Below are 128,807 nucleotides of genomic sequence, written 5' to 3'. Positions count from 1 at the left end.
ATGAAATAACTGATCGTGTCCGTTAAAGTGTAAAACTCTCTTGTATTTCATGGTTTAACTAGTTATTTCATAGAATAACGATCTGCGGCCGGTTAAAGAGTAAAATAATCTATATAACAAGAAACGACCGCATAAAACAATTATATTCCTGATGCCAGTTCAGTGTCTGCGAACAAAAATTAATTAAAATCGAAGAAGTACCGAATGTAGAAATATCGCTCTGGTCGGTTGCTACAGTTCAAAATTTAGACACTGGTCAGGGATTTAAAAAATGTTCGTGTAAAACCCAGTGTGTCAACAAAAAATATTTTTGTTTTAGAAATAATGTTCTTTGTAATTCTAAGTGTCATTTTAGTAATCCTTGTTGTAACAAATGATTTTATGGTAGGTTTCCATAAATACCATTTATACGCTGCATAAATGAGATAAATTGCTTCTTTTCCATTTTAATTGTCTTTCATCAGTTTAATTTCATTTTAGATAAATTGTTTATTTTACACTTTAACTGTCTCGTATTAGTTAATTTATAGAATACCTAGTGATTTCATAGAATAACTAGTTAAAGTGTCAAATTAATAACATATTACACACTTTAACGGACACGATCAGTTATTTCATGGAATAGCTAGGTATTCTATGAAATAACTGCATTATATACTTTAACGGTAACACATACACAGTTTGAAGGAACTTGTAATGCCCTAAGAGAATTTATTGATGTTTAAATGATGTGTAAGTAACGATAATACAGCGGTACCCGAAGCTAAAAGTTTATTAGGTGCAAGAAATGTCATTTATTTTAAGTTTAATAGTATTGTTTGCAATATTTTCCAAAATTAACACTATCAATAAACTATTTCAAACAGAAACAATTGTTCTTGACTCGGCTTTCAATTTAGTCAATAAAATTAAAACTGAAATCCAAAATTTAAGAACAAACTTTAACACACTTTTCGACGAATCAAAAGTGTTAGCACATAATTTGAACATTTTTCTGAAAAACGAATTCGAAAAAGGAAAAGATTATGTTCCGAAGTTATAAAAAAAAATCCAGTAGAAGAATTTACATGCTATTTTTTTAATACTGTAATTGGTACTGCTATTGTACAAATAGAAGATGGATTTAAAAGTATACCAAAGAGTATTTCTGATTTCAAACTAATCACTGATATAACAATTTTAGAAAAATATGAATTAGAGAAATGTTCCAAAAACTTTGTAAAGTTTTATAACACAAATGTAGATGAAAACAATCCAAGAAATTTGTTTGTTACGGAATTTGATTTTGAATGAAAAAGATGTAAATAACGCACAAGACATACTGCAATGCATACTAAATAATAATTATGATGAGTTATTTCTAAATGTATTAACTGTGTTAAAATTTTTCTTTACGTTGCCAGTTACTACAGCAAGTGCTGAGCGCTCTTTCAGCAAATTAAAATTAATAAAGAATTATCTTAGGTCAAGCAGGAGTTCAGAACACTTAAATGCACTTGCTGTATTAAGCATCGAAACAGAAATTGCAAAAATTGTAATGTTCCTGAAGGAATTGATGTGTTAGCAAAAAAAAAAAAAAAAAAAAAAAAAAAAAAAACGCATTAAATAAATATGCATTAATAATATATGTTCAGATTTTTTCCCCCTTGCTTTACAAAAACTTAGGGCCCCAAATGACTTCTTGCATCCAGGCTCCTTTGAAGAGAAGGCCGGCTCTGACCATAAGGCCTTTAATCTACTTTTTCATAACCGGCTATAAATATATAGTGACGAATTATGTTAAGAATTTGTAAATTTTTTTCACTATAATTTTTCAAATTTAAGTCATTATAAGATTCCTCCACCGGATTTATGACTGTCAACGCTACTGATTTTCTGTATGTGTGAGTTCTACAACAATACTTTGTCAAAAACATATTTTAAATTCTTTTTTTATTTTTTAGGATAAAAAATATATAATTCTTACTTATATCTAAAAAAAAAAAAAAAACATTGCAGTTGTTACTACCGTAAATACACGTTCTGCATGTTCTGAATTTAATGCTTATAATGAAATTTTGTGGCATTAAAACGCAAAATCAAAAATTAGGTGTGTAGTTTTGTCAAACTGGATAAAAAGTTCATTATTTGTTTCATACTTGAGTAGCCTCTTAGCCGGTGCAATTCCAGAGAACTGCACCGTTGCCCAGGGAACACCACGTGGAGGTGGGCTACTTTCGTTCCCCGCCCACCCACCCACCATCGCTGCATCCGAAGACAGTTCTGATCTGAAAACTGCATCGGGCAGCCGACGACAGTTTTGATGTTAAACTGCGTCCTTCTGCGACCGGTATCTCACTGGAATATCCAAGGCTAAGCAGAACTGGTAGATCTCGAAAGATTCTACAACTGGCACTCCAATAGGAGCCATCCGTGCAGGCAAACCCAAAGCAGAACACAGCTTGTAGACCATATAGGATTCTACAACAGTGATATCTGACTTCTGGGTAGCAGATGGAGCCAGTTTCGCTGGAAGTTCTAAAGCCTGGCAAATCCTAAATACCATGTATGAGCGAACCACTGGGACGGATTCCACTCTAGTCGCAGGTGGATCAGGTGATGTATAAACATCCTGATCCAAATCGGGATCGAAAAACAGATCTCCGATTGAGGGTAAGTGAGGGAACATGTAATATTTCAACAGTTCCAAGATCGCCCAAAAGACGATCCATCCAATGATGGCCGTAGCCTCATTGAAATGTTCAAAAAACGCACTAAGCATAGCTCAGCAAAAAAAAGTCACACAACGATCAGTTGCAGAAAGAGAAATGATTCTTAACAGAGCAGCAGAAGGTGGATTCATTGTTTCATCTATTATATTGTTTGTATTTTGTGCCTTTGTTTAGCATTAAACAGTAATATTTCTGCTAACAACAATAATAAGAGTGATTGTTGAAACCTTCTGCATCCAATAACAACTGAAATATAACCAATGATTATTACTAAGTTAACAATGAAATAAATCTAATAATCAAGCATAGAATACTAGAGGGGGGCAAAGAGAGGAGTTAATATTTAATTAAATTATGTGGGGTTTAATTTATGTATTTTTTCAAATATTAACTAGATTTTTCATGAAGGATTTAAAACGAGTATTATCGATCGAGATTGAAATTGATTAAAATTTGTAAAAAATGTGTTGAGTAAAATTTGAGAACAAATTTCCTTTTTACTTAATATGTTAAGAAATATGTTTCTGCCCTGTGCTGTATTTGAGGTAAATTGCCATCTCATATTAGTGTAGTAATTAGTTAAACAAAGGAAGTGAAAGGTAAAAGAAAAAGAGAAGAAACGAGCAAAAATATGTTGAAAGATAAAGTTCACGCGAAACTAATGCAGGAAAAAACATCAATTCAAGAAGCACCAATTTTCAAAATCCCTTACATGAGCGTTTAGTGCTTCGTAGAATTATGAAGAAAACCGAATATGCATTTTGGACGCTCATTTGTCAACCAAATGAAACTCAAAATTCCATTCCAAACTATTTTTATGATAAAATCAATTGCTGTTACTACGTTTACACTCTTGTGAACGTGTAGATCGACAGACAGTCAATCCAAATTTTGATGATTACTATACTTTCTCTATACTAAATATTCGAAAAAGTAAATATATTCCGTTTTTCTGACAAACTTTCCATTATACTCCTAATTGTAGTCATTTTATCTTTTTTCTACATTTATAAACGAAATTTTATTAAAATACTTATTCTATTATGATGCATGAATGATTTAAGCGTTGATATATTTTTTCAATAAACATACTGATGTATAATCACTTAACTGCAATTTATTTCACAATTCACTCAATTTCTTTTGTGCATGTGACAGCTCGCTGGAAAGCTGTCACTGGTTGCAAACTCTTGCGTTATAGTTACAACTCGTTTGAAAATGACAGCGGAGGTCAATTCCCCCCCCCCCCCCCCCATCCTTTTATGAGGGAAAAAACGGAGTTTGCCTTCATCTGATGGTGAACCGACAGGAAAATCTTTTTTATAGAAATCTGTTTGGCATTGGATCTTTTTCATTTTTATTTAAATACCGAGCACATTGTAAAGAATACATCGTGCATTTAATTGAAATTAATAGAATCGTCGATATCTTCTGTGTTTTCCTGAAACATGCAATAAGAAATAAGGAATCGTGATTTTGCAAAGACCGAGTGTATGTTAGCAAAATGGGGGCAATATTTTCTTAACCTCAGCTGCGTATCCAGAACTTTGTATATTAAATTAAGGTATAAAACTTTATTACATCTATAAAAAAAGCAAAGGCGAGATTTTTGCCATAAAGTAAGAATAATAAATGAATACTGATGAGTCCTGTATGATCTACAACATACATTTGTTTGTTAAGCTGAACCTTTTCTTACAACCAATTCTGAAAATTATAGAGACTGTTAATGCAATTTGTTCAACTTCGTAGATTCAGACTGAATCAATACTGACAGCAACTGACTGAATCAACAACAGATTTTATGACATTATCTTTTCACGCCTCTGCAACTGAATGTTGATGCCCGCTATCATTTGATTTCATATTCTTACAATTCTTACAGACACATGTGATTTTTTGCGATTGACGAATAGCTCTGAGAAGAGCTGAAATTGTTAAATGAAATATTCTTCACGGTGAGTTTTTACATAGTAAACTCTTGACCAAAGTGGATTCTTTTAGTAGAATTACTTTTACTTTTTTAACAATGCATCCAGATAGCATGACTTGAGGGACTTTTCATATTCTTCAAGAATTTAACGTTCACATATCTTTTTTTTAATTTATAAATTTTTTTTAAAAAATTAAAAAAATATATAATATGGTTTTATTTAAAGATGCCAGCGAAATTTTTCTCATGAGCTTATAATAAACATTAAAGTTAATAAAGAAATGTAAGATAATATTAGTGAGAGAGGAAACGGCAAAAACATAGTTTTTGACGACCTTCCAACGACCTCCAAATATGATCAGTTTTCCTGACTCTAATGCATCGTTTCAGTGATAATTGATAATCATCTACCACCATTCACATATTTCAGAATGGCTATGCTGAATTTACCACTGAAGTTTTCTACACCTCGGATGTGTAGAAAACTTTTGAAGACAATACGGCAGAAAAAAAAAATGAAGACATATTTTAAGTCAGATTCTACCATTGGAGCCCCATATTTCACAGCTTTTAAAAGAAACAAATTATTGAATGAACATTTTTAATTACAATGCTATGCGCCACAGGTACTTCAAAGTTATACGTTTTTCCTTTAAAAGTCACCCATCATGAAATAAGCATATTTAAATAAGTACATTTTTCAACAAATTTTTAATGTTTATTTTGATTCTTTTATTATTATTTATGAAAAAATATTTTAAGGCAATCAATGGATTTTTTTTCACCTGAATCTTTCTTAGAGGTGGCCGGTCCTGCTTTAATAAATATCATTATGATGTGGTTTATAGCCTGACGTAGTGTATGCGAAATATGATATTCGAAGTTGCAATACATTTGTTTTATCGACGATAAGAGAGCAAGCAATTGTTTAGAGAAATAACAAATTTCACACTTACTTACTACCGTAGTTGAAAGATTCTCAACAAGAAAACATTTTTCAAAAATTTTAAATAGCCTTTTTTAATCAAAAGTTATTATGATCTTTCTGATATTATAGATGATACGATCTTTCAAAAACAATTTTTACACATTTTAGATTTAAAAAAAATCAGGAATAAGAATAATTTTAGAATTTTGCTGTAATTTTAACATATTTTTAATAACAAATTGTTTCAATATTTTTCATTTCTTTCATAACTTGATTATATTTGCGCAGATTGCCACGATGTCATCTGCATTTTGTGTGTGCGTAGTAAATTAAAAATAGAAGAATCAAGCCTTAAATATTATCATGCTTCTACGCTTTGGATTTGAGTAAATTCCCAGTGGAGTAGAGTTTGGGTTGGGTAATTTACTTCTAATTTTTACTTTCTTATACACGAAGTATGCAAAAAGAAAATATTGTAATCATCAGAAAACTCGAGGTTTTGATGAATCTTCACCGTTCGGACATCCCAGTGTCGGAATAATACATTTTTAGAATGTATTAATCTGATATTCAATAAGTCTATGATATGATATGTCTATCTGATAATTCAGCTAGAGGAATGAAATCCAGTGAGTGTATGGTCTTAACACCAAATTTATAGATTTCTGTCGAATTTTGAACGAAATCAATTCTGAGGAAGTCTGCCCGGTTGTCAGAATATAAGTAAATATGAAAACTACAAAACGAAAAAACGCTAAATGAATAATATTTGATAAAATTTATAAAAAAACACAAATTAAAAAAATTACTTCTCAAGATTTAAAAAAAATGCAAAACAGGCTTAATAAATTAGCTCGTAAATGTTACATATTTTTAAAGAAAATTAAACCATAAGTTTCCATTTTTCAGAGCTATATTACGTACTTAATATACAGAAATATTATACATTTCTGGAGTCAATAAAATATTCCTTAATTTATTGTGATTTCTTAAAATTGAAAAATGGATTTTTTTGACTATTTGAAATTTTCTAGTTCCTTCGTCCGCCAAATTCCCATGTAAAAAAGCAGTTTTGTGCAAAGTTTTATATGCAGCTGCAGCTAATATTACTTTGTAGTATATGTGACTTTGCAATTAGCCTAGTTTCGTATGTTTCAACATTCCCCTCAGAGTCATAATTGGCTTTGAAAGTCCATCTACATGCATCCAATGACATTTCTTTCTGATGGTGGTGTCTTAATTCATAAGTTTTATTCTTTCGAAGGGACTTTATTTCTTCTTTTGTTGTTTCGATCCATTTTTAATACGGATTTTCTATTCTTTCAATGTCTCCCCATTTTTTGGTTCCTTAATTTGTTCTGAATTTGCATAAAGTTCGAATTCTCAGAAGGTATTCCTTTTGTTTTTCTATCAGGTCGTCTGATTAGTTTCTGTTTGCGAATTATGTACTTGTTCTTCAGCTGCTACAACTGTACATGGATAAGCTTTTGTCTTTTCAATTGATTCTTCTTCTATCGTTTTGTGTTCCAATTCCATATTAACTATCTGTTTTGTTAGTTCATCCATGTTCGTAAGATCTCTTGCAACATATGGAAAAGAATTTTCAACGAATTTCGTTGTTCTGCTTATTATGATATTATTTTCTCCCAAATAAATTATGTATCCTTTGGATCAATTGTCGTATCCCAAGAATATATCTTCGATTGCTTTGCCTTCTAACTTTCCAGTTTTTGATTCTTCGTTTTGACCATAATTCGAAAAGTGTCTTTTCATTTGGTTTTGTTGAGATACGATTTTGCAAATAAGTTGTTCAATATATATTCACCTACGAATTTTTAAGGTAAGTTGGAAACTGAGAGCATACATTTGATGATTTCAGTCAAGGACCTCTTCAGTTTGACGATTTCAGTCAGGGTTCCGCACCTCTATTTTGAGCTAGGCAGTAGGGTACAGTTAGTTGATAGAATATACCGCGTTTAGATAGGTAAATTCCTATCTCATTATAATATTCACCGCTATTATCAGTTCTTTATGTTTTTATTTTTCTTCTAAATTTATTTTCTGTTGCAGCTATGTATTCTTTTAATTTCATAAAAGCTTCACTTTTTCTTCACAACAGGTAAATCATGTTGAACCTGCTGCAGTCATCAACAAGAGTGAGGTATTTTTTTGCCTACGGATTCTAAAACCCTCCGCGATTTTGCGCATTCGTTAGGATGGGTTTAATTCGGCAAAATGCAATGTTCGGTTCTTCAATGTAAAACCCTGTAATGTAAATCCAAAAGAAACAAAAAAAAATTATTTTAAGAAAAAATAAGCATAAATTAATTTAAATATGTGACTGTAACAACATAAGAGTGGATCTTCAACAAATTTTGAGCCTATTTGGTCAAAGGTAAAAGAATTGAAGTGTTTATTCGGATCTCTATAGTATATTATTTTGCTTTAACGTACGCGACTATGTTCGGAGTGAATTTTTAGAAAAATATTTAAAGATGCTTATACTTTTGATTTTTTGTATAAAATAGATTGTAAAAGCATCTATAAAACAAAAATATATAAAGTTGAAAACCAAAAATATTTGGAAAATAGTAAGGAACGCTTTTTTTATATTTTGTTTAAAGAGAGGTGTAAAGGTTTTCTAGCTTAAAAGCTCAGATTTAAAAGCTTTAGATTTTGATGTATGAAGTTTTTCTTAAGAAGATTTTGGAAAAGGTTAGAATTTTAGAAAATAGCATTTAAAGATGTAAAAAAGTATTGAAATGCAAATTCTTAAATTTTTGTTCTCGAAATCTTGTTTTGATGTACTTGCAAATAAAACTTAAAAATTCAAAAGTGTAAGCATCTTAAAACACACACACACACACGCACACACACACACACACACACACGCACATATATATATATATATATATATATATATATATATATATATATATATATATATATATATATATATATATATATATACACTTGCAAACTTGATGCACTTGCAAATAAAACTTAAAAATTCAAAAGTGTAAGCATCTTAAAACACACACACACATATATATATATAAACTCTCCCCCCCAAAAAAAACAAAGTCGTATGCATGGAAATGAAGCAATTAAAAATTGAGTTTAAATAAAGGGTGAATAAAGTAAAAATATGACAGTTTGAATATCTATTCTCGTCAACTAGTGAAGAGATCCAAGAAAGCATTTTGGAATTTTGATCTTTGATCTTTTAAAGATCTACAGTTTTTTTGAGCAGAACTATATACCAAATTTAATTTATGTTATTTTTGTCTTTAGAGTTATCTTTTTTTCTATTATTTTGATATACAACAAGACAATCATATTAGTCTTTATTTTATTTGGTCAAAAATGTCACAAGAATCTACGAATTTAATATAAATATCACATGTGGAAATTTATATCTCTGATTTATTCCGTTTTTGAGCTATCGTTTTTCTAGATAGATATGAAAAGACAAATGGGTAGCTTGCTACACTTTCGCAAGTCTGATCTAAAGTTTTATGCATTTATAAGATTAAACCCGAAAATGTTTGATTTATAATCCTCTTTTTTAGCGCAAACTAAATAAACAAAAACAGGTTCTCATATTTTTTCCGATTTTCAAAACACTTTGAGATTTAACTGTTATATTTTTGTTTAAACTATGGCTTTTTTTTCAACTATTTCATACAAAAATTTAAAGTACAAGTATTTTATAGAATTTAAAAAAATCATCCCGTACCTAAGCACATACCTCAATTAATGATATTTATAGATTATATAGTTAATGATCTGAATTTTGTCAAAAATGAATTAATAAAATGTAATGGAAGATACGTTGAAAATGAAAAGAAAAAAAGAGAATAGAAAAAGTCATATCAAATCGCTAAGTCACACCCACTGGGCGTGATTTGTCTGGAAGTTGATTGGCAGAAAAAGCAGTTAGTCGAAAACAGCGGTCATTGTTCACCAGTGTGGAACGACAGTATTGCCAAAAGTATTCCTTAATTATTGAAATACATGCATTTAATAAATCATCTTTTACATTTATGGGTTTGGCACGCCTATGTAAAAAGATGCTTAGAGAAAACATCAAAGTTGCCCCCCTCCCAGCTTTGTTTTTATAGTCATAATTTTAGAATTTTGTTTTGAAAGTGTGCAAAACTTGAATTATAGCTCAGACATTCAAAATCATAAGTAGGACGTTGATTAGGTCTTCTAAGATCCTGTACCTTCTCACCCTTCCCTACTTCTAAAACAAGAAACTTTTTAAAATTTTAATCTTAATCTTTATGAGTAGTTTTAAGTAGTAAATTTTTTCTAATAGATGTAACAAAGTATTTCATTTTGGGTTACTCTCAAAAGGCTGATTTCAATATGTTACATATTAAAATATTCTGAATTGAAATTTAAAAATAATTTTAAGCAAATAATAATAAAAAATTATAATGTTGTATTTAGTTTAATCTAAAAAAATATTTAATTATAGGATCGGACAGTTTTTAAATTATAAAAAAAAAAACATATCTAGTTATGATTATTAACCAATACAATATAAAATTACTAGTTTAGAATGCTGTTAGAATAATGTTCGAAATTAAAATAATTACCCCAATAATATTTTCAGTAGAATAAATTTTCATTATTTCAATATTAGACTTATTGATCACAATGCCTGACTTAAGATTAACCCTCTCAGAAACAAAAACTTTTGCTCGTTTAGGAAATCCTACATTTCTTGAATCAATTTAATACATTTCTTGAAAGTGAGCAATACTGATATTTTGATCTACATTCTTTGATTTAAAGAAGAAATTGTAGCTATGACATGATGAGGTTTAACTGAACAAATTGGATTTCTTAAATGGTGTTAAAATCCATAATCAGTTTTCTTTATTAATTGCTCAATTTATAATTCAAGACAGGGTTATGATTGATCTGTAGCTGCATGATTTGTTGGATGATTAAGATGGTATTTTTCATTGGATTCTAAACAATTAATGCAAGACATTTTATTTTTGCATTCCACATTTTTGCAGTTATCACTAACACATTGCAAGCATTTTTACGGTTATCACTACCACATTGTAAGAAATTTTACGGTTATCACTACTACATTGTGAGCAATTTTATGGTTATCACTACCACATTGTGAGAAATTTTGGTTCTAGTGAAGATTTGGGTGGCCCTTCGATTGGCGACAAATTTCAGCGATGAAGAACTACTTCTGGTCTCCGTAATGTTTTGTTTTCCTTACTGTTACTGTTGGGTTACCGATCGAAAATAACCGAACTTGGCGTCAAAAAAAATCGCCAAAAAATCAAAGGTCACCCACTTGTAAACTTTTACCGAAATTTTATAGCTATCACTACCACATTACGAGTACTTTTATTGTTATCACTATCGCATTGTGAGCAATTTTCTTTATTCGTACAATTCAAGTTAATATATTCGAACCTATTACATTTGTAGTATTTGGTAGGACGTATAAATTCTCTCACAAAAGTAGACGCATCCATTCAAGGAAAACTTTTTTTGTTTGATTGAAACATGGCATGTTTTGGAAGAAATTTCCATCATCTAATGACATTTATTTGCTATTTCAGTTTTTAATTTGAAATTTGCTTTGACTTCTTCAGAGGATAAGTTATTTTATTTAAGTAATGTTTCTATAAATGCTTCTTTTGATAGATTATTCTTAACATCATGGATAATAAATTTTGGTCTTTTATTAATTAGCTTATGAGTTTCAAAGTTTTCTGATAATTTTGCAGTAATTTCTTTGATTATGGTACCCAAATCTTTTGAGAATTTACGTTTAACTATTACCCCTCTTTTACTATTATTACTTTCTCGTATATGCAGTATAGAGAAAATGTAGTAATCGTCAAAAAATTCGAACTCAAGATTTTGACGAATCTCCACATTTTAAAGGTCTCTGAGTTAGAAAAGAACATTTTCAGGAAATGTCTGTTTATATTTAACAATTATAACTAAAAAATGTTTTGAGCTAGACCAATGAAATTTGGTATATGATATTTATACCAAATTTGTAGATTTCTATCAAATTATGAGCAAACTCCGATCAGATGAAATATGTCTGGCTGGCTGTTCGAATATAATTTAGCACAATAATTACAAAATGAAGAGAGGTAGATAGATTAAATTCGATACACTTAATTAATATTTATAGTCTAGATATTTCAAGTTTTGAGCTAAATCTAGTAAAGGATTAACTGTTTGTTCTTTCAGAAGCATCTAAATATGATAACTCAAGAGCGGAATTATTTAAATACCTTAAATTTAGTATAGGGTTTTGTGACCACAAGTGTAGTTTTGAGACAAATTTTTATTTCAGTAGGGTGGGAAAAACCCACCTAAAACACAAATTATGTTTTCGGATATTATCAACTGCATGCTGAGAATTAATCGCCAAAAAATTCGCCAGGATGCCACGATAGATTCAGTAAAAACGCTGAATTCACGTCAAAAGTTACCATTTTGTAATGCCAATGCTATGCAAAGCGTTCTTTGGATAGCATCGTTATAGCGAGAAAGTTTCGGGGAGACCACTCTATTGATTTTAAAACATTTTTAATGCCTACATTTATTTTATTCGGATTTATTGTTTTAAAAATGTGTTCGTAACATTTTCAGGAGATATCTTCTTATTTTTAGATATTACAAGATAAACATGCTTGGATAATTGATTTTAATGCCAGAGTTACTTGATGTTTTATTGCGCAAAATGTTGGTTTAGTGCCAGGTGGGATATTTTTTGTCACCATAGCTGAGCGAAATATTATTGCATTATTATGCTTTTCTTCCTTCATAAAATTGATTTGTCCTTAAAGTTTCAGCATTTCCTCTATTTGTTGAATAGAAATGAATAGCATATTATCTAGATATTATCTAACTTTTTGATTTTTTCTTGTGATAATTTTTTTTTTCATGTTTTTGAAGATTCTTTCGAGACTATTGACACAAATGCGTCAATACATTTTAGTGCATTTTTATCATTATTTTGGTATTGTGATGCATCTATTTTTGGACTATCAGCACTTTCCTATGCAGTTTCGTTTTTATTGGAATTAGAACTATGCATTCGAGACTAGACAATTTTAATATTGTCTTTTTTCTTTGAATTCAGACTGATAATGTTAAATAATTTTTTCAACATCAAGATTTTCTATTAATTTTGATATATTTTTTCATAAAAACAATGAAAAAAAAAAACAGAGAAAAATCACAAGGCTATTTATACTAAAGAAAAATTTGTTAAAACTCTTATATTTTGAACATTTACTATTTTCTAAAACTATTTTCAAAAAAATTCAACTTTTCCATATCTGATCTTCAAAATGTCAAAAAAATTATGATGATATGGCATGAGAATTTTAAACAAAATCAAGCGAAAAACTTTAATAATTGGATCTTTAACTAGATAGTTGTCTTCAGTCGTAACTATTTAGCTACAATATTTGATAAAAAATAAAAAGCAAAATATATATAAAATCTATTTCTTGTTTCCAGTTGTTGATATCGTTTAGCTTTGGCACTATTGGAAACTAAAAAAAGACATGAAAATTGCAGGCCAAAATTGAATCTAATTCGCGTCGTCAAAAATTCAGTCCAAAATCTGGAATGAACATTCGCGATTTTACGCCAAATCACACCATGTTGCATCATACTCTATATTTAAGAAGGCAGTGATGGCTTTTTCTTATCTTCAATACAATGCATTCTTGAAATTTATTATTGGTAAAAGTTTACAATTGAGTGCCCCTTGATTTTTTGGTGATTTTTTTTACGCCAAGATCGGCGCTAGGGGGATTTTCTGTCGGTAACCCAACAGTAACGTCAATGAAAACAAAACATTATGAAAAAAAGAAATAGTGCTTCATCACTGAAATTTATCGCCAATCAAAGAGATACCCAAATCTACACTAGAACCAATTTATTTTCCAATATTAAGTTAATTTAACCTTAGAATTTATATAAATGTTGGCGTATAAGAACGCCAAACACTACACTAGAAATAATCAAAGGCTATTGTGAGCTATTTATAGTTACAGAAAAAAATTAATTTGAAATTGGATGAATAGTTTGACGAAAATTCTTTTTTATCTCCAATAACGGTAAAAGTGAATTTTAGTGTGCCTCTTGCTGTGCCAACGATGCCAAGTCGCCAATAAAGATGGCGGACAAATAAAAAATACTTCCGCGGAACGGTTACCATTTCCCGCCATATAATTAGGGCTTTTTACTGATAAGTATTGTCAATTGCCGACATAACAAATTAGGATGGGAACCAACCGTTAGAACACCAAAGAATTACGAGAACTGCGAAGAATTCCATTGCAGCTGTCTTTTAAAGTGAGAATGCAGACGATTTCGTAAATTAAGAATTCAGACGATTTTTTAACGCGCATACTGACAATTAAAAATTTCGAAAGAATAAATATTTTCTGTCCGTATTCACATTAAAAAAAAGAAAGCAAGAAAGAAGAAAATAACTTTTAATTATAAGCATTTATTAATAAGCATTCATTAATAAGCATTTAAGCATTCATTTAATAAATTTTTAATTATATTAAAGAACAAAATTAAAATCTTCAATCGATATTTTTTTGATATTTTTAATTTAACATTTTTATAATGTAGTTGTAATTCATGTACAACTCAACCATTGCAAAAAGTAGTAAATAAAACAGCATTAGGGTTGCTAGGAAAGCGTTCCGATGGGTTGCCATATTGGCGACAAACTCGGGGGCACACTATTCTTCACTTCACCCGCAATAACCTTCTTATTGAGTACTTAAAAATGAAATTGAATGATCCAGGAGTTGAATTATGACGATGTTTCTTGTTTAAAAGTGGCTGCTAAGCCTAACTCTATGGTGTTCAATTAAGTAGCTAAGATATCAACATTGGATAACTCTAAAACTTTTGAAATAATTTTCCAATTTTTAAAATCTTTTCGCTAGATTGAAAATAAAATTTTTCCTCTTTATGCTAAAATAAAATTTTTGAACAAACGGAAAAGATAGCTTTGAACTGGAGAAATGCAAAACACTATTAGACAGTTTATATGAATAAGCATCAAAGTATAAATAATTAGTTCAGTAAGGGATCATGAAAATATTTTTTTTTATGCACGAAAGAGAATGTGAGTTGAAATATTCAGGAAGCTCCCACATATATATTTATTATTCTTTTATTCAAATGAAAATACACAAATTATATCAGATTCCACCCAGCAAATTTTATCAGACAGAAAAATATTTTTGGTACTTGTCGGTTGTAACGGCTATCAAAAAAACGCTAAGAAAAAATTTTGCCACTCTGACGATTTTGATCGTTATATAGCATGTGATTCGCACGTTCAAAAGTTTTCATAATGCCGAGTTTACACTCGACCAGTTATAAGACGACTAGTAGGCAGCGCATACGTAAAAAGGGACTGATTTATGTTTGCCACAATTTCATTATATAGATTCAGGCATTCCATGCTTGGCTATAATCTGCCGTTTAAACGTTCCTGAATTTTTCTTTTTCACTGCGTATCATTTTAAAATGATAGATATTTACACAAAGAAAATAAAAAAAGGGTCAACATTCCTAAAATTAGAAAATTATAGAAAAGAAATGGAAAATAAAAGAAAAAAACACGCAACCACGCAGCAAAAAAATGTCGGAATTAATCTATAAGTGTTCAATTTTTTCTCACCAAAAAGACCGCCAACTTCTACAAGCACAGTAAGAAATGCACAGTAAGAAAAAAAAAATACTATACAGCGGCATGTTGTTGACCCGTCGGTACAATTACTTACCATCGATCGAACAGCATTTTTCAGCCTTTCTCCGCATGCGCTGACATCTTATAACTAGCCTAGTGTATTTTGTTTGTTTGAGGGGGATTTAGGGATTTTCAGCTACAAAGGCTGTCATCCCAGCGTTCAACAATATCTCTAATTAATAAATGTCAAAAAATTTTAAGTGTTGAAGGAAAATAGAGAGAGATAGTTTATCTGCAAATGCTTTGCTCGTGAGTTGTTTGAAATTACAGGTTGAAAGAGAGTTGAGGCCCAACTTCGACCACTGGCAACGTCTGATGCTTGAGTATTTTCGGCAGTGCAGTAAGATATGATCCAAATTATTCAAGGATTGGCATGTTTTGCAATTTGGTTGATTCGACAGGTTAAAACGATGTAGAAGGCCAGGTGTGATGAGTGTTTTGGTAGATATTCTAGCGCAAATGATGTCTTCTCTTCTATTTCTTGTCCATTTAGCAATATTTTTTATGTCTGGAATTTCACCAAGAATATCATAATATTTGCTCTGTCTATAGCTGTCTGTTGTTTTTCTTTTTGAGACTTGTTTGATGCGTGAGATGATGTCTTCCGATGCGAACCATTCAATGCATGGGCTGATTTCTGTAACTGATTTTGCGATCAAGTCCGCCTTTTCATTCCATAAAATTGTCGAATGCCCTGGGATCCATAGAAAAGTAATACGTTGGTTAATCTGAGATTTTTCCACAATTTTGGCCACAATTTTATGAATAATGGATGGGGATTTATATGAAAATTTTTGAAGAGCTGTAAGAACTGAAAGACTATCTGTAAGAAGAAGTAAATGTTTCTCAGGAACGGAAAGACAGTCCAGAGCCTGGCAAATTGCAAGAGCTTCAGCTGTAAAAATTGAATTGATGTTGTGGGTTCGAAAAGCAAATTGAGACAGATCCGAAATGCCGGCGATTGAAGTTAAGTTTTGCGATTTCGATGCATCAGTTGCGATAATGAAACATTGTTTGAAGTCCTTTTGAAGCGTTTCTTGAAAACTGCTATTAATAGCTGAGTGTGGGAGAGATTTGTTTTGAAAAGGGTATTTTGAAATAATAATACTGCAATTTTCTCTTGGAAGTTGCAAAAAATGTTGATCAGAAATAATGCGATTCCAATTAATGTTTAGATCAGAAAAAATTTTATCCAGAAAAATTTTGTCCTCTTCAATAAGAGCAAGATTGAAATGTTCTAAATCTAATTTGTAGATGGCGGAGAAGGAACTGATAGAAATCTGCTTAATGAGAAATTGTAAGGATAAACGTTTGATTTTTTCACTGAGAATTTCCTGATTGGATATGTAAAGGAGAGCTTTATTTGGTGTCCACTGTGGAACACCAAGTGCAATGCGAAGTGCTTTGGTCTGAATAATATTACATGCTTTCATGTGAGTTTCTGGAAATTTGTTGATAATGGGACTGGCGTAAAAGAATAAACTGCAAATGCTATTGTCTGTGATTGTGATTAAATCTTTTGTTCTTGGGTCATAATGTTTATATGCAAAACCCTTTAATGCGTTGATTTTTTTAAAGCTTTATTTTTAATTTTATTTAAGATTGATCCGTTTTGATTTCTTTTTGAAAAAGGAATTCAGAGGAATGTAATTGAGTTTTTCCATTGGATGTTCGTTCCTGCTAGTGAGATATTTGGGTGGGTAAAATTAATTTTGTTTGAAAGATCGGTTATGTAACTTTTCTCTGCATTAACTGAAAGCTTCGAATACGTACACCATTGATGTACGTTTTCCATTGTTTTTTGTAATTTCTTAGCAATAAGTTCAATAGACAGGTGCGAGCAAAAAATAAATATGTCGTCCGCAAAGATCAAACAATCAACTTCATTTTCAAGAGTTTCAAAAAAATCCGATATAAAAGTTGCCCATAAGATTGGCGAGAGGACACTACCTTGTGCTAATCCTTTGTTTGTAATTCTTATGTCGGAGAGTGTTTGTCTCCATCGCACTTGGAACGAACGGTGACTAAGGAATTGATGCAACCAAGCGCATATCTTCCCGCAGATGCCCAATTCCAAGCATTTATATATCAATCCGTCAATATAAACCGAATCATATGCTTTTGCGATGTCGAGACTAATACCAATGAAATGTTTTTTTTTTCCTCTTTGCTTTTGAAATGCTGTAATATAATGAGTAAGTGGCTGCCCTATTGTCCTTGTATGGTAAAAAACCAAATTGTTTTGGATGAAGTTTTTTGTTCTTTGTAAGAAAATCAGTAATTCTTTTACATAAGATACGTTCAAAGATTTTGGAAAAAACAGATGTTAGAGCTATTGGCCTATATGATGTTATCTGAAGCTTGTCTTTATTTGGTTTTGGAATGGGAATAATAAGTGCATGTTTCCATGTTTTGGGAACATATGCTGTGTTAAAAATCTGTTGAAATAATTGAAGGATGTAATAATTTGCATTTTTGTTAAGTTTTTTGAAAAAGAATGCGGGAATATTGTCTGGACCTGGGGTTGTTGTTTTTGATTTTTTAATTGTGAATTGTAATTCTTCCATTTGAAGTGCTCCGTTTAATTCGCTTTCCTGATTGTCCGTAAACTAGATTGGTAATGGTTCGTGACTACTGGAATTGTTGACATAAAATTCTGCGAACAGATTACTTTGCACGAATGGGTTTGTGATAAAAGAATTGTTAACAGAAATGGTGTTGAAGGAGTTATTATCTTCATATTGCTGATTCAGTTTTCTTAAGATAGAATAAAATAAACGAGGATTTCTTGCACTATTACATAAGTTATCCCAAAATTTTTGTTTTGCTTGTTTACTATAAAATTTGAATCTGCTTGCGAATTTTTTGTGAAGAATCCAAAATTTAGTTGATATGCATTTTAATGCTTTCTTCCGATATAGGATTTTAAGGTTGTAAAGTTTGTGACAGGTTTTATCCCACCAGGGTGGGTATTGTTTGTTATTCAAAGGTATTTTTCTAGTATTATTGGATATGATTTCTGAAATGTTTGATGAAACTGAGTCTAGGTTAAGATTTGTATCTTCAAAAATTTTTTCCGATTGAAAAAGAATAGATTGCCATTTAATTTCTGTGAGGAACCTTTGTTTGTTGTGTAAAACTTTGCAGGTGGAAATTATGGGGAAATGGTCGCTGTCAAAAGATGATTCAGCAACAAAACAATCTGAGCTACAGAAGAGTGATTTGGAACAAAGGGTAATATCCAAAAGTGATTGGTTACCTGCAGGAGTAATGTGCGTCGGGTTCGAAGTATTTAAAATGACAAAATTTGAATCCGTTAACCAATCGACAAAATTGTTGCTGAGTCTGGAAGAAGTGGTTGAGCCCCAAAAAGGGTGATGTAAATTAAAGTCACCAAAGATGAACGTTGGTTCAGAAAGTGAGTTAAAAAAGTTTCCGAAAATTTCAATGTCAAAACCTGTAGGAGCGTAAATGTTTACTATACAAAAGTTTAGAGAAGCTGTAATGATTTTAACGGTGAGTATTTCCACGTCCGAATTTTGAGGTACATCGTAAGGGATTATGTATGCCGACAAATGATCGGGGATTCCAATTAAAAGGCCCCCTCCAAGTCTGCCTTCCCTGTGAGATCTAAAAAACCTTTTTTTATAGAAACTAAAATCTTCTTCAGCATAAAGAAAAGTTTCTTGAAAAATCCGGAAATCTGAAATTGAGAAGGGGGGAATACCAAGCCAGATTTTTTTATTCCTAATACTACGGCAATTCCACTGAACAAAACACATCCTAATAAATTAAACCAACAGAAAAGGAAAAAGCAATCTGCAAACTCTACAAGAGGTCAACCAAACTCCGGGGTACGTACACACACAAAAAAAAGCAAAAAAAAAAAAAAAAAAAAAAAAAACCAAGCATTTGGGAAAAAAACCCAGAAAAAAAAAAGATTATTAATCCGAAGTCCCAGCAGGGCTACCAGCGTCCCATTGCATGGGTTGACTAGTAGAACTAGCGAAGTTTTTTGAAGCATTGAGTAAAGCTTTTTTCTTCCTGGATGGAGATTTAATTTTTTTCACCTTTGTCAATCACATGAATTAACTGTTGCACCATAGACTCGACCGTCTTTGGAAATATTTCCAATAGAGCATTGAAATGTTGCTCCATCTTTTTGTTGATGTTTTGGATGATGGATTCCATTTTGTCGTTGAAATGTTGTTCCATCTTTTTGTTGATGTTTTGGATGATGGATTCCATTTTGTCGTTTAAAGATTTTTCAAAGTCAATGGGTTCCGTGTTCGATCTAGTAACAGTCGCGTAAGTTGTATTAGAAGATGCATTAAATATGCGTCGTGCTTCCCCCGTAGTGAGGTGGTTACGACATTTTAGATCCAAAATTTGTTGTTCTTTGACGTACAAGGGACATGATTTAGATGTTGCTGCATGAGAACCTTGACAATTAATGCATTTAACTGGGTTTTGACAATTTCCAACGTGTTCTGTTCCACATAATTGGCAAACTTGGACTTTCGATCATATCCTAGATGGGTGTAGGAAACTGTAACATTTTGAACACTGTCTAGGCCGATCGATAAAAGGTCGAATTTTCTGGATTGTAAGCCAAAGTTTAACTGAATCTGGAAGAGAAGTACCCAGAATTGTTACGAGAATTGGAGAAGTTTGTTGTGTCGAATTTTGCTTGACAAAACGTCTCATCTCTCTGATTTCAATATCATTAAACTGTCGCAGTTCATCTGCAACTTCTTTGAGTGGAACACATGTGGGCATATCAATAAGCAGAAATCTAGAAGTAACTCCTTCCCAAATAACGTTTGAAGTAACCTTAGTATCGTTAATCTGCTCTAAGCTAAGGAGTTGTTTTGTGCATCCCGGATCCTTTGTAGTAAAAATTAGTTTCCTTTGCCGGGTAAATCTCATGTTCATGATATTTGAGTGTCTGTCGATATTTTGCTTTATGAAAGTTTGCATCAGAATGGGGTTTGTGCGCGGTATTTGAGAAGAAGCTTTCGCATTAGAAAAAATAACGTTTATTTCCTCGTAATGTTTCTGACCTAAATTTAGCACAAGGTCCTTGGCAGGTTTTTCATTCAAAAAATAAATGTCAGTAATTTGAGGCATCGTGTTGAAGGCGAGAGTTTCAGAATTCAATTGAAAGGACTCATCACTAAAGTCTTGCACCGATACAAATGTGCGACTCAGCTTGCAATCAAGAAAAAAATTCACAAAATATAAAGGAACTACCTTAGCTCGGACAAAATGAATTTAGCAGAGTAGAAATATGAGGAGAAACAAATAAAAACTTGTCTAAACTTGAGAGTAAGATGCAAAAACAAAATCCACCGTAAAGTATTTTTAAACGCAACTTCGCTTTTTTATAAACAAAAGACCGTAATCAGCCTAGTGTAAACCCACGACTTTCGTAAAACACCCGGCATAATAAATACTAATGCACTTATATTTTTATGATTTGGCGAAAATTTTTCTTGGCAGTTTTTGGTCGGCGGCGTTAAAATCAATTTGCATTAAATTTTCTTATACAAGCATTCAGCAAGATCCTTGTATCAAAGAATTCCTAATTTGTCAGTTAATGTATCACTTTTCCAGATATTCTCTTTCAAATAATCATGAGATGCCTTTTTTCTGTTTCTCAATTATTTTTCCATATATATCGCATTTAGTTAACTTATTGAGCAAAAAAGAGAAAAGAAACCAGGAGTTTTCATTGTTTACAAAGTTTTTCCACCATATATCATTAAAACATGTAACCTTTGTCAAAGTATGTCATTAAAACTTTTTTCTTTTAGTATATGATATAAAGAAATCAATAGCAGCACACAGCTCGAGTTCCTTAAAAAGTAAATTACTTCCGTAAGTATAGAATTTCTGATTAAAAAAACACTCATGAATGTGATTGCTATTGTTCGAAAAACTTGCCTAATTGTATATAATTTATGTTCCAGACATCTTTAATGAAAGCCAGAAGTCTCTGAAACTTTATCTTTTAAAATCGAAATTGGTGTCTATCTTTTATTTCTATTTCGATCTCTAGAATTTCTAAACTTTTAAAGAATACTGATAAAAAAAATTATTTCTTTCATTTACTAAATAAAAACAGAGCATGCAAACAACAAAATTGACCACTAATGTCTTCTTCTTTTCTAATTAAAATTTGTTTTTTAACAAGAAAAGACAATATAAATGGATAATTATAAATAATCTATTTTCTTGAACCAAGTAAATTTTAAGCCGGACACGTAAGGTAATAGTAAAAATTTGGTAATTTTAGTTTAGTTGTATAGTCTGAACGATCAATTTATAAAACCATGTAAGTAGAAATGATAAGTTATCAATTTATTATCCTTATATAACTTACAAACTTATATAAATATATGTGTTTTTATTTCGTGTACTTCCTTTTTTACAGATATCTTTCATAATTTATGAGTTTCAAAATGAGAACACGAATTAACTGCAATTCGGAACCAATAGCGGAGCTTACTTGCAACAAAAATGATTTAAAAATCTGAGCAAAAGTGGTAACCTAGTTTTATGCGCCATTTAAGAAACAGCTGACACAGGATGGATTGCAATTTGGTAATATAGATTACGAGGAGTACAATCAGTACAATCTCTTTCTTCAAGTAAAAGGGAATGCTTAACCCTGGTGAACATGTCATTAACTTAAGGTGACCATTTTTTTTTAACCTGGAACCAGGACAACATGAATTTTGACCAGCCACGCCAAAATTTTATAAATTTTTATCAAATTAACGCAACGGCCAACCTGTATACCTAAGTAAATAAAAAAAAACTTTTAGATATCAAAAAATGTTGCGTTTATTTAAGCACAAGAAATGTGAAAACTAAAATATGATTTTAAAATATAAAAATAAAACATAATAAACATAACATAACATGATAAGCCATACCTAATATAATAACATAATAAAACATAAGGAGTTATTTAATTTAGTTTGTTTTTTTATATTTTTCTGAGGAGTGAATTGCTTTTAACAAATTTTCGTTTTCCTGTATATTTTCATAGAATTCCATACAGGTTGCATTTAAATTATTTTTGACAATCAACAAGGATTTCAAAGTTTCCACTTTCAATTGGGTTTTCTCGCTAGTCCAGATGTTGTTTAGTAAAGAAAAAACCCGTTCGGTCGGTGCATTAGTTCCTGTCATGCAGAGGCAATACTCTACCAATTTGCCAATATTATTGGACAAATCATTTTCTTTAAAGGCTTTAAAAATTTCAATCCACTTATCTGATACCGAAACACAATTTTGTTTCCAATGCCCAAGTTTCTCATCTGTGGTGTAGCGCTGAATGAAACAGATTTCATCAAAGAGCTCATCTTCAATTAAATTTATTTCCGGATAATGTTGAATTAAATAGTCACTGCATACTTGAACCATTTGATGCGTAGGTTTCATGTTTAATGTAATCCAATTAAACTTCTGGATTCCCTCAAAATGACCTTCCCATTCTTCCAGATACTGAAAACATGTGCTGTAAAATTCCACGACTTTTTCTTCGAAAATATTCGATTTAACTAAGCAGTCTTCTAGCCTTTTTAAATTTTGTAGAACTTGCAGGGGCAGAAACACACTTGCTATCCTGTCAGCAATTTTGGTTTTAAGGTCCTTATAAATGATATTTGTTTCCAACATAGAAATATCCTGTCCTTCTATCTTTAAAACCGTGTTATGAAACATTGACGACACATTATGGAGAAAGAAAAGCCAAGATTCGGTTTCAGGATTCTCAAAATAATTTTGAATAATTGTCGGAGTTTTTTCATTAGACGCAAAATACGATTTTAATGCAGGAAATATTTCCAACACGCGCTCAATAGCTGGTCGTAACGCTAACCACCGCGTATCACTGTAACCCAAAAGTTTTTAATATTCTATGTCTACAAAATTACAAAATTCTTTTAATTCACTGACGCGCACAGTAAAATGTAAAAGTAAGAGTAAATCTTGATAATTAAAGTTTGTATATCAATTGGAAGGCAGTCCGCCGTGGTTTGTATAGAATTGTTTAAAATATGCGCTGAGCAACCAATTCCCACAAGCTCCCGTCCGTCCAAAGTAGCTTATAGCTTGTTAAAAATGTTATTTTTCCCGGCTCTTCGCATGCCTCCAAAGTTGGTGTTGTCGGCACAAAACCCTAATATCTTGCTTTCTAAATTATGTTTTTTAAGACATCTACAATATATTCGGTAACTATGTCAGACGTTTCTCCTGGCAAATCCTTTACTTCAATAATTTTTACCTGTATTCCATTCTTGTATGAAAAATATCTGACTAGTAAAGGAATAAGTTTAATTTCTTTGTGATTTGAGGCGTCTGAATACACTGATATAAAGCTTACATTTCTTAAATCTTCATCCAATATTTGATTTGCATATGGGACAAGTACATCGGTGATTATAGCTTCGCATTTGGTCCTAGAGCATGTGAATTGAGCATCGAAATATGCCTTAATAAGTTTACAGGTACAGTCCATTGATCGAAAAGATTGATTATGCATAACTGTATGATATGCCCACAAACCTTCAGCTGCAGCTATTTTCTTCTCGGCAGTTTCAAATTCTTTTTTCTTAAAATATGATGTCATACTCGAACTTGCAATTGCTGCTGACACTGCTCGTTTGTGTTTAACTGTTTTTATGTGATTTTCCATGTCGCTTTTTCCACTATTTGCAATAGAAAACGTACTTCTACATTTTTCACAATATACTTCACTTGGATCAATATTATTACTTTCTTTAATAAATGTATATTTTAATTTTAAATCATCATTAAATACGCACTTTCGTCGTTTTGCCGCCATGATAATAATAAGGTAGGTACATCACAGTAGTTAGTACATCAGACCACCACTGGCTTGTATGACGTCGTGGCGGTGCTGCTCATGCGACACCTGACGATATCACATGGAATTATCAGGGTTGCCAGTTCTAATTTTATTATTTTTATTTTATTATTATTTTTTGTTTTAATGTTTTCTAATCTAAAACCAGTACTTTTCGTGTACTGGTTTTGTTTAATGATTAACCAGGACTTATGCTCTGAAAACCAGTACTGTACTGGTAAAATCAGTACGAATGGTCACCTTACATAAAAGAAACTTGTACTTTTATAGAGACGTTTACTATTAGCTGTCGAAGACGAAAGAAAATAATTGAACTCAATCCTGATTTAAAGAATCTCACATAAAAGGAACATGTGCTATTATAGGGACCTTTACTATTAGTTGTCGAAGAGGAAAGAAAATAATTGAACTCAATACTGATATATAGAATCTCATATAAAAGAAACGTACACTATTATATAGAAGCTCACTATTAGCTGTTGAAGAGGAAAGAAAATAATTTAATTCGATACTGATATAAAAAATCTCATATAAAAAAACGTCCATTGTTATATAGACTTCTCACTATTAGTTATTGAAGAGGAAAGAAGATAAGTGAACTCAATACTGATATAAAGAATCTCATATAAAAGTTTGCTTTAAAAAACAATAAATAAAAATAAACTCTTTCGATATGCCCTTAATAAACCGTCGAATTGAGTCGTTATCTTCTTTGCAGCTTCTTCATATACAGAATTTCATAACCATCCACTTTTTCTATTGATTTCACCTGTTGGATGAAGCCGCGCCCAGTGACACTGGGATTGGTCAGAAATATCCCTCCCCCCCACACACACTTTTCATATCGTGAACAAACTACTTTTCCATTTGATATGGAGGATAGTTTTCATCCTTCTCTTCATGAAGAAAATAAAATACCAGGCTTAAACACTCATAAACACACACCAGTATACTCATCTTCTGCAGCAGATTTCCGACTAAGGTGTCTATGCAGCTGTCTGGTTTTGAAAATCTCTGTCACTTTTCTATTTGTATTAAAGATGAGTTTGTGTTTGCGTACGTGTGCGCGTTGGCATCCTGCAAGCTAGACCGTTTGAGTTACAGCTATCAAATTTTGCACATTTGTGCTTTGGAGGAAAGATGTAGGCATCACGATTTTTTTGAAATATTAATTGAATTTTTAATTAATTAAAAATTAAGCGAAATTTAGTCGTTTTAACCCTGATACCTTCCGAAAACTTTACAGCACAAAAATAATTTTTTACATCATCTTAAAATACAAAAAAAAAAAAAAAATCTTTTTAATGATACTAATGTTTTAACCTATCAATTAAGTTTCAATTGTTAATGAATTTATTAAAAAAATTTTAATTATACAGGGTGTTTATAAAGTCCCGGACCCATTTTGATGTTTAATAACTCATAAAATAATAAAGATAGATTAAAATTAATAACATAAATGGTTAAATAGACTCAAAAAGTTTCATGACCCTTGTCAATGAACTTCCACGTGTGCCCCCTTCGTCGCACGGAGAATATCAAGTCGATAGTCCATTTCACGCCAGGTAGCGGCAAGCATGTCGGCATCCACAGAGACTATTGCGGTTGTAATTCTGGCTTTTAGGTCATCAATGTTAGACACTCTCCTCCTGAAAACTTTGTCTTTTACAAACCCCCAAAGGAAAAAGTCCAACGGCGTTTCTCTCAGTTCAAAAAAAGTTCAACTGCAATGTCTCTCTGACACGCTCAACATCAAAATTACTTGTGCAAGGACGTCCGGAACGTTTCTTATCTGCGATACTTCCAATTTCTAGAAAATTCTTTTTCCACCGCAAGATGCTGTTTTTGGATGGAGGATCTTTTTGGGAAATTCTTCTGAAATTTCTCTGTGCTTGCACTATCGATTTCGTTTCTATGAACCACCATAAAATCTGTGCTTTCTCTTGTGGTGTATGCATTCTCCTTAATATCCGCTCGAATAAAACATCACATACAAAAGTACTACATAGAACAAACACATCAAAAGTAAACATAACATTGCAATAGTTGCCAAAAACAAAAGAGAGAAAACTGCAATTAATAAGCAGACGGTATTTAGAAAAGTGCAGATATTTAGACTGGAAAATGAAATTATCTGAAATTAACCACACGCGCAGACGATATTTACAAAAGTAAAAAATATTCAAACCTGAAAAGGAAAATATATGAGTTATTCCATCAATAAATACCATAAGTTTGTTTACATCTTCATTATTTTATGAGTTATTAAACATCAAAATGGGTCCGGGACTTTATAAACACCCTGTATTTTCCAACAATTTATTTCGTACAAAATAAAAATAAAATTCAACCTACACGAGCACGAATAGTATGCTTGAAAAAAAAGTTAGATTTTATCATTGCGTTGCCATCACGTTGACAAAAACAAATTAAAAGATTAAGTTAACTCTTACTGCAAACTAAATCTAGAAAAGTGTAATGAAATAACAGTATAAAATAAAATAAATAAGAAATGTGATATTCTCTAACAAATTAAATGCAAGAAAAATCTCCTCTGGGTTTTCAAAATATCTCTATTATTAATTCAATAATTCAGAGTTTTATTTAAAACAAACATATTTTAATATATACAGGATATCCATTCTAATCAAGGTCCAACAGCTAATTTCCAAAACATCAGTATTAGGTAAATACATCTAATCAATATAAACTTTTTATAAAGATCTTCTTTCAAGTATCAATATTCAATAAAATATTCTTCAACAATTAATATTTCAAATAAAAAAAATACGAAAGAAAAGTGAAAAGAAAAAGGAAATCTTGTTTTCTAATGTATCACAGAACTCACAAAACTATTATATGAGCTCTATTTTGTCCTCCCAAAAATACATTTGCGAGAAAAGATGATTTTGAAATATCTCAACTAAATTTATTCTTATCTTTAAAAAATATTTTTTACGTGATAAACAGGAAAGCAATGCCGAACTCTAATCAGCGAATCAAATGTTTTATGATTGGATCAAGTTTTGCAAATAATTTTAAGTGAGTATCTGCTTTCCAAGAAGCAATTACTAATAAGTAATTTGTTAACTCTAGATGCGTAGAGCGTTTTCAATGATTTTTGCATCACGAAATTTGAAAAAAAGTATGCTAGATTAAAAAAAACTGATTACCTTAAAAAAAAGATTGTTGCAATTATGTAAACAATAATATTAGAAAATTAATTCTTTATTTTATAGAACTTAAAGTTCATCCTCCTATAAATTACACTCCTTTTGGGGGAAATACATTCCTTCTATCTCTGCTAATATTGTACAAAACGCTATGCACACACACACACATACCCCCCCCCCACATATATATAGAGAGAGAAACTTGTGACATTTTAAAACTTCAATTTATTCCACTCAGAAAAGCATAATTTATGTACAAGAATTAGTGGCAAGGAATACGTCAGTCTACATGGCAATACAAGAGCAGAAGAGTAAAAGAGACCGAAATTTTTTCTTCAATGGTTTTTACAATGAGATTTTGATAGGGATTTCTTTGACACGTGTCGATTGAGAGTAGGAAAATTTAGATATCTTTAAAAGAATTTGGTAAGCATTAAGGATTTTTATCCCTTTACTCGGAGCGTCAGAATCTGCTGAATTTTTCTCAGTCAATAAGTCCTTTTGCTTTGATTTAACACTTTTGTAATATAATTGTCATTTGAAAATATCCATTAGCTTTGCAAGATACCTTTTTTAATATAACAATCAGGGGTCTGAATCTCATTAAAGCGTTAAATATCTTAATGCATCTAGATAGCATCAAAGTAAAAAAGTTCACTGCTTACTGGAAACATAAACGTATTTAAGAAGCATATATTAAAACTGAATGAACATTAGATTCGAAAACGGAGCTCTTTGAATAGCTTTGGTCTGATTTCTTAAGAAAGAATGTGATACATATTACATAACTGTTTAAATACGATTTTTTTCAGTTGAGAAATGAAATCAAGATTGTAAATCTTATTTAGTCTATCCTTATAATGGTAAATTAGCTTATTATTAATATGATTTTCAGTGACGATTGAAAATTGCTTAATTAGATTGAACGTGCTGTTGTATGTTTTGATGAAAATGATGAAATACTTAGTAAGCGATTATATGACTCAATTATGAGTCCAGCTTTTTTTCGGCAGAGATAGTAGCTATTTCAAAAGTAATTGTTAAATTGGGGAGATATTTTGAAAAAAATTCATCTTTATACTAACTTCAGCTCAATGGTACTTGAATCATCATCAACAACAATAACAACAACAACAAAAAAAAGCGATTATCCAACTATTGTTAAGGTTGTATTAGGTTACAAGTATTCAAATTCTCTAGCCAAAAAGGCAATCAAAAGAATAATGATAAATTTTCATCAAAAAATTACTAAGTCATAGATGAAACTTAAAATTAAGAAATCAGTTATGCGAAAACACCAGACTAGTTGGAGGTTATCTAATAATTCAAGGTTTCTTTTTGGGTTGATGTCTTCAGTGAATTCGAAAAAATGGGAAAGAGACTTTCATATAAATCAGAATTTGACTACTCATGGTTATTTCTCAACAAATCAAAGCCGTTTCTTTGGAAAATCACCTGATTGTGACTGCGGTATTGATGAAGGAAATGTTCGTCATTATATTTATGGATATCCAAATTATCCACTAATAAGAGAAAACTTCTTTCCAAACAATTTTAGAACTATCATAATTTTGGAATAGATAAGACTGTAAAAATCGAGATCAAGAATATTGCACAAAATATATTGGAAACTCTTTTTCATAGTAATACTTAGAGAGTACCATACTTACATATTGAGATTTTGAGCAGCGTTATATTTTTCTAAATGTGGTATATTAATTGTTTATAAGTCACTTTTACGTATTATTAATAGAATTTTAAATTATTGTATGTTCTATTATATATTTATTTATATTTAACTTTTTAAATTTTTTTTATTATCTTATATTTTATATTATGTTTAATATTCTTCGTTATTATTTCATTTCATTTCTTATTTTATTTTATTTACTTTTACTATTTAAGCCCTGTTCTTACTTTCAACTATCATATACTTCAATTCTTCAAAATTCTGTTATAATTGTAGATTTCGTAGTTTCTAAATCCTCAGTTACTATATGTAAACTTTGTATTATATTTTATCAATATTTTTAGAAGTTATAAGATATGGCAAAAAGGAAAGCCATCTATGGGGACTTTTGAGCGGCTGTTCGCCGACCGCATATCCTCTTCGGATTAGTTGGCTCTCTCTAACTTGGATTATAGAATTACTATTAAATAGAAAATATTTCATAAAACTATTTCTCAATAATTACATCAGATCATTGAACGATAGAAAAAAATTCTCAATAAAGTCCTAAAAATTATAAACATTTTCGTATTCACAATCTTAATGTCATATTAACAGTTTTATAAAATAAAGCGAAATATGATAATCTCACTACAGTTTCAAAGATATTTTTCAATTTCTTCAATATTAATAAATTTCTTAATTATTTAGGTTAAATAGTAAATATTTTAATCCAAGTTCTATTATTGCAATGCTTGATTATATTAAGATATTTTCTTTGATTTGAAGGAAATAATTCAGGAATTCTGCAAAATAATAAAAGGCTTGATTTTTGAAGTAAATCTTCTGTGATAAAGAAAGCATTTAACTTTTCAATGGATACATACCGCAATTAAAATCTGATGTATGTGAAACAAAGACAATTTAGCAACATTGATATATTGTGATTAAAACGTATCCGGAATTCTTTATTTAAAATGCATCTATAGTAGAAATCAAATCACATTTCAAAATACTTTATAAAGTATTAAATGATTAAAATTTTTAGGATTTATGAAGGATTAAAATTGCCTTTATTTTCACTTATTTTTCTTTTAAATATATCTTTATTTGTAATATTTTAAATTTTATTATTGCAATATTTTAAATATTATATTAATTATTATTTATAGTTATTTGTAATATTTTAAATTTTATTTATTTGTAATATTTTAAATGATTAAAATTTTTAGGATTTATGAAGGATTAAAATTGCCTTTACATCCTTATTTTTCTTTTAAATATATCTTTATTTGTAATATTTTAAATTTTATTATTGCAATATTTTAAATATTATATTGAGTATTGTTTATAGTTATTTGTAATATTTTAAATTTTATTATTGCAATATTTTAAATATTATATTGATTATTGTTTATAGTTATTTGTAATATTTTAAATTTTATTTATTTATAATATTTTAAATGATTAAAATTTTTAGGATTTATGAAGGATTAAAATTGCCTTTACATCCTTATTTTTCTTTTAAATATATCTTTATTTGTAATATTTTAAATTTTATTATTGCAATATTTTAAATATTATATTAATTATTATTTATAGTTATTTGTAATATTTTAAATTTTATTTATTTGTAATATTTTAAATTTTATTTATTTGTAATATTTTAAATGATTAAAATTTTTAGGATTTATGAAGGATTAAAATTGCCTTTACATCCACTTATTTTTTCTTTTAAATATATCTTTATTTGTAATATTTTTGTATTGAGCAATCAACATTTGCAATATATTAGTATTTCTCTAGAGCAGGATCTAAATAATACTAAATAATTATGGTAATCTCATACGTACAAATAATAGTATGTATTAAATTTTAGAAGCAGTAGCGTCATCATCTATTAATAATAAAACAGAAATTTTGAGTGCGAGTCAGTAAAATGACTTATAGCTGAAAAAAAAAAAACTATTCTAGTGCCACATAATTTGTTACTTAGGTACTATTGATCCATACTCAAAATATCCCATCGCATTTTTTTTCAAAAATTCGAAAACACTTTTCGAGCGTTATTTTTTTTTTTTTTATTGAAAAGTGATGACATCTTCGCTCTTAAATGCTTCATGATAAGTAAATTTTCAATTTAGAACTTAATGAACTATACCATGTAAAAAGACTATAAAGTGTTTTTTTTAAGAAATTATTTTCGAATTTCTAAACTGCTCTACTTATTTAATGCATTTATGAAATTTAACAAAAATATTGAATTTTTTTTCTGTCTGCATCAACCATTTGTAATCGATTGTAATAAAATAGTCATTCTCAAAAAAAAAAAAAAAAAAAAAAATCAAAGGCAATTAGAATAGATAAACAATTCTCTTAAGATCTTATACATACGAATATTTTTTCCTCCCAAATTCCGATTAGCTAAGTTTTATTATTTAAATTTTAATTTAAATATAAGTTTCAGATGTATTCACCCTTTTTATAAGAAATGCAGTGCAAAGGAAAATAATGAAGTAAATTCTAATTTTCTTCCTTTCTAAAAGACATTGTTTAATGATACATTTGCTAGCTTTCTCAAACAAGTAATTGAGAAAAGTTTCAGTTACAATTAGGTCTACATTTTTTAATTTGATGAATTAAATGTGTAAAACACTTTTGCTATTAAAAGATTTCGCATCATTTCACTTTCTTGCCCTTATTAGTGACTGCTTGGAATGGAAATAACAATGAACTGAAATCTTTTTTATTAGAATTTGTAATTATGGATTCTGTGAAGGAAAGTGGTTTTGCTTTAAAATGAACCATAATATTTGCCCAATGATCATTTATTAATCATGTTATGTCGACGTACCCTTTTAACATCAGTAAATGTTTTAGAAGGCTATAAAATAACGCTACATTTTATGTGACAATGAATATTTTAGAAACCGAACAAATATAAAAAAATTGAATTAAAAATTTTAAATTTTGGAAAGGAATTTGAAAAAAGCTTGAAAATCTGAAATACTTAAAAGAAAATTTGTCTTTATTTTCGTAGAGAATTTCCTTAGATATAAAAGTAGTACCAAATTATATAAGCAAATGGAGCTAGTGCTGTTTAGATTTCAGTGAAGTTGGGATGCGTGCATTTTATAAATGCTTGCAAGTCTACTTGAAAACTCTCGAAAATTGACGTGAGGAATTATTCCATGCTTAAAAGTGTTTATCGATGCAGGCAATTAATTTTACTTATGATAGAAATAAGTCTTCTGCTATATCCAGAATTGCTGACATTCAAGTGTTCAGTTTTGAAATAATAAAAGATAAAAGAGTTTTCTTGTTTCCAGAAATTCATAAAAATCTATTTTACTAATGCTCAAAAATCAGAAAACGTCTTTTTATCAACACAATATTAAACGAAATAACTGCTATAAACTGAAAGAATGAATTTCAATCTGAGGACAGAAGCAATATAACAATATATTTTTATATATATCTTGAAATTTAGATTGTTTTGATTTTTTTAATTGCATCAGCTCTTTTTGTGCGAAGAAAAAAAAAATGTTGGCAGAAATTAAAATAAAAAGTATGGTTTAGCATCAAAAATAGCGGAACTAAGAAAAGAAAAGCTTCTATTAAAGAAATATGCTCTTTTGAGTTTTTAGTGCTTCGATGCGAGGTTTAATCACAAGTGAGCGTAAAAAATACATTTTTAATAAAAATTCAATGGAATTTAACAACATTAAGAAACACTACTTGAAGCAAAATACAATTTCATTCTAAGTCAACATAAAGCCATTAGGGTCTACGCGGGTAAGAAAATCCTCTTCTAACTCCCATATTTTTAGCACTACTTTCTGAAAACGATAATCCATCTAATCACGTGTATTTTAGATATGATTCTTCTGTAATATATGAATTGACACAGAATCGCAAATCTCTACACTGATAGTTGAACGGGGAAAGAAATCTCAAATTTTTCAAATGATCTTTTGCACGATTTTTTCTTTTTTATTCCTTCGACGTTTACACAGCAGTGCATTCTTAATTCGATGCCAAACAGCGTATTATAACTATAAACATATGATATTATCTAGATAGCTCTAATGGTTCTTTTAATATTGACAGATTATGTCAAAATCAGCATCAAATTTCTCATGCATGAACCAGTTTCTGGTAATATACTTTTTTTAAGAACAAATATATTCCACAATACAAATTCTTCAAAAGAGTCCGACGAACATCTAGAATTTATTTACATTTTTTTATTTTATACTTTAAGAATGATCTTGTGAAAAATCTATTCATTAAAACTAAGATCTAAGATTTGACCAAAAAAAACAAAATTATATGAAAAAAATGAAAAAGAAAGAATCCATAAAAGAGACAAAGAATTCAGCTGAAAAGAAATCTTATCCCTGGACACTAAAATAAAATAGATAAAGTAAAATTTTTTTAAATATACAAAAAAATTCACACAAAAACAAAAGTTTTTAGGCATAAGAAATTTATTTGCATTTAATAAATGTAATGATAAAACGGTTAACAATTATCCAAAGACCTTTGTGATTTTATTTAGTAAGAGGCATTTATCTGATTTAACCAAGAATAGGCGCCATTGCCTGTCTAACAGCAGCCATGGATGCGTCCACTCCATTTAGATTAACATTACCAATGGAGGAATTATTTATTGCATGAATAAGAATAGAAATCAATTCCAGCAATCCCTGAATTACAATATCATTAGCAGAGGCACCAGAAGCAGAAGCGCTCACTTGGGAGATAATATTTGATGCTACATCGGATAGAGCGGACGTACCCCCAGATACAATAGGTCCAATATTAGACACCATTCTGTTTACCGCTTCAGGGGATGCCAGACCACTCAGTGCATTACTATACGCACCAGCCTCTGTTGCTGCACCTGCCGTTCCATATCCATATCCACCGTAATTTGCAGTACCAGCTCCACTAGAAGACGAGACACTTGAAGATGCTGAAGCTCCACTCGCAGCACCATATCCAAACGTTCCTCCAGTTCCAGCGCTATATCCTCCGGCATTGGCTAATCCTACACCATATCCAATTGCACCTCCTGCCCCTTCACCTGCTCCAGATGCTACACCATATCCTCCTGAAGTTCCTGCTGCAGCTCCAGCCGCAGCTGATGCATCAACGCCAGCTGCCGCTGCGGCACCGTATCCAGCTCCTCCTCCAAGACCATAAGTTCTTCTGGTTTGGGTTACAGAAGAAGAGGCACTCGAGGCAGCAGATGAAGCAGTACTTTCATTAATTGCACCAGATTCCGCAAGAAGTTTTCCCATGTTATAAGACAGAGCCTGAACAAAAGCAGCCTGGTCGCTAGCACTCTGTGCCATGGAAGCAGCCATTCTGGCCATTTCGTTTGACAAGTAGTTAGCCGTATTAGCATCCAAGCCCAAGCTTTGAGCTGCACTAGCAGCCATTGAGGATGCAGTCGCTTGTGCAGAAGAGGAAGTTACAGTTTCAGTGGACAAAACATTCGAAGATAAGAAATTCTTGGCAAAATCTTGAGCAAAGGCATCTCCAATGGCATTACCAGTTCCTGCACCAGCACCAATTCCTGCGCCGCTTCCAGCTCCGAAACCAGCACCGTAACCTCCTCCGTATCCGGTTCCAGCACCTGATCCTGCTCCAGAACCAGCACCAGCACCTGATCCTGCTGCGGAACCAACTCCATAACCACCTGCGTATCCAGCTCCGGCACCAACACCTGATCCAAGTCCGGCTCCAGAACCTGATCCAACTCCGGTTCCTGCACCTGATCCAGCTCCTGCACCATATCCTCTTCCGTATCCAGCTCCAGCACCTGATCCAGATCGAGCTCCAGCACCTGATCCAGATCCAGATCCAGCTCCAGCACCTGATCCTGCGCCGGAACCAACCCCATAACCTCCTCCAAATCCAGCTCCGGCACCAGTACCTGATCCTGCTCCATAACCAGCACCATAACCAGTTCCGTAACCGGCTCCTGCACCTGCTCCAGCTCCAGCACCTGATCCATATCCTGCTCCTGCACCTGATCCAGCTCCAGAACCAGCACCGTAACCTCTTCCAGATCCCGCACCAGCACCTGATCCTGCTCCAGAACCAGCACCTGCTCTTGCTCCAGAACCAGCACCAGAACCAATTCCGTAACCGGCTCCAGAACCTGATCCAACTCCTGCTCCTGCACCTAATCCAGCTCCAGCACCTGATCCAGTTCCGGCTCCTGCACCCGAACCAGCAGCAGCACCTGATCCAGCTCCAGAACCAGCACCATAACCACTTCCGTAACCGGCTCCTCCACCTGCCCCAGCTCCAGAACCAGCACCAGCACCAGCACCTGATCCTGCGCCGGAACCAGCACCATAACCAGTTCCGTAACCGGCTCCTCCACCTGCTCCATCTCCAGAACCAGCACCAGCACCTGATCCTGCGCCGGAGCCAACCCCATAACCTCCTCCAAATCCAGCTCCGGCACCAGCACCAGATCCTCTTCCAGAACCAGCTCCATAACCAGTTCCGTAACCGGCTCCTGCACCTGCTCCAGATCCAGATCCAGCACCGTATCCAGCTCCAGCACTTGATCCATATCCTACTCCTGCACCTGATCCAGATCCGGCTCCTGCACCTGTTCCAGCACCGTATCCAGCTCCAGTACCTGATCCATATCCTGCTCCGGCACCTGATCCAGCTCCAGAACCAGTACCGTAACCTCTTCCAGATCCCGCACCAGAACCTGATCCTGCTCCAGAACCAGCACCATAACCACTTCCGTAACCGGCTCCAGAACCTGATCCAACTCCTGCTCCTGCACCCGCTCCATATCCGGCTACTGCACCTGATCCAGCTCCAGCACCTGATCCAGTTCCGGCTCCAGCACCCGAACCAGCAGCAGCACCTGATCCAGCTCCAGCACCAGCACCTGATCCTGTTCCAGAACCAGCACCATAACCAGTTCCGTAACCGGCTCCTCCACCTGCTCCAGCTCCAGAACCAGCACCAGCACCAGCACCTGATCCTGCGCCGGAGCCAACCCCATAACCTCCTCCAAATCCAGCTCCGGCACCAGCACCAGATCCTCTTCCAGAACCAGCTCCATAACCAGTTCCGTAACCGGCTCCTGCACCTGCTCCAGATCCAGATCCAGCACCGTATCCAGCTCCAGCACTTGATCCATATCCTACTCCTGCACCTGATCCAGATCCGGCTCCTGCACCTGTTCCAGCACCGTATCCAGCTCCAGCACCTGATCCATATCCTGCTCCTGCTCCAGATCCGGCTCCTGCACCTGCTCCAGCACCGTATCCAGCTCCAGCACCTGATCCATATCCTACTCCTGCACCTGATCCAGCTCCAGAACCAGTACCATAACCTCTTCCAGATCCCGCACCAGAACCTGATCCTGCTCCAGAACCAGCACCATAACCACTTCCGTAACCGGCTCCAGAACCTGATCCAACTCCTGCTCCTGCACCCGCTCCATATCCGGCTCCTGCACCTGATCCAGCTCCAGAACCTGATCCAGTTCCGGATCCTGCACCCGAACCAGCAGCAGCACCTGATCCAGCTCCGGCACCAGCACCTGATCCAGCTCCGGCAGCAGCACCTGATCCTGCTCCAGAACCAGCACCTGCTCCTGCTCCAGAACCAGCACCATAACCACTGCCGTAACCGGCTCCAGAACCTGATCCAGCTCCAGCACCTGATCCAGTTCCGGCTCCTGCACCCGATCTAGCCCCAGCACCATATCCTCTTCCGAACCCAGCTCCATTACCTAATCCAGATCCAGCACCTGATCCTGATCCGGCTCCTGCACCCGATCCAGATCCTGCACCAGTACCGGCTCCAGCACCATATCCCCTTCCGTATCCAGCACCTGATCCTGATCCGGCTCCTGTACCCGATCCAGCTGCTGAACCAGTACCAGCACCAGATCCAGCTCCAGAACCTGCACCATAACCAGTTCCGTAACCAACTCCTGAACCTGCTCCAACTCCAGCTCCAGCACCGTATCCAGCTCCAGCACCTGATCCATATCCTGCTCCTGTACCTGATCCAGATCCTGCTCCAGACCTAGCACCATAACCACTTCCGTAACCTGCTCCTCCACCTGCTCCAGCACCATATCCTCTTCCGTATCCAGAACCAGCTCCTGATCCTGCTCCAGAACCTGCACCATAGCCACTTCCATAGCCGGCTCCAGAACCTGATCCACCACCGGCTCCTGCACCTGATCCAGCTCCAGCACCAGATCCTCTTCCGTACCCAGCTCCAGCACCTAATCCAGATCCGGCTCCTGCACCCGATCCAGCTCCAGAACTAGCACCAGCACCTGATCCAGTTCCAGAACCTGCACCATAACCAGTTCCGTAACCGGCTCCTGAACCTGCTCCTGCTCCAGCTCCAGCACCTGATCCATACCCGGCTCCTACACCTAATCCAGCTCCAGAACCAGCACCGTAACCATTTCCAGATCCAGCACCAGCACCTGATCCTGCTCCAGAACCAGCACCATTACCACTTCCGTAACCGGCTCCTCCACCTGCTCCAGCACCATATCCTCTTCCGTATCCAGAACCAGCTCCTGATCCTGCTCCAGAACCTGCTCCTGATCCTGCTCCAGAACCAGCACCTGATCCATCTCCAGAACCAGCACCTGATCCAGCTCCAGAACCTGCACCATAGCCACTTCCGTAACCGGCTCCAGAACCTGATCCACCTCCGGCTCCTGCACCTGATCCAGCTCCAGCACCAGATCCTCTTCCGTACCCAGCTCCAGCACCTAATCCAGATCCGGCTCCTGCACCCGATCCAGCTCCAGAACCAGCACCGTAACCTCTTCCAGAACCAGCCCCAGAACCTGATCCTACTCCAGAACCAGCACCATAGCCACTTCCGTAACCGGTTCCTGCACCTGATCCTGCTCCTGCCCCAGCACCTGATCCTACTCCAGAACCAGCACCATAGCCACTTCCGTAACCGGCTCCTGCACCTGATCCTGCTCCAGCTCCAACACCGTATCCTGTTCCATATCCAGCTCCAGAACCTGATCCTGCTCCTGTGCCTGCACCAGCACCAGATCCGGCTCCAGCACCGTATCCAGCTCCGGCTCCTGTACCTGAACCAGTTCCTGCACCAGCACCTGAGCCGACTCCGGAACCACCATCGTAACCAACTCCATAACCAGCTCCGGTTCCAGCACCCGATCCAGATCCCGCTCCTGCACCTGATCCAACACCAGAACCAGCTCCATAACCACTACCGGTTCCAGCTCCTGCTCCCGCTCCGATTCCTACACCTGAGCCGTATCCAGCTCCAGCACCATATCCTCTTCCATATCCAGCACCTGATCCTGCACCAGCACCTGATCCTGCACCAGCACCTGATCCGGCTCCAGTACCTGATCCTGCTCCTGCTCCAGCCCCTGATCCGGTTCCTGCTCCAGTTCCTGACCCGACTCCTGCTCCAGCCCCTGATCCTGCACCAACACCTGATCCAGTTCCGGAACCAGCACCATAACCTCTGCCATAGCCAACACCGTATCCGGAGCCAGCACCTGTTCCAGATCCGGATCCAGCACCTGTTCCAGCTCCAGAACCAGCACCATAACCACTTCCGGCTCCAGCACCTGCTCCAGCTCCCGCACCGTACCCGCCTCCAAAACCAGCTCCAGCTGCTGCTCCTGATCCAGCTCCAGCTCCATATCCAGCGCCTGATCCAGCACCCTTACCAACTCCGTAGCCTCCTCCATATCCAGCTCCGGCTCCTGCACCTGATCCGGCACCAGCACCAGTTCCAGCTCCTGCGCCAGCACCATATCCGGATGAAGATACAGAATTTTTTTCGTCATTATACACTACTTGCATGATTTGTGACATTTCCGTTCTGAACGTTTGATCTACTTGTCCAGTCACTTGAAGCATTGCGCTAGTCAAACAGTTGTCAACGCTGCTTGTCAAAGACGGAGAAGCTCCATTCGGGGAAGCTACTGCTGTTTCAGCTATGGATCCAGCCACACCCATCCTTATTGTTTTAAGTTTGCTTTCTGTTACTCTGTTTCCCATTTTATTTCTCTGCATTTTGGCCGTTTCTAAGACTAGGTCCAGATCCTCATTTTGTTCATATGAGAACACACCGCTTTGTTTCAAACACCCTATAAAGTTTGAGATCACTTCTACTGTAGCGTCATTTTGTCCTAGGGCCGAAAACCCTTGAAGCAATAAAATGAAGAAAAAGAACGTTAATCGAGAAAACTGCTGCATCCTGGAGTATCAGATGATGTCTCTCGAACGAGTGATTTAATTGAGGAACTTGTACCCTTTTTATATTAGTAAAATCGTGATCGAAGTGCTTGAAACGTGACAAAATCGATCATTAAAAGGCGTCGCCGTATTTGAACAGGTGTTCATTCCGCCAGAAGCATTTTTCTGTTGTTTTCGTTTTGTGAGAAATTTTGCTTTTTGTCTTTATAATTTTTATGACTCGGTCCTTCTGTCACGATTATGAATATTATTAAAGTTGTATCTTCTTTTTTCAATAGAACTATTAATTAATTATTAAATCTTCTTTATACAGTTGCTATTTTACAAAAAGAATTTATTTTTAAATAATCCAATTGGATACAGATTCGTTCTCAGCTGCTTTGAAATCTACCATTTTTCTCTGCTGTAGGTGAAAAATAATGCGCTAAAGTTTTTTCAATGTCTTGCATATATTGCCAAAGTTGTCACGTTCGAGTTATATTTCTGTTGTGAAATTAAAATTGTTTTCTTATAGTTCACATCATTGTCATAAAGTTCAAACTAACTACATTGTATCCAAAATTGGTTTGATGAATCTTCATAACGATGATGTAATTTAGCTTTAATGGCAAATTTATTATGTTTTGCATACTTTTGGTACATATTTTCAGGTATCCACCGTTTGAAATAACTTTCATACTACGACAACATGAAAAGTTTTCTTATATCCTCTCTGGTTGTAACCTCTCTATATATGTATATTATACATACGATAAGGATTATGTTGTTGAAAGGGTAAAATGTTCGATTGAGTTCACTGATGGGCAAAAGAGAGAAGATATTTAGACGGTGGGGTACATTTCTCTGTAACTGTTAAATTATTTCAAATAAGAAGATGTTCATGATATGCAAAGAATTCCAATGCAATGACAGTAATGAAACTTTTGGACTGTTACCTTCCTTCAGACAATGACTCTATAACTTTGCATAGATAAGAGCATTACTTTATTTTTTTACCTCGCTGAAGGTACGAGATAGCAGTCGTTTGACATTAATATCTTGGGTTCGATACCGGATTTTGTGAACGAATCGTCATGTATTCAGGCACGTAGGCATATGTCATGTATGCAGGCTTGACATTGCCGAGGGTCGAGCATTCTATCGTTTGTGGAGTATTGAAGTTCCGTGAGAAAAATTTGAATCATATGCCGTCTTACAAAGTTTCACATTTTTGAGGTACATTTCTAAGTAGTTATTTTATTTCTTCAAAAATGGGAAATTGGTTTAATTAAATTATCTCGCCAAAGAATTTTTTAACTCTTTCATTACAGTGGATTCAGCTATTTTTTCATTATATGTTTATAATCTAGATTAAAGAGAGTCTGTTTCCGCCTCTCAGCTTACCTATTGAATATTTTTATTGCAAGAGAGCGTTTTAAGAAATGCCTGATTTTTTTTATGGATTTATATTTTCTGCAAGGTAATACACGTACAAATTCTCAAATAGCTTTTTATAGGGCATTTAAGATTCCTCATTTTTTTTTTTTTTTTTTTTTACAATTTCAAAAATAATTTTTTAATAATAATAACTATAATACCCGTCGAGATTCCAATTTTTAATTGCTGTATTATAGTCTGAATTTTAAATGCCTTCGCCGATTTTAGATGCTTGCAATGTTAACACTTTAAATTCTCAATTATTTGAAATACTTTTGCTTATTTAAAGACAAAGTCATGGTAAATCGAGAAATATACTTTTTTCTATAGATTTCGCAATGTAGAAATATTCTAGAAGATGTTACGATAGCTCTGATTTCGTAAATTTTATGTTTAAATCGTGACGAGATGCACAGAATCCTGTTTTTGTGTAAACGCTAATGACGCCAAATCGGATTCCAGTTACCTACGATTGCATCTTTCCAGAAGCATGACAATGCGTTTTTCCAGCTGTACATTTTGTATATGAAATAAGGTATGCATATGCTTCTGTATATGAAATGAGAGAACATTCTTAATGGCACTAATAAAATCAAAGAAAACGAAATATTTTGTTGCGTGTTGGATGAATTTTATATGAATATTGATGACATTTGTATGTTCAGATATTGTTTGTTAAGCTGGATCTTTCATTTAATAGTTATCGCATTTCTGGAAAAAAAAAAAAAAAAAAAAAAAAAAAATCCAGCCCTTCACCTAACATTGTAAACCCCGTAGAATGACGATGAATCAGTGTGATATGGAACAAGCAACTAATATTTCGATTTTAACTCATATATTTTTTTCTTTGCAGGAATCCTAGGTTCTACAAAGCTTGAATTAAAGACAGTTTCCCTTCTGTACTTCTTTGAATTCTCTAGATTTTTGTATTAAACTACAAAGTGAGTGTTGAATATACAGTTACTGATAAAAGCAAATTTAGAGGGAAAAGATAATATATTTTTCCTTCAGTGCATTGTGAGTTTTAAACACCAGTTTTAACAGTTTAACTTTCATAAAACTTTCTCTTGCTCAATGTTTGCTGTAGACTTGAACTTTTGCACATTTGTTATTGAGTGTTAAAATATTATAAAAGCTCTTGGTATTGAGAAAAAAATAAATTATTAATAAAACAACACGGAAAATAAATTTGTCACATTATTATAATTGAATTTATGGTTCAAGAAGATACTGTAATGCAATCTCGGTCTTGGCCCTACCATTTAGAAATAAAACTAGCTTTATTAATGAACATGCTTTCTTAATAATTTTTTATAGTAAATAAAATTTGGAACATGAATTTATTAATATAATTGCCCTTGTGTATAAAATTTTGGGAATAATTCATCCAAAGTCCATCGGTCATCGGTCAAATTACCCATACATAATAAATGCAATACCTGAAAAACATAAATAGCTTAAATGATTGTATTACATAAAGCGATTTTAACACGAGAAATTTAAGTCTGCTTATAAATTTTTAAACTACATTAAAAGCATTGATTTTCAATTAGTTTATTTTCTGAGTACACATACCTGTGATAGCTGCTGATATTGTTTTACCAATGGAATTGCATATGTGTATAAAGTTTTTCATAAAAAATTTGTTCGTTAAAAAATTTGTTTTCATAAAAAACCTTATTAGCAACTTTATCGAACAGATTCAGATTACTTTTACTTTAAAATTTGGTACGAGATAGTTTCCTACCTAACTTATATCACTTATATAAATATTTCACTTATATAGTCAGATTTATTAATATAAATACTTCGTTTGATTGTAGATTGCATTTGAATTGAGAAAATTTGCCTCTTTCTATTTATTGCTATGCTACAGCCATCGGTTTCACCTACATCAGTGTCCCATAATTATTGTGACAGGTGTATTACAACAACCACGCTTTTCTCAGAACTCTTTACAAAGAGTTTTCAAATTCTTATCAGTTTTTTTAATGAAATGATCATATCCATTGCTATTAATAGTTAAAAAATAAAAATTTCAATTACAAATTTTTGTTGCAAATATTGAAATAATCTTTTGAAGACTGCTCAAACTGTATGAAGCATAAATAAATAAAACAGAATTAAAAAATGAACACGAATCATCTTTTCCGATTTCGTGCATCATTAAAATTACACAAAAAGATTTATTTTCCTATCTGTTTTTATTTATTCTTTATATTGTAATTTTTGTAAATGTATATTACTTTTCTTCAGAGATAATCTATATATATTTTTTTCTCTTGCTTGCTTCTAATTTGCTTGGACGAGTGTATATATATATATATATATATATATATATATACAGGCAGACAGATAGATAGATAGTCTCATATAGTCTTTTCCTCCATAAATAAAATAAAATAATATTTAATTAAAAGTTGAAATAGAATAGAATTTTTGCATGTTTGCTGTGAAGACTTCAGATATTTACTCGAAAGTTTCGAAACATTTTTGCTTTATATTGTTCTGGACTTTCATTGCTGTATATGTGTCTCAACATGGTTTCTTAATTATTAATTTCACAAAATAAAACAACCAAATTAATATTTTAGTTTAAAAAATCTGCTTCTTTTCTCGTACGATATCTTAGATTTTCTGGACCAGTTGGATTGTGCGAAAGAAGAATTTTCAAGAAATATCTGCACCTTCAGAAAAAAGTGCGGGAAACTCTTTTTCAAATATAAAACTAGGATCATGAAAGAACAAAATAGTGATAAAAAGAAAAAAAAAATGTGATAAAATAACATTCGGAATCATTAGGGATGATATGGTTTGTAACTGAATAATCATTTGAAAATAGTTCGCCACTTCCCTGCGATAGTGATTTGAACTACTTAGACACAGAGCAAATCAAATTGCTTCATTCAATTCTTGGACATTAAAAAGATCTATCTGATTGCTCAAGTTTTTTTCTGCTATCATCTTATTAATTTTATGATTATAATCTTTTTTTTTGTAAGTTTAATATTCATATTCTTTTTTCTTTTTTTCCGCCGCTTTCGGTACTCCAGTAATTGATTTTAGATTTGCGACAAATTTAGATTTGGGAATTACGACAGACTTTTATTTGGAATAATCTAAACAGTTTATGAATGATATATCTGGATATGGAGCAGGAATTCAGTTAAAGATATGGATTGATAACAATTTCTTATTTAATTTTTAGCGAAGAATTTTATCAAGGGATTAAATGTATAATTACACGATTTGTCTTCATAAATTTTTACGTGTCATTAAAGAGCTCCCACTTCATGCAGCTATATTATAAAATATTATTTTGATAATAGAGGGAATTATTACAAAAAAAAAAGAATATATATTTTTCAATTTTCAAGCTAACTGTAAAAAAAAAAAAAAAAAAAAAAAAATGAAATTGAAATTTGAATGGAAAATTCTATGATTGCTGGAGTTTGCATGTTTTGTCTACTTCTAAAAGGTTTCACAAAAATAAATGCACTATTATCATATTTTATTTAAAAAAAATATCCCGAATTGAAATATAGCTTATATTCGCTTTCAAATAAGGAATAAAGATTTTCTTTTGCCAGATATCCTCTTAGTAATATCTGGCTGATTTCTTGCATTGATTTAATGTTTTGTTACTTGTATTTGCAAAATACTTTTTTTATCATTTTTAGCAGTCTTCAATAGTACGGCAGATTTTTTTAAACACAAGTATAGCTTTAGAAAATTAAAGCTATTGTGTATATATAGTTTAAAATTCTCTCAAAATAGCACCTCCTCCTTTTCATTCCAAATCTTTCAATTCATGTTAACATTTTTAAATTTTTCGTTTCTTATTTTTAATTTTCCAGAATTGGAAAAATGATAATTTGATAGAGAACAAATGATATTTAAAAATTTTTTTAAATAGAACAAATATTTTTCTTTTCTCTTTTAAGATAATAAAAATCTGTTTTTCATTGCAATACGTTAAATATATTCAAGCTCCTTTGAATGCTACGAAATTTTTCCAATTTTTCAGCAGATAAAATTTTGCCATATGTAATTCTATATCAAATGTCCTGAAATGTGTCTAAAGGAAAGACGTGAAAAATACGAATTTTTGTTCTTAGATTCAATTTATATATACTTTTAAATTTATAATGAATTTGAAACTTTAATCGAATTTAGAGATTTTATATTAATACTGCAGATTTTTGCATAGATTTTCGTTTCTTTTTAAATTAAAATGTTGGAATTTTTTTTCCAGTTGAGCATACATTTTTGACGTATCTGTAGTATTTATTATCTCTCATATTTATTTCGTTTTTATACATACAATACCTTTCATAGCATTCTTGAGAAAAAGATTTTTTTTCCTTTAAAAAAGAAAATCACAACCTTCTATACATTATTTATTTACAAACGCCATTTTGTATTACAGAAAACCTTTTCCCGATAAATTATAATTACTGAAAAAAATAGCCGCTTTAAACAAAATAGTTGTATAAAAAAACCAATAGCTGGGTTCACAATGAGATTGCGTGTTTAAAGTAACAGTATTATTATCTTGTCTACTTTCATGAAAATAGAAGGTTTGAAAATCATTCTATTAGAAACCATTATGATATTTAGAATAGCAGAGAAATATTTTATGAAAATGTGTTATTTTCCACTTCTGCTCATCCATTTCTTTGCGATATAATAATCCACCAATAACATGTAATGTATGGGCTATTAGATTTAATTTATTTATTTCCATTATTGATTTTATAAATTTTTATTATTTAATTAATTTACTTTTCATTTCACGCCTTTTTTTCTCAGATAATAGTGCATTTTATGAAATGGAATTTCTCTTCTTTATAGAATGCACATAAAATGGAAGAATCTCTGGAATTAAATTCTGAAATCAGTACTATATCATTTTCATAATATGAGATAATATGAGCAATTGATTTTTATATATTTCCATGTATGTTTATATATTTCCATTTATTTCACCATTTAAGGGAAGTGTGAACGCATTTTCGCGAATTATTCACTTAGATTTACGTTATTTTTTATACATATGTATAAAATTATAAATAAGTAAATATTTTTAAGAACTTTTTAAAAGAAAATATACTATTTTTTGAATTAAAAAATGTTTAAAAGTTTCAAAAAATTCCAAAATGTCCTTGTTGACGTAATTTTTTTAAAAAAATTTTCTACTGTTTTTTTTTATTAACTGATAAAAATTTATTTGGAAGAGAAATTGATATGTTTTTTTAAATTCCAGTTAAATATTAATTAATTTTTTTTTCTTTTTTGTTTTTCTGAAATAAAATTGACTTTTAACTACGTAAATGAACTCAAAATATGAATTGTGTGCTCAAATTTCTTTTGATGTTTAATTGAAATTTCCGTTATCAATTTTCTGTCATTTATTCAGGGAATCTAATAAGACATTGTTTTGTGAAAAAGTATTATAGTAAGAGATGTCAAAAAGTATTTTTAAAAACTTGATTTTTTTTTGAAAAAATTTCGTATAGTATTTCAAAATGAATATTGAAGAAATATTATGTATCAATATTATGATAAGGAATGAAATTTTTTAAATTGTAAAATATTAGTGTATTTTAATTTATAAAGTCTCTCCGTTATATATTTATAAAACTAATCTCATAGGTTTAAATTCTCATAGTTTAAAATCTCATAGGCTACATTTAATTCCAAAATTATGTTTTTGAATTTAAGAAAATAAATAATTACTATTAAAGACATGTAGTAACTTCCATGATATTATTAATTTGTATTTTATCCTGATAAACAATTCTTAGTAACACATTTTAATACTGAAAATGGTGAAATCTTTATTTCCATATTTTTAACTATTCTTTTTTTAAATTTTTGAATTAGGATTTTAATTAATTAAAAATTAAACGAACTTTCGCAGTTTCTCTGATATTACTGCCGAAAATATTTGGGCATAAAAATAATTTGTACATTAACGTAAAATTCAAAAGAATTATATTTTTAACTATACCAATATTTTGTCATATAATTTTTTAATATTTAATAAACATTTAAAAACACTTTAGCTTATTTTACATTTTTTCAGTATTGAAGTTAAACAAATAAATATTTTTGTTTTTTCTGCTCATTTTTCATCCTGGCTATTTTTTTCCATTTTTGATAATCAAGATTTGATCATTCGGCTGATTTTTCATGTTAAGTAGATTTCAATATAAAGCATGCGTTTAGTAAAATTGTTGAAATTTGGTTTTTCTTACAATTAAGGGAGAATATTTATGTAATTTTTTTAAAGTGCGTCCATTTTTGAATACCGCTGCTTCTTTCATGATATAATTTCATATATAAAAGCATAATCAAAGAACTAGGGAAATGTACAGCACAATGAGTTGAATTATATAAATCTTCTAAAATAGTAAGAGCTATATGTCTATTAAAATTTGAATATTAAAGATATCCTGTTGTAGAATCTCTTAAAACCAAGCTACACAAAACCATTTAGTTGAAATTTTTAGCAATCATTAATCCTATTGAGCTGACAGAACCCTAAAGATTCGTATCAGTGTGAAGTGACTGATTTTCTGAAGGACGGGCAAAGAATCAGAAGCCGGACCTTGCGTGGTTAATATAAGATTTCTGGTTACTTTAGCATTAACTTTCATTACAGCATGAGTTTCGATACAATGCAAAATATCATTATTGAACTTACTTATTATTATGAGATAATCATATCAGATATTATGTTGTAAAAATTTGGAAGCTGATTTCTTCTGAAGTTAATATTTTTAAGTTAGATTCAGTTCTGTTTATGAATAATTTAAAAATTAGTTAATATGGTACTTTTTATCCAAATTCAGGCACTTTCTAATTCCTTCTCACGTAATCGAAATCTGAAGTGACGTTACAGTTCTGACTACTTCCAGGCAAATTCATGTCGATACTTATAGCATGGTGTTTTTGATGAAAGATTGAAATTCGGAAAAGTTTCAAAATAAACAAATTTGTTTTGGATGATAATATTTTTTTCGAGTTAACACAAAGGTTTTTGTAAAGCCCAGCGTTATTCGTTGCAAAGATTGGAAAAAAAAAATGGCAAAATATTTAACCTTTTTTGAAATTATTTATGCAATAATTATATAAAGTAATATTCAATTATATGTACTTAAAAATGCAGTTATGAAGTGAATTATTTTGTTTATATAATATTTTTTTGGCTTGTAGATTTCGAATATTTCATAGTGAATGAATTTGTGATATTGAGGATCCATGATGCTTATAGTAGAGACAAAACAAGGACCGACAAAAAGTAATAATATTCCAAGTATTATGTAATAATCAATTATGTTAAAGTAAATTAATTTACCTTAATTAATTATATTATTATAATTATGTTTAGAAGGTAATATTCATCTCCCTCTCTCTCTCTCTCTCTCTCTCTCTCTATATATATATATATATATATATATATATATATATATATACATAGAGAGAAAGACACACACACACATACACTATAATAAAGACAAATGTGTATATGTATCTGTCTGTGCTTGTTGGCACCCAATAGAACAAATAATTTGATTTAGAGATACCAAATTTGACTGATATATTTAAGAAGATGGGAATGTGCACTTCAGCGTTATTTTTTAAAAATTTTAATTTATTAAAAATTATGTAGAATTTGGAAAGTTTTTTCAACTGCAAAATCCGAAAGTATTATCACATAAAACTAATTTTTATATAGATTCAAAATTTTAAAAAAATAAAATTTAAATGATTTCAGTTTAATTGTCGTGAACATTTTTTCTTAAAATTTATTTGAATTATTTGATTTTTTTTGTATAATTTCCAACAACAGATTTTGTTTCTGAATGGATGTTCAGAACGTTTTGTTTCGTCAGAAATCATGCGATTTTTTTCCCATTATTGAAAGCCAAAGAATGATTCTACTTAATATGTGTAGTATTCACATGAGGAATAAGAAGATGAATTTAAAATACGGATAAATTAGTAATAGATGAACCAAACCATTATTTTTCCAATAGCGATTTAATGTCATATAACCATTAGAAATGTTATTGTTCACCTTAAACAGAATAGACACGGCTGTTCTCTTACAATGGCATAATCGTGATATTACAATGGCACCGCTTCAATGTCTACAGCAATACGATTTTTGAAAATATTTTTCTTTCTTGGATAGAGATGATGAATATTAATTCATAAAAGAGTTTCATTGCTTTTAAACACAACCAATATTACCGTCAGTAAGACAGCTAATATGTATAAAATTTTCATTATTCGTTATCTAATTTTGAGGTGCGATGAATATCTTTTGAATTATTTCAGAATTAACCAAATACTATCTAGAACAGAATTCCTTAAATTAAGGGTGCAGATTACTAGTCAGTCATGATTAAAAATGTTGTTAAGTAAAATCATTGACAGTAAACGCTTCTAGCAGATTTTTGAGGATCCAAAAGCATCAGTGGAATCATCATTACGTATATAATTTTATTCCGATTTTTCAAATAAATATCTTTTTTATGAATTTCTCTGTGTTTGTCATCATTAATGTTTCATTTGTTATTTTATTTATGGATGTACTGACAGATTTTGATTCTCAAAAACGTTTTAGCTGCTTCATGGATACTAATACATAAAAACAATTCGAAATTCATTTGCGACGAAAACGTTTTATGTCTTAGTGATAATCCACATATTTAAGAAATATATTTTTATTGCATTTTGATTATTTTAAAATAATTAGGGCTCTATTTTTTTAAATTGAATCCCTTAGTACAGATACACTGTATCTCGCAAATAAAGGTTTGGTTTCTTCTTCAGAGCATGACATTACTTTTTTCAAATTTGAAAAAAAAAAAAAAAAAAAAAAAACTGAGGATGTCATCTTTATTCAAAGCATTTAATTCATACATTTTCTAATAAATACATTTCTACTTACTCTCTTATATTTATTATTAATATTTTATTTATCCCATAAAAATACATTTTGGATCTAAAAAATACTCTTTTATACTAATTTTAAGATCTCACTGATTTTGAGTGTTGAGACTTTAAGTAAGATGGTGTAAATATTTAATGTATATTAAATCGATTACGTGTCATAAATAAAAGTATCGTGTCAAACAAAAAATAAAAGAAAAAAATCAACGAGCTTTTTCTAAAGACTTACTATTTATCTATTTTGTTTTCCACTGCAACTCTGATTGAAAAGAATGAAGGAATAATATGAATTACATCAGAAATATGAAATGATATACATTATTGACATACAATGAATTTATTACACATTTGCACTATATTCAATAATATAAAATAATACAACAGGGTAAAATCGAAAACTTCCGAGCAAACTCTAAAACAATAAAAGATTTTTATTACGTTGCAAATAGAAGTGTATATATCACATACTGGGTATCTAATATAAAAATATATTCTTAAAGTTTAAAAGAAATTACCGCCTGTAAAGAGAAGTGCACGTATCATATATCAAATATCTAATATAGAAATAAATTCTTAAAGTTTAAAAGAAATTACAGCCTTTGAAGAGAAGTGCACATATCGAATATCTAATATAAAAATAAATTCTTAAAAGTTTAAAAGAAATCACAGCCTTTGAAGAGAAGTGCACATATCAAATATCTAATATAAAAATAAATTCTTAAAGTTTAAAAGAAATTACAGCCTTTGAAGAGAAGTGCACATATCGAATATCTAATATAAAAATAAATTCTTAAAAGTTTAAAAGAAATTACAGCCTTTGAAGAGAAGTGCACATATCAAATATCTAATATAAAAATAAATTCTTAAAGTTTAAAAGAAATTACAGCCTTTGAAGAGAAGTGCACATATCGAATATCTAATATAAAAATAAATTCTTAAAAGTTTAAAAGAAATCACAGCCTGCTGGAATATTCAGTACGCAGCATCCAAATTAAAAAAAAAAATAGAAAAATAAGTGATAAGTCTGAAACAATATTGAACAGCAATAATAATATACTTTTCTGAAAGTGTAAACCAGCTTCTATAAAATGTTGTTTTCTCAATATACAACATTTATAAAAACAGCAACTAGAATTCATAATTTCAGAACAATAAGTAAACGAAAGTTCACTTATTGCAATGTATGAACTCTTTAATTTAAATTGTAATTATCAAATATTTATGAAAGATAATTTAAAAAAGGATATTCCCCTTAAATCAAGAAAAAGATATTATATGACGAAAATGTAATTAGAATTTAAATGTTTTTGGTAAAATAAATGAATACAACTCGATGGCTAATTTTTCTACTTTATTTTTTAAAATTTTTGTCAGATGAGTTTCACATAATAACAGAAATTTATTTCTTCTTTATTTTCCAATTTGACATAACCAAAAATTGGTAATCCTGACCAAGAAACCGAAAAAGTTCCGAGAGTAGAAACTTATTATTCTTTCTGAACGAAAAATGTTTTGTGATTTTTCAGAAACTTTTGAAAGCGAAATCATGCTTTGGAATGGAACATTTTGCCGCTTTTGAGATTAGTATGCCTTATTTTAAGCAGATTCCACTTTTGAAACATTGCAAACCGTTAATATCCGTGTTGAGTTCCCCATTTTGTGCTCTTTTCCTATTACCAAGACAGAATGTTATTGTCAAAAAAATTTTTTTTTTGGCAGCTTTCCGAATCTTTAGAAGGATATTAATACAATGCCTTAACTTATTGCAAAACTTCAAATGCCTCTAATCACCTTATAGCATAATATTATTTTTAAAGTAATATTTTAGCTCTTCACAATAGTTTTCATGCGTTAATCTCATTGACATTGCGATTTTTGTTTGAAGCCATATTCGAATTATAATTTTCGTATGAAAAGTTGCAAAAAACGTTTGTAGTAATAATGTGCTAATTTATCTATTCAAAGTTTTATGAACGTATACAGATACAATTTATTAGAGAAATTTCTGAATTATAGCTACATATAATGTGAATGAATATGATCGGAAAAACTCATTCTGTGAAAGTTTTGAAAACATAATTAAATATTTATGGAAGAATTCACAATATCAGTAATGAGGCGAACAAATACAGGTATAAAGATATTTCTTTTCTCACATTATTGTTGGTACTATGTTTATTGATAAAAGATTAAGATTAAAAAAAATCAAAATCAATTTCAATTATACCTTTAAAAATCTGAATTCGTAACAACAATCAGATTTTACGAGGCAAGACTAGATACTGGACTGATAGTAAATCGTAGATTAGAATATTTTAAGGAGCAAAAATTTCAAAACGAGATACACCACATCCGGGAACTTCCTACAAATTATTCACGAGTAAGAACATGAATACGTCCTTTAAATAAATTACTTGAAAACCATTTCAGATTATGCAACAATTTTTCATTATTTTCAACTAAAGATAGTGATATTATTAAACATTTGTCTTTCCCCAGAAGATTAGTAACCTGTTGATAACAACTAAAACAAAAAGAGCTACAATTTTTGTTCGATTTTCCATTTTATCCACATTTTTCATTTCAGTTTTTTAATAGTCATTGTACTTTCAAATAATTATGCAACATTTATTGCAAAAAATGAGTTGCTGAAGGAATGAATTTCACCCGGAATATATATATATTCCACATATGTGTAAATAAGAAATAAGTCTATTAATAGAAAGCAGTTTTTCATTTTTATTTTTCTGCTTACTTATTTTCAGGTATGAAATCATAATCATTTCAAAGAGTAAATATCCTAACTTGATCAAAGAGATTTTTTTTGACGAATTTAAATTCCATAGCAGAAAGCCACTGGTTTCTCTGTCAACAAGTTTTAGCTTCCGTGGACGAATCGCGCAGGTGTTATCTTATCGAGATAACTCTGATGATGCGAGGCAGTGTTACATGCTACACATTAAATCCACGAGCCTGTTTTCGTGTGAATTTTACGAGGCAAACGTGAAAAAGAGGCAATAAACATATATTTACAGAAAATAAAATTAATGTTGCAGAACTTTTATTGCTCAGTGGACGAGCTCAACGTGGTGCAACTTTTCACCTGTGCATTCGAAATTGAATAAGAAATGAGTGGGGCAAATTTACGACTCCCATAAAACTGATGAGGGTGAAATATTCTATTAAACTATATGATTAGTGCATACATATTGATGATTGAGTTGCTCAAAAACATGAATTTGTTTGTTAAGCTTTCAATCTGGGAAAAAAAATGAATCCTCAATAGATTTGTGTGCCCGGTAGTCTTTTGGAGTTGCAAGACATTTCTAAAATCATTTTTTCGAACGAAATTTTTATAAGCTTTGATCTTTGTCCATTTCTATGGCATCCACGTATAAAAATAGACATCAACCAACCGAAAGTCAAACAGCCATCAGACTGTTAAACACTCATCCAAAGGCTTTTATTGTTTCTAAATCAAGAATTTTAAAACATCGATAGAAGAAAAAAAATTTAAAAAGAAAAAAAAGTTCTTTATGTAAGCAGAAATTTAAAAAAAAAGCACAAATAATATATTTTGCGATTACATTTACGATTTCTTTTTCTTTTTGTTGTTTCATTTATATATTCATCATGGTAAAGCTGCAAATATCACATGTTAAAAGTTGAAGAGAAAGAATTCAATATTCACTTTAAAAAAAATTACATAAAATTACTCTGTTTTTTTATTTTGAATTGTTTACTGAAACGTAAATTTTAGGGGAATCCAAAATGGATAAATAAAGAAACATATTTGCGATTACTATTAATATTTTTTCTTAAGTCTGCCAGTTTGTGATTTATATTTCTTTATATATTGGTCAGTTTATCAAGTTTAATAAGTGATATAAAACATTCTTGTTTCAATTTGCTACTTTAACAGAATGATGTTAGTATATAATTCTTCATTGTATGTCCAAATTTAAAATAGGTTAGAACACCGTCGAGTCTTAGTATTCTCTGCTGTTATAACGCTGACATCCCATTGCCATTTTCCATTATTTTGGTAGGAGAAAAAGGGTCCATTGAGACGATCCAGTTATTACCTTTTTGCAACTTCATTAGATACTCATGCCTAATATCACTAATTCAATACTTTGCTCTTTTGATTATTTAATTGCCTCTTCCACATTCAGAATTGTCTGTCTTAATAAATGATAACTTTAGGATTAATTTTTATTCTTTTTTTAATATGTAAATCATTTTTCAATAGGATATTGTTTCCAATTTCTTTGAGTTTATTTCCTCTTCATTCCCAATTTCACTGAGTAAACCTCCTTTGCTAATATCTTTTTATATTTCTAATTCTGATTTTTAATTTAGCCGGATGTATGGCAAATTGTAGGGTTTTTTAAACATTCATTTACCACTCTCGTATTTTGGATATATTAGACATCGAGCAGTCCTTTCTTCTTCTACTCCTTGATTGTTGTGATCGACTTTATGATTTTCTTGCTATTTCAGTAGTATTCAGTATTGTAGGTCTTCACTTGATGTACCACAATGGAGTTTTGCATATTTTCCAATCCTCGTAGTTTTTCTTCAACCAATTTAATTTTTCCTGTAGTTTTCCAAGAATTATTGATAAGACAATTTGTTGTCTCAGAACACCATTAAAAAAGTTCCCCACTTCTACATAAAGCGTTTCTATTATCTCTCTTTTTGCTTGAAATTCCACCTATATATTTCCCAGCTTCAGTCTGAATTTCAATTGCTGACGAAATATGATCTCCTCTGTTAATCAGTACGTTCACTATTTCCTGAAGATATCCCCCCCCTATAATTTTATAAGATCTATGAATCTTTAGATCTTATCCTGAGATTTGTCTTGGTTTTTTATAATTCATTTCGTAATAAGAACTAAACAGATCAAAGTTGCCGATGATATTGTCATCTGTGTTGTGAATTTTTAAATAGTTTCAAATATTTCTGCTAATTCATTCAATTATTTCCAGGTTATATATTTAGCTGATTGGATTTATTAATAAAAATAACAATTCAAAAAGAACGAAATTTTAACAAATTAATCGAAATTTTCGATTAAAAAGATTTGTCATCGAAAATATTGTGCAAATCAAAATGGCCTATTATCAATTTCTGGAGATTTCAATTAGATGATCAATTGGATCATAAATGAAGCAATCAAGAAATCAATATATTGCTTCCTTATCAAACATAAAAATGAAAGCAGATCTTGGTCTTATAAAATTAAGTCAATCAGTGAAGAAAGTCAAAACTTTGCCTTTCAATAACTAAAGAACGTTCATTTCAGACATACGAACAAATTCAACGTGGCGACTATTGAGCGGGCGTAGGACAAAGATCGCAATTTTTTAGAAAGCAATAATTCGTAAAATAAAATATATTCAGTAATAATTCTTTTATCTTGATAAACTGCAGCACATCCGACTGAAGAGCAGATCAAAAAGTTTGGTAACAATATACCAAAACATAATTCCAGAAGTAATTTTTCACGAGCGAATGAGAACGATTTAAGATTGAGTTGTCTTTTTTGACTGTCCAAAATTACTCAAAAATGTACCATTCAATTCTAAAATTTATTACCTAGAAATTCTAGAACATAAAAAAATATTGTGTAAAAGGAATACTAACATTTTAAATATTTTGCTGCAGAAGTGTGATTAAAATCAAAAGAGTTTCCCTAAATTAAGATTCTAGCAAAAATATTTACTTTATAAGTGTGTATGTATAGAAAGGAAAAGTAAGAGTACAAGTATGATGTGGAAACTTTAGTTTGCATCCTATTTAAATGACTATGGTTCAAAATTATCAGGCCATTATCAAAAATTGCTTTCGAGCTACTTTTAAGTGGAACATTACTTTTAACTATACAAAACTGATATCGGGCAAATTTACCAAATTTCTTATTGTATTATACAAAAAAAATACAAAATAAGCTACATATACAAAATAAGCCATTATATGTAAGAAAAATATATACAAAAATAAATTGTTGTAAAAATAATATAAAAAAAGTTTTCGTTGTCTAAAACAACAAGGAAAGAATTCAGCGAATTTCGGAATTTTTACTCCATAATTTTTAATTTCGTAAATAATTTTTCTGTGAAAAAGCAATTTTAGTATAAAATTATTGTAACGAAAACTAAGTAAGGTTACCGATTGAAAAAAAAATTATTTTTTAATGACCATTTATTATTTTTCGATGCATTATCATTCAGAAATAAGAAAATGGTGAAAAAGGTTTTATAAATATAATTTTTTTCGAGAAACAGGAGTATTTGTAGTAAATTTTATTGAAATTTGACCAAAACGGTTAACATTTTACCCCAAACTGTAATGCCACAAGCATAATTTTCTTTGTATATAAGTAGTAAGAGGTAATGATTTATGAAATGGTCTAAAATCTAAGAAAGAGTTTGAAATGCAACTTAGGGGAGAAAATGTGTGTAAATATGCATCTTTCCCATTAATTTACAACTGAGTTTTAACATAAATACTTTTCATTTATAATAAGTTGTAAATTAATGGGTAAGTAATAAGAAGTAATAAAGTTTTGCATTTTAGCAACTGCAAAACTTTATTACTTCTATTGAAAAACCAAAACTCCTTTTATTGAAAAAAACATGGCTACTACGATCACTGGAATTTAATATTTATCGCAACAATAAATCTGTTCTTCCCTTTTCTTATTTTGTATGAGTTTTTTATTTTGTTGGTCAGTTTTATTTCGCTTTGACTTTTTTTTTGACAATACTGTACTCAATGTCAATAACGGTGAGGGAAAATTTTTATTTTCCTTTTAGCGAGTCAAAAACAGAATTTGCCTTCTCCTTTCGGCCAGGAAAAAATACTGTTTGTTTCAGATATTTTATTTCCAAATACCTTACTAAACTTATATTAAGACTTGATATATGAGAAATGTCTTAAAGATTGACTAAATTTTGCAAATCTGTGATTAAATCATACCATATCCTTACCAAATTTATTATTTTTTACTTTGAAGAAATTGCAATGAAAATATACTTTAGATATAAGAATATTATTAAATTAGCATTCATTTATTTCTTGGAATTTCATTGACGATGAGGCGAAGTGAGTTAGTTATAAACGAAACAAATTTTAGATGTTTCTTTCATTTGTCAATATTTCTGCTTTTTCTTGGAATGCAATCTGATGAATAAAAGCTTTCCAACTCTCTCAGAATTTCATATTTTACTTTCTGATTGTGTCAATTGGTTTTTTTTTCCCTACAATATTTACAAACAAAATGTCATTAAGATACCATTAGATTACATAACGTGATTAAATAACGTCATTAGATTACATAACGTGATTAAATAACGTCATTAGATTACATAACGTGATTAAATAACGTCATTAGATTACATAACGTGAATGATTTTTCATGATTACGCTCATGCACATGATCATGACGAATAGCTCCTACTCGTGATGACTTACACAATTAAATTTTTAATCTATGCATGTGACAGCTGGTTGGATTATAATTTTTTTCATTCTCTTGCACCCTATTTCATCCTCATCGTTCCACCTCTTTTGAAGTTAGATAATGAAACATGATTTAAGTAGTTATATTGTTTTCATGAGCACACTCATGCTCATGATCATCACCTCTTATTCTCTATGATTTTACATTCTTACTATTAATTTTTAGCCTATGCATGTGACAACCATTGGATTCTATTTTTTTATATTCTCTTACACCCTACATTATCTTCGTCTTCCCAATTCTTTTGAAATTGGATATGGGGAGGGAATAACGGCAAGGGAAATTTTTTATTTTATCGAGTCACAAAGGTAGTATCCCTTCTCTTTTCCGCTAGCCGACAGATATTATATTTGTACAAATCTAAATAGTATTGTATCTAATTTTAAATCGAGTACAATGTAAAGAAAGACATTTGTTGGAAATTGATGGAATCGTGATGACATTTTCGAGGTTGTTCTGCAATACGCAAAAAAAAAAAAAAAAAAAAAAAAAGCGGGCAATTGTGGGTTTGCGAAAACTGAATGTACGTCAACCTCATGATGACAGTGGTTTCATATCCTCAGCTGTGTATGCAGAACTTTGTATAAGAAATTAAGATATAAAATTTTATTGCACCTATAAAAAAAGGAAAAGGTGAGATTTATGTCATAAAGTAGAATAAGAAATGAATATTGATGACTTTTTTATGATCTAGAACATTCATTTGTTTGTTAAGCTGATCTGTCTTCCACCACCATATGTTACGGCAAGGCATGTGTCATACCATCGGGCTCAAAATTGAGGAATCGATTTGTTGCATTTAGGAGAAATATACCTTTTTCTTTTGTTTCTTAGATTCTTAAATATGAAAATGGTCCCTAAATCGTAATCGTCTAAAAATTCGAATGTAAGGTTTTCAAAAATTCGAATATGTTAGCTTGTATCTTATTCAGAACAGAAAGGACAAGTGTTTATGAAATCGCTTATGAATAACTATTAGCCATTTCCTTCTTTTCAGCAATGATTTTAATATTTAGCATTGGTAAGGCAGTTTTTTCACTTTACTTATCAAAATTTGTTTCCATTTAATTTCAATAATTAGTTTTGAGTTTGTGAACGTTATACTGTACACTCCCTAGTATCCAGTCCGAGACTATCCGGTTTCCGTACAATCCGGTCTAGTTTTCTTCTATCGCAATTAAATGAGGAAGGCAAGGAGTTGCAGAAGTAGTCATCTATTAAAGACTCTTTTAAAAACTAAAAACTGTAAGCTTTAATTTTTACTTAGGATTACCTTTTCATATCTATGTAATCATTTATCAGTGAAAAAAAAAAAAAAAAAACAGTTTGATTCAATTTTCTTAAGAACTAGACCCACCGTTTACTTTAATGTTTTGTTTATGTTTTCTGCATTCACATTCTGCAAGGCTTGAGATAAATAGGAGGACTTAGTACTCATTAAGAAGTGTTAATACGTATTTCGTAATAACTTTTGTATAAAAACTTTGTTTTTTGGTGTTGGTGGGCAAAGAAGTGAGAATTCCGGCTTTTTTATTATCCAGTTTGCCCTTCCGTCACATTAGACCGGATACTCGGGAGTGGTACTGTATTTTTATGGGATCGCAAACTTAACATTTTATATATAAATATTTTTTATGTTACATTGTTATTGAGATTTGATGATTTATAGTATTCTCACTTTATTTGGAAACTATAATTTATATTTTTTTTCAGCATTATTTTTATTTTGTATTTGGCACTGCATTTCTGCAAAAATGCGGATTTCAGCATTTTTTGAATCATATTTTAACATTATTAAAATAGATTAATTTACTTTTAGGTAATAATTCAACAATATTTTTAATACCTCATACCTTCTTTTTAGAAATATATATATATATATATATATATATATATATATATATATATATATTATAATTTTTATTTAATTATACTTATTTTACTTTTCAGTGTTTATGTTTGACATTTTTTATGTACTTAATTTTAGTTTATTAGTTACAGTTCTTACGCATTGATGAATTCTGCGAGTTGTACTATTCTAAGCAATTGAATAGTCAGGCCATTTAGGAAAATTCAAGATAACATTCTATCTTTTAAGCCACAAGTAGTTAAATTTTCTGTAAAAACACGTTTATGCCGTGCATAAGTATCCTAAGTGCCAGAATTTCATATATTTAAAGTATGCATTCTCATTCTGGCTGATATTTAAAAAAAACGTTCAAAAATATTTATATTTTTGAATTTTTGCTTAAAAAAATTGGGAAAACAACTATGAAACCAAAATATACCAATTAAATGATGAAAACTTATATTAAAATTTGATTTTTTTTTTTTTTGGTAAAAAGAGGTATAAAACAAAAATCTTTTAATTTAAAGGTTTATCAAATGATTTGCTTCAAATTTTGCAGATAGCTTAAGAAATATATTTAGCTTCATTGCAAATGTACTAAATATATTGAACTAAAAAACAACTTGAACTAAAAAAGCAACAACCATATTTCTATTCAGTCTTTAAATATTGGGTTTTAACTGATAAATAACATGAAAAGTTCACATTTTTTCGCAATGTGAAGCATTAAAACAAGTGCAGAATATTTCTAAATGAATAAATTACTTGTTCAGGAACTTCAAAACATATTGAGAAGTTGTACCAAATTTAAACAAACAAACAAAAAAAAAAAAACACCATTGGATTTTTAATTTATCAGGTTTTTTTGTAAGAAATTCTTTCAAAGATTAGAATTTTAAAAAGTAGCCTTAAAACATGTATAAATGCAAATATAAAAGGCAGCGCAGTTTCCCAAAAAATATATTTAGAGACAAAAATTTAGATGGTTTTATAAAGAAAACTGTTCAAGCATTAATAATATTAAATAAACAAAAAATTTCAAACTTTCGAAAAAAAAAAAAGTAGCTTATCAACGTAGTTGTAATGATATAATTAAATGATGTAATAAATGTCACGTAAGTGTACACACTCAAAGTTCAAAATTCATCAAACAGTAATTCACTTAGTAGATTAATTATTACAACAATTTTGAAACATTGTTGTGTAATACATTTTTCACACTTTTATTTAAATTGAATTATTTCATCTTTGTAAAAAGCAAAATTTTGTAATCCATATTTTATTTACTTCCTGATATGCTAAAGTTTTGAAATTTTGCAGACTTGCAGAGTTTCTATGACCCTATTCCAAAGTTTTAAGAATTTCACACAATCATTAACACATATAATTTTTTATTAATTTAATAACATTTGATTCTATATATTTATCATCACCTGGCAGAGCATTTGATAAAAAAAAAATGTATTACAAGATTCTATAACGAGTTATAATTAAATGACTATAAAGTAGAACATTTTTATTTTCTACTTTTTAATGCATTTATAAGCATGTTTTTAAAAACTTTTTATTAAATTAATTTTCCATTCATAACTTTTATAAAAAAATTGCTCAGGCTTCAATAACTGCTGTCAAAATTCTTGCATCAAGATTCAACCAACGTATTTTAGTCGACGTTCACCAATTTTTCAGTGATCTCGGGATATTGTTCAAGACATTTAATGGTGAGAAAATAGATACAATTATAAGCAGTAATTTGTTTCAGAGTCATAAAAATTTTCCACTTTTGTTTGTTTCATTTCAATGGAATCACTTTTTTCGCATTCAGAAATAACTTGTTTGCAATTAAAATAACTCTTCATCCGACTATAATTGGCACATTCAGTGCTCTATGATTTTCGTTCTCACGAGACTCTTGATCTTCATCATATATTCTTTTATTACTCTGAAAGATTGTTTTCCGATTATTTTTCCAAAATTGAGAATCTAATCCTCTACCCCTTCTCACTGAATTTCAGCGTCTCTAACGTCTTTTTTACTGGTCTCGGGCTATTGTTCAAGATATTTAACGGTGAATAAATAGATACAACTATAAGCAATAATTTGCTTCAAAACCATAAAAATGTTATATTTTTGTTTAATTTCAATGGAATCACTTTTTCGCATTCAGAAATAACTGATTTGCAATCAGAATAACTCTTCATCCGACTATAATTGGCACATTCAGTGCTTTATAATTATCGTTCCCACGAGACTCTTGATCTTCATCATATAATCTTTCATTACTCTAAAAGATTTTTCCAAAACTAAAAATCTTATCCTCTTCCCCTCCTCAGTGGATTTCAACGTCTCTAACATTCTGATGAAATTTCTATTTTAGCCTTTTCATAGCTAGAGTAGGTGTTATATAAGTATGACTGAAATTATTGCAAAAAGTAGTGGCTTTGTTTACTTCGTAATATCTGTCGATTTACTGAAGTCTCGTGATTTCGGTGATAACAAAGTCACGGTCACAAGTAAGTCAGGCATACTGAAAGAAATCATTTTAAATAATTTTTAAAATTTAGATTGCAAACGCAAAGGGTAGAAACTATAGAAGCTCAAAAAACAACGAATTAAGTAAAAGAAGGTAATCGGATAAAATGCTTGATTGACATTCAATATATTACAAAATATAGTTACATAGAAAAACATAGTTTCAAGTCGTTTGGAGTATGACAAATATGTAGATTCAACATCAAATTTTAAAATAAAGTATTCGAAAGACTTACGATCCAATGCTATACATGTTTTTATCAATGTCTGATTAAGCATTTAAAAGCCCTAAGACTATGCAAATGTCGAAGACTTTTTTCCCTCCAAAACGAAATATTTTAATTTAATCTTTATATAAGTAGTTTCAAGTAGCAAATTTTGACATACTAAAATAGAAAAATGCTTAACTGCAAATTGCATTAGCGAAAGTTGGTTTTCAGCACATAAAGTATTAAAAAAAATACAAAGCATGTGTTTAAAAGTAATTTTACGCAACAAAGTAATAGAAAGACAATACTCTTAGACAATCTAAATAATATTTAATAATATCATTCGGCATTTTTAATAATAAATCACAACTTTTTAAATTATAAAATAACAAAAACAAAACTTGCAAATAGTAATTGATTAAGAAAGCTACTAGAATAATGTTCCCAAATTTTTTTCAATAATGTTTTATTTTAATTTGAATAAATTCGATTGCACAGACTTTATAATTAAAATGAAAGCCCAAAACTTGAAATATTACAATTCGAGACTCAAGGGTCCTAGGTAAAAGCATACTCTGCCTATTTAATATTTATTTAGAATTTTAAATCTAGAATTTGGTATTGAAAAAGAAGTTGCTAATCTTGGAGATTGCGGGTCTGAGTGCCCAAGTATTCCAACAAAAATTCTGCCTTCGTCGCCTATTTAATAATAATATCCTGATGTAATTTGTGCAGCTATACTATTACAAATTTATATTCCAATTAATAAATGATATATACTGTTATTTGGTACATTCTTTTCTCTTACTTTCTTTACGGAGATGGGCAGCACAGTTACAAAACGAATTTGATATTTCTTTCTTATATTCGTTTTTATCTATGTATTTTGAATCTATTTCGAAGATGAAAAATATTCGTAACATAAGAGAAAAATAAGGAAACAACTGGGAACCGTACAAGAAAATGTGAATCGTCCACGTTAAGTTCAGAAATTATTCTATGATTAGATTGAACAGATCAGTACAGCCCGCAAAGTTCTTTCTCGAATTGAAATACTTCAAGTTATTCTATTATACTTCTAATCGCCTTTGGCGACTATCTGGTTCTCCAAGAATATCGATTATTTTATATTGCATATTACACTTTCAAATGGACAGCAGTCCCATAGCAGCATTTCATCCGTCTTATAAATTTCGCAATATTGCAGCCTCACTTATTTATCTGCCTCCTAAACTACACAGATTCAAAACATATTTCTTATAATTTAACTTCCAACAATGGAAGAAAATCCCTCTACCAGATAGTTGATGAAACTAAGAAAACGGTTTGAACTTCAGTTTAGTTATATTAACGTTCCGTTTCAAAGCAATACTAGGGCTATTTCGGGACGGACCTCGTAATTGTGAACCGCGGTCAGATGACGAGGATGACACCTGAACTGGCACCACCTCTCCAAACTTCCACACGACACCAGCTCGAAGACTTTGGACCCGACGAAATTATCGTGCACCAGACCCGCTTACACGACGGTTCTTCGGTAGAATCGGGTCTCGAACCTGAAATCCTCCGGTTTGAACATCAGGGCAACAATGTAATACGCTGTTGAAATTAGGCAACACAAATTTAATAATAATAAAATAATTTTTTAAGAGGAAGCAGCAGTCGCTTTGCAATTATTTTAAATGTGATGATTAAATTATTTTAATTCCTAACTTCTATTTGTAGCAGAAAAGTGTACATTAAATAACTACGAAAAACAAAATCGTCTATTTGCATCTGAGATACAAGTACAGAACTCAAGAATTTATTATTCTTCAGAAATTATCCAAACTGACATAAAAACGCTACCACAATTTTAAAAATATGTCATTGCTTAAGAATGAACAAATTTGCTTGCTTACAAAGAAAATGTTGCTTTCTTGAAATTTTTTTGGATGCTAACAACCATATCTGCTTCCAAACTCGTCATTTGGTAATGAAAGAGTGAAGAGGAAATTTTGATAAAATTTATTGTTAGAATAACAACGACTCCCTTTTTCAAAATTTGATATTGAAATTTACTACAAATATTATGTAATAATCTTTGTCAAGGAAGAGGCAGACAAATCAAATAGTCAAACATTGGACTACTAGGACAATTAATCAACTTTTTCGTTTCTAGCGCACCCCCCCCCCAAAAAAAAAAATCTGGAAGAATCAAGTATATATTATTATCATTCTTTGCAAAATGCTAACAATTTACGGAGCATTGTACAAGGGCGTAAACAAGCGGAAATAGATATTATTGATATTATCAATGTTCAACAGGCAAAAGAAAATAGAAAAAACATTTCCCTGTTAGAAAAACAGCAATCTGTGTAAAAATGGACTTCCTTAAATGTTCCTTAAATGGACTTCCTTCCGTGTTTACTCCAAACTAGCAGAACAGATGAAAGCAAGCAACAGAACCATCATGATGCGTTTTAGTTTGGTTAAATTAACGACCCATCTTAAAACAATACTAGGGCTATTTTGGAATGGACCTCGTACTTTTGAACCGTGGTCAGATGACGAGGACGACACCTGAGCTAGAACCTCCTCTCCAAACTTCTACACCACACCAGCGGGATCCATCACGATGGGAATTTCCGTCAACTTTTTAAATTCCAAAAGGAGATGAAATCATTTGATAATAATGCATAAAATAAAAAAACGAAATTATACACTTTTTCAACAGAATAATTTTTTAAAAAAATTGGTTGAAAGAGAAAATTCAAAGAAACATTTTTCTATTATAGTGGGTTTAAAAAAATATTTTTAATACAGTACATTCCCGAGTAGGGGCCTAAAGTGGTGGAAGGGCAGGCCGGATAACAACAACAACAACAACAACAACAAAAAAAAAACCCTGATAAGCCGGAGTTCTATGAATTCATTTCTTTGCTCACCAATACCAGAAGACGAAGTTTTTTTACCAATTTCATTGTTCTAATACTCATTTTCTCACTTCTTATCGAGTACTAAGCCCTCCATTTATCTCAAGCCATGTAGAATGTGAATGCGGCCCATGAATCAAAGGAGTAGTTGCTGGTAACATGTAAAGTTAAAGTAGAAGACTCTGTACTGGCAGTTAATATATTGCACTACATGTTTCAATAATTTATTGCGAATACTGTGCAGTTATAATAAGGAACAATGGCAACAAATGAGGTCCGTTACACACTGACGAAACAATGAACAATGAGCAGAACGGTGCTTTTTTTTTCCCTGTCAGAACTTGTATTTTGCACACGGCATGTAGGAGGATCGTAAATGATGCCCGCTTCCAATGGCTTGGCAATGTTGCCAATGCTACCTCATTTAATTACGGTAAAAGAAAACTAAGCCGAATAATACGGAAGTCGGATACTCGGGAGTGTACTGTATTTGAAATTTTTCATAGTAGTTCGTGCCAATAATTTCAGTATATGATGTAGCAAACACAGTTTTAAAAACTTCAACTTTGTCTTTCAAGGTCAGTAGTAGCTATCTTTTAGCATTGGCTAGAAACATGAATCTTTTATACTAATAATGGAATTGCTTCAACCATTAAATTACTTGGAATTTGGTATGATAAGGATTTGTTTGCTAAGACCTCATTCATTGAGGAGATCCAATCTTCTTATTACTTAGTATTAGATAGGTAAAAGCAAAATATGAGAAAATATTTTTCTAAGATTTTGCAATAAAAGGTAGTGGATACACACTGATAAATTCAAATCTGCAACAGTATTATAAAATAACTTAAAATAATCATCAGAGACGTTTTTTAAAATTCATTCTAAATTCGGAATCTGTCTTAAAACAATAAGAACTATGGAATTGTACTTCTACGACTAGCAATAAATTTAATATTTTAGCAATATTTACAAATTTTAGAATAATTTTAAATCAATTTCAAGTGTTTTTATACCTTAAAAATCACAAAACACAAAGCAGTAATGAGTTCATTAATTGTTTTAATCATACCAAAGAATGACTTCATATCTATAGAAGAATATAAATTAAAAAGAAATATTCTTCAGATTGCAGTATTAGAGTTATGATTACAGAATATCTGTCATGGAAAATGACCACCACAACAAACTATAATAGCTTTATAAGTATTGAAATATGGTTATTTTCCCAAATATCCATAAGCTTTCAAAAATTGTAGTCACTGTGCATGTTACAACAGGTACTGAAAGATAATTTTCAACTGTAAAATATTATAAAAATACCGTCGAAACAGTATATCTGAAATGCATCTAAATGACCTAAATTTCTTATTGTTGTTTTAAATAAATAAAAATAAATCTATAAATGAAGAAGTCTTAAATAATTTACAAAAATTAAAAAAAAAAAAGAATAAATATAACTTAATAAAACTCATAATTCTTAAGAATGTGTCATCGGAAAGTCATCCCTTAGTTCTAAACATCTTTCATATCATTGTGCATATATTATTCCCTAAAAAATAAATTCACAAATAATTCTGTTGGATTTCCTGGCATGGTGGAATTTCGGAAAAATGAAAAAGCTGACGAGGCAACAAAAAAGCTGAAGCCTGATGAATGAAAATTATTTTCCATTACCTGATGCATTACAAGCAATAAAAATAATTCAAAATAAATTTTGGCAATCTATGTGGGAAAAGCTAGTCATGAATAAACTATTTCAAATACTGCCATTTGTCAATGGTTTTCAAAAATAAAACTCTATCCAGAAAGAAAGATGCCATTATCATGAGACTTCAAACAAGCCACACATATTTAACCCAAAAACATCTTTTACATTCTGATTATGCACCACTTTGCAATAAATGCAATTGTGTTTTAACGATTAAGTATATTCTGTGTGAATGCCAAGAATTTAGTATACAACGACAAGCTAATTTCGGTGTGAATGCTTTTAACTTAAATGAGATTTTAGGTGATAACCTTTATTCAAATATTTTTGACCCTTTAAAAGATAATTTTACATGAGATTTAATTGCATCTTTTTAAAAATACTTTAGTTTTTAACACGAAAATTATGTCTAACAACTATTTGACTTTTTGAATCATGCACAGAATGACCAAATCTGGTCGTGCCATAAAACCAAAAAGTTACATCTATAAAATTTTTCATTTCTTTATACCTGTACTTTTTTTGCAATCAATAAATCGTTTATATTAACATTTCAATGATATTGGATTTAACTGATTCTCCTAAGTAGAAATTTTTATTCTTATGGCAATTCTTTTTATTTTTCTTAAATATTTATTATTTTTATAATTTTAAAACTTGACTTTATTTAAGTGTTGATTTTAAATTATTAAAATAATTGATAAAAATTAAATCAACATTTGAACAGTTTAAAATAGAATAAGTTTGATACAATCAATTCTTTAGTTTTTGCCAATTGGTAAATCTAAAAAAATTGTTTTCCCCCCATTCTATTGGCATTATGGATTTGAAAAAAATAATTTCTGGTATGCTATTCAGACATCCAATTGCACTTTACATGATACATTCAAGAACATAGCAAGAAATTATCAATGATTGCAGCAATTTTTGTTTAGTAAAAGTTAACTATTTTGGGGGGCAATAGAATTTCAGCCCTCAAGAAATGTCTTTTACAATACTGCTTGATAATTTCACTGATGAGGCATTTCAGTTTTATTGAAAATTTTCACACAAAAGATGCTTTAATAAAGGATTTGACATTCAATCTCATTACCTGAGTTTCTACTAACAACTATCACACAAAATACAGATGAAGATTTTTTTTTTAAATTGTTGAATAAGCAAAAGTCAATTGATAAAAGCATTTTTATTGCACATTATGGCAGAGAAAAAACGAGTAGCATATAGAAGTATAAAAAACGAATTCAATTTCATAACTTTGTAGTTAGTATAAAAATAGCTGTTTCAGAAATCAGTGTTGCTTAAAATTAAACATGTATGCTGTGGGGAAAAACGATGGAATAGTTTAATTTTCTTAACTATAATGTTATTATAAGTAATAAAACAAGAAAAAAAAAAGACTTAAGAATCATTTCTTTTGTCAACAAAATGGATATTTATTTAAAAATTAATATGCAAAACAATAAAAATGCCATCTTGCACATCATCATAAAGTCACATTTTTACACTTAAACAGTTAACAATTAAAATATCACTTACTAATACTGAAAAGTGTAGAAAAATGTTATATTTACATGAATATAAATAGAATGCAAGTCAGAAAAATTATGCATGAGGTTATAATCATACAGGTTGAGCAATTGATTGGATTTGTGCACGTATCTTGTCCAAAGTTTTCATCACTCGATATGCTGTGCAACGAACTTCAGGATTTTTATGCCAACACAGTTTCATTAAATTAGCCAAAGCATTTAATGGCTAAAAAGAAAACAATATTAATTAATTGTAAGAACTTACATCCATAAAATCATGTGCTTTATACCAGAAATTAGAACATTACAGCAGATAATTAATATATTTCGCTATTACATTAAAGCAACATAAAAAAAAAATGAATACATTTATCACAAATTTATGATAATAATCACCTGAATTTTTTTATGAAACATAACTTCTTTACATTATTATTTTTTCATGAGTGAAAAATACAAACAAAAGGTCCTACAATCATTAATAAATAAATAAAATTCAAATTTTAAACTTTGATAAATTACTCTAAATTTAAATTTGCATATATGAAACTGAAAAAAAATCTTTCAGAATCATATTTGTTTAAATAACTTCTAGAAATTATGTACATAAATTTAAAACAAAGTCTTAGAAATTATTTTGAGTAAATTTGGATGAGATCAACCAGCAAAAATTATTTCCTAGTGAATGTGAATTAAATGCAATAAGCTAGGAAAATGAAATTTGCTATGTTATCTTAATATCAAAATTAAACACCTGTAACAAATCTTGGACCCAATTATCCAAGAGAGAAAGTCAACTATGCATACTCAATTTTTTTCTTCACGATACGTCAAAGCTACATGTAAAACAGCACTATGCAAGTATGTTAGAAAACTGAGAAAACAATACCTATTTAATGCTAAAAATTTAATAATTTATTATATATTTAAAAGAATTATGTTGCCTGCCAGTTCATACAGCTCATATTTTTAAAAAATTATTCAGAAACAAATTAGGCTAGAACAGTTAAAAAAAAAAAAAGAAGAAAGTTCATATATTTATTTATGAATTAATAAATTATGCAATAATATAATTCATATAAAAAGAGCACATATTGTGATTGACTGGAGCATTTTGTTTCTCATTCTGTTGGTAATAAATTGGAAAACTAAGACTCATTTATTGACTTTCCACCAATAACTATTTAAATTTATGGTAGGGGTTTCAACATTTTCACACATGCTCTGATAAAAGGTGTTATCCCTCCTCCCTTTCTCTCATAGACCTTGGGAAGGTTATGAATGCCACAAGCACTCGGATATATTACTTTCAAAAACCTATACACGAACATTTTGAGCTTAGTAAAATATTAAGAAAATAGAACACACATTTAGGGAGCTTTCTTTTACTTTTTTTTTTTAACCAATTTAATACAAAAATATTAATACAGTCCTAAGCAGATCAACAATTGGTGAACCCATTGATCAAAATTTTATCTGTTAATTTAAAATTTGAAATGAATTTACGATTTAGTTTATAAGTTGTGTTCCAAATAAATATATTTACTTGTGCTGGAACAGACAGGCAAACTTTCTGTGAATGGATTTCATTCAAAATTTGAAATATACAGAAGATTTGTTGCATAGGACATATATTAAATTTCACCTGTCTAGCTTGAACACATTTTATGAGTTAAGTTCAAAAATAGAGTGAAAATAGAATTCAAATATATATAATCTTCAAGGAAATGTGCTTTTCAGAGACATTTCCGTGATTATATATATATTTTTTCAGACACAGGAAGGAAATTCAGCATACGCTCATCAAAATCTCTATATTGAATTTCTTGTTTATTTCATATAAAAGAAAAATGAATAAGCAGATATTTATAACTCTATTCAAGCATTAATGAAACAGTTAATTTAAAATATTTAGAAAAAGAATAAATCCAGGATGTAAACTATTTATTAACTTAAAAAAAAAATCATATGTAACTTGCAGTGCAATTTTATATATTTCAGAAGATTATACCTACCTCGTCAGATGACCATCCATCAGGTATTTCTGGCCTTTTCAATTCAATGCAGACAACTTTCTTCATATCCTCAAAATCAGGGTTGTTTGGAACACACCCATCAAATGGAAGGCGATAAGCTTGAGTTGTTCCTTGATAGAATTAAAAATTATTAGATTCAGGTAAAAATTTGAATATTATATATATATATATATATATATATTCTTTTTTTGCAAAAGCAAAAACATCGTAGCACAATTTTTTTTTTCTCAGTTACATACATAAATAAATAAAAATTCACAATTTTTTTTATTAGCATTAATAATATAATTTCAAAAAAATTACATTTATATCCTATTCCAAAATGACAAGAGATTTAGGCATGCATTATATATCTGAACCAAGATCAAATGACAAGGATGCCACCTGAATTGGAACTTTTTTAAACTTTCGCTCTGCACTATTAGAGGTCTGATAATGAATATGAGATTTAACATCCACAAAGTTTTTGCACACTAAAAAACTTTGCTAAAATCTGGAACCATCTATTTCTGAACTGAATGATAATCCCCCAGGTTATCATAGCTCTCAAATCTCACAAGACTAAAATTATAAGGAAAACTGCCAGAGAATTAGTACAGTTTCAAGGAAACATGCCCAATTATTGGCTATAATATCAAATTTTCTATATTCTTAGATGAACATTTTTTTTTTAATGAAATTTCTTCTGGTCCAATAATTGATTTGACTTTCATGCACATTGCAAAATCTTTTTGAAAGTTACATATTACTCTCCCAATAAAACTGAAAACTCTTGCCAAATTTAGCTTCAAAGCAAAACAGTACAACAAAAATGAAAGAACCTTCAAATCTCTAGATGGGTGCAGCAATATTTGTATTCAAGCTTTAACTCAAAAAAGTTTGAAATTTGCTTGATTAAGGGTATGAAAACAATTTCTGATCACTCAGCTCCAATTCATTTTTCTACCTTCATGAAGATATTAGCTAGCTAATTACTTTATTTCATATCATTCTTAAATTATATAAAAATCAATTTTTGACTTTAGCATTATTTTTTTCAGCCTTTCATCCCTTCAGTGGGTTGATAAACTGAGGACCAAGCATGCTTGGGAACTAAACACTGGGGGTGCCCCACCTAACCGGAACATATGCCTTGCACCCCAGGCCTTCGATCAAGAAAGCAGATATGGTCACTGCAGGACTGTCGTTCCATTGAGTTTAGTAAGTTTTTAAGCATTATTTTTAGATTATTATGTGAAATAAATTTCACTTAAATGTTAGTAAACATTTGCTTTCAATTAAAATCATTTTAAAAAGTACAGAAGGGCTACTTATGTTAGACTTGCAATTTTGAATGATCAAACAAGAATGACATTTATATAATAAATATATTTATCTCCATTTCAAAAGACTCACATTTTCCATTTTCCACATTCTATTATATTCTTCATTTTCACATTGACATTCTTTCAAATGGATTCATTTTAACAATCGAATTTTCCAACTTCCACATTTATCTTTCAGTCAACAGACATAAAATTTTAGCAAAATCAAGTCAAAAATACAGGATTCTCAAATCCAAGGCTATCACCATGTGCCCCCCCCCAATAGCAAATACATTGATAAATTTAGAAACTTACCATCTGTAACACAACATGAACAGATTTCCCACAGAATCAAACCAAAAGCATAAATATCTGCTCTTTTAAAGGATTCAAAGGAGTTAATATTCATACTCTCATCCAACACTTCTGGTGCCATGTATCTTTTAGTTCCCACACGGTAATTTATTGGCGTATTGATGCTTGCAGTTTCATCGCATTTTACAATAGCAAGACCAAAGTCAGCTATCACACATGTTCCATGAGAGGCAACCAGAATATTTCTTGTCTGGAAAAAATATACAAAAATATTTCAACACACTTAAATTTCAAATAAAAATTTATTTATTGATCTCAATATATGTGATGGTAAAGTATTATATTTTCAAATAATAATATTTTTATTATATTTATTATTCCTATTTCATATAGCCCATAATATTGTTGCAATATTTTATTCTATATTATAATATTGCGAATAATGAAAATACAAAATGATATATAATATTTGTGTTGCTACAGATAAGAATAATGAATTTTATTAGTTTTTTTTTCCCCTTCCAATTTAGACAGAATAGGGACACAAAAGAGGATCTCATTAATCCAGTTTTAAAATTCGTCGTTTATACATTTTTTTATATCAACCAAGAAAAGGAAGACTTTTAGTATAATATCTGGATTTCATAATTCCATTTTCATTAAAAATAAAAACTTTCATATATATATTTGTTAATTTTTTAAAAATTTAAACCTTTGTCAATGTTATCTGAAATTTGCAAAATAATAGTTAATGCTTAATTCATAACTGTATACAATTAATAATATAAAGATTTTAAAAGTAATAAGAATCAAAAAATTAAATTCTGCAGAAAAATTTTTTAATGTTAAAATGTCATTTCTACATGCAAAATATTACATACATTTTTATCAAATTTTTATTATCTATATATAAAAGTTCATTTATATATACATATATATATAAATATTATTGTAAATTGATACATCATTGTAAAAAAAAAAAAAAAAAAAAAAAAAAAAAAAACACCTCTTTGATTGCATATACATCCTACTTGCAGAAAGTAACAGTCAATAGTTTATAATAATGAAATACAAGGTTATTCAAAAAGAAACAGATTTAAAATACTTATGCGTAATGAATGGCAATAGATAGAAACATGATACATCACTGATGGAGGGAAATTCGAAGCTTCATCTTATGCATACAGATAATTCCTATAAAAAACACCATCTATTTGTTTATGAAGAAATGGCAATGCCTCAGGATTTATTTGCATGTATTATATTAGTGTCCATTATTGCAATACTGCAGCATTTCTTTGAAAGTTGTTAAAAAAATAATCAAATTCTTAAATAGGTTTAGAGTTGTTACAAGAAATTCACATTAGATAATTACATATGCAAAGGGAAAAGTACTGGTTATTCCCTCTCTTCATATGTTGAATATTCAAATCTTGAATGCATCTAAACTACATTTGAGTATAGTCCAATTTGTGGAGCTACATAAAAGACAGAATATATGTAACACTTATGCTTGCAAAATCTTCAAGACCAATGAAATTGAATTGTTAAAGCAGTGAGTTCAATTATCAGGGACCAGTTATTTAAAAAAACATTTCTGTGTCCAGTTATCTCTCTACCAATTGTCATTCATTAGAAATAAGAATTTTATATCGTTTTTGAATGCTGCTGAAAATTAAAGAAAAAAAAAATTGGAGTATCATTATTAGTTATTAAAGTGAACATGTCGAATATGTAAATAAATGGCATTGGTAAAATCTTACTCCGACTCTGTTACAATTTTATATAAACTATGATTAGAACTCACCTTTAAATCTCTGTGAGCAATAGCAGGTTTTCCTTTCATTCCTTTTTCAGCAATAAGCTCTGTATGAAGATGCAGAAGCCCACAACAAATCGACCGAGCAAACTCTATCATTTGTTCATGAGTAACAGTGTTTTCCAAGAGATAATCATACAATGAGCCTCGTTCATGAAATGTAGTTAAGAGCCACATCTCAGTGACACCAGCACGAGATGCAATTGCTGAACCTTTGAAGCCAAGTACATTTTCATGGCATAGTGAAATGTTGGTGTATATATTTACTTCATTTTGCCATGATGCTTCATCCTTAGAAGAAAATATTTTGACAGCAACATTTTCACCATGCATTGTACCTTGCCAGACTTCTCCAAAATGCCCTTGACCTATGGTCAAATGAAATGAGTTTAATAAAATTTAAGAATATATTTACAAAACATTATGGAATTTAAGATGCACTTGTTGCTACATCCATTTACTACATCCATTAAAAAATTTTACTTGAAAAAATAAATAACAACTAGATAATTAATGTTAAAGCTAGATAAGTAATTTTCATAATGATTTCTATACACATTACATTAGAAAGATTTTTATTTTGATTAGTCACCTTCAGTGATCAGTTGTTTGCCAACAACATCAATAATACTAATTTAAACATTTCAATCTTTATGTATCACTTTTCAAAATAAAAGAAAGTAGAACTACTTTAGTCAACTTGAGTTTACATATATAAGTCTATTAAGCATAATACTAAAGTGACACATCAGCAAGATTTTATTTTCCATCATTTTATATATTACACTAGACAAAATTTTATTTCAAACCAAATGAAATTACATATTAAGTTTCTGGATTTTGTTATGTCCCCCCCCTGCATTTTTCATGTTTTATTTTGCAGTGTATCATTTAGCAACATTTTGTTAGTGGTACTGCCTTCATGTTACTACTCTAATAACACAATGAAGAAGAAATTGAATCATGTCCCAAAGAAACGAACTTTCTTTGGTGAATATTCAAATGCAAAAATACAACAGAAAAATACACAAGAAAGAATCATTCATACACTTGAAAGGAAGGTACATCAATGACAATGAGAAACTGACTAAAACAAATCAGACTGCACAATTTTTTTTTAAAGGAATGCAAAATGAAGACAGCAAGAAACTTCAGAAGAGTGCAAATGCTAAAAAGGGAGCTAACTGAAGACAGAAAAATTGAGAAGTAACATAAATTACGAGTTGAGCTTGGGGGGGGGGGATCTTGCATTTTGAATGATATATACTAGAATAGAAATGCTTATGAATAATTATGAAACTGAAAGTACACAAGGACAGGATGAATGTCAATTATCTGTTAAATTGGCAGTGCAAAAAAGCGGCCTTGAGTTACCAGGCATGTACTGCAATTACAGGAATGTACAATTGCCCTGTTTCTGGAACATTTGAAGAAACTTTTTATAATAAAGATTGAAAAGAAGCAAGAAGTATTTCAAAATATTTATTTTGCTCAGGAAAGCTAATGAATATATTTTTTCCCTGTTTATTTAATTTCTAAATTATAAAGAATTAATGAATGTCTTTAATTGCAGATGTCAAACAAGTACGTTTCTCTAAATAATTCCTTTATTACTTTAATTTGTACGCATTTGTTGAAAGCCTGAATAAATATGACTGATAACTTATTTTAGTCCCATTAGTGACAGAGGTTACATTAGAATAAAAATTTGATATAATCAATACTTTTGAAAATTAATTTAGACATTCATATGAGCTTTTCAAAATTTTTTAACAGATTGCAAAGTTTATCTTGCATTTTAAGGATAAAAGAGAAATCCCTGTGACAATTAGAACCTAAAGTATGCCAATAGGCATAGGAAATAAAGAATTGCTGCCAGAAAGAAATGTAGAGAAATTTGGTTATTCTTTTAAAGCATAATCTTTGAGAGGTTTTGTTGCGTTCCCATAGCAGCGAGTATATGGTACAAGATTGCATGATGTTAATCAATGTTTCCAATATTGTATAACATTGTTAAATATTGAATAATGAAATACTGCACAATATATGCAGTAGATTGTATTACCCTGGGTTTCAAGAAGGATTTTTCAGACCAAAACTTAATTTTGGAAGTTTTTTTTTTTATTTAATGAGAATAAATGTTAGCAGCATTTAAACAATCAATATTTAAGTGCATTCCACATTTTCAAATATTTAATATTTGAATGATAAATTTTGTTTCAAAACAAAATTTGAGTTCACATTTCATTAATCAAAAGCTTTATAAAAAGCAAAAATTATTAATATAAAAACTTTAAAATTGTTATTTTTTTTAAAACCAAATATTAAGTGATTTGAAACATTAAAAAGCTGAATGTTAAACTTGTCACTTACCAATGCATTGAACCAAAGTTACATCTTGAACAAAAGAACGTTGAATCAAAAGTGGCAAACCTGATCCACTACCTGATGATGGAAAGCCATCAAATGAATCCTATATAAAATAATAAGTAATATATTTTGTTTAAACCTTAAGTTGCTGCCTGAATAATTTTTACAGTTTAATCTTAGTACACAATCAACAAAAAGAAATGACACTGAAATCAATACATTTTTACTATTTCCAAAACATATTTTCATACCTTATCTTTTTCAAATTTTATATCAAGTATAGGAAAGTCTTTTTTAGTTCAATGTCTCAAAGTTTTTATAAAATAATAGCCGCCTTTAGTACCTCAATTTATTTTTTGGTCTTCATAAAAAATTAGTAATTTCTGGTAACTAGCTAACTTGCAAAAATTTTAAATGTTTCTCAGACAAAATATATAAACATTTGCAAAAAACATTTTCACATACCAGCTAATCAAACTTCATTCAAATATTGCTATAGTTTATAAAGACAGGTTAAAAAAAAGGAGCAAAATTTATCTTAAAGTTTATGATATTATCTAGAAGACTGAAGATTTGAAGCAAGTAAGAAAGAATTATGCCTATATCCCAGATCAAAGTATCTAGCCAAATTTTATCTTAAAAAATAATAAATAAATACTTTTTAAGTACTTTTAGAGAATCAAAAACACTACAGTTTTGACAACTGAAATATATATTGTAATAAGATTCACAAACTTATGCAAGAAAATGTCCAGTCTTATACAAATACAAACAGACTAAAACCAGTAATTGATGCAACTTTCAAGAAAATTAAGGTTCATTTATTTAAAACAATTTTTCAGAAAGTTTCTCATGGAAAAATCTTACTAAAGCTTAAGATAATTGCATATGCAAAATTACTTTATTACACTGCTTTAAAAAAAAATTGCACCACCACTTTTATTAGCATATAAATTTTTTAAAAGAAAAAAAAAGGGGGGGGGGAGAGAAGAGGAGTTAAAAACATAAGTAAACAAATCTAGGATATAAAAAAATCTGCAAATTTCATTAACTACATAAACAAAGTTTTCTGCTTCTTTTTTAGAATTTTTACTACTTAACTTTTTCAATTGTTCAGTTTTCTCATTAATAGCTTTTTACAGTATATTACATTTTGCTAATAAAGAGAAGTCTCTTGCTTGCTGAACAAATGCATTAGCTTTACGTGCAATTTCAGCAATTTTTTTAAAAAAAGAATTCTATTTCTTAAAAGACCAAGAAACAGATTCTAACTATCTTTTTTATATATTAAGAAACAATTTAATAAGCCCTCTGTTCTTTCAAAAATAACTGATAATGCTCATTTCGTCTGTAATTGAGAATCTTACTGCTTTATTTCTATTTTTGCTAACCTTCAACCATTCCAGCATATTTATTTTTGAAAGTTCACAGGTAATTAAATGCTTATTTTCTCAGAATATTATTAAAAAAAATGTTCTACAACTTTTTCAAAAAAATTACTTGCAATAAAAATATCTAAATAATACTCTAATGATGTTGTTGAAATATAATAAACAAATGCTCTATCTATAAAGAAATAATCATGTGGAGGAAAGCAGTAATGAGTTGAAATCACTTAAAAACAAACTCCAGCCATTTCTGAGAATGCATAAAATCATCCTTGGAAGAAACAAAAAGATAAGTAAAGAAGAATTAGGTTATTCAAAAAGATATAATTTCCTCACACTATTTTGAGGGAAATTTTTTACTCTGATCTCCAGATTTCTTGATAATCACCACAGATGAAAGATAAGAAGACACATTCATAAAATTTAGTAGATTTAGCAATAAAGGAGGAAAAACCATTGAAGGGAGGAAGGGACATTAAAAATATTATTATGCATGGACATTAAAAATAAGCAGTTTTTAGGACTTTTAATGATGCTATGCACCAGGCAGGCATAGAACAAATTTTAAAAATTAATAAGTTAAAAACCACCAAAGGAAAAAAAAAAAAAAAAAAAAAAATGTTATGGAGAATGGATGGAGAGTAAGTTAGAATTTTAGCAAATAATCAAATTTTACTCCTAGAGAAATTTGTATTTTTACCAATATGCAGCACTACTACTTTTGTAACCATGTATTACTTAAGATAAGTTATTTGATTAAGTATTCCCTTATACGTATTTACAAAGCTGTAGTCAAGACAGCTATCCAAAATAGTTCTGTTTACAACATAAAGCATTTTTTTTCTTTCTATGGCAGAAAAGTTGAACTGAAAATTTCATTGTTAACAATACTGTTTGGTCATGACTCACATTTGATTGCCCATTATTAAAAATCACAAAGGGGGGAGGCTATGGTATAAGGAAAAGATTAACAGAGAACATGATTCTCAGTAAATTGTGAATGTGACAGTTATCATATAGGTTTGATAATATATAGCAGTACTCTGTCTTGTATAAAGGTGATTGGATGCAGTATTATCATATCTTTGTTCTGAAATAAAATTATTTCTTAAGTGTTGTATAATGCTCAACAGTGGTAGCTTTTTAAAAATCCTTGCTAATGAGAAATGGACCAATTAAGAAATGAGTGACAAAATCACACTAATTTTTGACAGAACCAGAGATTATTTTTAAAGCAAATATATGAGAATTATGATTTTATTATTATTTTTAATTTTATTTCATTTGAAAAGTAAATTCTTTTCAAATGAATTGGAATTAAAAATCTTTGTGTAATTGAATTTCAACATCAATTTATTTTGCATAATTTTTAATAACAGATTTCGTCATTGCATGAAATTCAAGTTGTTTTCAATGTTTTATAAAATATTTTATAAGATTTTCTTTTATAATCAAAGAAAGATTCTGCCAATAATTTATACAGTTCACATTAGGAATCAGAAACCACATTACAAAGAAAATTAATGTGTAATTTGAAATAAATTAGCCAAACATTTAAGTTAGTTTTGGTACTGTGATACCAAGGGACTTGATTCCATTAGGAGTGTACACAATAATCAGATGTAAAGTTGTTAAAACATGCTACTCTAAAGCTTATTGTAATTTGATCCTTTGGCAATCATGAACATCAAATGCAGAAGATATTAATTGATATTAAATACAATCTGTATTCATGGTGAACATCTGATTATTAAAGGAACTAGTACCCCATTGAAGCTATTTATTAATATAAATACTGCTTTTCTTGAATTAATGTTCTTTATGTTTGTTTAATGTTATTGTTAAGAATTAAAAAAAATAATTTAACAGGATTTTAAAGTTTTTCTAGATCATTCAATTACACAACGATAAATTTGATCACCATTTAATAACATTAGCAATGATATTAATCATTGAAATTTGTTCCATTTTTATATACCTAAGGATTCCTCTTTTTTATATATAATTAATTTTTTTATTTGATTGCATTTCCTTTTATATCAGAAACAATTCGTAGAGAAAATTGAACCTCAAAACCCTAGTTTAAAAGATTTTTTTAAAATATAATTTTCTTATTATGTTTGAATGTTAATTCACCTTTTTAAAAGATTCAATGATTGAATGGATTAAGGTATGTTTTTAATTATCTTAAGCAATTATACCCATAACTTATAAATTCAAGAATCTATTCCTTGAGTATTTATGAAAATGTACATGAAAATTCTGAAAAATATTTAATAGAAATTGTTTTACCAAAAATATATTCTTTAAGGATAAAAAATTGTAAAATACTTATCAAAAGCATTTTTTACATGCATATTTAGAATAAAAATAATAAAACTTCAAAAATATAAATTTAAATTCATCGATTTTAAATGGTTATAAACTGTAATGAAAATAATGATGGGAGGGGATTAGTCATATTAATAACTTGTTCCAAAGCAATACTAGGTTATTTTAGGAAGGACATAATTTTGAATTGCATTATAAGGTTATCTGAGGTGGTACCCCTCTTTATAAACCTGCATCATACTAGTGGGAGAATATTTGATCTTGGCAGATTTAGCATATACTTGATCCACTTAAATGGAATCAAGTATCCATCATGGAATTCACAACTTTAGGAACCTTACTAATGTGGCCCCAGAAGAAATTTAAATAGAATGCAAATGAGCATTTAAAATTTTTTTTTGCAGAAAGTATAACTGTCCTATGCAACTACTCCTGATCACATGGCAAATATCCATACAATGTTTTATTTCATGTCAGACACTATGAAGCAGCCAACTGTTCACACACATTTTCTGCATATAGCTATCTAAAATTACATTTTACGTCTTCATTTCATTGGGAATGTCAAAATCCTTAATACTTTCTTTTCTAATAACAGTAGACAAAAAGGAATTAGGAATAGAGTACACTTCACATGAAAGTGAAATAGATTACTATTTCAATGTTATTTGCATGACTAACAATAGCCTTAAGAAAACATTATGCATGCAAAAAAAAAAAAAAAAAAACTTAGTGTTTTTTTTTTTAACTTTGTGTTCAATCTCCCTTATTCACTCTTTGTGTTACAATGGATATTAGTCATTTATAAAGAATCATTTTGAATAACTTGTATATTTTAATATAAAAAGAAAATCTACTTACTTCAGCAGGAGGCTTATTATAAAATCTTGTAAGGAAGCGTACTTTGCTTTTAATACATGAGGAGATTATATTTTTAATATTCAGTGCTATTAATAGGAAAAGAAACACACATGCAATCCCAATAACAGAAAAACTAAACACTGCACTTGCTATGAAAGCTTCGATTCGTGAATTTATATTGTCTATATCCTTCTGTTCATTTTCAATTTCAAAAGCTGGAAAAAAAAAAAAAAAAATTATTCCAGGAAAAATATTTTAACCGTTGTAGTAAATGCATATTTTAAATACATTTTTTCATTTAAAACGTAAATGATAAATTATCAATTATCTAAAATATCAAAATGTATATATTTCATAATAATTTTTTAAGTGGCTAAAAATATATCCCAAAATAAACTAGAAAGTCATAAAAACCATAAAAGTAATATTAAAATTTAATGAAGGAAAAAAAGTTAGTTTGACAGAGTCAGTCATTAATAATATTTTAATATTTTTCAACAAAAGCGATTCATTTTCCTTAATCTTGCTATTTTTTTTTATGACTTACTATTTTTTTAGTAAGACTTAAGAGGAGCAAGAATAACAATTATTTTTGTAAAAAATAACAGTAATTCATAATACTTGTAACTGATGTGAAAAATTGCAAAATAAGTTAATAGCTACTGTATTAGTTTTAAATAAATATTTTGCTTGCTTTGAAATCAGCAAGGATTTATATGGTGCCTTTGTTATTCTATCTTTTAATATTTTATTTTCGTATTTAAATAGCAGCAAAAAGAATATACAATATAGAATTCAGAGTAAATATTAACCATCTGACCGTTCAATTTAACTTGATACATTTATTTCTGTAGAGACATTTTTTGTAATGTGTAATCTTTTCCATTCAACTCGTGTAATAATTGAAAAGTTTAGATCATGTAATTATATTACTGGTTTTAAAACTCAAATTATTCACATACACTATTACTTTTTCATATTCAAAATATCGCTAAAAATAAATCAACCTCGAGAATTTGAAGAATCTCTTGTTTCCGACTTTCCTGATGTTGGAAAACCCTTCTCTAGCATTTTGTCTTTCTGGAAGAATAACAACACAAAAATGCTTTCAGCTAGAAGGACAAAATTTGGTAATTGGACTTTTGGTCAGATTTGCGGATTTCTATCAAATTTTGATCGAAAATCCGGTCAGAGGATATGTGTAAATTCGAATATTAGGCCACATAATAACCACTAAACAAAAAGAATTAAGCTAAATGAAACTCAGTACAGAAATTTAACATCTAAAAATGTATTCTTATCAAGTTTTGAACCAAATCTTTCAAGGCATCGATCATCTCAATCAGTCTGTACTTTTGCATGTATGTCAGTGTAATAACTAAATCAATGAAATTCAGTATGCAATCTTAGAACTGCAGCTGTGGTTCTACGTCAAATTTTGGTTACAATCAGTAAGAGAGAGAGAGAGAAAAGGCTGTTTGAAATTGTTGTGTGACACATCCCGCAAAAATGCTAGATTCATATCAAAGATCTGTATTTCATAATTAATGTTTGCTAATGCCATGCAAGACATCCGCAGCCTTATCTAAGATCCAAATATTATGCGGGATGAGAAGGATAACAACTTTATTCGCGAGTATATGCGAAAGTTTGGAAGAGATCAATACCAATAGTAACGTTTAGAAATATAGCAATTTGATGCACATAAGAAAACTAAATGGTTAAAATATTTTAAAATTTTATGAATTAGAATGATTTAAATAGATTAGTTATAAAGCATACATACATGTCCTCAAGTGTTCAGGAATACTTGGTGTTATAAATTCATCATCATTACAGAAATTCCCATCACAGCATGTTGTCATATCAGTTGTCCCATTTTCTGATATCTTGGCTTTTCCATCATGGCACAACATAAGCATTATAAAAGGTATTTTAAAACAACCCTTCTCAGGAAGGATATACATGTTGTCAACAATTGAAGTGTGGGTAAAACACTATATTAAAAGAAATTCACAAAGTAATGCTTTAACTTAGCAGTAAATACAATTAGCATGGGCAAAAACATTTGCAGCAACAATAACAGAAAAAAAAAGTAATACAGTTTGTATTCAGTTGTAATTATATTCTTAAAAATTCTTAATTTTGAATATATTTTGTTACATATATGCCAATCTAAATTGCAAATTTTCAATAATGCATTTTAAAATAAGGAAACAAAGTTTTTTTCAAATCCACATTTTAGAAAAATGACTTATTTTCACAGCTATAAAAGGAATATGAATTTTCTATATTATTACCAATAGTGCAAAACCTTACAGAGCTTTGTTGTTGTTGTTAGCTCACTATACAGAGCTTTGTTGCAGCAATTCATTGCATAACATTTAGTCTTGATAATAGAAAAGGATTAATTGCCATGAACTTGTAAAGCTGAAATTTTATGACAAATCAAATTGAAATGAAGTAAACTGAAAACATACATTAATAAACTTGGGTTTTGAGTCTAATTTGTTTAAATTGACCCAAGCCAAATAAATCAAATTTTAATAAATTACATATGCAAACTTTAAACCAAATTATGTATATAACTTTGTGTTTTCGAGCACAGTAGATTTTAATTTTAAATATAAAAACTTTCATGCTTTTTTAAAATATAATTCTCATTCTTTCTAAAGAAATGTGAACGAGACAGGTTCACTAAGTCATCATTAAGTCATGTTTGCAACATTTAGAATCTTGTTAAGGAAAAAAAAGAACAGATAAGTGTTCTAGATATGAAATCTGAAGATGATTAGAATGAGTTTATTAAATTTCTTCAAATTATCTAATACTAAAAATGACAGTCTCATTTTTAGGAGTGAATCATTTACTGAACTAATAACTAAACTTATTTGCCTTGCATTTATTATATAATTTGAAAGACAAAAATTTTCAATTTTAGCATTATTATTTTTAATTTTTTAAAAGAAAAATCTTACATAGTGATCAATAGTTCAACACAGTGCTGAACTTCTGACTAGGGGATGTTGTGCCTTTTACCAGGGCTTATCATGAATACATAAATTAGAATCTGAATTTTAATCACATAAAACATTGATTAAAACATATTTTTATGCATTTTTTTTAAAAACAAGATTCCATAATTTTAAAATATATTCAAGTTTCTATTTAATGAATGAAGAAAACCTTTGTCCAGCTTTATAGTTTGAAGAAATCTTTCATCACTTTTAGAATTCGCTAATTTCAGATTTTTTTTAAAAAGCATTTTTATTTAAAATAGCAGAATGAATTTCCTTTTACATCATTTATAAGTCAAAAGAAATTCTGGATTCCATTGATTTCAAAGCTAGCAAGGCTAGTTATCCAGGGTTGTCTTTGACAAACTTTGGTTTACAAAGAGTAAGAAAAAGGTCTCATATTTTCAGGACATATCAAGTTAATGGCTTGTTTAGACTTAGGATTAGAATATTTATTGATGAACTTCCAGCAACTAAATAATTTTCAAAAGTGCGGATGAATCGTTGACCTTTGTGTTACAGATGAAGAAAAAAATTCACCAGTAAAAATATTTACCTTAAAGGAAGAAAGCGGGGAAAAAAAAAAAAAAAAAAACCCCTGAAACATTGAATTTTTGGAACCTCTCAGTATATCAGTATATTACTTAAGACGGATTTGGTAAAAACAGTTCCAACCAATTTGGCATCATAACTGATGACAGGTTGATTATAATTAATTGGGATTAAATCTATTTAGTAAAAAGCACTTAAACTTTTAAATGCTACCCAAGAAGAAAAGTTCTTATCTTTTTATAATTAATTTTTTTATTTATATTTTTAAGGATCTGATATTTTAAAAATTATTGCAAACTGCCTTAAAATAATAAACAGTGCAGTTTAATTTGTGCACACGCGCACGCACGCACACACACACACAAAACCTTAAATGCAACAATTTAAGCTGAATATATTTTATAAAATATCTGGGTTAGGAATTAGGAAATATTTGAAATGATTCATTTGATATGTAAGAATATTATAATTCTGAAAGACATGACGATTCCCGGATGTTCCGATTTTCAAATCATTCAAAAGAAAACTTTTTCTATTTTTTAAAACAACATATTAAGATTACAGACCCAAAAAAAATTATGTGAAAAATGAGAAAAATCTCAACTTATGTACAAACTAGCCAACTTTAGCGACCAGCTTATTGATTTTAGGTTATTAAACAATTAATATAAAATACATTTAAAAAAATCATATTGTTATTTGATCAAATGAAAACATGAATTTAATTTCATCAATCTGCTACAAATACTGTGTGTGGAAATTAAAAGGTGTATTTACTTCTAAATAAAAACAGAAGTGAAAATCTTATATTAAAATTGATCTCCAAAGAAAGTTCATTTGAATTAATTTAAATATAAACATAACATTAAATATATTGTAAACTGATAGTGTATTGAATTATTGTATAAAGTTGATATTATTAAATAGTAATTTTGAATTTTAAGTTAATGTAAAAACCATTTTTATAAGATAATCATTTTTACAGATATGGTCATCAATTTCTAGTTATTTCCTCTAAATGAATGGGAAAGAGGTAAGTCCTCTCCAGAACATTTCTAATAATAGTTTGAGGTTGCATTAATCAGCAAAGAGTTAAATTAAATGGAACTAACTTTAAAAATGTGCCATGAAGTGGTCTGAAACGTTCATATAATGCATTTGTTTACATTTGACTCTTGTTATTCTGTTCCACATATGTATTTCATATGGAAAAATCTTATAGCCATTAGAGAAAATCTTAAAAAAGAAGAGAAGAAGATATTATTGAATGAAAATAGATTTGAAATGTTCCTAAATGAACAATTGACATTAAAATCTAAATGGTAAATAAGAGTTAGCCAATAAGTAATTTTAACAGCTTCAATACAAAAATACTTATGAATATTAAATAAATTTAAATATAAATTTGTATCAAAAAAAATTTAGAAGAATGACAAAGTTACTCACTTTTGAAGGTTATGTTAAAAAAATAATCAGTTTGTTCCAGCATGATGTTTGAATTTGATAGTTCCTGTCAATCAGGATAGTTTGGAAGTAATGAAAATATGCCTTATTGGTGTTCATAATGGATCACTATATCAAAAATCATCTTTTTAATTTTTAACTCAATTTAAGATTATGTAGATCTGATCATTTCATCAAAATTATAAGAAATCAATCAGTTAATTGCAGGTTGATAAGTTACTTGTTAATCAAATCCTATTAGTGTGTTTCAAGTTACTCAAAATCAATATCATATTGTTAATAAAATTACCATGTACCTTAAAAAACATTTATTATTTTAAGATTTATAATTAACACCATGCTGAAAAGATAAATTATTCATAACTTTTTACTTCATGAATTTGATTTTGTTGCATTTTTGGAATTAACAAATGAAACATTTATTGTTCTAGCTTTTTTTAGCAATTAACAGAAAACTTGTCCTTTATTTTGAATTTATAATTATCACTACCAGATTTTATTTATATATTCAATGAAAGATTCTCATATTTGTTCCCGAAGGAACTGATTAAAAACTCATCATTATTGAAGTGAAAAATGCCACTATTTAAAAAATGTATCTATACTTTCTAACTACTCTTTCCAGTCAACTTAACCAAGTTAAAAATTTAACTGCATAAATATTAAAGTTTAAAAATAAAAAAAGTTTTTCATACTAAAAGACATCTCAAATGTAATCTCTCAATAATTGTATATTTTAATTATATTATACAATCTTTAATAAAAGAATCTTGAAGCTGAATTTCCAAATTAAATACTGTTTTCGTATTTTTACTTTATAAGAATAAATATTTCTGTAGTATATTTTTCTTCTTATCAATGTTCATGAAGATTTTGCATTACCATATCTAGGCAAATAATATTTGAGAGAAATAATGAGTCTATATTTTCTAGACTTTTGAAATTTTAAATTTAATAAAAGTAAAAAATCTTAGAACATTATACATCGATGAAGCCAGATAAACAAATAATTTCAAGAAATGACAAAAAAGACAGAAAAAAAAGTTGTCAGTATAGTGTTACATTTAAATATATATTCAATATTTTCAATGTCAATGCATCTATACAAACTGTTAGAATAAAGTATTTAACAAGAAAACTCATCTGTTACTCATCTAAAAAAGCAAAAATCATTTTCAAGACTGGAATGGACAAATCTGGTAATTCTTATATGATTTTTGAAAAAACAGCAGTAATTTTAAAAAGGGACAAATTTAATTATTTAACAGGTATTGAAAAGATTTTTCATCAAATATATTTTGAACTTCAAGGATTGATCAGTTATTTTCTATGACAAAAGAAAGAAAAAAAGGAATGCTGCACTAGTTTTCAAGAAATATAGTTGAATGCAAAAGTAACTTATCTTAATGTAAAATTTTTTCTCTGTACATAAATATAGCATATATGGCAAATTTTTATAAGCTGATAATTAGAAATATAAAATCATTAAGATTTAAAATATAGTTTTTAAATGTTTAAAACCATAACATGAATAGATAAGAACAAACTAATATTTTGTTGTTAATACTAATATACTCTTATATAATTATATCAATATATGGGTCATTTGCAAAATTAGGTGCCATTTGTTGTCCATGTGAAACACATTTTTTTTACAAGATGTTATAAAGTTTAAATGATTTTTCTTTTTACCATGCTTTTTAGCAGGCAATTTCCAGTGGAGAAACAATAAAATTAAAATAATTCATCTGATTTTTTATTTTTTTTTCTAATAAAGAAGTTGAGAGGAAACAAAAATTCAGCTGTCCAAATCATAAAACTCAAAATGTGTTTTGCTGCATTGCTTTCCAAAAATTAAAATTTTTATTCTGACATATTTTTTTATTGTGAAATATACTTTTAATTATGTTATAAAGAAGGTTTTAATAACCTTTTAAGAAGAATAGACGATTTTTACCAATTAAATACAGCTGTCCAGACATTAAGTCATGTCTGTTACCATACAATATTTTCAACATTTTAAGCAACAAGATTGAAATTTTGAAATGACAACACTTGTATACCAGTGAAACATGTTCTAATAAAGAAATGCAAGCAGCCATCTTGAATGTTTGATGTTTGATTGAAGAAGCTGAAGCCTTTTTGTGTTAAGTATTTTTATTGCATGTCATGTCTGTTACCTTAATATTTTATATAAAATATATTTATTTATTAATTTATTCAACTGATTAATTTAGATTTTTAGGTTTTTAATTTTAATTAAAATTTATTTTCATGTTTTTATGGAATTATTTAGTTTCCTTAATTTTTGTACTTTGAAATGTCATGTCTGTTACTCTATATAGTAACAGACATGACAATCTTGGTAACAGACTTGACATGTTTCAAGATTTGAAATATGGTTCAATTTTTGGGTTTGTTTTGTTTAAATTTTAGTTGATATTTTAGGAAGAATTTTTTAAGGGTGGGGGGGAGGGAATAAATGTAAGTTCTTACTTTTTAAAAGCGCATGTTTGTTTTTCATTTTTTCTCTTATCTTCTTTGTTTTTTATTATCACATTGTATTTGCTGAATTGATTAATGTTTGCAATATTATCAAATCATTTGCTTTATTAAACTTTATTTCTGAAAATTACGTGTGCAAGCATGCTACAGAAGTGCAGGCATTTCATTTCGGAGGATCGAGAAAGCAGGCAACTCTGCATACTGGCGTTTTATATCTAAGAAACCAGCATGAACCAATTTCATTCTGCACAATTTCCGAATGTTACGACCATGGTCCTGCAGCAATTTGGGCTCACCTTCAGCCAATATTCAACGAGCTTAAGAGAATTTCCCCCGAAGTTGAAATTATCCACTTTTTTTCTGATGGCCCTACCACGCAATATCGGCAGAAGAAAATTTTCTTCCCTTTGAATGAGCATATAGCAAATAATGGTTATAAGTATGGATCATGGTCTTTTTTTGAGACTGGTCACGGCAAGGGTGCTGCTGATGGAATAGGGGTAGCCATTAAGAGAGCTGCTGACAAAATAGTTGCACTGGGGACAGATATACCCGATGCAAAAACTCTGTTTAATGTTTTAATAAATAAAACAAACATTCAGCTTCATTATATCTGTGAAACAGATGTAGAAATGTTTAAAAAAATAATTCCATCTGATATTCCGGTTTCAAAAGGAACGATGAGCGTACATCAAATTTTTTCTTTAGGGAATGACTCAATGTTTTTTAGGGATTTAAGCTGTTTCTGCAGACAGAAAAATGTCTGTGACTGTTTTACAGTTAATGTATTTGCATTAAAAGAAAATTAACAAGAAAGAACAGCCATGACAATAAATAACGCAGAAAATAATTGTAAATCTTTTTCTTCTCCTTTATCCAACAATTTTCAACAAGATATTCAAGAAGGAAGCTTCGTACTTGTAAAATTGGAGGATAAACGATCGATAAAATATTTCGTTTCAAAAATAATCGACATCCAGGACAACAATTTTACAGTTAAGTATTTAAAAAAAGTCAAGAATCATGCAAAGTTCTTTTGAGAGGATGATAAAGAATATAATATTGAAGCAGAGGATATTGTAATGAAACATCCAAATCCAAATCTAACTGGATGCTCTTTTTGCCAATTATAATATTTGATGTGGATCTCTCCAAATATGATGTTGAATAAATAGCATTGTAACTCAAGAAAATACTAAAAAATAAAATGTGTACACATGTTCCAATTCTGTATCTGTGAATTTCAAATAATATATACATATTTTTTTTTTATTTTATAGTAAAAAGTTATGTACTAAAAGAGAAACACATTTTAGCTTAATTCTATCTTTCAAGCTTTACATCAAAATTTGGCTCCTGAATTTATGTCATGTCTGTTACTCAGTGTCACGTCTGTTACTTTGTGTCATGTCTGTTACCATTTCAAAATTTTCCTTAAAAAGTTTAAATTGACATAATATTGCTACAATTAGAGTTACATATTAATTGACTCTGCCTAGTATATATAAGAATGACAGACATTTTGCATTAATTGTTTTTTATAGTACTTTATATTAAAAAAATCCTTGTAAGAATTCTATATTAGTAACAGACATGACAAACAAAAGTATAAAAATACCATAAGAAATATTTTTTTATTCGAAAGTCTTTATTATATGGGTAAAGTGACTCTATACTTATATTAAATATAGCTTTACATTATTGTACACTGAACTTAAATACTAAAATTACAAGAAAAATGTCCGGTAACAGACATGACAATTTTCATCATATCTGACCAAAAAAACATCAATTAAAAATATATAAAAGAAAAAAATGTATCAAAAATATTCAAGTAATATACAGAAATAATGTCTGTTTAATAATATTAAAAAAAATTTACTAATTAAAAATTTTTTTATTTTTGTCTTTTTAATTTCCAAATGGCACCGAATTTTGAAAATGACCCATATTCTACTTTGTTTCTTTTTCATTACTGCATCTATGAGTTAAGCATCATTGACTCTACATATTTTCCTTTTTTCAACTTTTCAGACGATTTATAGATATTAAAATATTCTTTATTTTCAAATACTTTTTTTCATCAACTGTTGGATATTAAAGTGTTTGAGATAGAATGTACAATGATGAAGAAATGAAATGCACACTAAAATTATGTTTTTGCCATAAATGAATGCTATTGGAATTTAGATAGAAACCTAATACCATTTTATGGATTTTTTTCTCAATAATAAACTGCATTAAGCATATTCATCTGGTAAGATTAAAGCAACTTTTATTTGTTAAACAAGTTATTTAGATTGATAAACTACTGAATTTATAAAGAAACGAAACTTTTGCAATACTTTGCAAAATGACTTAAGTCTTAAAAATATTCAATAACAATTATTTAAAATAATCCTAACTGTAAAAGTGCCATTAAATAACCTTCATAATTCCCAAGGACAAAAATATTAGTAATTTAATCTACATCATAATATATTAAAAAACACTTGCCTACAAATCTTATAGAAGTTTTTCACCTTCTAAATAAAAATAGGGAATCACATCAACTACAATCTAATGTAAATAAGATTTAATTTCAATAATCACATACAGTAATTATGCAATTTTAAAATCCATCTTATTTAATATACGGTGTGAAAAACGTTGCATGCGAGTCTATAGTACATAACTAATGTTATATATGAAAATAATTAATAGAAAAATTATAGCTTATACCTTTTTTATAGGCAATAAAATGCCGTAACAATTTATTTATATCAACAACACATTTAAAAACAACACTAGGAATAGTTTAAAAAAGGCTTCATAATTTTGAACCCATCAGATGACTAGGATAATAACTGAGCAGGGACCCTCCACCCCACTAAACTTTTGTACCACGTCAATTAGAAGACATTTGCCCCAGAATATAAGATTTTATATATACCAGGTACCATGCATGAAGAATCTAGAGGAATCAGGTTTAAAACCTGGAACCCTCCAGCCTCAAGGCCAAAACCTTGCCAGTAAACAATTGTGGACCAAATCCTATATCAATAAATTATTAAAATTTTACACCTCCCATATCCACGTTTTATCTTTTCTAATCAATTTATCATTTTACTTTCCATTTATATTCTGTTACTTTGTGGACAGTTTCATTGTTAATGAAAGTAAACAAAAACAAGTACCCTACAGGTGTTTGAAAGAAACTACACTTTTTTTTAATCACTTGAAAAGAAGGAAAAGTAATTTTTTACTTCATGAAAATTTTATAAGAGTGTTTTTATTCCCCCTCCATACTGTAAGCTAAGGCTCACAAGGATAAAGGTTTAAAAGCTTTATGATACAACATTAAAAACATAAGATATAAAAAAAAATGAAGTATGTTTAATAATAATTTATAAATTTTTTTTGGTTATACTTACTTTGAAAGCCCCATCACAAGTTTTGTTATAAGGATTGTTGCATTCACTACCAATGCATTCATAACAAGTATATGGAGGATAAGTCTGAATCCTTCTTTTAGGATTTTCTATAAACCAAGAATGAATATTAAAATTTAGAATAAACTATAAAGAACAATCATTGTGCATAAATTTGTTCAATATCCAGAGAAAAATTATACTTCAAATACAAATTTCAGTTTTGTTCAAATCATTTAATTCAAAAACTTCTATACCATGAACCTTCTAAACCACGAACCATATACCTTCTTCAAAAACTTCTTCTACCATGAACTGATAGCATTTATCAAAAATAAAATTGATATAAAATGTAAGCTTTCTGTTAAAAAATTGTCAAAATATATGTCAAGTGTAGAAACATTTTGTAGCAGTATTTTGCAATAGCAGATTATTACAATTGTTATACAATTTGAAAACTTACACTAACGATAAAACTGTATATTCAAGGGTATTTTGTCTGTTGACAAATTAACCCTTTAAGAGTACTGAAAAATCTCCTTAAAAATGCACAATTTTTCTACTTCTATACATAAATTTTTTTTTTTTTTACATTTAATAATTTTTCCAGTCTTTAGTTCTCTCATAAAAATGCGTAACAAATGTCTTAAAAGTTTCTCAAAGGATATAAGTATTCCGGAGATTGTTCTGCAACTCATGTTGCCATTTGTTTGCATCAGGAGCATAAAATTGGTTGTTTATCCCATTTTTCTTCAAAGTATGTTTAACTCTGATACATTCAAATCCAATGCTCTTACTTATTTGTTGTCAGTATACAGTATTTATGGAAAGAAGAAAGAATCCAAGCACAAAAAAAAGCTCATTAGTAGGCATTAAATTTAGAGAAAAGCATCAATACCCCCTCCAGTTATAAATTACCTCACTAAGAAAAACTACATGGACTTTCTTTTGGATATGTATAGGGATATATTTAGTAACCTAATTTCATTATGCAGAATAAATTTAATTCAACAAATACAGGGCAAGTTTTCAAAAGCAAAAAGAAACAGATAAAAAAGGGATAGACATTTTAAAAAACCATAGTGCATTATGTTAAAAAAAAAAAATGCTGATAACTTTGCTCCAGTTGACCTGTAAAATTATATAAAAAAATGAGAATCTTTATTTCAGCAATTAAGCTGAAAATAAATTAGAGTGCAGTATTTTTTTTAAATATCTCTGTATTTTAAAAAGAAATATTATTTCCTTTTTAAATATATTTTATTGTGCTATGAAAATATTTTTTATTGCAATATTCATTTTGAGATTCTAGCCAATGGCAATATATATTAAATTTATTACAAAACTTATGTATAAACGTTTCTGAAAATCAATCAAAATTAAAAGCAACTGATCCAAAAATCAAGCACTGCTTCCGCAGAAGCTTCAAGCCTTAGATAAGCAATGGGCTCATCCTTACCTTTTTCAATTTTAATAATTGAAAAGGAATTTTCATTTTTATTGATTGAATTTATTTCAAATACATTAATTGGATTTTAAAGATTAATTTTGCAGCAAGCATTTACTCAGAATATAATTTCCTTGCATTACAAATAAAAAAAGTATTTCTTCATTTGAAAAGGCATGAATTTAAAATTATTTTTAAATTCATTTAAAAATTATTTTTTATTTTCAAGAAATATACTGTATTGTTTCAAAAGATAAACATTGAAATATATTTTAAAATAATCTTTGAAGTACAAGAACAAGTAAATAAGAATAAGATGTTTAGATACATTTTTGTCCCTTAAAGAGTTAATAGGAAAAATCTCATCCCTTCAAATATTATGTTTAAAGATTTCTAATGATTTATATACAGTTTATTAGAATATTTAATATACTGTATATAATTTTGATACCATCTATATTAACAACAATTAAAGCTTAATAAAAGTAAAGCCACATATCATTTTCTTAACATGCCAATAAAAAAAAGCTAAGAAATGTCAATCAAAATAAATTATAAAAAGAATATTTGAAAGTTTTGTACAAAAATGTTCTCTAAAATTAATTAAAATAATTTAACTCTTAACAGTACAAGATGCTCTACTTACAATATTGCATAACATTTAAGAATATCAACCAATAATTTGGGTAAACTTTATAGCTGATTAAAATCAGTTTCAAAGGAAAGAGAAGAAAACTTTTTTAAAACCTTATACAAGAATCTATAATATAATATTTTTTACTCAAAGTAGCATTTATAAGTAGAAAAAAAAAAAAAAAATTCCAAGCATTTTACCCACATTTTTAAAATTATCCAAATTGAAATTTTTAATTATTTCACATCATTAGCTTCATTAACTTTATTAATTTAAAAAGTTATACATCTGACAAAAGTCACGAGGGAAGAGTTAAGATTAGAAGATAAACAAAACAATTAAATAATTGTATGCTAACCCCATCCCAGACAGAGAATTGTATGCTAACCCCATCGTGACAGAGAAACTTCTGGTTTAACTACATGCCATTGGCAAACACTATCAAATTTTAGCTATGGCTAACATAAATCTTTGGTGCTTAATTACCTGCTGTTATAAATATGCTCTATTTGGCAATTAATTGGTGGCAGGTGATTACTACACAAGTGCTAAAATTATTGAACTAAATACAAACAAAATAAAATATGTTAAAAGATTCAGCCAAATCAAAAAAGTTACAGCAATATTATAAGTATACAATATTCAGTCAATAAGTTTAAGAAAAAGTATGATTTTAAATAAATTGAAAGACCCCCCCCCCCTGTAAAAAACATGCATGCATCAAACAGATTCCTCTGAAATCAAATATTTTGTTATTCCTTAAGAGACAATTAAAATTGTATAGATCCATTTCAGTTACAGATTAGACTGGCAAAATGGATAAATTCAAAATTGATAAGTCCAAAATGGATAAATTCAAAATTAAAAACACACAATATCTTAAATTCCTATCATATGACTTTTATCCAAATTCATATAAAGATAAGCTTAAAAAATTACATCATATAAAACAAGCCGCACATAAAATTTCACATTATTTATTTTAGAAAAATCAGTAAAATTCTCCTTAATGAGATTGAAAACCATTTTGGCTGTGTTAAGATAATGCACTGAAATTAGTTTCTATTAAAAAAAATCAACAAATCCAAACATATATTAGATTTGTTTATAATACTCTTTTTGTAATTAATCTATTTTCGAGAGGTATTGTGTAACACTTAAAAATTTTACTTCTCAATATCATATCTGCTAAAATATTTACTAATGAATTGCTCATTGAAGATTCTATATAATTACCTATTCTTCTAATAAAGTTATTAAATGTGCAATGGTTGATAATATAAGATCAATAAAATAACATATAGTAAAAGAAAGTGAAATAAAATACCTGAATGATAAAGGGAATTTCATTTTAATGAAATGTTAAAAGCATCAAACATTTCTTCATTGTAGACTTTTATAAATATTTTGTTGTTGACAGCATTTTTAATGCAGTATCGAATAAATGTTTAATTATTACGAAACACCAAATTATTAAAAAAGTACTGAATAGACAAAATTGAAATTTTAAATTGTTTTTTTAACCATAATATACTAAGGGCATCTTTAATTTTGCTCAATATTCTGAATGCAAGACAATATTGTAAATATGTCATAAAAATGTTGTTGAACATTTTGTGGGAAAACTATGGCAGCATTCATTGTAATATAAAAGAAAATCAGGAAGGCAAAAATAATAAAGTACGTACACTGAGCATTTCAAAATAAATGTAAATGAAATATTTGATTAGCATTGTATAAATATATCTGTAAATAACATTCTGAATACTTTTTTTTTTAAATGGTTAACTCAAACTTATTTTAAATCATTATGCATTACTATTGAATACAATCATTCTCTATTCAATAGTAATTTGAAACATGAAGATATATGTTCGTTTATATATAAGAAAAAATACTAATGTCTATCTATTATCTCAAATAAAAGTGAGTTTAATTTAATCTCAGAGTTTGTAGGAAAGAAAGTTCCAAAATAATTCATATTGATAAACTGTTAAGAATCTTTGCCACAATGCATATATTTAAGCAAATATATAATAACTAGCAAACTTCACCAGTTACACCTCACAATACTAATTAAAATCAATTTACCTTATCTTCACATGTTTATTTTATACAGTTTTATATTTTCTAGATCATAATAATTTTAATCAATTTGAAAGGCATTTGGCATTACAATGTCAATAATCTTCAGCAGAAATTGACCTTTATGAAAATTCACAGAATCCATACAACCCGCTTTATAACAATTCAATACAAATTTAAAAAAATAGCATTTCTATTTAATTTTAAAAAATTCTGTTGTGGTAGTACAATTATTTTTACAAATCCAAATTTCATAAAATGACGTATTTTAGGAACGACATTTGTTTAAAAATAATAAGCACGTGTATTAATTTCCAAAAAATAACTTACCTTTGATGATGGCTTTAGAATTTGCAAAAGCAAATAAAATAGAAAATAAGATAAAAATTCTTTCGTAAAACATGATAATTTGTCGATTCAGATCAACTTCCTAGCATAAATTTTAAAATAAAAAGGTTTAAGGCAAAATAAAGAACTACACATGGACAGCAAGAAAATTACAGATTTAATCATAGCGGGTTATACCGAACTGAAACACGCATGCGTGTTAGTGATTATCGAAATCGATAAAACGTTCATTTCCGATATCACAAAAGGAAAGAACGGTTCCGAAACCAAATTGGCAATGGATACGACCTGACGTTTCCATTGCTTTTGCAAATAGTCAGACTAATCTTAACTCTACGACCAGTAAATTACGATCCGTGGAATGAATAAATTAGCAAGAATTTGTTGTGGAATCTGTACCGTAATGAATTAGATCAGAAATGAGCCATTTGGTGGAGGGATGAATCACGTGTATTTTTATTGTATCAATGGGGGAGGGAAGAGAATAGGTAACGTGCCTTGTCCAATCGATTGCTATATATTTTTTTGGTAATAAGTTTCTTCGCAAGGGGCTATGTTATACATTTAAGGAAATTGTATTGGGTATCGAACTCGCAACGTCGGGGTTTATATTAGAGTTGCATAATCCACGATTTTTTGAATAACAAATAATTTTGCTATTGTTATTTTAAAAAAATTTGTTCCAAATATCTGTTATTTCAAGAATATTATTAATTAAAAATTATTAATCAGTATTAAATATAAAATTTATTAATTGAAATTAATACTTACTTTACTAATTTAAATAACGTGTGATTGAATTAATTTATCTATTTTAGCTTATTTCTTAAATTTGATTTTCTTTCAAAACTATTTATTTAATTTCTTTATTAGAGTCAACTATTTTCTGAAAAATTAGAATTAAATATATATGTCATATCTTTAAAATGTTTACTTTAGTTCTATAATCTACCAATAGATGGCACCAGCAGTAAACAGATTATATGCAATACCGCTCCGATAAATTTCAGTGATATGCAAATCAATCATATGATAATTCCAAGAATAACCGGTCCGTTCACTTTTCATTCCATTCACAGATTTCTTCTTTTTGTTTTATTCGCGTTAAGGGGATGGGATCCTCAGGACACAAGAAATGAATGTTTTGTGTTTCCGGGATTTTCTTTCCACTCCCTGGAGGGTCGGGGATCAGCCGATACGCTTTCTTTTCTTTCAGAGATGTCGGCTCAGCCCGCTTAAGTTTTGACAGAATAATGGGAGTTGGTCACTTGCGGTTTTAGATTTATGGATTGCTACACTTTTTATTCCTTTTCCACTTACAACATATTAGCTTATTGCCGACTTTAAGATTTTATATTAATATCGTACATGAAATTGAAATCGACCGACTCCTTCGAAGTCTTTTAGTTACATTCACCTAAGAATAATCGATTGTGTATGAATTTTTAAGCATTACGAATAAAATATTTTTTTCAATACATTTTTCAGTATTTCAAGGCAAAAATATCAATATTGAGGAAACTTGAAATTCATTTTATTTGAATTTGTATTACAGTTTTTGATAATTCTATTTCATATTTGCTGTTTTTGATAACGAAGCATTATCGGCGTTTATCATGAGGTTTCATGGTATATTAATCTGAGAATGATTAATTTTATATTAATAAAATTTAAAAAAAATTCTTTTTTTAAAGTTGATTATTTTCCATGCATTATACAACAGTGAGGTCTTATATTCTTTTTTGTTAAATATAGTTTGAAAAAAAAAATGTTATCGTGTAAATATTTCTCATACAAAATACATACTTTTATGGATTTGATTTCATAGATCGTTGTTAAAGAAACAATTCATTTCTTCTATATAATTAGAAAGAATCTTTAGATAAATGGATTATTCTAAAAATAACTAATTTTATATTCCTTTTACAGGCTTTTTTTTTTATTCTTTAAAAAGTATTTTGAAAAAATATAAACTTTTTTTTTCCTAAAATGTTTGTTTTAAATTTAATTTTTAAGGATGGATGACGTAATATATTTATGCATTGCTCTGAAATACGATTCTTTTAAAATTGAATTTCTCCACTTCCTGCATTGTTTACTACTTTTCAGTGTCACAAATTGAGCAAAGATATTACTTTCCCCTTCTGCAGATTTTCCACCCGTTAGGAATGCTAATTAATTCCCAGCCATCCGAGAGCAATTGCTTAACGCGTAGGGATGACGAATATTTTACGAGCGGTTATTAAGTAACCAATATCAAAAAGTCACAAATACCAGTGATCAATACTTTTCAAAGAAGGGTGCGATTCAAATCCTTGATACGATCTTACTGGTGATATTTCGATTACAAGTCTTGGATCACGATAGAAAGTAACAATCGATATGATCTGTCCAATATAAGCTCTCGAAGAAGAGTTCAATCATGCATAGGGAAAGTCCCTTACCCACTGATGCACTTTCCAGGAACAGACCTCCCACAAGCAGTTGTGGCGGGCGGCCGGACCTATTGATGACAAGAAGAGCACTTCCGATTTCACAAAGAGTCAGATCCGAGCTCTCCCTATCCCATCACATGATAAAGACTATTGCTGGAAGCTATACGCGGCTTGTCTCATTGTACGAAAATAAGCTTTCTTTCGAACTCAAGTCTCCACAAAAAAATATTTATTCTGGAAAATGACTCTATCTGAAAAAGAGGATCAATATCTTTAATTTAAATAGACAATTACTAAACACATGTGGAGATTTGAATATGTTTTTTCTATACCACTCTTTCTGATATTTGAAGTTTTATTTTATTTTCGGCTTCTTGAATCTTTAAAAGCTTTAGTTTTAAATTAAAAAAAAAATGTAATCAGAATAATTTTATTTTATTGCTCATCAAATTTTCAATTGATAATTTTTTAAGAATCTCTTTTGAAAACCACTGACGAATATATTTGATTTACTAATCTTGATTGTGATTATTGTAGATTTCAAATGAAAATGTCCTCAAGATATAATTTAGCTGACTTAATGTAAAAAAAAGCTAAAATGCAAGATCGCTGGACACTATACGATTTTATGAAAAAAAGAAAGTTAATAAAGCTTTCAGAAAAAAAGTATTTAAATGACATTTGGATGGACACTAGGGATTTTTTATTAGCTTGAAAACTTTATTCTAAGTAGTAATAATAATTATTAAATTTGTCGCTTATTGTATAATACCATTTGTTATAATTTGAATTTTAATGCATTTGTACATCGTATAAGATTCTTACTTAGTTATTATTTTTTGCAAAATCAAATTAGTCTCTTCTTTATTTTTATGAACACAAAAGAATATATACATTCATATTATTGGCAATGCAACAGGAAATTTCACCTATAGAAAAACTGTGAAAAAAGTTCAAACCCTAAGTTCTTTCTACGGCAAACTTGGAGAATAGTTTAGTAGAATAAGACTATTACTGAAAAAAAAAAAATGAAAAATTTTAATAAAAATATTTTTCTGGAGGTTACGAGAAGCAAACATAGTATTCGCAGCATTTTAGTGAATACTATGAAGAAATGTGGTATAGTAAAAATTAATAAAAATGCAGAGTAAATAATTAAGATTTTAATTCATTAATGGTTATAAAATATTCTAACAATACTATTTTTTTGGTACTATGAAATCAAATCAGTTCTGCTTATTCTTAAAAATGCACACACACACACACACACACACACACACACACACACACACACACACACACACACACACACACACACACACACACACACACACACACACACACACACAAACAAACAAACAATAAATAGATACAAATATTTTAATAGCTAAACAAGAAATGAATTCACTCCATATAAAAATTATTTAATATATACATATTTTTTTGTTTGTTTCAGAAATTAAATCTTTCTCCCTAATTTCGAGAAAAAATTTTGCAATACAATCTAATAAAAATGTATTAATAAGTTTTAGCATTTTTTGAAAAATTCGAGATCGGACAGCATTTAATTCTTAACAACTAGAACCTTATCAAAGAAAAAATTATAATTTCTTAAAATTATTTTTTTAATATTTTTTTTATTTTTACGTAAGCTTTATGCAGTGTTATATGAAACACGATTACCAATTAGCTGCCTTTTGAAACTACAAAACAATTTTAATTATTCTCAGAAATAGAAAAAATGAAGGATCTATTTTTCTCAGAAAGCGAAAATTCTACTAGATAAGCAACACTGACACTGCTTTCAGGTGAATGGGAATTAATTAGCATTCCTACTGGGCCGAAAAATTGTAGAAGGGGAAAGAAATATCTTGCCCAATATGACACTTCAAAGTAGTGAAAAGTTTATAAGCCAGATAACAGCTACGAAAGACGGGCAATTTCTTTTGTCTTGTGGTCTTGTTACTCAGCTGCGAACTATAAGGTTCCAGGTTCTATCCTAGCTCATACCTATTCGCTACAGTCGTGAACAATGCGGCAAATGTTAAACGATGTAGGAAATGAAGAAATTCAATTTTAAAAGAAATTTCATTTCAGAACAATGCATAAATATATTACGTCCTCCTTCCTTAAAAATTAGATTTAAAACAGACATTTTACAAAAAAAAAAAAAAAAAAAGTTTTTATTTTTTCAAAATACTTTTTAAAGAATAAAAAAAAAAGCCTATAAAAGGAATATAAAATTAGTTATGCCTAGAATGATCCTTACATCTAATGATTCTTTCTAATTGTATAGAAGAAATGTATGGTTTAATTTACAAAGATCTATGAAATCGCAATCATAAAAGTATTATTTTGTATGAGAAATATTTATACGGTAACATTTTTTTTTCTAAATATATTTAACAGAAAAGAATATAAGACCTCTTTGTTGTATAATGCGTAAAAAATAATCAACTTAAAAAAAAATTCTTTTTACTTTATTAATATAAAATTAATTATTCTCAGGTTAATATACCATGAAACCTCATGATAAAAATCGATAATGCTCCGTTATCAAAAGCAGCAAATATGAAATAGAATTATCAAAAACTGCAATACAAATTCAAATAAAATGAATTTCAAGTTTCCCCATTATTGATATTTTTGCCTTGAAATACTGAAAAATGTATTGAAAAAATATTTTATTCAATAATGCTTAAAAATTGATACACGATCGGTCATTCTTAAGTAAATGTCTTAAAAAGACATCGAAGGAGTCAGTCGATTTCAATTTTATGTACGATATTGATGTAAAATCTAAAGTCGGCAACAGGCAAATATGTTGTAAGTGGAAAAGGAATAAAAAGTGTCGCGTATTCCCTTCAATCTAAAACCGCAAATGAACAACTTCCCGTATTGACATTACGCAATCAAAACTGAAGCAGACGACATCTCTGAAAGAAAAGAAGGGGTATCGGCTAATCCCGACCCCCCAGAAGGTGGAAAGAAAATTCCAGAAACATAAAACATTCTTCTCTTGTGTCCTGAGGATCCCATCCTTTTAACGGGAATAAAGGGATCAAGAGAAATCTGTGAATGGGTTGAAAAATGAACGGATCGGTTATTCTTGGAATTATCGTATTATTGAATTGCATATCCCTGAAATTTATCGGAGTGGTGGCTTCACTGGAAAGTGCAAATTAATGGTAGTTCCGGTTAATGGTAGAGACTTTGACTAAGATATTCGCATTTGACAATGCACTAGCCATATAGATAATTTTTTACTGCTTATGACATGACTTTCTGATTGCATATATTCTGTCCACTGCTGGCGCCATCTATTCGTAAAATATGCAACTAAGTAAACATTTTAAGAAATGAATATATTTTTAATTCAACTTTTTCAGGAAATAGTTTACTCCAATAAATAAATTAAATAAATAGTTTTGAAAAAAATCACATTTAAAAAGCAAGCTGAAATAGATAAATTAATGCACCCACGCGTTACTTAAATTAGTAAATTAAATATTAATTACAATTAATAAATTTTATATTTAATACTAATTAATAATTTTTAAATAACAATATGATTAAAATAACAGATATTTGGAACAAATATTTAAAAATAGCAATAACAAAATTATTTCTTATTTAAAAAATCGTGGATTATGCCTCTCTAGTCTCCCGGTTTTTAAAGCTTCCGAGTTAAGGGAAAAAAAGCTCAACAAACATCACAAATTCAATAAATCAAGTTTTAATAGACCTATCTCCATAGTTCCTGGTGATTCCTGAATCTTCTATTTTATCGTCAAATTCGTTGTTAAGTTGTCAAATGGTCGTAGACCACATGATCATAAATCCATCATCCGTTTAGCAACCATTAAAACTAATAGTAAAACTGTCTTCCTTGCAATAGAATTGACCCAAGTAGCACATAATATTGTATAATATCATAAAATTTGAAAAAAGTAATATTATACAATATTTTCCCGAATATTGAAATGTGAAAACGCTGTAATATTTTTCAATATTTTTTCATGATATTGGACATTATTATATAATATTTTATAATGATGCTCAGTATTGAATAAAACTATATAGTATTATATAATATTATACAGTATTAAATTATATTAAGTGATATTATACTCTATTGTATAATATTATACAATGTTAAATTATACTAAGCAATATTATACTATATTGTATAATATTATACAATATTAACAATTTAAAATTTATTTATTAGGTTTTAGAAGAAAATTTAAATTTTAATCCTCTTTATAAGCAGAGCTTCCGTTGATTCTATGCGTCTTTCTTAAGAGATTTCACGTTTCAATCATTTGATACTTACCTTGCACGTTGAACCACGACGAACTTAACATGCGTCCTATGCTCTTAAGTATCGGAACGTTGAACAAAGCTGATAAATTATGCTAGTGGAGTATCACTTAAAAAATTCTTTTCCCTACAAAATAGAATGGAATTATTAAATATAAAATAATGAATAGAACTTTTAGTTTCAGTTAATTAATCTTTTACAATTTCTAGTTGGTAACGTGACTTATTTTTTCGAGACTATTTATAGTTTCTTTAAGTATGATTTATTTTATGAACAAAGCAGAGGCGGCGGCAGAGATTGCAAAGACAAAGCCGACAGGGGGGCAAGCACAATATCTCTCATTTGGTTTCAAAATACCTCATAATAATTAATTTTACATTTAATTAAAGAAAATAAAGTATTATTTAGCTTCTTTTTTTATTCAGATGCTGATCCTTTCTTTCATTGTTAAAACTTTACAAAGGAATTTGTGAAAAAATGTTCTCAGTTTCTTTTAATGACCATCAAAAAATTGTCAATATTTGGGTCTATTTCTTTATGAGACTGTTGAGATTTAATTCCTCTGAGATCTAAAATTAGAAAAAATATATGTTATATTCCTTTCTAAATTGCTGAATACAGATAGAAGCACAGGTTGCGCCAGAATGACATGTCATGCTAAATGAACAAATGCATGCTCTTATTTCATATCAGAAGCAATATAAAAAAAAGTTCAAAGAAAAAGTTTTATAAAAGAAACGTTTTTAGAAATCTAAAATAATAAATGAAAAATATTCGATGCTTTCGCCAAATAAAGATTTTTCAACGTAGTTCCCCCTACCTAAAATATTTATTAAATCAGGAGATTGCAGCAAAGAGCAGGAATTCAGATGTGTTTCGAATCTGAGGATAATAAGTGCGGAACAAAAATACAAAAATTACATTTAATACAACAAAAAATTTACTTTAGTTGTGACACGATCAATATAGAATGCGGAAAAGATACAATGATGTTGTTTCTTAAGATTACTGGAGAAAATATTTTGTAAATATATGTACAAACTTACTATTTTATGTAAGATATGAAAAATATTCTTATGAAAAATGGACTGCTTAAACATTAGATCCCCTTTGTATTTATTTTTCAATATATATTTAGGCTTAAAAAAAACCCAGTGAATTTTATGAAGAAACAATTAGATCTTGAATATGAATTCCCCTATCTTTATCAGTAAGCTACCAAATTTGGCACTTAGGTACTTGCTCGTTGTAGGTGCTAAATAAATAAAAGTTTTCCCAAAATTTATTCGATTTTTTAACTTAAAAATTAATAAATATTTTAAAGCATCTTAAATATTTTAAACCATATTATTGCACATTTTTTTTTTTTTTTTTTGCCAATTTCGAATTAAAAGCATAGGTTTTTCAGGGATACAATATTTATTTCCATAAAAAAAAATTCTAACAATTAAAAAAAATATTTTGAAGTAAAATTGGAGCAACCTTTACAATTGTTTTAATTATTGTATTTATATTCATACGCGAAATTCGAATTTAAAAAAAAACAAGCTTTTCAGTGATGCAACTTTTATTCCCGTAAAAAAGAAATTCTAATAACTTAAAAAAAATATTTTGAAGTATAATTTTTAGTAATATTTACCATTGTTTTAATTACTGTATTTATATTCATGCTCGTTCCATCAATATTAAATACACGTTGAATTTGCGAATTATGACTGTTTCATAGTTAAGAGGAAATTTCAGAAATTGAAAAATAGACGAATCGGGCCTCAAATATTTCTGTGTTACGATGTTTTGGATTAGAAATTCGAATTCCCTTAAAATTTTCTTCAAATTCTATATCACATATTTAGAATATTTTTGTAGTAACCCATACAGTAGGTTTATATATCCTAAAAGAAGAAGATAATATTTTTAAAAAGAGACCCATATTTTAGAAAAATATTCAAAATTACAGAAATAAAAACATGTCATTTTCCAATTTTTGTCAAAACATTCATGGGCCATAAAAACTTAAAAGAAAAGAATTTAAATTCTGAGTAATGTATTCCGAGTGCAGAAATTTCAAAAGTAGCCACTGAAAAACATTGCAGCAAACTTCAAATTTTGACGCAAAATCTCTAAGCAATCTCAAAATTAAATAAATAAATAAATAACATAAAGCTCATGATGCATTGAAATAAATAATTTCTGCTCTTGACATATAGCTGCCGGGATAATAAACAATGTATTATTATTATTTTTTTTAATTTTCTGAAACATAGAGATGGAGACATTTCTGCTATCACGAACCAACTATTAGCTTATGCATCTTGTATTCGCTGTTTTAAAACATGACAAAGAGTGTTTAGTTTTGTTATGCAAGGCGAGTTAATTACTGAAATTATTAATAAAAATTGTTATTAATTTGGGAGCAAATTATCATTTGAATCCCCCCCCCGAAGAACACAATATGCGAATCCAAGTTGGTTTTTAATTGCATAATTGAGTACAGTTAAAATAAAAACTTACAGTTATTCCAAAAGATTTTTGCTGTTGAAACAATGATCAAGCAATAAATGCATAAACCGAAAAGAGATATAACTATTTTTAAAATTTGATGTGTTAAATGTTGATTTGATTTTTCTTAAAAGAATGTAAATTGAAGAGCGTTTAGGAATGCGGTTCGTTCTGGCACTCACGTCATAGGACGAACGTCCTTAGCTGGGAAAACAGTCATCAGCCAATGAAAATTGGAACAACCTGTTTTTCAAAAGCATAAAGCTAAAAATATATCATTACTTGCATAAATTATCTGTTATGGCTGCATAGACATCTGCAAAAGTTTGCTAAGTTGAGTTTTATGTTTCACGCAGCATACGTCACGGCTGAAAGTATGTCAGCCTTTCTAATAAAGATGGAGACTCCGCAGAAAAATATTTCGTTATTTTTCATGACGATTCCTTGTATTTGTTAAGCTGTCGAAAACGTTATCACATATACTTGGCACTTTTCAATTACAGAAGAGAACCCCGTTGATTTTGACAACAGCTGAATAATTTATGACTTCATTTTATATTTTTATTGCCTCAAAACATTCAAAATTCAAACTTTAGTTCACATTTTTTCATTCAGGCGAAAGATTCGTCATATAGAGGAAGTTCGCATATTATTGAACGAATTTCATTTCTTATTAATCGGTCTTTCCATTAAGTTATTGTATTTCTGATGCTCCATTTTTGCCCTTATTCTTATTTATTATTCTAAATTTAAATTTCCATGTTAAAAATGCATTTTGTAAAATTAATTTTAGAGAGTTTTCCCAATCCTTTTCAAAAGATCTTCATATTTCATTAATAAATTTAGGTCTACGATTGTCCCGAATGCTCCTTGGATTATGACATTTGGTGTTTTAGCGAGAAGTGAGTAAAAGATATTGGAATAATACCAGTTTATTGATTCATTTTTTTCTTAATTAATGGTTAATTAACATGCTTGGTTATTTGCATTTGCTTAGTGATGATTAATGTTTTATGAATGTGTGGATGAAGAGACAGTCTTTTTTCCTTGAATAATGGAAATAAATATTACTTTGATAATATAAGGATTAATTTTTATGTTTTCTTAAATTTTTCATCTCTCAGTTGTTAAGTTTTCTTTCTATCAACTTTCATTTTTCATCTCCTGTTAGATGCGAAACTGTCATCAACCTGTATAAATTCCCCATTAAAAATTTCTTAAGAACATTTGAGCTAAGTATTTTATTTTCCTTTCGTTTGTAATAATAAAAAGTTTTTCTTTAACCGTAATCGCTTAAATATATCCAAATTTTACTAAATGCTGTCGCTTTCTATACTAATTTTTTCAATATATAAAGGTTTTTCATGAAAAGTCCTGCCTGCAACGAGTTTCGTAATCAGCCATTTGTTTAAGAGAAGAACGATTAAATATTTTTTTATTTGTTTGAAGAATTAAATCACTATTTATCATTTTAATTAAGTTGAAAATGAATGATTTAATAACTCTGCAATAGTTTGTTGAAATAGTTATTTTTTATTATAAAATTAAAATTTTTAAAAAATATACTAAAAAGCTCGTTTCATTTTAGGTAAGCTTTTGGAATTCTTGCTCCAAAAGACTGATTTTCACACGCTGCTTATTTTATTATTAACATTGAATTCACCGCGACAGATTTTCCAATACCAGTTTTAATTCATTGAATTGTTGTATGTCAAATATTAATTCTTCGTTTAGATATATTAGTTCCATAGACTTTTAAAGCATTCTTTAACGACATAGATTTATTTCTTTCTGAAAAAGAAGAAAATATAGCCACCTATTAAATGTTTGTTTAGAAATGCCATTATGTAATATTAAAAAAAACATTTATAGTTAAAGTAAGCAAACAATTAGTGTAAAAAGAAAAATTGCTTTGTATCAACGATTGCTTATAAATTCCAATAAAAATATTTAAAACTTGAATAAACTTGTGTGCTAAACGATTATTTAACTAATAACCACTATATTCTTCATCGATTTATTTAAAACCTGAATGAACTTTTGTGCCAAACGATTAATTAACTGATAAACACCTATTCTTCATTGATTTATTTGAAACCTGAACGAACTTGTGTGCCAAACGATTATTTAACGAATAACCACTATATTCTTCATCTATTTTTTAAAGGTTATGGTGGTTGCAGTTACTTTTTAATATCAAGAGAACTACTGTATAGGAGAAAAAATTCCTCTTTTAAACTCATAGTTTCGCGAAGCTTCAAAATATCATTCTTAAAAAAAGGTTTTGGATTGGAAGCTTCGAAGTTTTCTTATTCTTGTAAAGTGAATGGAAGAAAATTCAATGATATTTGGATAATTTGAACGTTTTAATTCAAATTTTTCTCTGGTTCTTTGAATTTCTATTAATATAATGAGGAAATTTTTGGTTAACTCCTAGTAAATGCTCAATATTTCCCTATCTTTGAAGTGTTGTTAATTATATACTCCACATACTTTGATTTTCCAGGGATCTTAAATAAATTTATAAAGCTTATAATTAAGGTATGAGAGTGGTTTAAAATCTTCGTTTTTAATGGTATTGTTGACATTTTTGATGGTTTACTTTTGTAGCCTGTTTTATAAGATTTCTACTTTTTACTTACTCTTTATTTGCGTGAATTACAAATATTTCATTACCGAGTCATAGGCAAAATTCTAGGCAGGAAGTAATATTCCGAAATGAGAAACGACATACTTCATTCGTTTATTTCCAACTGAAGATATGATTACTTCAGTCATAAATTGAAAGAAAGAAAAAATAAACACCTTAAGTTGGTCTTTTTGAGCAGAACCTGTTAAAGAATGTCTACATTACAAAACACAGAATGCAATGAAAGTTTCAATAATATAATAGAGAAATAGAGAGTGTCGTCTCTAAAGAGACGGTTCGTGAACAACAAGCACATCAGTTAGGAATTTCAGAGCACTCCCGAGTATCCGACACTAATTTTCTTGTATCGTAATTAAATGAGGAAAGCAAGACGTTGCAAAAGCAGTCTTCTATTAAGGACTTTTTCAAAAACTAAAAGCTGTAGGTTTTGACTCTTATTTTAGGGTTACCTTTTCATATCTGTGCAATCATTTATCACTGAAAAATAGAATCAGTTTGTGTCAATTTTCTTAAGAATTAGGGCTTCCATTTACTTTAAAGTTTGTTTAGGTTCCTGCATTTAAGTTAGGCATTACGGAATTGTACTAAAATGTGAACAGTTTATATCCTTTAACTTACTTTTTCTCTGATAAATTCTTGAAACGTTCAGTGCAGTATATAAACATATATAAAGTACCAATACAGAGTATTCTATTTTAACACGACACGTTACCAGTAACTGATGATTCATGGGACTATGTTCACATTCTACATGGCTTGAAATAAATGGGGGGAGGGGTTAGTATTCAATAAGAAGTGAGAAAATGCATATTATGTAATATGTTTCATATAAAACGTCATCTGGTATTGGTGGGTAAAGAAATGAGTTAGAGCTCCGGCATATAAGGCTTTTTTGTTATTCGGTTTGCCTTTCCGCCACATATGCCGGATATTCACGAGTGTACTGTAGTAGTGTCACCATTTATTAAATTCTAGCTTGTTGACTTGCTAACTGTTTTTCAAAAATTATATTTGAAGACAGGAACTAACTTTAGATAATTAAAGATGTTTTACTGAAGCTTTGGCATTTCAAGGGTTATTGACTCAACGAAGCATTCCAGAAAAAAAAAATAAGAACCATTAAAAGCGGCAATAGTTTGAAATATTAGGTAAAGAAAGAGGGTTGTAGAGTTTAATGTTTTTCAGAAACTATAAGCATTTATTATGTGTTGTATTAAATGCATTTTTTGAGAAACGATATTTTTGAAGAAATCTGTCAGCCATAACAAATATTTCTCAAAACTTTATTTAAGTATTGATATGAAATTGTTCTTTATAATATGTTATTTTAAAGTTCTTTATAATATGTTTTTCCTCTAAAAATTAAGATAGATATTGAATTGAAGTAACGTTGTTAAGTGTTAAGTGTAAATTAAAAGCATTTTGTTATGAGAAATTATCAGTTTAGTAACTTTGTGCGGTTATATCTCAAAATTATTTTGAATAATAGAAATATAGCATAACACAGATAATTGTCATAAAATGTATGACTGCAAGGCTCTATACGTATTTAAAATTTACTTTTTCTATCGCTGTTAGCACAATGCTATGCTTTTAGTTAATTTTACAGATTTCTAATTTTTTTAAAAAATGATATTCTGAACGCTTAATTAAGAATCAGATAATTTTTTTCTCTTTCATGGTTTTCATTTTTAACTTCTTTCAGTTTCACATTCATGAATTTCAATAGCAAATTTCAAAATTTCATTTCTGGTATAAACATAATGAATTAAAATTTTTTATAATATGATATCATTTTTTATTCTATTTTTACTATGGTCATTCGCTACTGAATACTACTTCATCATTAAGCAATTTTAAATCATTCAAATCTTCATACTGATAGAATTGTACGTCAAGATTTCGTTTTCCATCAAAATTACCTGCTTCATCACCAAGCAATTTTAAATCATAGAAACCTTCATATCATTAGAATTGTACTGCAAGATTTCATTTTCCATCAAAGTTACCTGCTTCATCACCAAGCAATTTTAAATCATAGAAATCTTCATACTGATAGAACTGCACGGCAAGATTTTCCATCAAAATTACCTAATGATTTCTGTTGAATACATGTTACTGCTTTTATTCATATAACATGACATTAATTATGGACAATGAAAACTCGACACAACTGGAATCTTTTTTTTACATTTCTGTAATTCATTCAATACAAAAAATTATTTTTAATTTAATAAGCCATCTTTATTTAATCCAGTAAAGGAAAATTTAAGTGCTTTTAGAAATAAATTTTTATAATACACTAAAATGGGTTGCTAGTAAACATTCATCAACAACAAATGTAAAAATTGGAAGACATTTTTTAAAATTCAGCGATTCAAATTTGGCATATTTTAAGTTAAAGTGCTTAAGACATTTCTTAGTTCATATTTATGTTATTAAAGTTTTATTTATATAAATTTTAGAGTAAATAATTGTATTGTGATCTAAATTTTTGAAAAATATGAAATTGCTTTATATATTTTTTATTGGAGAGTTAATATTTTTTTTTTATTTCACTTGCGACAAATTTATACTTACAGCAAGCCTAATAATTGAACCTTTTTTTGTATATAATTGTGCCTTGCATTCGCTGCTTGCTTTCTTTTATAATAATATTGTTTCTACATATTAATTTTAATACATTTTTGCTTTTCATTATTTTGCCTCGTTACTAAAAAATGGTATATTCTGCATTACCGACATCAAGTCAACCTTTTAAAAAATATCAAAGGTCATTTGATATCTCCATTTTTTATTCAACATTTAAAATAAAAATTAACTAGGCAAAAGTGAGTCAGACGATGATCTAAAATTATGCAAATATTTTAAGATTTGTTTGCAATATACGATTCGGTCTAAAACATAAAACAAAATCTTAATTCATTGGCGTATTTAAACTAATTTATATTTACTGTGAGCGCAAAAACATTCTTAAGCTAATTAATTATAACAATTTTGGAATTTTGGATTTCCAGCGAACGATATGTTTAGAAAAGCAGCTTTTTTAATTTTTTTTTTTAAAGTTAACAGCAATGAGACGTTAGTAAATTCGATGATGTCAAAAATACTTAATCTAAAGAAAATGCCAGGAAGTATCCAAATGTTGCAGAACTACTTTTTAAATGAATTTGTTTTTTAAATTTCATATAATGAATTTTTAAAGATTTCTGTATTAAAACGAGCAATCTCAATTAATCAATTTCTTTAACAAAATGATAGACAATAAGAAAGGTATCTGACGGAAAAGGAAAAACCCTTGAATGATGGTATTAAGCAGATATTATGAAAAAAAAAACATTCATTGATTCTATATAATTATATAATCTTTTTGGTAAACTTCTTTGAAGAGAATTATTTTTTTGAATTATAAAAATGAAAAAATACAGTTAAAAAGATAATAATAAGATAACAGAGTTCACAAACTTAATATCATCTATTAATTGCATAAAGCAACATGCATGATAAATAATTCTTCAAAAGCGTTTTACATAGCAAACCGTTGTACTTAGAGCTACCAAATTTGATTCACAGTTACTTGTTGAGTAGAAACTTACACCGAAAGAATTTTTCAATGCAATAGTTAGCTTTTTAAAAATTAATGAAATTTTAATGCATTTCTTAAATAAATTAAAACAATTCAAATTTGTTCAAAAATAATTTTTACACCACTTTAAAATTCGAAAAATTAGCGTTCCAATTATATCAATTTTATTCTTGTATATTTCTTTTAAAAATGTTAATAAACTTTTAGAAATCCCCTTATGAGTATTTTACAACAATAACAACGTAATAATACTATTTATTGCTTTAGTTGCTGAATCGAAACGCACGCACAGAAGCACATTACAATGTTATTAATTGTTTTTGTATGCATGTTATCACTTTTTCAATTAAGAGCAAAAATTTCAAAATCTAGATTTAAGGAATAATCATTAATGTAATGATCTGACACTAATGAGTTTTAAAGAAAGAATAAACGAAATAGAATCAACATGAAAATTTCTGTATATAAATAAAAATAATTAAATCTAATATGTTTTATGTTCATAAATAATTGATTATTTGTTAAAACTAAATTTTAATTATTTAATAATATTTGATGACTTATTTTTAAATAATGGCTTTCAACTGATAAATAAAATATGATTGACTGTATTATAAATTTTTAAGCAATTTAATGAAATTGATATTTGCTACTTAATATATCTAATGAAAATTGAAAACAAAGTTTTCAATTCTGAATTAAAAATGGAAAGATTTTAGCAGTGAAGAATTATTAATTCAATACTTTAATAAGGTTAATGGAATTTTAAAGATAAAATAAATCAGTATAGATTCATAGACTCAGGATAAACTCCATTCTTTATAAATGCAAATAATTAATTCTAATATTTTTGATCCAAATAACTGATTATTTGTTAAAATTAAATTGCAAATTGTTTATTAAATTTTTTATCTGATAATCTTTTAAAACTTATTAAATAAATTATAACACATTAATTAATAATTGTGTAAATGCTTTGACGAAATTGATATTTTTAAATTAATAAATCTAATTAAAATTGAAATAAATTTATTATGCAATGAATGTACTTAAGTTTAAAATAATTTTTCTATAGAATTAAAATTGAAATAACTATTTTTAATTTTGAAATGAATAGATTTAAGGAAGCAAAAAATATCATTACTCTGTTGTTTTTATAATGGTAATAGTATTTAAAAAAATTATGAGATAAAGATGAACTCTACTGTTAACAAATGAAAATTATTAATTCGAATATTTTTAATATTTATAAATAACCGATTCTTTATTAAAATTAATTGTAAATTAATCAAACCTAATAAGTTATTATTAGGTTACAAAATAAATTATTAATCGTGTAATTTATAATTATTTTTATTTTTGCGAAATCAATACTTACAAATATAAGATAAAAATCAATACAATATAATAATATAAATAATTTCTAAAAATACTCAATAAAACAGCAAATAAAAAAGTTTTCTTTTCATTTTTTACACTCTTTTATTAAATTGGGTTTGTTCCATATTTTTAAAGTGGAATTTTGAAATCAAATATTCAATCATCCCTTTATGCTCTACAATTTTGAAATTTTGTTGACCTGTATGTTCTCGAACACAAAACATTGTTTTAATATTTTTATTTCAGTTACAAAATTATTTTAATTCAATTTTTAGCCTAGAAGACAATAAATTTAAGAAAAAAGTTAGTTTAAACAGTTTCTTATATTTTTAGCAAAGAATTATGATTAAAACTTTTAAAAAAGTAGAAAACTATCAAATTTTATAAATCTACTTTTTGTTACATTAAAAAAGTAGTTTTCTGAAATATTAATTTTACTAAATTTATTAATTGTGATATTTCAATTATCCATATAACTTACTTGATGAGAGTAGAATGTTGAGTTGTTCTCCTTTGGAATGCTACTTCTAATTTTTCTTTGGGTAATTTGAAATAAGAAGAGTTTGGAAGATTTTAGAGTTTTTTTTAGAATAATCTCCTTCATTCCGTAGGATCTTTGTCTATGAAAACCAGATCAGAGTCTCTTTATACCTGAAACACGAAAAGTATATGAAGTAAAAGATTAATTTTCTCTTTTGCAAATAATATTAAGGACATATTTGAGAAAAAAATCTACGGGGCCTGTAAATCGGCAAAGAAGGATCTCGCATTCCAGCCCTTAACAGCAAATGTTGACGCGTGAAAGTATGTTGTAATTCTTGCTGTGTAAACTGTAATGAGATGATATCTAAGAAATCTACGGGGTGTACAAATTTGCAAAAATGAATTCCACACTCATTTCTTTCATAGCAACTGTTGACACACACACACACACACACACACACACACACACACACACACACACACACACACACACACACACACACACACACACACACACACACACACACACACACACACACACACACACCATTCTACGGGGTTTGCAAATCTGAAAGCAGAGACTTTGCATTCCATTCCCTGACAACAGGTGTTAATGTTCGAAAATGTATTATAATTCCTGTTACGCAAACAGAAATGAGATAATATTTATGAAATCTATGGGGTTTACAACTCTGCAAGGATGTCCTTGACAGTACCAGTTGACGTGGCAAAGTGCGTTCTAGAACATGCTTTGTAAATAATAATAAGCTAATAAGATATCTACGGGGTTTAAAATCCTGCCAAGTAGAATTGCGCATTCCAAAACATCAGAGAATGCTGTTGATGCATGAAAATGCATTATAACGAAACGTGCACCAGCTCAGCAAACAAGCTAGCATTTTCGTTGAAATCTAAGACGCAGGCATTGATAATTTATTCATATTACCGCTCAACTCCTCGCTCTTTTTTCTTTTTTTATAGATGCCATAAAACTTGTTTCTCCGTGTTACATTCGAGATTTCGTGCTGAAAATCAATATAAATAAAAATGAGCTGATAAAAAAAATGAATCTACGGGGTCTACAAATCTACAAGAAAGAATTTCACATTCCGTTCCTTCATAGTAACTGCTGTATGCGTTATAGAAATGATTATTATCTGTTGATTGAATACTAAGTTATTACAATTGGGGGATTAGCTTGCATTGGAATACTAAGCTATTACTATTGGTGAATTAGCTTGCAATGGAATATAAAATGAACGCAAAATATCTCATATTTTGAAAAATATCTCTTTTTTAGAAAAATCGATTTTAAAGAAACGCAAATATTTGAATAAATTTGGATCTGAAAAGAATTTTTCCTTCATAGGCTCTCGCACAATTATGCAAACGAGTTGAAATTATTTAAATTTATTTGATTAGACTGTGTTTTTAACAACATGTATAAATATAACAGGTAACATATAAAAAAAGAATTTTTAAAATCAATTTCTACTTATTTTCTTATATTATTTATGATCGGGTGTCGTGTCAGTAATCTCAGAGCTTGGCGTCAAACTTGGTGACCATTTGGCGACGGATTTGGCGATCAAATAGAAATTACTGGAGAAATTTAATTAATTAATTAATATTTGAAAAAAAAAAGCTGTATTAACATCAAGTGTCATCCACTACAAGTTTAAAGAATGTATTTGAACTTGAGTAGATGAATAAAAAGTATTTTATTAACGATTGAACATTTGAACAAGATATATAAATAAATATATATATATATACTATATATATATAGGGAGAGTGTGAACTAATAGTAGGAATTGAAAAAGGAAAAATATTATAATCGCCTAAACAATTTAGTTTCAAGACATTTTTCTAGTTTTAAACTTCTCTGTGTTTTTCGCTCAGCTTATGTGCTTGCATACATAATTACTGAAAATTGGAACTAATTATAGGAATGGAATTTATATATGATACTTTTACAAAATATTTATAGATGTATCCAATTTTGAATAAAATTCGTCAAAGATCACATACTGTCTATATGCATATATACAAATTAGATTACTTAAAAGTGTAATATTCAATTACGATATAAAGGGTGTCCCAAAATTAATGCAGTATTTGAATTTATCATCATTCGTACTATTTAAAAACCCCCCCAGTTTGGCAGCTAATAGTTTAGAGTTAGTAAAAAAGGAGCGTTACACGATAGAACAGTGTGTTTCCATTGTTGAACAATATTTAAAAATAATGACAGTCTGGAGGCCACAGTTTGAAAATTTGAGAATTGGCCCCCTAGATCGTATGATTTAACATCATTGGATTTCTTTTTATGGGGTCATTTGAAGTTGAAGATCTATGCCAATAAGCCCACAAACAGGCGTGCATTTAAGGAGGAATTTATTAGGAAACAACTTATTAAAAATTATTGAATAAAAGTATTTTGGTTGTTTTGTTTTAAACTTGAGAAAAAAGTCAAAATAATCACCGCAAAAGAATTGAAAAAGATAATGGAATTTAAATGTCAGAAATAAGATTTCTAGTTTTAACTTAACAAATTTTTTGGATGTCCTCCCCCTGGTGTGGTGTAGAAGATTGTAGAAAGGGTGCCATCTCAGATGTCGTTCTTGCCATCTGATCGCAGTTCAAAATTACCAGATACGTCCAAAAATAACCTTTTTAGGAGTAGTCCTTTTGCTTTAAAACTGGACGTTAATATAACTACACTTAGCGAAAAAAATTTTTGGTATTTCTAAAGTTTCTCAAAATTTAGTAAATTATATTAAAGTGCTAAATAACTTTTAAGGAACAATAACCGTTTTATTGGCGTTCAAATAGCTTTGAACGCCAATAAAACGGTAAAACGGCTTTCAATCATTAGAAATGAATTTAAGGGCAAATACGTGCGAAAAATGATTCAAAACAATACAAAACATCAAATAAAAAATCATTTACATTGAATTTAAAAATTTAGGTTTCGAAATGCATTGAGACACCATTACGACTACTTGCTTGCATAATTACATTGCTGTAAGTGAGATAGAGTTTTCTGAAAACAGTATACATGGGTACAAAATTTCTTTTTATAAGTATAGATTAATTAAACAAAAAGAAAAAGCACATTATTGACATTTTCTATCATTAGTTTTGGGCCGCGGCTGCCTGGTGAAAAGGTCTCGACTTCGGAACTAGAGGGCTTCAGGCTTGAACCCGATTCCACCGAAGAACTGTATTGTAAGCTTGCCTGGTGCCCGCTAAGTCCATTGGTGCCAAACACTCTGCCGTTGGTGTGGTGTGGAAGATTGGAGTGGGGTTGCCAGCTCAGGTTCCGTCCGAGTCATCTGACCGCGGCTCAAAATTATGAGGTTCGCCCCAAATTCGCCGTAGTGTTGCTTTAAAATAGGAAGTTAATATAGCTAAACTAATCTACAGTTATTTTAGAATAAAATTAAAACATCACTGCTAAAAGCTATGAGAGTCAATTATTTAGCAATCATTACTTGATTTTTCTCGGAAAGATTTCATTTTCGGATTCATTACATCTCCAAAGCAGTCCGGATATTTGGTAATTAATAATCCAGATAATTGGAATAAAATTGCAATTACCCCAATCGGATAGCTGGAATACTACTCTACTTTAAATCTGCCCTGCTTACTTTTTAAAAGTGATTATGATTTTCAATGACTGCACCATTAATTTAATTTTTGCACATCCCCATTCCATGAAATTCTAAAGCTATATGTTGTACAATTCTTTGAAAACTATGTTGGGAGATACAAAAAAAGCATAATTTCGAGCTCAGTTCTGAAAATCACTTCCCATAGGTAAACCTTTTGTAAACAAACGTAAAAGACAATTTATTAGATGCATGTATTCCAACTAGAATTCTTTTGCAGTATTGTCGTTCCTACGGAGGTAAACAATGGCAGCTGTTTCTCTTGTAGCTCATGATCATCTGCCAATCAACTTCCAGTACCATTCCGCCCAGTGGGCGTGGCTTTAGATTCAATGTGACACAATAATGCTTGGTAAGAAAGTCTCTTATTGTTTTTCTGCCTTCTTTCTCTTTCATATTTACATTATCTTTCCCACTTCATATTATTAATTAATTTCCCCAGAAAAATTAGGTAATTAAGAATATAATTTGTTATTATCAGTTAAAGTTATTAGATAAAGTAATCAAAATGTCAAAAATATGTATTCCTGGGAAGTCCAAAACAATGAATTTCATCAAAAACTAGAGTTTGAAATTTTTTGACGATTACAGTATCTTCTCTATGCTTTGTATATGATAAAGTAAAATTGAAATATTCCATATTGAAGCATCAATAGGCAATGCTTATATTGTTACCGAATAACTCAATATTTATTATAAAATAAATAAAACAAAGTACAAATATTATTAAATTAAAAATTTAGAGTAATAACATATTTGATATTATTAAAATGTTTTAAAGTACTTAAAAGTTAATACGTGAAAGTTATAAAATAGTTAAAGTTATTAAGAACATAATTTGTTATTATCAGATAAGGCATGCGATTTCATTCGGCGTGATTTTTTAAAAAAGTTATAAAATATATTTTTGAATTTTTCATAAAATAGATTAAAAAAATACGTGTAATAAAAATACATCAAGAAGAGTCCAAAAATATTTAAAAATAGGAAAACCCCTCCCCCCAACTAAAAAACGGTATAAAGTTTAAAAAAAAAAACCTTTCTAGCTTGGAAGTTTACCAAACAATATGAACAGTTTTCAGACAAAAAATATATTACCTAATTGCTGAATAAAAAATAAGCCGTGGTTTTTCTATCTAATCTTTAAATACAAGAATTTTATTGCTACATAACATGAAAATTTCGACTTTTTTCATAATGTGAAACATTAAAATGACTGTAAAATCTATTTAAATAAACAAAATTGCATATGTAACTGAGAAATTATTAAATTAAAATTAAACATAAAGTATGTATTATATTTTAATTTGTGATGTTTTTCCTAACAAGACGTCACAACAAAATTTTAAATTTGAGAAAATAGCATTTAAGGTTGCAAATTGATACTAAAATATACAATATTTTTGAATTAAAATCCTTTTAAGTCTTTTTATTCAAAATGGCGCCACGTTAGCAGAGGAAGTAACATGTATCTATAGTAAATTGACTAAGTTGAATTTATTAAGATTACAGCGTACCTAGCGGCAAAATAAAGAAGTTAGAAAAAAAATCGGACAAAAAAAGTTCATTTAGAAAAATTCTTTAACTATAATAACTATAATAACAATAAAAAAATTATTTCGTCTACTGGGATGGCAAAGTTAGATTCCTTTTCATCTAAGTTACTATTTTCAATCCTTAGAAAAAGAAAAAAAACAAAAAACAAATGGGAATGATCTTCCAGAAACATTCTGGTATACTCTCCAATTAATTCCCACATAAAATTGCGGATCTTGGATAAAGCCACTTATACCTCTGACGGCGTTCACTAAGCATATGCAAAATAATTACAAATCTTGTGGTAATTACAAAGTACAGATCTACGGCGTGAATCTATCATCTTTACTGAATCTATTTTGAGAATACGTGTTTTGGACCTCTTTTTTCAAACCAATTCATACCAAAATTTAACTACAATTGTAGTCCCAAGAGAGTATAACAAATAAGAAAGTACGAACCGACAGATGGCCAACCGCTTGACAGATTTGATTCAAAATTTTATACAAATCTCCATTTCAGATACTAAACTTCTGTACAGAATTTTATTTACATCGCTCTTTGCGTTTTGTAATTATTGCGCCCATTTGTACTTAAACAGTCAGACAGAAAGACTTCCGTTGAATAAATTTTGCTGAACATTTTACAGAAATCTACAAATTAGGTGAAAACACCGTATATGAAAATTCATTCACCTACCTCAAAACGTTTTTAAGTTATCTTTGTTACAGACAGATATGCAACCATAGTGCCAAAAATATGTTTTTCGAAATCAGGGAAGTTCGAAATAATGCGTTTCATCAAAATCTAGAGTTTGAATTTTTTGGCGATTACAGTACCTTATTTATACTTCGGGTGATAATTGTTGATTTTCGTATGCGATAATTGTTGAAACATAAATTGTTGATGTTGAAAACAGTCACAGTTTTCCTGAGAAAGAAAGGGATTGACCCAAAAACTTTAAATTCAAAAGTTGTTCGTCTTAAAAAGGCGCTAATTCGGTTAATTTGGTTTATTTTTCTGTCTTCAATATTAAGGTTATACAAGGAGTTAAAGCAAAATGAAAATTTCAAAATTTCACCCCCCCCATTTCCAGTCCCTTTGAGCTAGACAGTCCATTTACGACCTCATCCAAGGTTTTTACATTTCTTATAACATATTCCAAGCTGGTTAAAATCCGGTTGGTTGAAAAAAAAATTAAAAAATCCAAAGTCCAAAGCATTATAGTATATATATATATATATATATATATATATATATATATATATATATATATATATATATATATATATATATATATATATATATATAAGCATATTTCTGAAAAGTAGAAGGCAGGTTTGAAGACATAGAAGACGCTGTGGATTTTTTTTAATTCTCTTTAATATCCATCCCGGGAAAGCAAAATTATTTACAAGCAGAGACGCTGACAAGGCACGTCCGCCACAGCTCGGCAGAAAAGCAGAAGTAAGGAAGAGAGGGCCGAAGCAAATGATCACTATTCTTATATAACATGGGATTTCTAGCCACGTGGTAATTGAATAATCGTGTTGACCTTTGACAAGGGCAACGGAGGGGTCATTTTCACTTGATACGTAGAACTGATTGCGCAGTAATATTTACGCAGCTTCATACGTGGAATGGGATCAGGAAATAAGAGAACACTTTAGAATGACCCCGACATGGATTAAATTAGATATTTAAATATCAAATATCATTACACACACACACACACACACACACACACACACACACACACACACACACACACACACACACACACACACACAGATCGAAATTCTTTAAAAGAAAGTCTTTTTATATGTTTGTGACATGGAGCACAATTTAAAATCTCTGAGAGCTAAATGAATGAAATTCTGTATATGTTTTTACTACTACACTTCTATGTCTACTTCTAGTTTTGAATTAAACTGTTGAATGTATGACTGTCTACCATTTTATCTGTTCGATCATTCTATCTACCATTTGCGAATGCGACAGTTTATAATCGCAACAAACCAGGTAAGTGAATTTTAGTATTAGATTTTTATTTTGAATTAAAACAGTGCTTCTTAACCTTTTTAAGCCGCGACCCAAATTTGAGAAATATGTTCATGTCGCGCCCCCCAAAAAAAGTCAAAATTTTTTCATTGCTTTATTTTAGATCGTATTTTTTAAAAATCTTCAACCCTACGATGATGATTTTTTTTAACTTACAAATTTTTTATTTATTTTTTTAATAATAAAGATAAACAACTTTTCGATCCAAGGAAAATTTAATTAATAATCAAGTGTTTTTAATAATTTTTATTGACCAAATTAAAATATATTTATAACTTTTTGAAAATAATTCGATTGTTGTTCGAATTCGATTGTTGATATTTATTCAAGTCGTCATTTTTAAAATGTCTGAAATTTGGTGTATTACTAACTTTTTTGGTTCTACTCAGCTGGACCCAAGAAATATACTTCGCGACCCAATTTTGGGTCGCGACCCATAGGTTAAGAACCGCTGAATTAAAAGAACAAGGTAAGTAAAAAACGCTGTAAGCATGATTAAATGGATCCTGATGTATTGTCTTTTCTGATGTTACTTACTCGTATGAAACCATGTATCACACAGATTCCATCCGGCCAATTCCCCTTGCTGTAGCTGTGGGAAGATAGGATCTCCAATTCAGTATGCCACTGAATGCTTACTGACTCTCTCATGATTAAATGGATCCTGATGTATTGTCTTTTCTGATGTTACTTACTCGTATGAAACCATGTATCACACAGATTCCATCCGGCCAATTCCCCTTGCTGTAGCTGTGGGAAGATAGGATCTCCAATTCAGTATGCCACTGATATGCTTACTGACTCTCTCATGCCATATGAGCTAAAAACAAGTCTCTGGGAAGAATGGTACATTAGAGTTGCATCGAATAATACCTTTTCACGCGGCAAGATCCACTCCATAGTAAACAATATTCATAAATATCAAGAACTCTTCAATATTCAATAGCTGAGACCAAAATGCCACTTGTCAAAGTCAGCCGAAATTATAACATTAAAAGTGCTCAAAAGTCCCTCAAAAGACCAGTTCTCACGAAGGAAACAAAAACCACAGAACCCAGAAAGACGCTACAGATTTCTGACACTGCAGTGATTGTTTATATGCTTATTACATACAGATGTTCTCAATGTAATTTATCAATTTTTTCCTTTTCAGTCAGTAATCTCATTTCCCTGTAAGTTTAATCTATAGTCACCATTTGTTTAAGCATTCTTGTCCTCTGCATCCAGTTATTACTTCACCAAAAATTGAATACAGTCGTGTAGGATTTGACACCGATGGGATTCTCTCTGGAGATCCCTGAATGGTTTGCTGTCTCTTTCTTTCTTTTAACAATATTTTTCTTTCTTTCTTTCTTTGTTTTTTCTTCTTCTTCCTTCCATATTGTGCTCATCTAACTGGTTAGATAACTTAGTATTATAGGCACCGGGGGGGGGGTAAAGGACGGCGTTATGCTATGTATCGTAACACCAGAACCGTAAAATAATAACTGTGAACACAATAGGGTGCTAATGAAAGATCTAATATGCATAGATTCACTTCCCTTCACTGTTACGAAAATTCATCAAGCCCGTTCGGGGAGTGTACTGTAAAAATATCCAAAAGGTTCAGAGTTTATTTGTCCTTATGCCTGTGAACCCATTAATTCAAAAGCTGTAAAATCTTCTACAGATGTGTCCTTAAATTTGTGATGTTAGTTGAATTTTAGGCCAAATCTGTTAGAAAGTACCATTATTTGGTCTCTATTTTTTGTATTTATGTGGATGCGATGATTCGAAAACTAAATGATATCTCCACTAACAATAGAGATGTATGTGTGTGTGCATGTGTGGATGTATGTTGGTGCACATGTATCTTGGAGAGTAGCAATATGCACTTCTGAACAAGTTTTTCAAAATTTTAGTTACTAAAAAATGAGTCTGAATTTTGAGGCTTTTTCGCAATAAGGTCCGAAATTATTATCGAATAAAAATAGTATTTGTACCTGTTTGGATGTGTTTATATTTTGACAATATTTGTATTTAATAATATTTACTTTTATTATACTTTGTGCTTCCTATTAATTTTTATCTTCTGTGTGTATTTACTTTTATTATATTTTGTGTGGCAACCAGTTTTATTTCTAATGCCAACAAATTTGTCTCTTGGTGTATGGCAAAGTTGTTTAAAAAAGAATTCGATATCCAAGATCGCACTGTGCTGTTGGCACAGTTTCCTTTATTTTTAAATTTCCACCGTTCTCTTTTTGAATGTCACAAATAAACTATTTGTGTGTACAAGAATTCTCTTCTTTAGTCCAAATTGACTATTTGAAATTCTAAATATTATTTTTTTAATGATAAAAGATTACAAATTTAATAGCCATTCAAATGTTTACTGGTTTTTGGTAATTTCTTAAACACGCACACACACATGTGTATGTGTGTGTGTATTGCCAAATTTCTCATATAAAATTGTTTTTACCTGACATTAAACATTAATTGTCATTGTTTCATCAAATATTTATTTAGTATCGGAATTTTCTTCCACTGTTGAAAGCTAGAAAATCACAAACTGACTACTCCGACCCGTCAGAAGACATACGAAAAAACTTGAATGACCGGACCGCCGCAACAGCAACACTAGCAGGAACTGTGGTTGAATCCTAAGAGCCATCACCGGCCACAAGGTTCGAGAACCAACCACTGTGCCGGAAGCTTCTCATCCTCAATTACGTGGTGCCTCACTTTGTGGAAAAAAGAATTTTGTTTAATATCTGTGTAATTTACAAGGTGAAAAAAAGTGAATTTGCAATACCGGGGAAATAAATTTGACTGTGTTTTTAATATCGCCGTATCGTCAATCCATGGCGATATAATGTAAGTTCTAATACACAATGATGAGAAGTAAAGTTCATCTACACAAGGAAGAGAACATATGTAAGATTATTAAAATAACATGGCTTTACTATCTGAAAATTCATGGGTGACGAATTCATGGGCATGAAATTATGGCTACGTTATTTAATTGAAATTGAAAATCAACAATATTCTCGACAAACCCGCTTGTCGCCAAAGGTGTCAAATTCGTTATTAGGTCATCGAAATTAAAATTATAAATCTGTGTCAAATTTTGGAACTAATTGGCGGAAGGAGGGTATACAAAGCACATTTTCATTTTTCTTCATTATATTACAAAGCAGAAAATGCGCCATACTGCTTCTCTACGCACGGAATTCTAGGAGGCATTCATGCATGAGGATTACCGGGACTTTCGAGATTTCTCACTTTTCTCCCTGTATTATCTTCAAGAGATGGAGAGGTGATTGTTCTGATTTTCTTATTCATATCTCATTTTTATATGACTACTAACAGTTTTCTTTTTATTTCAGTGATTCCGAGCTGCACTGAAAAATTATCCAAAGTCTCGTGTAAGCGCTTTTTTAACATGAGATTTCCTGAAATAAAAAATATGTTTTTTTAAAATCCGAAATTGAGATCGTTGGACGTTATCGAAGAGTTTGCATTTTTTTAATTGCACAATATTGCCGAAATGATGCCAAATATTCGTTAAAAGGAAAAAAAAGTAATTTATTTTAAATAAAGGGCTGTTGCAAGTCTCTAACCATGATAGATATGTCCCCAAAACGGAAAAAATTCGTTCCTGAATGTACCGGTGAAGTCTAATAGGCTAAACAATATAAAAACAACGCCTTATTCTACATGAGAACATGAATAAATAAGTAATAAAACTCAGACGGAGCATATAAAGAGCAGCACTTACAATTAATAGTAGAACATATCGCTAATAAGCAAATGGAACAGCATAAAGCGTCCAAAGAAAACTTGGAGGAGAGCGATTACTCTCTCAGTTCATCTGCTTCTCTTACTGAATCGACTTTCGGTTCTTATCCGGTTTTTTTGCTCCGTGACAAGATATGGAACTTGGAGGAGAGCGATTACTCTCTCAATTCATCTGCTTCTCTTACTGAATCGACTTTCGGTTCTTATCCGGTTTTTTTGCTCCGTGACAAGATATGGAATACTCTCGTACAATATCAGGAAATAGAGTTCTAATCAAATTATTTCCATGATTCTCGAATATTCAGGATCCTACATTTTGGCTCTCAAATTTGTTGCCAAAGTCGTAAGGCTTATATTCAGCAGCCTTTGCTATATCCATAAAATTCTTTTCCTTACTAGAAAATTTACAACTCAAGGAAGCAATATTACAAATTCATAACTATATGTAATAATATCATCGCAGTATTTCTATATCTTTGTTTTAATTATGCTGTGAGTGCAGAAAATGTGATGTAAAGATTAAATATTTAAAAGACGACACTCAATTATTTCTCATTAACGCCATCATCGGAAGCTTTCCGGAATTATTTATTTGTAAATAAAGCTTCTTATAAAGAAGGTTATGTCTGTTTGCAATCAAGCTTGTCGAACTGACTGCCGTAAATGAAATCTTTTTAAATCTTCCATAAAATTTAATACAGCCAATAATTCAAACTGTCGATATGACTCAATTGGCCTCAAATCATAGTAAAAAAAAGTAGATGCAGAAATAGTAGTAGAAACAGAAAAAAGTAAGGGAAAATATTGATCTCAGAAAGACCGAACTGTTATATAATCAGTTCCACCCATTACCTCAACTACGAGATGAGAACCTTTCAGTTTGGTGTTTGATTCTCTCTTTTCGGGTATTTGCATTAATGCTGTGGGATTGAATTGCTCTCACTTCCACGAAGAAAGAAGTTGTACTTTACCGTGATGATGATAACACAAAAAAGTTTTAAAAAAACACTAACAGATAAAATAAATTATTTTGCATCATTAATTATTCAAGATGATTCGCAATGTATGGTCGCGCCTTAAAGGGAAAATGAGCAAAATAAAAATAGAACTTCGGAAAAAGAAAAAAATTTGACTAACATTTGAAAATATCACAAGTCAAAAAATATTCTATTTATAAGTACATAAATAAAATATTAGCCTTAAAAAACAATTTACTTATAAGACACAATATTTATTAAAAAATTGATATTCCTTATTTGAAACTTCAGAATACACTAAAAGGACGGAGGTTTGGGAAAAAAAATAGTTAGATTGGCCCCTTTAAAAGATTGATAGTCGGTAGTAGTTAGAATACACATTTGGGAATCTTTGAGAGTCTTGATTATAAATTTAATTGCTGTTAATGCGATATTCAATTGCTTGCACACAATTTAACTTAAATGTGCAATATGTAAATGTGTTAAATGTAAATAATTTGTGTTCTTTGTTGTTTCACACTCTCAAAGCTTTTTGAATACTTCGAAATTCTGAGGGTTAACTTTAAGAGTTTTGTTAATTTCTTATTTAAAACTTTAATTGAAACTTTTAATAATGTTTTCTTAGTCAATAAAGTAAGTAAATAAAATTTGGTAGCTCTTGGTACATCAGCCTGCCTTGGTGTTGCAGATGAAGCAAGTATTTTGCTTATCGATTTTTACAAGTCGTATGCAAGTCTATAAACTTTATCATAATAATTTCAGTATAAGTGCTGAAACTCATCCAAAAAAAACCCCACTTTGGTTAAGAGTTTATCATGCAATGGCTCACTGTACGGATATTTATTTTAACATTTTCAATACTTTTCAAAAATATTATTCTAAACCACCATTTTTGCACGGTTCTTGCAGAGATGTCAAAGGGCAATAAAATTTCGCCACAGAAGCGTGAAAAAAATAAAGTCATAAAGTTTGTTTCGTGCTGATTCAATCAAAGTCTACGGGGTTCACAAAGTTGCATCAAAGGTCTCTTTAATTTTGAGGACTGAGACGCATGATGCGGGAAAACGGTTCAGCTTGACAAACAAATATATGTCCTGGATCATACAAAATTCATCAATATTCATTTCTTATTCGTACTTTATGACAAAAATCTCGCCTTTGCCATCTTTATAGGTGCAATAAAATTTTATATCTTACTTTCATATACAAAGTTCTAGTTGCGCAGCTGGGAATATGAAACTACTGGCACCATGAAGTTGACGCACATTCGATATTTTCCAAACGCACGATTGCTTGCTTTACTTTTATTGCTTATTACATAACAATATCGAAGATGTCATCGCCGATTCTACAAATCTTCATCAAACGGCTTTCTTGAAGAAAAAAAATCTTTGTGAAGAAAAAAAATCTTTCGGCTAATCGAAAGGGGAAGGTAGGCACCACTTGTGACAAGATAAAAAAAAAAAATCAATCACCGTTATTCCCTCCCCATATCCAGTTTCTAAAGAGTTGGAAAGACGAGGATGATTTAGGGTGTAAGAGAATATAAGAAATAAGAATCCAACTAGCTGTCACATGTATAGGCTAAAAATTAATAATAAGAGAGTAAAATCATAGAGAATAAGAGATTCCGTGAGAATCAAGTGCATGAGCATGCACATGAAAAAAATATAACTGCTTAAATCTTAATATTTCATATTTAATATTTTATGATCAAATTTCAAAACGAGTTATGAAGATGAAGCAGGATATAAGAGAATGTAAAAAATTAGAATCCAACGAGCTGTCACATCCATAGGCTAAAAATGTAATTGTAAGAGTGTGAAATTATAGCGAATAAGAGGTGATGATCATGTGCATGAGCATACTAATGAAAGCAAAATAACAACTTAAATCATTCATGTTTCTTGATCGAATTTCAAAAGAATAGATGAGGATGAAATAGGTTGTAAGCGAATGTAAAAAATTAGAATCCAAGAAAAAACAGAAATGCTGACACATAAAAAAAAACAACCACTCACACTTGCTTCGTTTATAATAGAGTTCAATGCGTTTGCTTCTCCCCATCGTCAATATAATGCCAAGAAATAAATGAATGCTAATTTAATAATATTTCTTATGTTTAAAAGTATATCTTCAAGATAATTTCTTCACAATTTAAAAAACAACAATAAATTCGGTTAGTGCATGGTACAAATTAATCGCAGGTTTGAAATAACTTTAAGACAACTGCAGATATTAACTCTTAATATAGGTTTAATAAGGTATTTAGAAATAAAATATCTAAAACAAATAGTATTTTTCCCTTCACCAAAGGGAAAGGCAGATTCCATCTATGACTTCATAAAAAGAAAATAAACGTTTTCCCACACCGCTATTGACATTGTGTACACTATTATTTTTGTCAAAGATAATAAATTGAAAAAGCTACTCACTTTGTTGTGATAGAAATTTGCATTAAATGAATTCGAGACAGTTCTTACAATTTCTTTTGAGTAATTGGATTTCTATTAAAATAAGGTTCACTGTTACGATTAGATATAATGCCATGGACTTCGTTATTGCTTTTTTAAAAATCTAAAATTGGATTCATTATTCTAAAAATATTAGAAATAGTGCAGAGCTCCTTTTCCTATATTTCTAAATCTTTCTGATATTTATTTCAAAGAAATAACCCCTGAGGTTTAATTTAAATACCTGACTATGACTGTATGCTTTCTTAAATTGAACGCTTGTGACATTGTTATCCGCTCGCCATTTTTGGTGACCAGTTAGTTTACCTGGATTCTTAATAACAAAAAATGTACAAAAGGAAAATAAATGAGTAGAGAAAAATGAGCTATCACTACATCGATAAATTGCAAAATTACTATGGAAGCATAATTCATATCAACAATGACATCTTACAAGATATTGAAAGTGTTACTATTACATTGTTTCATTACTGTTGCACTGTCAATGACAGAGTGATCTTTATGGTTGGCGCAAGTATCAAGAAGTACGGATGAAGTGTCACCAATTTTACAATATGTAATAGGCATAATAAGGCGTGTTTTTAAGAAATTGTCCGATCAATAATTACTATGTAAGTGTCTGCATAGGGAAACGCAAAATACAACTGAATATTTTAATGTCAAGTTATTAAATACTGAAATAGCAATTTGTAGAGTTGCTATCAATTCATCTAGGGTCATTTAAATCTGTGTTTTAGATTAATTAGAATTGTAAAGATATATTAACTGTTTGAAATAGTTTAAAAACTGAACAATAAAATAAAAAAAAATTATTGCAAAACAAGAAAGGGAAGGATATATTTATCCTTGCTATAAATATTATACCCCTGTGACCGTTGGAACCAGGTTTTTCTATAAAAGAAAATTTTTAACTACAATTTTCACAAAAAAATTCATAAAAATTCCTCATTATTAAAGTGAGAATCCAAAACCTAATAGAGACAATAACCTAGAAGTTACAACGCAGATTTCAAGTAATATGGA

At 29.6% G+C, this 128,807-nt stretch overlaps 2 protein-coding genes across 8 annotated transcripts; both read right to left on the bottom strand.

Moving 5' to 3' along the window:
* Window positions 1-33,581: 33,581 nt before the first annotated feature.
* LOC129968983 (fibroin heavy chain-like) lies at window positions 33,582-39,403 on the bottom strand. Of its 3 annotated transcripts, none has more exons than XM_056083373.1 (2): window positions 34,994-39,403; window positions 33,582-34,963 (listed from the first exon to the last, which is right to left on the bottom strand). In XM_056083373.1, exons 1-2 carry the CDS (start codon window positions 39,375-39,377, stop codon window positions 33,690-33,692), a joined length of 5,658 nt encoding a protein of 1,885 aa, XP_055939348.1. In that variant the 5' UTR covers window positions 39,378-39,403; the 3' UTR covers window positions 33,582-33,689. The 3 variants fall into 3 exon arrangements, with proteins under 3 accessions (XP_055939348.1, XP_055939349.1, XP_055939346.1); XM_056083374.1 differs by having other exon boundaries at window positions 33,582-36,799; window positions 36,860-39,403; XM_056083371.1 differs by having other exon boundaries at window positions 33,582-39,403.
* Window positions 39,404-67,955: 28,552 nt separating this feature from the next.
* LOC129968980 (activin receptor type-1-like) lies at window positions 67,956-105,306 on the bottom strand. Of its 5 annotated transcripts, none has more exons than XM_056083366.1 (10): window positions 105,196-105,306; window positions 102,697-102,810; window positions 91,415-91,521; window positions 82,250-82,460; window positions 80,464-80,678; window positions 75,887-75,986; window positions 73,502-73,881; window positions 71,695-71,944; window positions 70,055-70,185; window positions 67,956-68,265 (listed from the first exon to the last, which is right to left on the bottom strand). In XM_056083366.1, the coding sequence occupies exons 2-10, from the start codon at window positions 102,725-102,727 to the stop codon at window positions 68,131-68,133; spliced, it is 1,560 nt and encodes a 519-aa protein (XP_055939341.1). In that variant the 5' UTR covers window positions 102,728-102,810; window positions 105,196-105,306; the 3' UTR covers window positions 67,956-68,130. The 5 variants fall into 5 exon arrangements, with proteins under 5 accessions (XP_055939341.1, XP_055939344.1, XP_055939343.1 ...); XM_056083369.1 differs by lacking the exons at window positions 102,697-102,810; window positions 105,196-105,306 and adding exons at window positions 85,145-85,268; window positions 95,908-95,926; XM_056083368.1 differs by lacking the exons at window positions 102,697-102,810; window positions 105,196-105,306 and adding exons at window positions 85,145-85,268; window positions 85,479-85,604 and having other exon boundaries at window positions 91,415-91,523.
* Window positions 105,307-128,807: the final 23,501 nt, after the last annotated feature.

Source organism: Argiope bruennichi, chromosome 5, assembly GCF_947563725.1.
Source record: "Argiope bruennichi chromosome 5, qqArgBrue1.1, whole genome shotgun sequence".
Lineage (NCBI taxonomy): Eukaryota > Metazoa > Arthropoda > Arachnida > Araneae > Araneidae > Argiope > Argiope bruennichi.
This window is presented reverse-complemented; position numbering and strand designations above follow the sequence as displayed.

What these genes read in the sequence shown, in the direction of transcription:
- LOC129968983 (XM_056083371.1), bottom strand. Translation starts at nt 39,377, where the DNA reads ATGCAGCAGTTTTCTCGATTAACGTTCTTTTTCTTCATTTTATTGCTT.
- LOC129968980 (XM_056083365.1), bottom strand. Translation starts at nt 95,980, where the DNA reads ATGTTTTACGAAAGAATTTTTATCTTATTTTCTATTTTATTTGCTTTT. An exon ending in CTTGTGATGGGGCTTTCAAA is followed by an intron (nt 82,461 to 91,414) that starts GTAAGTATAACC and finishes CTTTTAATATAG; the next exon opens with TGTTTTACCCACACTTCAAT. An exon ending in TTGCTCACAGAGATTTAAAG is followed by an intron (nt 71,945 to 73,501) that starts GTGAGTTCTAAT and finishes TATTTTTTCCAG; the next exon opens with ACAAGAAATATTCTGGTTGC.